We start from the raw sequence: 125,225 nt of genomic DNA, 5'->3' as shown, positions 1-125,225 counted from the left end.
GGCTTTATTTGCGGGCACATTCTTCTTAATAACCAATTTTGGAACATGCAGTAAAAATCAGAGGGACCCATTCGGGTTCTGATAACATGATTAAATCCATCAGAAAAAAAATGTGCAAAGGCAGAATTGCACTTTTTTAGTCACTCTGTCTTCAAGAAAAAAATTGAAGACAAAAACTATCAAAAAGTCATATGTTCCCCAAACTGGTACCAATACAAAGTACAAGTCACCCCGAAAAAAATCGAGCCCTCACACAGCCCCATTGATGGAAAAATAAAAAAATTATGTGGGTCAAAAGATGGCACTAGAAAGCTATTTTTTTAAAAGGTATTTTTTTTAAGTATTACTATATAAAAAACTTTATAAATTTGGTATCACTGAACCCATACTGACCTACCGAATAAAGTCAGCATGTAATTTTTACTGCATTGTGAAAGTGGTAAAAATAAAACCTCCGAAATGGCTCAATGGCACTCGTTCTCATTTCCTTGTTTTGCACGCACATTGCTGCAGACTTGGGCACCAAATGTCCCCCAGAAGTTTATAAGAGGTGTGTAATTCCGTGGAATCTGGAACTCATTAGGCTACATAGCTATTGAAATGTTAATGGGAAATTTTTAGGGAGTTGAAAAGCTAGCATGTTCGTCTGCTGCGTGCAAATTGTTTGACTACATTTAACCCACTGTAGCCTATGGGTCTGTTAAATGTTACCTTCTCATTTGTATGCTTTTTTAGTAAAATTACGGCTTAATATTGCCCTTTCAATCCATGGGAAACCCCTGGATGTGAGGTGATGTTGCTAAAAGAGAACATGCTGTGATTTTTTTTCCTGCATAGCATTGCAATGCAGTACCTTGCAGGAAAACACCACAAATGTCAATGCATCCATTCCAAAGAATGGGGTTCATATTTGTGCGAGATTTGTATGTCTCCAAATGCACAAATCCCGCACGATTTTGACGCCAGTGTAAAGGCCTCCTTATGGAGATACATAATTGCAGAGTGAAAGACTGTAAACTATTCTTACTGGCATTGACGGCAAGGAAGTGTGGACTTAAGGCCCATTTAAACACAACGATTATCGCTCAAAATTCGCTCAAAAGCCGTTTTTTGAGCGATATAGTTGTGTCTAAACATGCGTCATCGTGCACTGTTCATGCACTGTTCATTCATCGCTCATTTCTACCCAGCCTTCGCCGTGGTGTCCTGCTCTGCCTACATAACTCTTAAGTTGCTAATTAGCTACTTAGAGTCATTGGCGTATTTATAGGGGTGGCAGGGGTCGCGGTTGCGCCCCGGCCCCTGAGCTGTGGGGGCACACAGGTCCACCTCACTACACTGAATAGGCTGAGCAGCAGGTCAATGCGCGAGTCGGTGTCTGTGAGTGTCGGTGCGCATTGGTGGCTCAGGGGAGCGGGTTCAATGAGGCAGTGGCGGCAGCAAGAAAAACCTAAGCTGCTTAGCAGGGAGGAGCGCTTCATTGGTGAAAACGGCAAACAGTTACCAGGAGGAGAAGAGAGGGCAGGAATGGGGCGGAGTTAGGGGCGGGGCCAGTGGCAGGTTTCAGTTTGAACATGTGAAGACTTACCACCGGCACCGATCATCCCTCCTCCTCCTCCTTTGTAAAGGCAGTGGATGGATAAAGCACCAGGGAGGTACATGTATGGGACAGTATTCCTGTGTGTGCATGTATAAGCCTGCCTATGTGTATATACTCTATGTGGTAAACTGTGTTCTTTGTATACACTATATATGTGTGTATATATTGTATGTGTACAGTGTTCTGTGTATACACTGTATATGTGTGTATATATACTGTATGTGTATAGTGCGTGTACACACTGTATATGCGCCTGTATATACTGTATGTGTACAGTATTCTGTGTATACAGTATATATGTGCCTGTATATGTGTGTATGTCTATAGAGCTAACAACACTGTCTTCAGCACCAGTCATGCTTATGATGCTCTGAGTTCAGGTCTGGAGACCCGCGGTCAGGCTGGGACGCATTTCCAAACTCTGTACATAAAACAGATGGCGCCGAAGACAGTGTGGTTATTCTCTGCCAGAAGTTCATTCTGGTGTGTACCGCAACGGTGGCGTCACCCGTGACAAACGCTTTCCCTGTTCTACAATCTATTGGGCATCCCTTTCCTAGGGGTGTCCAGAGGAGCCCCAATGCTGCCCTGACCTTGGCTGCGTGCATCCCTCCGGGAGGGAGCGTGGTAAGTGCCACAGTGACAAGCCAGCATCTTGCCATCCCAGCTCCGCAGCGTATGCCTCGGTTACCCTACGGGACACTGCACTCTAGTACTCTGTTGCACCGCCTCTAGCTTGGATACAAGATGTGATACAGGCAGGCATGGAAGCTCGAGTACCCTTTTGTATTGCCTTCAGCTTGTATACAAAACGTCATACAGGTGGGCATGGTGGCTCTAGTACCCTGTTGTACTGATTCTAGCTTCGATACAAGATGTGATATGGGCGGGTATGGAGGTTCTAGTACCCTGTTGCACCATCTCTAGCTTGGATACAAGATGTGATACATGCAGGCATGGAGGCTCTAGTACCCTGTTGTACCGTCTGTAGCTTGGATACAAGATGTGATACAAATGGGCATGGAGGCTCTAGTACCCTGTTGTACCGCCTATAGCTTGGATACAAGATGTGATACGGGTGGGCATGAAGCCTCTAGTTCCTGCTGTACTGCCTCTAGCTTGGATACAAGATGTGATACGGGTGGGCATGGAGGCTCTAGTACCCTGATGTACCGCCTCTAGCTTGGATACAAGATGTGATACGGGTGGGCATGGAGGCTCTAGTACCCTGTTGTACTGCCTCTAGCTTGGATACAAGATGTGATACGGGTGGGCATGGAGGCTCTAGTACCCTGTTGTACCGCCTCTAGCTTGGATACAAGACGTAATATAGTTGGACATGGAGGCTCTAGTAGCCTGTTGTACTGCCTCTAGCTTGGATACAAGACATGATATGGGCAGGCATGGAGGCTTTAGTACCCTGTTGTATCACCTCCAGCTTGGATACAAGATGTGATACTGGCGGGATGGTATCCTGTATGGTATCCTGACACACATAGTTCCACGTTTGCTGTTACGGAGCCTCTAGATCATCCAAACTCATTGGCTGTCGAAGTTGGTGTCCTAGATGGTCCCATATATTAATCTGGTGACCAGGCATGGAAGTGTGACAATGTTGTGGGGGCTCCTGTGACCCCCTTGTGTGTGCGGCTGAGAATTATCCCGCTGGAAAATATACAGGAGATGTCTAACTTATACCAGCTATACATATCTAATTATATGCAGGAGATATAAGGTCTCTGCATCCCTATTGTTTGGCGTGCCCTGGCATCACATCTCCCATTGATTTCAATGGGGCGAGTGGCAGCATTGTACCACTTGCTAGGTGCATGCAGTGCAATGTGAAGTTTCCCCATTGAAACTACTTCCTCGAAGTGATGCAAGACGTTTTTGATACAAAAAATGCCTCTTATCCACTGCGAATTCACATATCGGTGAGCACGATATCGGGCCGTGATTCATGGCCCAATGTCGCATTCACCCGTGTGAAATTAGTGTAAAGTCATCTTCATACTTGCGATAAGATCAGGCAATGCGAGAGTGAGTGAAAATGCATGACTTTGAAACCAATGATTTTTCAATACTTTCATTCTCATTTGCGATGTTTTCACTCAAGCCAAATTGCAATTAAAAAAATCTGCGATATCGCCCATTGTCCTCAATTGAATGGGTAGTGGTAAAGGTGTGTGTGGGAGATGAGAGGTGGGTGGGATGGAGGTGGCCGAGCTAAACTTCTGCACCCAGGCCCCTGAGCCTTTAGTTATGCCCCTGCTTAGTTATGCAAAGATGATCGCTCAAAACTGTGACTCAGACTGTCGTTTGAGCTATTTTTGAGCGATCACCGCTCTGTGTAAATGGGCCTTTACAAATCTTTTGAATCAATTTTGTTTAATCTTATTTACTTACAGTGGTGTTCTCCAGGATTAATTTATTCTAAAGCATTTATTTTAAATGTGACTTATTTTATTGGACAGATTGGTACTCAGGCAGAAAGGACCCTGCTTGTGAGGGCTTACAACCTACAAAGAAAGGGGAAAGGAGACAGTAGGTGAAGGTACTTTGCTTCCCTAAAAATAAGACACTGTCTTATTTTAATTTTTGCCTCAAAAGGGGCACAGTGTCTTATTTTTGGGGGGTTACTTATAATACTTACCTAGCAGCCGGCGTTTAGGTCCCTCGTGCTGGTCTCCGTCGCTGCTGCAGGTTTCCATTTTCTCCGGCATACCAACAGAGCAGTTCTTCCTGGTAGCGGGGCTTGAATACCCCACCTCCAGCAAGCTAATACTAGGTGAGTATTGCTTTTTTATGTAATGTAGCTAGGACTTATTTTTGGGGGAGGGCTTATATTTTAAAGAGACAGTAGGTGAAGGTACCGTGTTCCCCCCAAAATTAGACACTGTCATATATTAATTTTTGTACGGGGGGGGGGGGGGGGGGGTGTGACGACTTATAATACTTACCTAGCAGCCGTCTCACGATGCGGGATGGCGGTGGCTCAACTTCTCATCCCACACCATCCACATGACATAATTTTACGTCCTGTTGCATTAAGTACCCCAATCGCCTTACTGGAGGCAGGAAGAAATGCTCTGTCTGCGTTAAGTTAGTACACAGAAGCTTGCAGCAGCTCCGCACCCCAGCGTGAGGGACAAGAAAGCCGTTGACTAGGTGAGTATTGCTTTTTTTAATGTAGTGTAGCTAGGGCTCATTTTGGGGGGAGGGCTTATATTTCAAGCCCCCCCTGAAAGTAAGGGTAGGGCTTATTATCAGGGTAGGTCTGATTATTGGGGAACAGGGTAATATATCTTTGGAAAAAAATAAAATAATTATTTACCGGCATCTTCTTAGAACCATCCTTTTTTTAATTTTTTGGTTGACATAATTGTATGGGGGCTCACCTTTTGCAGGACATTCTATAGTTTCTATTGGTACCATTTTGGAGTACATATGACGTTTTGACCTCTTTTTATTACATTTTTCTTGGGTAACCAAAAAAGTGCAATTTTGATGTGTATTTTTTCAGACGATATAGAGTGAACAAAAAAGGGGGTTGTTTTCCTTTTTTTATGATGACATTCACCATGTGAGATAAGTAATGCAGTTGTTTGATAGAACAGACTTTTATGGATGCAGCGATACCAAATATGTTTTTTTTGGGGGGTTCTTTTAAACTTGTATTACTTTTTTTAATAGTTAATAAATAAAAAAAAATGTAAACTGATTTTTACTTTTTTTTTTTTTAGTCCCCATAGAGGGACTTGCGATGGTTCAATCGCTCTTGCAGTATAATGTTATACCATAGTACAGTGATGGCGAACCTTTTAGAGACCGAGTGCCCAAACTGCAACCTAAAACCCACTTATTTATCGCAAAGTGCCAACACGTCGGGGGCGGGGCTTATCACGACGTATGATTTTACCCCCGTCGTTCTAAAAAGGACAGGGCCGCTTCAAAATACACAGCATGCAGATTTTGACTGTTTTTTGGATGCGGAAATACTGCAGAACGTCCTCAGCGAAAAATTTCTGTGGAAAATTCTGCAGCATTTCCGCATCCACAAAGTAGTCAAAATCTGCACGCTGTCTATTTTTAAACAGCCCTGCCCATTTCCGCCACCTGTAAACATACCCCAGCGGTAATAGTGACACCCCCCAGCAGCCCCAGCGGTAATAGTGACCCCCACATCACAGCGGCCCCAGCGGTAATAGTGACCCCCACCCCTCAGCGGCCCCAGCGATAATAGTGACCCCCACCACACATCAGCCCCAGTGGTAATAGTGACCCCCACCCTCCAGCGGTAATAGTGACGCCCCCCCCCAACAGCCCCAGTGATAATAGTGACCCCCACCCCTCAGCGATAATAGTGACCCCCACATCACAGCGGCCCCAGCGGTAATAGTGACCCCCACAGCGGCCACAGTGGTGATAGTGACCCCCACCCCACAGCGGCCCCAGCAGCGATAGTGACCCCCACAGCGGCCCCAGCGGTAATAGTGACCCCCACCCCACAGCGGCTCCAGCGGTAATAGTGACCCCCACCCCACAGCGGCCCCAGAAATAATAGTGACCCCACTCCCCACAGCGGCCCCCAGTGCATTAGTGACACCCCACAGCAGCCCCAGCGGTAATAGTGACCCCCACCCCACAGCGGCCCCAGCGGTAATAGTGACCCCCCACCCCACAGCGGCCCCCAGTGCATTAGGGACCCCCCCAGCGGCCCCCAGTGCAGTAGTGACACCCCCCAGCGGCCCCCAGTGCAGTAGTGACACCCCACAGTGCCCCTCCCGAGACCCAAATACTTACCCCCTCCTCCTGAAAGCTCAGCTCCTCTTCTGGTCAGCGATGGTCCCGGCAAGCATATTAGCTTTTTCTTCCCCACTTCTGCCTCAATAGGTAATTCCAAGCAACCTGATTGGTTGCTTGGTTGTTTGGGTTGGCTTATTCACCAATCAGGTTGCTGGGAATTGCCGATTGCGGCAGAAGTGGGGAAAAAAGAGTTAATATGCTCCTGGCACACACTCTGACTTCAGTGTGCTGCCGGACGCCTCCCCCCTCCCGGCAGAACCAAGTAGTAGGATACGTCGGGGCAGGGGGGAGGGGGATTCCAGCTGCACACTGAAGTCAGTGTGTGCCGGGGATCAGTGCGGCTAGCAGTGCCGTTTGTGAATGCCGGCAGGGGAGCCGCTGCCCCAGCTGGTATTCACAAGTGGTGAGTGGCCGATGGGGCGCGTGCCAGTAGGGAGGGCTCTGCGTGCCGCCTCTGGCGGTCTGGCGTGCCATAGGTTTGCCACCACTGCCATAGTATAACATTATACTGCAATGGCAGCCCTGCGGCCTTTCATCTCATACGATTGGGGCATCTAAATGCCACTGTTAACAGGCGCAATTAGCGTGAGTGCTGATCGCAAGTAAGAAACAGCCAGCACCCGCATTGTATGTAACTGATCCCCCTTCATACAAACCCTTGAACCTCCATGACGTATCTGTATGTCATGGAACATTAAAGGGGTTGTCTCGCGGCAGCAAGTGGGTCTATATACTTCTGTATGGCCATATTAATGCACTTTGTAATATACATCGTGCATTAAATATGAGCCATACAGAAGTTATTCACTTACCTGCTCCGTTGCTAGCGTCCCCGTTGCCATGGTTCCGTCTAACTTCGGTGTCTTCTTGCTTTTTTAGACGCGCTTGCGCAGATGCATCTTCTCCCTTCGGCTGGTCTTGGAAGCATCGGCGTTTTGGCTCCGCCCCCTTGTACGCATCATCGCGTAGCTCCGCCCCATGACGTGTGCCGGTTCCAGCCTCCTGATTGGCATGTACGCGATGATGCGTACAAGGGGGCGGAGCCAAAACGCCGATGCTTCCAAGACCAGCCGAAGGGAGAAGATGCATCTGCGCAAGCGCGTCTAAAAAAGCAAGAAGACACCGAAGTTAGACGGAACCATGGCAACGGGGACGCTAGCAACGGAGCAGGTAAGTGAATAACTTCTGTATGGCTCATATTTAATGCACGATGTATATTACAAAGTGCATTAATATGGCCATACAGAAGTGTATAGACCCACTTGCTGCCGCGAGACAACCCCTTTAAGGAGTAGAGATGAGCGAACACCAAAATGCTCGGGTGCTCGTTACTCGGAACGAATTTATCGCGATGCTCGAGGGTTCGTTTCGAGTAACGAACCCCATTGAAGTCAATGGGCGACCGGAACATTTTTGTATTTCGCCGATGCTCGCTAAGGTTTTCATGTGTGAAAATCTAGGCAATTCAAGAAAGTGATGGGAACGACACAGAAACGGATAGGGCAGGCGAGGGGCTACATGTTGGGCTGCATCTCAAGTTCACAGGTCCCACTCTTAAGCCACAATACCGGCAAGAGTGGGCCCCCCCCCTCCCAACAACTTTTACTTCTGAAAAGCCCTCATTAGCATGGCATACCTTAGCTAAGCACCACACTAGCTACAACAAAGCACAATCACTGCCTGCATGACACTCCGCTGCCACTTCTCCTGGGTTACATGCTGCCCAACCCCCCTCCCCCCTGCACGACACAGTGTCCACAGCGCACACCAAACTGTCCCTGCGCAGCCTTCAGCTGCCCTCATGCCACACCACCCTCATGTCTATTTATAAGTGCGTCTGCCATGAGGAGGAACTGCAGGCACACACTGCAGAAGGTTGGCACGGCTAGGCAGCGACCCTCTTTAAAAGTGGTGGGGCGATAGCCCACAATGCTGTACAGAAGCAATGAGAAATCCAATCCTGTGCCACCTCCATCAGGAGCTGCACACGTGGGCATAGCAATGGGGAACCTATGTGCCACACACTATTCATTCTGTCAAGGTGTCTGTATGCCCCAGTCAGACTGGTAATATGTACCTTAACAGTAACCGCATTGGTGGTAATGTGGTGGTGACTGCGGACCTAGTAGCACGGTTGTATTTTGTTGGTTTTCGGAATGTGGCCAGGATTAAGTGGGCCGTGGCGGGGGGCTCTCTTGTTGTGTCGGTAAAGGTGAAATTCTTGGACTGCCACCAGACGAACCAATGCAAAGGCATTTGCCAAGAATGTTTTCATTGTTGGAGGAGGAGGGGGATGTTTTTGAGGCACTACGTGTCCTCTCCACGTGTCCGTGGTTATAAGCACCTTAACAGTAACCGCGTTGGTGGGAAATGGCCTCGCCGCCATCATGTCTTTGGGAAGCCTCTGTTTCCACACCCCAGAGACATACCATTAGCAGCGGTATAGGCAGAGCCCAGAATTCGTTACATTTCAGCCGTAGCATTAGGACAGGCCCCACTAACATATCACTAGCAGCATTATAGGGGGAGCACAGTATTAGTTCCATTTCAGTAATAGTAGCACTCAAGACAGGCCCCAGTAACAATTCCGAAGCAGCAGTATAGTGGGAGCGCAGTCTTCGTTCCATTTCAGTAATAGTAGCACTCAAGACAGGCCCCAGTAACAATTCCGAAGCAGCAGTATAGGAGGAGCATAGTCTAAGTTCCATTTAAGTAATAGTAGCAGCCTACACAGGCCCCAGGAACAATTCCGAAGCAGCAGTATAGTGGGAGCGCAGTCTTAGTTCCATTTCAGTAGCTGCAGTATAGCCAAGGCCCAAGTTACATTTATGTAGCTAAAGTGTAGGCCAACCGCACACACCTTTCTGTACCATGAGTGCAGGCGAAGAACATAGAAATTGCTATGATTACACTGTAGGTGAGGGCCCAAAAAAATTGGTGTACCAACAGTACTAATGTACCTCAGTAAAAATTGGCCATGCCCAACCAAGATGGCAGGTGAAACCCATTAATCGCTTTGGTTAATGTGGCTTAAGTGGTAACTAGGCCTGGAGGCAGCCCAGTTGAACGAAAAATTGGTTCAAGTTAAAGTTCCAACGCTTTTAAGAGCATTGAAACGTATAAAAAATTTTTAGAAAAATTATATGAGTGAGCCTTCTGGCCCTAAGAAAAATTGCCCGTTCAGCGTGATTACGTGAGGTTTCAGGAGGAGGAGCAGGAGGAGGAGGAGGAATATTATGCACAGATTGATGAAGCAGAAATGTCCCCGTTTTGGATGGTGAGAGAGAACTATGCTTCCATCCGCGGGTGCAGCCTACGTATTGCTTAGGTATCGCTGCTGTCCGCTGGTGGAGAAGAGAAGTCTGGGGAAATCCAGGCTTTGTTCATCTTGATGAGTGTTAGCCTGTCGGCATTGTCGGTTGACAGGCGGGTACGCTTATCTGTGATGATTCCCCCAGCCGCACTAAACACCCTCTCCGACAAGACGCTAGCCGCAGGACAAGCAAGCACCTCCAGGGCATACAGCGCTAGTTCAGGCCACGTGTCCAGCTTCGACACCCAGTAGTTGTAGGTGGCAGAGGCGTCACGGAGGACGGTCGTGCGATCGGCTACGTACTCCCTCACCATCCTTTTACAGTGCTCCCGCCGACTCAGCCGTGACTGGGGAGCGGTGACACAGTCTTGCTGGGGAGCCATAAAGCTGTCCAGGCCCTTAAAGACTGTTGCACTGCCTGGGCTGTACATGCTGCTCGATCTCCGCACCTCCCCTGCTACCTGGCCCTCGGAACTGCGCCTTCTGCCACTAGCGCTGTCGGATGGGAATTTTACCATCAGCTTGTCCGCCAGGGTCCTGTGGTATAGCAACACTCTCGAACCCCTTTCCTCTTCGGGAATGAGAGTGGGAAGGTTCTCCTTATAGCGTGGGTCGAGCAGTGTGTACACCCAGTAATCCGTAGTGGCCAGAATGCGTGTAACGCGAGGGTCACGAGAAAGGCATCCTAACATGAAGTCAGCCATGTGTGCCAGGGTACCTGTACGCAACACATGGCTGTCCGCACTAGGAAGATCACTTTCAGGATCCTCCTCCTCCTCTTCCTCCTCCTCCTCCTCCTCCTCCTCAGGCCATACACGCTGAAATGATGACAGGCAAGCAGCATGGGTACCGTCAGCAGTGGGCCAAGCTGTCTCTTCCCCCTCCTCCTCATCCTCCTCATGCTCCTCCTCCTCCTCCTCCTGAACGCGCTGAGATATAGACAGGAGGGTGCTCTGACTATCCAGCGACATACTGTCTTCCCCCGGCTCTGTTTCCGAGCGCAAAGCGGCTGCCTTTATGGTTTGCAGGGAACTTCTCAAGATGCATAGCAGAGGAATGGTGACGCTAATGATTGCAGCATCGCCGCTCACCACCTGGGTAGACTGCTCAAAGTTTCGAAGGACCTGGCAGATGTCTGCCAACCAGGCCCACTCTTCTGAAAAGAATTGAGGAGGCTGACTCCCACTGCGCCGCCCATGTTGGAGTTGGTATTCCACTATAGCTCTATGCTGCTCATAGAGCCTAGCCAACATGTGGAGCGTAGAGTTCCACCGTGTGGGCACGTCGCACAGCAGTCGGTGCACTGGCAGATTAAACCGATGTTGCAGGGTGCGCAGGGTGGCAGCGTCCGTGTGGGACTTGCGGAAATGTGCGCAGAGCCGGCGCACCTTTACGAGCAGGTCTGACAAGCGTGGGTAGCTTTTCAGAAAGCGCTGAACCACCAAATTAAAGACGTGGGCCAGGCATGGCACGTGCGTGAGGCTGCCGAGCTGCAGAGCCGCCACCAGGTTACGGCCGTTGTCACACACGACCATGCCCGGTTGGAGGCTCAGCGGCGCAAGCCAACGGTCGGTCTGCTCTGTCAGACCCTGCAGCAGTTCGTGGGCCGTGTGCCTCCTATCTCCTAAGCTGAGTAGTTTCAGCACGGCCTGCTGACGCTTGCCCACCGCTGTGCTGCCACGCCGCGCGACACCGACTGCTGGCGACGTCCTGCTGCTGCTGACACATCTTGATTGCGAGACAGAGGTTGAGGAGGAGGAGGAGGGTGCTTTAGTGGAGGAAGCATACACCGCCGAACATACCACCACCGAGCTGGGGCCCGCAATTCTGGGGGTGGGTAGGACGTGAGCGGTCCCAGGCTCTGACTCTGTCCCAGCCTCCACTAAATTCACCCAATGTGCCATCAGGGAGATGTAGTGGCCCTGCCCGCCTGTGCTTGTCCACGTGTCCGTAGTTAAGTGGACCTTGCCACTAACCGCATTGGTGAGGGCGCGTACAATGTTGCGGGAGACGTGGTCGTGCAGGGTTGGGACGGCACATCGGGAAAAGTAGTGGCGACTGGGAACTGAGTAGCGCGGGGCCGCCGCCGCCATCATAGCTTTGAAAGCCTCCATTTCCACAACCCTATACGGCAGCATCTCCAGGCTGATAAATTTGGCTATGTGGACGGTTAACGATTGAGCGTGCGGGTGCGTGGCGGCGTACTTGCGCTTGCGCTCCAACACTTGCGCTAGCGACGGCTCGACTGTGCGGTGCGAGACATTGGTGGATGGGGCCGAGGACAGCGGAGGTGAGGGTGTGGGTGCAGGCCAGCAGACGGTAGTGCCTGTATCCTGAGAGGGGGGTTGGATCTCAGTGGCAGGTTGGGGCACAGGGGGAGAGGCAGCGGTGCAAACCGGAGGCGGTGAACGGCCTTCGTCCCACCTTGTGGGGTGCTTGGCCATCATATGTCTGAGCATGCTGGTGGTGGTGAGGCTGTTGGTGGTGGCTCCCCGGCTGATCTTGGCGCGACAAAGGTTGCACACCACTGTTCGTCGGTCGTCAGGCGTCTCTGTGAAAAACTGCCAGACCTTAGAGCACCTCGGCCTCTGCAGGGTGGCATGGCGCGAGGGTGCGCTTTGGGAAACAGTTGGTGGATTATTCGGTCTGGCCCTGCCTCCACCCCTGACCACCGCACTGCCTCTTGCAACCTGCCCTGCTGCTGCCCTTGCCTGCCCCTCTGAAGACCTGTCCTGAGTAGGCGTTGCACACCAGGTGGGGTCAGTCACCTCATCGTCCTGCTGCTCTTCCTCCGAATCCTCTGTGCGCTCCTCCCTCGGACTTACTGCCCTTACTACTACCTCACTGCAAGACAACTGTGTCTCATCGTCATCGTCCTCCTCACCCACTGAAAGGTCTTGAGACAGTTGCCGGAAGTCCCCAGCCTCATCCCCCGGACCCCGGGAACTTTCCAATGGTTGTGCATCAGTGACGATAAACTCCTCTGGTGGGAGAGGAACCACTGCTGCCCAATCTGAGCAGGGTCCCGAGAACAGTTCCTGGGAGTCTTCCCGCTCCTGAGCATGTGTCATTGTAGTGGAGTGAGGAGGCTGGGAGGAAGGAGGAGCAGCAGACAGAGGATTCGGATTTGCAGCACTGGACGGCGCAGAACTGTGGGTGGATGATAGCTTGCTCGAAGCACTTTCTGCCATCCACGACAGGACCTGCTCACACTGCTCATTTTCTAATAAAGGTCTCCCGCGTGGACCCATTAATTGGGCGATGAATGTGGGGACGCCAGAAACGTGCCTCTCTCCTAATCGCGCAGCAGTCGGCTGCGACACACCTGGATCAGGAGCTCGGCCTGTGCCCACACCCTCACTTGGGCCTACGCGTCCTCGGCCGCATCCACGTCCTCTAGGCCTACCCCTACCCCTCAGCATGCTGTATTACCAGTGATTTCCAAGCCAGGAAAGAAATTGGCGCAAGCCTGCAGCCAAAATAGAATTTGTTCCCTTGTTTTTCAAAGGACAAGCCACACTGCGTGTATTCAATGAATACTACTAAGTTTAATAACTGTGTTGTGGCCCTGCAAATGTGTCAGAGAACTGCAGTGATGCACAGTTATTCGCTACAGCAGATCAGGGATTTCCCATGCAGGAAAAAAATTGGCGCAAGCCTGCAGTAAAACTTAGCTGGCTGCGTCAGATTTTTTTTAACGTTCTGCACGCAGCACACACGTACCCAGAGCCCTGAGGACTGTCAGAGGCAGGCGAAATAGAATTTTTTCCCTTGTTTTTCAAAGGAAAAGCCACACTGCGTCTATTCAATGAATAATGTATGTCTTCTGGCCCTGCCTACACAATTCTATCCCTGTAGTATTAATGCCGGGTGCAATGGTCTGCACAGCCGGTTTTGAGAAAAAAATAAAAATGCAACACTGCTAACAGCAGCCTGGACAGTACTGCACACGGATAGATGTGGCCCTAGAAAGGACCGTTGGGGTTCTTGAAGCCTACACTCACTGCTAACACTCTCCCTGCCTAACCACCACTTCTGTCCCTATTGCAGGGCGCAATACTCTGCAGATCCAATTTTGAAAAAAAAAATAAAAAAATACAGTGCTAACACAGTACTGCACACTATTAGATGTGGCCCTGAGAAGGACCGTTGGGGTTCTTGAAGCCTACACTAACTCCTAACGCTCTCCCTACAGCAGCTCCAGCACGATAGCACTTTCCCTCAGCTAACTCACAAGACATCTGAGGCGGGCCGCGGGAGGGGCCGATTTTTATACTCGGGTGACATCAGATCTCCCCAGCCACTCACAGCAGGGGGGTGGTATAGGGCTTGAACGTCACAGGGGGAAGTTGTAATGCCTTCCCTGTCTTTCAATTGGCCAGAAAAGCGTGCTAACGTCTCAGAGAGGAAACTGAAAGTAACCAGAACATCGCGTGGTACTCGTTACGAGTACCGAGCATCCCGAACACGCTAATATTCGCACGAATATCAAGCTCGGACGAGTACGTTCGCTCATCTCTATTAAGGAGTTAATATTATGGCTAATCACAGTATAATCTATCAAATGTACCATTTTATTTATTAGTTAGACCTGAATTTGTTAATCACCCATTGATTGATGGAATATCCAATACATGTTTAAATGATAAAGAAATCATTTCAGAATGTCTTTGTGTGTCGATGCCTAGCAATTGTTTTACAGTTAGAAGAGCCGTTGTACTTTTGTGCAATTCAGATTTTTATTTTTCTTAGACCAGGAACTCTTGTGGAAACATGGATGCAATTATTCTATAAGGATAAAGATCATATTTTGTAACACTAGAAAGGGACACCATCTAGTGGTCGTAGATGCTGATGTAGGATAATGAAAAATTGTCAGAGAATCGAAAACTGTCAGAGGAAATCTGTCAGCAGGATCTACTTTATTGCATTTCTTTATACACAGAACAGATAAAAATATATCTTGAGACCATCACCATAGTCCATAAAACGTTGGTGAAAAAGTCTGAAAATGTGTACCTAAGGCCTTATTCAGACAAGTGTGTTCGATTGTGATCTGCAAAAAACAAACTGATTATACTTAGAGATGAGTGAGCGTACTCGCTAAGGCACATTACTCGAGCAAGTAGTAGTGCCTTATGCGAGTACCTGCCCGCTCGTCTCTAAAGATTCGGGTGCCAGCGAGGGAGAGCAGTGAGTTGCGGGAGTGAGCAGGGGGGGGGGGAGATCCCTCCCCCGTTCTTCCCCGCTGTTACGGCACTCTGCCCCCCGAGCGCCAGGTGGGGTGCCCTGATCTTCCCGCACCCCACTGTCCCTGCCTACTTGCCTCGGCCTTGGCTAACCCCAGGCGGACAACTGGGCGGCGGTCCCTGCGCTGGCTAGGGACCTGGCGACTACCTAGATGGAACTACTAACAGGGGACAGAGTGCCGACAGAAGAGGCAGGTGGAACAGACCAACAAAACTTACAAAGCAGAGTAAGGCTGGAGATGGAGCTCACAGGCAAACTGACAGGACACTGACGAGCAACTAGAGCAGACTGAGACAGACCTGACTAGAGGCTAGCAGAACCAATAACTGGCAGTGAGCTCAGGTCACTGCCAGCCTTTTAACTTAAAGCCTCCGCCCAGGGGCGGAGAGTGGGAGGAGCCGACTCTCCGACTGTTGCATACGGAAGGTGGAGGAGAGCGGGCGGCACCCTACGGGCGGACACGCCCACGCCGCTGCACGCTGGCTGCTCCACGCCGCCGGGAGAGCCCTGACAGCAGAGCTCCGGGACGCTGGAGCCGACATCGGAGCGGCGCGCGCCGGCCGCGGGACCCAGCGCCGCCCTGCAGGGTAACACCTGCTCACCCCGCCGCCACCCGAATCTTTAGAGACAAGCGGGCAGGTACTCGCATAAGGCACTACTCGCTCGAGTAGTTTGCCTTAGCGAGTACGCTCGCTCATCTCCAATTATAATCCATGTGTATGTCTATGTGCCATCTGTATACACTGTGTGTCTGTTTTTACTTCCGGATGTCTTCCGTTTTTCTCAGCACAATAAAAAAAGGAAGGAGTCCCAATTTTTACAATGCGGGTACTAGATGTTTCTTACAGCTAACACCTGCCCACAACAGCTCCAATCAGCACTGTCAGCAGCATTTAACCCCTTGAGTGGCACGCCCGGAAATTTTCCAGGACGAGCTCCACTGCCCATAGCAACATAGCCCGGAAGATTTCCGGGCTATGTATCACTATGGGAGCTGCAGAGCACAATGCCACAAGCTGTGACATCGTGCTCTGCCTGCACAGACCCACAGAGAACAAAGCAAGGGCTTTGAAAAACCAGCAGAAGATATTGCCGATATGTCGGCAATCTCCTGGTTTGTTTACAGGTTGCCATAGAGACCTATGTATATGAAACAAAAAATAAAAAATAAACTGTCCCACCTTGCTTTCTTGCGCTGCAGTCTTGGTCCCATAAGCAGGTAAACTCACAAGCCTTCACATTGCCATCCGGCTACTTTGGCTTTAGTTAGACACATATATTTCAAATGCAGGAGTCCGGCTATTGTGAAGAACCTTGCTTTTATTCCAATAACTTCGTGCTCATACAGACAAACAGAGTACGCGTTTCGGTTCGCAGAACCTTGCTCACCTCTAACTGACAGACATTGCATGGACTTTTAAAAGGCTTAACATATAATTAGTGAATTAAAAACACATGTAGTTAACCCCTGCATTGATTATCTCAACCTTGTTGTCATGGTCAGTTCCTCCTGCAGGAAATGACACACGTCTATTTGTATATAGAATATATAGTATATAGTAAATGATATATATTGTAGGACAAAAAATAAATATTTAAATAAACTTGATGGACATTGTAATGAAAGGATCAGAGTTTTAAGGAATTTAAGGCAATTTACTTATTGATCCATATATAAACCACAGACAATTTATGTGGTAGCATATTAATATATGTAAGGATAACATACTTTGAGGAAAGAACAATGTTTGTGGATCATCATATCATGCACCGACTTAACATAACAGGATAAGGTTATTCATTTGGTATGTTGTAAATATTATTACATAAACATATAGAAAAAAAAAAACTCAAGAAAAACGTAAGAAAAACGCAAAAGAAACACAAAAGAAAAAACAAGAAATTATTACTGCTTTTGTTGGAACTAATATAAGTACATAAGATCTGTTCTATAATTCATCCCTTTTGGGTATCTGGTATTTAAATTTAGGATCCAAAAGGCTTCCCTTTTGAACACTTTTTCCGGACTAACCGCATCTTTCTTTTTATTTGTTAACTTTTCTATCCCAAAGAATGAAAAATTGTCTATCATCCCTGCATGTTTTTCACAAAAATGTTTAGCTGCACCTGAGCTGCTTGTATTACCTTTTTTAATATTGCGGATATGTTCACTAATCCGAGTTTTTAATTTTCGTGTGGTGCATCCTATATAGTCTATATTGCATTCATTGCAGCGGATTATATAAACCACATTAGTAGTACTGCAATTAAAGGGGTTGTCCCGCGGCAGCAAGTGGGTCTATACACTTCTGTATGGCCATATTAATGCACTTTGTAATATACATTGTGCATTAATTATGAGCCATACAGAAGTTATAAAAAGTTTTATACTTACCTGCTCCGTTGCTGGCGTCCTCGTCTCCATGGTTTCGGACTAATTTTCGGCCTCTGAGGGCCAAATTAGCCGCGCTTGCGCAGTCCGGGTCTTCTGCTTTCTTCAATGGAGCCTCTCGTGCAGGATGCCGGCTCCGTGTAGCTCCGCCCCGTCACGTGCCATTTCCAGCCAATCAGGAGGCTGGAATCGGCAATGGACCGCACAGAAGAGCTGCGGTCCATGGAGGAAGAGGATCCCGGCGGCCATCTTCACCGGTAAGTATAGAAGTCACCGGAGCGCGGGGATTCAGGTAAGCGCTCCGGTAAGCTTTCTTTAGGTCCCTGCATCGGGGTTGTCTCGCGCCGAACGGGGGGGGGGTTGAAAAAAAAAAAACCCGTTTCGGCGCGGGACAACCCCTTTAATATAACTCCATATTTTGTACTCTTTCATGTGATTACTGTCAAAAAAGCTTTCCTTCTTGACAGCTAGATGACAGACAGTGCATCTTGAATTGCCGCACCTGTAGAAACCTTTATATTTCAGCCAATGCGGTTTTTCTGTATTAGAAGAAAAATTGCTTGGAGCTAGTAAGTCCCCTAAATTTATGTTCTTTTTTGCGACAAACTTAACCCCTTCGCTTAATATTTCATCAGTTACATCATCCTGTCTGAGTACAGGTAAAAATTTGAAGAAAATTTTTCTAATATTATAAAAATCTCTACTGTAAGCTGTGGAAAAAACTAATCCTTTATTTTTCTTTTTACTTTTATCACTAGATCTATCTGTAAGTAATTCTTCTCTTTTTCGTGTCTCCATTTTTGTACAAGTTTTATTCAATAAAGTCTGCCTATACCCTCTTTGATGTAATCTATTATTAATCTCTGTTTTTGCTATATTGAATGTAGAACTGTCCGAACACAATCTTTTTGCACGGATAAATTCTCCCATAGGGATAGCCTTTATGGTATGTTTGGGATGGCCACTACTTGCATGCAATATAGTGTTACCTGCTGTTTCCTTTCTGTACAGTTTAGTTGTCAGAAGCAAGCCGATGGTCTCTGTGGCAGGGAGAGCTGGTTGTTAGCTGTCAGAGGACAGCTAGGTACTAGCTCTTACAGCAGAGATCAGAGAAAACCTCCGATCTCTGCTGTGTTAACCCTTTACATGCTGCAGTCTATGTGACTGCAGCATGTAAACGGCTGTCACTGCAGCATGTAAAGGGCTGTCACCATCGGACCCCCGGAATGTGATCAGGGGGTCCTGATGGGTCCCTGTGGAAGTCCCCTAAAGGGACAAAAAAAAAAAAGTAAAAAAAAAGTTTAAAAATTATTTAAAAAATTATAAAAACACTTGTCTCCCTTTACTTTGTAAAAAAAATTAAAAAATTCAATCACACATGTGGTATCCATGCGTCGTCATGACCCAGAGAAGGAAGTTAATACATTATTTAACCCCTTAATGACATGGCCCTTTTTTTTTTTTCCCCCATTTCTTTTTTTCCTCCCCCCTGTTTAAAAAAATCACAACTTGTCCAACAAAAAACAAGCCCTTATATGGCCATGTCAATGGAAAAATGAAAAAGTTATGGCTCTTGAGACGCAACTGCAAAATTAGTTGAAATTCAATGATTAGACCATTTTAAAAAACCTGCCCTGGTGGGCACGACAGGGTGGTAGGAAACCCGCCACTCAAGGGGTTAAATGTCACAATCAGGGTTCAGGGGTCCCGAATGGCCCCCTGCAGTGAGATCGCAGTGTGCCATTTGAATGCTATGGCAGGCGGAAGCCGTCTGAAAACCTCCAGGGCTGCCATTGCAGATTGCCTATCAAACCATGCCTGTGACATGGTGTGATAGATTGGGGTATAATATTATACAATGCTATTACATCATACTGCAGGAGTAATCAAACCATCGCAAATTCTTGTCCCCTACAGGGACTAAAAAAAGTAAACATTTGTTTTAGTAGTTAATAAAAAAATAAGGTAATAACACTTTGTCATGGTGAATGTCATCAGAAAAAAAAGAAAAACAACACCAGAATTGCGCTTTTTATTGCTCACTTCATCTCCAAGAAAAAATGTAATAAAAAGCAATCAAAAAGTCATATGTACTCCAAAATTGTACCAATACAAACTACAGGACACCCCCATCCCCTAAAAAAAATGAGCCCTCACAGAACTATGTTGATGCAAAAATAAAAAACTTATGACAGTCCGAAGAAATTTTATATTTGAAAAGTAGTACAGCTAAAACAAAAACGTTATAAATTGGGTATCGTAGTATTCACACCGCCCCACAGAATAATGTTATCATGTCATTTTTGCTGCAGTGTGTACACTGTAGAAACAAGACACACCCAATTTCATTTTTTTTTCATTTCACTCCACTTACAATTTTTTTTAAGTATTTCAGTACATTATATAGTACCACTGAAAAAGGCAACTCATCCTGCAAAGAAAACAGCCCACAAACAGCTACGTTGATCGATAAATAAAAGAATTATGATTTTTTAAAAGGTGGGTGGTATGGTGCAAATATATTTGGCTATTTGTACCCCTCCATCATGACTGTTCAATGTGTAAATTATAAGGATTGTGTAACTGAGCCTTATAGACTTGCTGGAACCATGTTATTATCTGGACATAATATCTGGAGTATCACCATTGTCTTGTAATTCTACCATCATTGTCTATAGAGTCTTTTGATTCTATTGTCTAATTAGTCATGCAAATCTATCATTGTCTTAAGACTGAACTGGGGCTTTATATATACTTGGAGCTTAGTGCTGTCACTGTTTTAAGAATCATTTTTGTTTGTCTGATCTGGTTCTATTTGAGCAATGGTCATTTCAGATTGTGACCTTTTCAAACACACAACTCTATGAATTGATATTTGTAATGCACGTATTCAAGCAATAAATCATACTAAGTATAAAAGACAGCAGAGCGTTTTGGAGAGTTAAGGCCCATTTAGACACAATGATTATCGCTCAAAATTCGCTCAAAAGCCATCTTTTGAGTGATAATCGTTGTGTCTAAACGCACGGCCATTGTGCACTTTTCGTGCACTATTTGCTCATCACTAATTTTTAGCAGGGTAAAAATCAGCAATGAGCATTATCAGCGCCGCGGCCTGAATTCTCAGTGGGATACTGCTGATAGTATTGTTTCAGCTGGTATCCTACTTGGAGCTCTCAGCTGGATACCAGTTGACAGCTCCAAGAACAAAGCAGCTGCATACAGAAGACAGCGCTCACGTTGTCTTCTGCATACAGCGGGAGCCTTCATTTACACACTAATAAGCTCTTAAGTAGCTAATAATTTACTTAAGAGCTTATGCAAAGTGATCGCTTAAAACTGTTACTCAAACTGCCGTTTGAGCTGATTTTGAGCGATCATCTTGCCATGTAAATGCACCTTTAGAAGCATTTTGGACCTGTGATGGGGAATGCCCTCTCACAGTGTGGTTCCCAAGAGGCCCCCTGTTCTCTGATTTTTCACTGCTGCTTCTCCACTTGATGCACAAAGCCGATTAAGTATACATAAGGCCGCCTGCAGATGGGCGGAAATTCCGCAACGGGATTTCCCGCAGAATTTCAGCCCCTGAAAGCTGCCATAGGATTGTGTTAACAAACGCAATCCTATGCAGACGGCCGCGATTTGGCCGCGCGAAATCTTGCGCGGCAAACAAATCGCGGCATGTTCTATTTCTGCGCGGGGCTCACAGAGCCCCGCACAGAAACATCACTCACCGGCCACCAGCTCCGCTCTGCGCATGCGCCAGCTGCCCGGCAGCTGGCACATGAAAGAGTCGGGGCCGCGGGAGCAGGTGAGTGTCACGCTGCTCTCTGCAGACGCTCGGGTCGGGTCCCGCTGCGAGAATTCTCGCAGCCGGATCCGACCCGTCCATCTGCAAGCGGCAAGGCTCTTGGTGATGTGGGTATTGATGTAATTTAAGAATTGTTTACAAAATATATATGCAATATCACCTATTTTTATGTAACCATAAATTGTGTTGTATCAACCCACTTGTCCTTCTTTAAAGCCGTACTAGAACTTGTTGTTTTTAAGTTGGCAAAACAGGTGGAAAAAAAGAAGAAAAAAAAAGTCGCGTCCATAATCTTTTAAGGACCAAGCACCGTAAATTTATGGTGCTTGGTTCTGGGCTTTAGCCCCAGCTGATAGCAAAAATACAGCAGGAGCAGGTCAGGTCCTTCGCTGTTAGTCACAGCTAAGAAACCGGAAGAGAAAGTAGAAGTGGTTTTTAACTGCTTTTGCCTTCTCCTTTCTAAGCTACATAACACTCAATGAGCGCTCTGTACTAAAAAGTGAAAGGGGAACTGTTAGTTCCACTATGCGACCCAGTGATCGCTAGCAAACCATGATTAGCTCAGTTAGTGACTGATGTCACTACAGGGGGATGTTTTCCCCTGTAACTTGGGCTCCCATAGATGCCCCAGTTACAGTGGAAAAGTGTTAAGTAAAAAAAAAACATGGGAATCACCCCCAGAGGTCTTATATGACGTGTGCGAGAGTGGCCTCAAAGTAAATATGACGTGTGCGAGAGTGGCCTCAGAGTAAATATAACGTGTGCCAGAGTGGCCTCAGAGTAAATATGACGTGTGCCAGAGTGGCCTCAGAGTAAATATGACGTGTGCGAGAGTGGCCTCAGAGTAAATATGACGTGTGCAAGAGTGGCCTCAGAGTAAATATGACGTGTGCGAGAGTGGCCTCAGAGTAAATATGACGTGTGCGAGAGTGGCCTTAGAGTAAATATGACGTGTGCGAGAGTGGCCTCAGAGTAAATATGACGTGTGCGAGAGTGGCCTCAGAGTAAATATGACGTGTGCGAGAGTGGCCTCAGAGTAAATATAATGTGTGCCAGAGTGGCCCCAGAGTAAAGGGAGGTGGGTGCTTATTTGGCATGGACTCTCACCAAATGCAGATTGGCTCTCGCCTTTTTTGACCATTTTACCCACTTAATACTTGTTGGTTCCTAAAAACAGATACATACATCTCCTTATCCCTTTCTTTTATCTCCAGCTAGGAAAAATGAATTATAAAAAGTCTTCATTTCCAAATACACATTAATCAAAAAGAGTGCAAAGGAGCTTCCACTCCTAGTCTGTTCGCCAGAAGTAGTTTCTCTCTGGGGGATTGCGAGTCAGATCATAAATATGGCGGCATCCAGTGCAAAAGCCGGGGTTCAATGTATCCTCAACAGACATCATAATGGATACAATAACTGCAATGATGATTATTTAGAAGCATGAAAAAATTAGTTTAAGCTTTGATATGTTCAATGTAGTTGTTCACTTAAAGAGACACTGAATTTTCAGTTCTCATAAATGTTGTTGAATTTTGAATAGAGAAATAATACATTAACCCTTTCCAATCCAATTTGTATCCTGGTTTTCCTAGGGGGCTTACTCTTTTTCTGCCGTTATACAGCAGCGCTATATGCTGGCTAAAGCCAGTACTGCATGAGGTGACACGTTGTATAGGCTCCGACAGCAGAGAGGCTGGCAATATACAGTAAGAGAACCCAGACGGACGTCTTCCAACATCAGAGCTGTACAGCCTTAAATCATAATGTCTTCAGAGGTCAGACAGTGGATTGGAAGGGGTTAAGGCCTCAAGCACACGGGCGCAAATTCCGCGGCAAGATTTCCCACAGAATTTCCACCCGGCCCGCTGCCATAGGATTGCATTAGATAATGCAATCCTATGCAGACAGCCACGATTTGACCGCGTGAAAATTTGTGCGGTAAACAAATTGCGGCATGACCTATTTCTGCGAGAGCCTCGCAGGGGCCCGCACAGAAATGTCACCGCTGACGCGCCAGCTCTGCTCTGCGCATATGCCGGCTGGCCTTCAAGTGTCCTGTTATAAATACAGCCTTGATGGTCGTATATTTCAAGATTGATGCGACACACAGGCTATTCGATCAGACGTCGTCTGGGTACTCATGGGTTATTCCATCAACAATCTTAAGCCCAAGCGTAACCAGCAAAGTGAGCGAGATTTGCAAAAATCTCATCCACGCGCTGCGGAATAGTTGTTGCGGCCAAGTCGTGCTGAAGTTGACATGCCGCATGGAATTCAAAGCTGCGACATGTGAATTGTATCACCGTTTCCACAGCGGCCGCTCTCCTCTCTATGGGAGAGATGGCCACAGCGGAATACAGGCGACAAAGCTGCTACAAAACACGCGCCGAACGGCACAGGTTTCCGTGCGGACCTACAGCGGTCATGCCACGGGATGTCCGCCCTGTGTGACCGCAGCGTTAAGGTTCTATTAGCGATGCTAGCTTGCAGCCTGTGGCTGCGGTTATACAACCTGAATAATAGGAGAAATATTTATGTTTCGGAAAAATTAAAAAAAGAAACTGGTTTTTTTTAAAGCCTATGTATTGGTGAAACATTTGTGAAATCAATTCACACAGTGGTGACCGATAATCCACAAGTCAGGTTAGTATGTTTTTACATGTATGATCAGCCAGCTACGTTCCATTCTTCCCACAGTGCGGGGTACAGGCTCATTGCCTTCCTCGTTACATCTGCTGGAGCACTCCAGGAGTAATCCAAGAGTGTTATAATGAATACACCTCTAACAGATGTGTTTCTGGCGCAGAGTTAGATGGGGCTCTCTGGGCACTTGTGCACAGTTTCCCTAAACAGAGATGGAGGAGCGTGCGTCAGGAGGGGCAGCGCCTCGTTACGTCACCACGTAGCCGTGGGAGGGGCGGCACCACGTTACGTTGGACGTAGCCGTGGGAGGGGCGGCAGCCAGTTGCCTGGGAGCCCGTGAGCCGGGAGCTGCGTCACACAACGGGACCGCCATCTTGAGCTGGGAGAGATGGGGCAGTGTGAGGTGATCTCCTCCAAGACCGTCCTGGTCTTCCTGAACCTCATCTTCTGGGTAAGACGCGGAGCCGCCGGTGTCCTCGGTCCTTGCGGGGAAGTCATGTGTTGGAGGGGGGAGGGGGGAGGGGGGAGGGCTGCCCTTGGTGCCGTGGCGTTAACCCCTTGTGTGCGGCACTGCGCCAGGTGGGAGCCCTAGTGATGGGACTTGCAGCCGTCCTCCACGGATCAGGTGTGACACGTGACCCTTGGTGACGGCGGAGGGATATGTTGGCTCTTCTCTGTGATGCGCCTGCTCTTCTAGTAACTTTCTGTGGTCCTCCCACGGTTTACCATGAAATGTCCCCATTGTTAGATGGAGAATCTAGCAGCCGGAAAAGCCCATGAGTTCCCGGTCTGTTCTCGGATTAGTAGTAACTCCGGACGTCTCCAGCCCATCGTCCTAAGAGCGGGCTCATGGGGAGGGATCTGCTGCCGAGCGTTCACAGCGCAATCACTGTATCATAATCCGCCGTATGTAGCCGACTCCTATCGGTGGCAACAGACATCCGCTGTGTGCCCAGACTCCGCACCGGAAGGCCGTTCTCGCAGATTTTATTTTTTCTTTCCCCTCGGCATGGAGATGAAATTTTGAAAATGTCTGCTACCATAAATGGCGCGGGTTTTCCATGGGGAAAATCCCGACAGCAGATCCGTTGCAGATCAGCGCCGTGTGAACGCGGCCTAAGGGGGTATTCATACATGGTCGGTTTTGGTGCTGATCTGCAACATATTTTGCACTGTGGATTTGGCGCAGATTTACAGTTACCTTCGCCCTTTCAGTTGAAGGGTGCGGTCTGCTGCGGATCTCTGTCAAAATCCGCACCAATTCCCCCACATGTGAACATTGCCCTAAAAGGTATGGCCGGGCGCAGCCGTGGGGTAACAGCCGGCCGCACGCGGTTCTCCTGAAGGCTTTCACACCAGCGTTAGATTGTGGCTATTTTGCCGCAATAAAATGCCAGCTTACAATTGCGCCATCTGAAGCGATGGACTCCAGGGCGCTTGTTCTCACGAAAACGAGAGGTTTAGCCGCGGCTTTCTCCTGGTCATGTGATTTTCGGCAGCGATAAGGGCGTCCAAAAATCACGTTGCCCGTGTGAAAGAGGCCTGAGGATGAAACGCTCCAGCCTGACCAATCGCACGTCTGGCCGACTGCCACGGTGAACGCGCATTCGTTTTTCAAATGGCGCTCAACCCAAAATGGCCAACATGGCTCGTTAGATTTCTCGCAGTGCAACTTTATGGGAACTGGTAGGAGGGTGAGGCGGTGCGTTACACCCCATGTCCAGAATCTGTTGGATGGGCCATGTGATGTACTAGCGGGGTCCGTTCACTGTTCTGTTCTATAGGTGTGCACAGCTGACCCCCACGCTGTAATACAGAAACGGTAGTGCTGGCCGCATCGGGGCTTACGGTAGGACTCGCTGTGTTCTCTGGGAGGAGCTTTTCCAGCACATACTTTGAGCATAAAGTAAAAAACTAAGGCCGGTGCCGCGCCTGTGTTGGTGCCACCCGCCCGTGCCGCTGCTGGTCTGGCTGAGAATGCCAGAAGAGAAAGTGCTGCATGCAGAGCTTGTTCTTCCATCCAAAAGCGGAGTGGAAAGCAATTGGACCCCCATTATAGTTAATGGGGTCCGCCCGTTGTTGCTCAGTTCCGCCCCCAGGATCCTTAGTGTTCCCTCCCCCACCTCAGACTGGTATAACATGGGCGAGTGGGTAAAATGGTAAAATCACTCAATTCGCATCTGTATGTATGTGTGTGAAAATAATTCTCATGTGGATTCCAGTAAGCATCACACTTGTGTGCCACTTGGCATGTGGGTGCAATACTCCCCCTTCACTGATGTAGCAAATAAAGGGCAATTCTATAACAGGGATCACCTAAAGATTGGACATGCTGCGATTCTTATTTTATTTTTTGCCTCTTATCTTGGACTATCGATCTGAGAGAAAAGTGCATATTAACTCATTCAAATGAATGGATTATTTTCTCGTGAGTTCTGCCCTTCTGGCAATCAGGCAGAACTGGTGAGTGAAACTTAAGCCCCATTTACACTGACACATGATCGCTGAAACAACAGTTTGAGTGATAGTTTTTAACAATCATCTTTGCTTTGCATAAACAAACAGCTGTAGTGTTCTCTGCATGCCTCGCTGTGAACTCACAGCAGGACACAGGCAGAGAGAATCTTATCAGTGCAGCCTGCTGATAACAGCCTGCTCTGCTGAGAACAGCTGATCACTCAGTTCTTGCAAGCTAGAATTCAGCGATCAGAGACTCATGCACGAAAACTGCAAGATGTCTCTGCATTTAGACAGACGAGAATCGCTCAAAAGACGGCTTTGAGCAATTTTGAGTGATTCTCGTTGTGTCTAAAAGCACCAATATCCGTATGAATACAACCTACACTGGATTCCCCCCCCCCCCTTCATCCTTCCCCCCCCCCCCTTCATCCTTCCCCCCCCCCCCCTTCATCCTTCCCCCCCCCCCCTTCATCCTTCCCCCCCCCCCCCCTTCATCCTTCCCCCCCCCCCCCCTTCATCCTTCCCCCCCCCCCCTTTCATCCTTTTCCCCATCCGTGATGGATATCTGTATCTATCAGTGGGACAGCTCCTGTACTCCTGCTGGTGGCTCCATGGGAACAGCTGGGGGCTGATGGTTGATCAACTTAAGGTCTTCTCCTAGCTTTAAAGCCACTGGCGATGAAATCAATCAGTAGCCTACCTCAAAGTCCTCTGAACATGCCCGTATGCCCCTTTTACACAGGCCGAGAACCTCGTGATTCCCACTTGCCCAAGTGGATGAGCTGATGACGTCCTCACCAGCTCATCTGCGCCCGGGCAGCGTGTTTGAACTGTATGATTCTCTTTCAGTGTTTCACGTAGGACTGTGGTGCACGGAACGATCAGTAGTTAAACGGCCCGATAAGTGCCTGAGGCGGTGCTGGTTGTATGCCAGCTGAAACTAAACGATGATCCTCGTGATTCTCATTCATCCAGTCGTTTGGCCACACTTGCATCTAAACGGGCCATAGGTTGTGTCCTATAAGTGTAGATCCTGAGAGCTGCTGATCACTAGCCTATACACCTAGAGGATGCGACACAACTAGAACAACCATCTACTGTTGACTGGATCGGCTCGGACACTTGTGAAGATCCCTCTTAAGGCTCCCAGCCAAATTCAGCTCAAGAAAATGACAAAGCACAAACAATAGAGACTTAATTGCTGATTAGATACATTTCACAGATGCTTACTTTAGGACTTTCCTGTAACTTATTTCCTTCCTGCTGTTGTAGCAGTTTTTTCCCCCATATTTATTTTTTCATTCCTGCTTTAAAAAATAAATAAATAAATAAAAAATATACATTTTTCTAGTTGGGCGACACAACTACCTGAGGGCATGCTTTTCGACTGGATGGGTTGTAGTTTTCAGTGGTATCATAGAATTTTTTTAACGATTTTCAATACATTATAAGTTTGAAGTGGAAAGGACACAACTTAAGGCCCTTTTACACAACAATTATTGCTCGAAACTTGTTCAAACGGCCGAAAATGAGCGATAATCGTTGCATGTAAACGCGGGCATTGTGTAATTTTCGTTTGAACAATGATTTTAAGGTTAAGGGCCAATGCCCACGAACAGATTTCTGCCACATGAAACGTGATGGAAATCGCGCAGCTATTAGGTTCTATTAAACCTAATAGCTCAATGTTCACGCTGCGGAATTCTACTGCGGAATTCCACAGCGTGAAAAAAAACGCAGCATGTTCTAATTGCCACGGAAAAACGCACTCTGCAATATTCTGCGGGGGGAGGGGGTTACCGTTATGGGACTCCGGTACGATATTCTGCTGGGGAGGGGAAGGGAGCGCCGTGACAGGACTCCACTGTGATATTCCGTGGGGGAAGGGGGTGCCATGACTGTCTCCGCTGCGATATTCCGTTGGCGGAGTCCGTCACGGCCTTGGGCATGAGGCCTGACTTACAATCAATCGTTCAGCCACCAAGAGATAAGGCAAACACATTTATCTCTCAATAGACCATGAGGAGAACAATGCAATGCAATCTGCTGGCACCCAGGAGCAAAACAATGCAGCTGTTTGCACAGCTGGGTGTGTGTTTAAACACCCCATGGGCTCTGCAAACAACTCCTGGAGGCCCTCTTACATGCAAATAAGGATGATAAAGTGTAAAGACCCATTTAGACACAATGATTATTGCCCAAAATTTTTGATAATCGACAGACAATGATCCTCCTTATCAGGGATTCACAGCGGGATATAGCCGATACTATTGTTTCAGCTGTATCCCACTTTCTGATAGGCTGGGTATGAAGAACACAGCGTCCAGCTGTGTTCTTCATATCCCACTCGGAGTGTCGGCTGTAAACAGCCATCTGAAGGGTTTTTGTTAAAATGTAAAAAAAAATGTTAAAGGTTTTTTTGTAATGGTTAAAAGAAAACCAACTTATTCTTACACCTTTTATTCATTTTTTGTCCCTATAGAGGAATTGAACTAGCGATTTGTTTAATTGCTTGGACCGTATACTGCAATACTTCAGTATTGTATCTTGACAGGCATTCTATTAAAGAGGGTATTTGAGAAACTGGACATATTTTCAAGTCTCCACCCATCCACTGGGTAGGTGAAAACTGATACATCAGTCGGGGTCTGCCCACAGGGACTTCCGCCGATCCGAGCACTGGGGTCCCATGTCCCAATTCCCCCTCATTGTGGGCTTGTTGCAGCCCCTGCAGTGAGCAGGAAATGGTGAATGGTCGCGCATGTGCAGTGCCACTCTGTTTGTTTGCAATGGGACTGCTGGAGATACCAGAGTACGAAGCGCTCAGCTAGTTCTGTCGGCTCCACTGAAATAAATGGAGAATCGTCTGGATGGTGTGCGGCCGCACATACGCAATCTGTCACTGCAGGTGGAAGAAGCCACCTGGAAGTGAGGAGTGGTGGGAAAATGCAACCCCCAGTTTCCAGATCGTGGGGGTCTTAGTGGTCGAATCGATGTATAGGTCTTCACTTAACCAGTAGATGGGTGAACACGTGAAATGACTAGTTTCTGGAATACCCTTTTAAGCCATGTCTAGGCCCCAGGCTGCCATGACACCCAACCGAATGACCCCACAGTCTTGTTGCAGGCGAGCCGTTCGTATCACAGGGAGGGATGGATTGACAGGTGACTAGTTATGTGCAGAGAAGATGGCTAACTCTGTTTTTCGTTCCAGGCTGCAGCAGGCATCCTGTGTTATGTGGGGGCCTATGTCTTCATCACGTACGATGATTATGACCACTTCTTCGAAGATATCTACACCCTGATACCTGGGGTAGTAATAATAGCTGCTGGAGCCCTCCTGTTCATCATAGGCTTGATTGGTTGTTGTGCTACAATCCGTGAAAGTCGCTGTGGTCTAGCTACGGTAAGTGTCTATTACCTACTGTCCCGTCTCTTCACATAAAGCGGCAGTCGTTTGGCACGCTTAAGTAACTTCCAGTTTTAGGGCTCCTGTCCATGGATGATAGTGCATTGCGTTACTCGCACTGATAATCCGGCCGTGAGTAACGCAGTGCACACTTTCCATAGTGTTGCTATGGAAAGCGCAGCCCCCTGTCCACAAGCAGAGAATCATAGCGATTTTCCACTCGCAGGATCCAAATCGCGGCATGTCGCGATTCTTCGGGGTAAGCCTATCTGTCTGATAGGATCACCGCAGAGAACTGTCAGTTCTCTCCCCTTCTCCCTGCCAGCGGAATATCACCAGTGATATTCCGCCTCCCCTGTGGACGGGGCCTAAAGGAGTTTCCAGGCAATTTTTATTGATGACCTATAGTCGGGATAGGTCATAAACAGCTGATCGGCTGGAGTGCATGGCTAAGGCCCCCAATCAATCAACTGTTCTGGTGCCTGCTATCAGGCTCGTTTGCCTGATCATCTGGTCGTGTGAAGCTGCTCCCCATCAGCTGACAAACCCACAAATACTCGTTCGTCTGATTTGCATCCTTTGTTCAGCTTAAAAAAATGATTGTTGCTGGCAGCACATCAACCCCGTGTAACTGAGGGGTGTGCTGCTGACAGCGATTGCCACATAGTGTAAATCGGCCCATGAAAAGGATGGGCAAGCAAGCGATGATTATCATATGTGCTTATTCAAACTCCTAGATCGGCCTGTGCAAAAATGCACTAAAGGTGCCGATAGACATTAGTGTCTCAATTATCCCGTCGGCAGATGTCATATTGGATTTCATCATGGCCGGTACCTTGTTCTCAGGTGAGGCACCCCTTTTACGCAAGCCGATAGTCTTTTCAGTGACTGCATGAGTGCTGTCGTCACCGCTAAGGTCGTCGGCGCGTGTGGACCATTCAAACTGAAAGTCCTGCTGGCGGCTCGTGGGCTTTTCATCAGCTTCTCGTTCAGCGCTTCACCTCCTATGGGAAGTGCTGAGCAAAGAGCTTTTACACAGGATGAGAAGCCAGCGAGCCAACAAGGTATTTTTCTTTAGCTAACTGCAAAGTCAGTTTAAACAACCACGAACGACAAGTGAACAATTATCGCTCACTTTCGCTTGTTTTAACGAATTTTTAGCAATCATCATTGTGTGTAAGAGGGCCTTAAGGCTAGATTTACATGGCCATACCTGTGAGTTGTGCCTGTGGAACTCGGAGCTTCAACTCAAATTGGATAGTACATGGATCCTGCACGTAGAATGCCTTACTTTTGTCCGTGGACATGCATTAGTCTGTGTGAAAACTGGCTTGTGTATAGCATAATTTGTATAGCTATTCTTGGAATTGCACGGCCCAAAAAATGTCTGTGAGCCTTGTAATCTGAGAACAAGTGCCCACTAGAGATGAGCGAACGTACTCGTTTCGAGTAATTACTCGATCGAGTACCGCCATTTTCGAGTACTTCAGTACTCGAGTGAAAAGTACACGGGTGCGCTGTGGGTGAGCGGGGGGGTTGCAGCGGGGAGTGGGGGGGAGAGGGAGAGAGAGAGGGCTCCCCCCCGCACCACAGCGCGCCCGTGTACTTTTCACCCGAGTAGTGAAGTACTCGAAAAACGCGGTGCTCGATTGCGAAATCGCCCTTACCGAGTACGTTCGCTCATCTCTAATGCCCACCTAACAAAGCGTGTATGATGGATTGAGGAGGGATACCTGTTGCCTGACGGCCACCTTACAGTTGGTTTTAAGCTCAAAAAGTTTAAACCCTGTTTCCTGCAAAAACATTTAACGACCCCTGCACCCCACAGGAGAGGCCTATTTACACGCAACGATTATTGCTCAAAATTCACTCAAGCCATAATTGGAGCAATAATCGTTGTGTATAAATGCTCCCATCTTTCACTCTTCGGCTGAACAAAGATTTTTAGGGGAGCATAAAATCCATTGTTCAGCTGGAGAAAAGATAACGCATACCACATGTTTGCTGTCCATGGTGCTGTATTCTCCACAGAAAGCACCGATTACATTGTATTCAGCTTGCAGCCCCACCGCAGAAGGAAGGAGCTGAATGCAGAGAACAGACCACCTGCTGTTCTCTGCATACAGCTCCCAGAGGTTCATTTACATGTAAATGAAGGTGATAAATCTTTTTAACGATTATCTTTGCCTGTAAAGGCCCATTTACATGGGACAAATGTTGGGCAAATGATGCCCGACACTCATCCTTGCACATACTCTCTACCGTGCTGTTACACAGGAGCGAGTATCGAGGCCGTGGCAGCTGGAGGAGAGTTCACTTCTCACTCTCCCCGCCCCTCTCCATTCACTTAACACAGCATACGTTCAGTACTGAACGGCTGCTATTTACACTGACTGATCATCGTTCAGGATTTTATGCAGCTTAATATCCTGAATGATGGATGATTGCTCAGTGTAAACAGCAGCTGTTCAGTACTTAACTATGTTAAGTGAATCAAGAGGGCTGAGGGGAGAGTGAGAAGTGAAATCTCCGGCCTCCTGCTGGCCATTCCGTGAGCGTCACAGGAGCGAGTATGTGCTGTGACGCGTGTTGGGCATTGTTTTCCTAACATTTGTCCCATGTAAATGGGTCTTGAGTATGGGAGCTTTTATCACCCAATCTAAAAATCCCACACAATATGAACGCTGTAAGCAGTACCATGGGAAAATTAGTGGTGGTGGGGTTTTTAAGGGTTGTAGCCCATTCTGCTTCTCAGGTTGTCTTCAACTTGGCTTGCTATTCATAGATTCTGCTTTTTGCTGGATCTTTCTCAAGGGGAAAAATGTTCATCATTCCTCATTAATTCTGTTTTTATTGTGCAGGTGACCGGTAGTTCTAAAACCAGTCTCTGTTTTATGTAAAATGACTCCTTTTTCTTTCCTTAGTTTGTGATCATCTTGCTTTTGGTATTTGTGACTGAAGTTGTTGTGGTCGTTCTTGGATACATCTACAGAGCTAAGGTAAGTCTGATGTGTGCATGCCGCTTATTTGTGTCGTGTTCTGGGGATTTCCTTGTTTCTCAATGATCGTCTATCCCCTTATCGACCTGTGTAAAGAGCCAGTAATAACGAATACTGATCTTGTTCATTGGTGCTTAGTTAAAGGGAAAGTGCGGTGTTTAAAAAAATTAAACAAAAAAACCCTGGCTGCTCTCTTCCTAAAATGGCGCTACTCTTGTCCATTGGTTGTCTCTAGTATTGCAGCTTAGCATTCATTCACTTCAATGGAACCGAGCTGCAATACTACACGCAACTTAAGGACACGAGTGGTGCGGTTCTGGAAGAGCACAGCCATGTTTTTCTAATCCTGGACATCCTGCTTTAACGCTTATTGTTCTCTGTAAAAGGGCCCTAACTCTAACTACTATCTGAGCCCCCAAAACGCACTGCCCTCCTAGTAAGTGGAATTTTGGCCTTTTGTCAAATCCCTTGATTATAAAGAATTGCAAAGTAAATTTCGTGAGTTACTAAACTTTAAAGAAATAATGTGGCTCTTCCTAAACCTTGTATTTTATTACTAAAGGTAGAAGATGAAGTTGATAAGAGCATTACAAATGTATTCAATCAGTACAACGGCACTTCCTCTGACTCAGCAAGTCGAGCCATCGATTATGTCCAGAGACAGGTAAATCTTATTCTCATGTTTTTGGAAGAGAGATTTATACGTATCTGTATTTTAATTGGAGAATTGTCTGTTTTATAGCTTCACTGCTGCGGGGTTCACAACTATTCAGACTGGGAGAAGACGCCATGGTTTAATAAATCAAAGAACAACAGTGTACCATTAAGTTGTTGCCGAGATAGTGTGTTTAACTGTACAGGCAGCATGAGCAGACCTGGAGATCTCTACTCTGAGGTAAGCTGCCTACACCAGCCATATTACCACATTGTCCCCTTTTAGTTTCGCCTGTTCCTTCAGGGTTCGCTCACAGATTTGTGTCCTGCATATTTTTCACACGCATAATACACAGTGGGAAAAGCTCATTGATTTCTCTTGGGCCAATCACATCTGTGTTAGTGTGTGGTTTGTTTTTTTTTGTTTGTTTGTTTTTTCCCGACGTGAAAAAAAATTCAACGTGTCCTACCTTGATGTGTTTATGCATGGCTATGGGGATTTAACATGCGCAACAAATGTGCATGTACATGTGTATATGCTGTGTGTACTGTATATTATATGGGTGAAAAATACATAGCCCCCATGTGCCACGTGTGAGTGAGCACTTGTGTAAGATTTCCCGTAGCTAGCAGTGTTCTAACTTCCACAGTGCCGTTTCTCGTATGCTTGAAAGAAGTTACTCTAATATACAATTTGGTATTCTTGCAAAGCTATAAATCTATTTTTTGTGTGTTCTTCTAGGGCTGTGAGGCACTGGTGGTAGAAAAACTGCAAGAAATAATGATGTATGTAATATGGGCCGCACTAGCATTTGCTGCCATACAGGTAAGATGTTCTTTATGCTGTGCATACATAATTGTGGTACATTTAAGATGTTTGGGAATAAATAGAACTTATTTGAGAAGCCTTTGTCTGTCCCGAGGTGGCAGATTGCTGAACATTATGCTGGAAGGCTTCATCATATTTTCAGGTAGAACATACAAGCAGTCATATTTTCATACTATATGTGAACACTTTTCAGAAGATAATCACATTCCTATGTAAACGCTCAACGCTTCCCATAGGAGGTGAAGCGCTGAGCAAGAAGCGGACGAGAAAGCCGAAATTCAGAAGCAAGTCTTTCTGTGTAAACGCTCTGCACAAGCGCTGACTACTTTAGTGGTGACGACGGCACTCGTGCAGTCATATGAAAGACTGTCAGCCCGTGTAAAAGGACCATCAGTCTTTGTGTATTTTAGCCTGTAACGACTAAGTGGTGAGCTGTGGCTTATCTAGTTCTGTGTGACCTGGCTGCACTGCTTATCTACTCTGGCAGCATAAGAATCATATTTTAAGTATCAATTTGACAAAATGTTGTGGATTTCTCTAAACATAAGGTCTTTTGGAAAAACAACAATTGGGGTATGCTTTGTCGATTTAATATTGTAGAATGCGTTGGTAAAGGCAGGTAAATGAAAAATAATATCATAGTTCATTCCAGATCTGCTAAGAAAATGTGGTTGAAAGAATGATCAGAGTCCACTGCCATTGCAGCAAGAATGATCAAGGTCCAGTCACACAAATACATCTTTTCTTAAACCTATCACAGCGCCCAGTACCATGACTTGTGCATGATTAATAAGTAATGCAGGAAGCGTTTTCGTTTAGTGAACCAAAAGGTATTGATCCAGTTGGTTGAAAGTGTTTTCCGAAGCGAAGTTAAAACCCAACTAAATCCATTTCACATGGCTTAGTGAAAACATGACATGTTAAAAAATGAAGCATTTTATATCCATTGTTCCTGGGCCAATGTCCTTTTCGCATAAAATAAGGGCAATGAAAAAATGTCGGTAGCACCCCATAGTATGCAGCATCGCAATGTCAACCCTTGACTTTCTCAAAACTCACAAAACTTAATTCCAAAGATGTTGAAATATTGAATAATCTGCCATCTACTTTCCTCCCATTACATCTGGACAAATTGATTTGCAGACTTCAATAGTTTTTGCCAACGGAATACCATGGTTAGTTGCCTCAGTCAGGCAATGTTCTAGATGATTAAGGCTAGTTACACATGGCCGGTCGCGACATCGAGCTGTGAAACACTGCACGCTCTCGATATCGTGCGATGTCCCCATGGGAGTGATGCAGTTTCTTTTGAGGTTGAGATCCTCCAGCTTTCAATGGGAAACCTCGCATCACATTTCCGTGCAATGTGTGTTCCTGTCCCATTGAAAAGCGCGCAAAGATGGAGTCTTCCACAGTTTTTCCGTGCGTTTATTTTTTCCTGCTGTATGGAAGCCGCCTCAAGGAGAGATACATTTTATTTATTTTTTTAAGATACAACTTTCCACCATGTTTTCCGCTTTAGAAATGTTCCCTGCATGTATGTGTTCAGAAATCCATTTCCTTGCATACTTTAGGTTGATGAGTTGCAAAACTTTCAAATTTAAAATGATCATTTTTTTCCCAGTAAAAGTGGACTTTGATCACTCTTTCCTCGAGCCCTTAAAGGGGTTGTCTCGCGAAATCAAGTGGGGTTATACACTTCTGTATGGCCATATTAATGCACTTTGTAATATACATCGTGCATTAAATATGAGCCATACAGAAGTTATTCACTTACCTGCTCCGTTGCTAGCGTCCTCGTCGCCATGGTTCCGTCTAATTTCGGGGTCTTCTTGCTTTTTTAGACGCGCTTGCGCAGATGGGTTTTCTCCCTTCGGCTCTGCTCGGCAGCATCGGCGTTTTGGCTCCGCCCCCTTGTACGCGTCATCGCGTAGCTCCGCCCTATGACGTGTGACGGTTCCAGCCTCCTGATTGGCTGGAATCGGCACGTGACGGGGGCGGAGCTACGCAATGATGCGTACAAGAGGGCGGGGCCAAAACGCCGATGCTGCCGAGCAGAGCCGAAGGGAGAAGACCGCACAGCGCAAGCGCGTCTAAAAAAGCAAGAAGACCCCGAAATTAGACGGAACCATGGCGACGAGGACGCTAGCAACGGAGCAGGTAAGTGAATAACTTCTGTATGGCTCATATTTAATGCACGATGTATATTACAAAGTGCATTAATATGGCCATACAGAAGTGTATAACCCCACTTGCTTTCGCGAGACAACCCCTTTAATATAATTGGCTGGACGGCCCTTCCATTAAGCACCAGCGATGATGCACTAGTGAGGATCTAATATAAATGTACTTCCTGCTTTAAAAAATCAGGCAAAAGATAAAGCAGGCAATCGTACATGGCTGACTTCTCAGAACTGACCCGCTTTAGATATACTTTCATTCTTGCATAACTTTAAAGCAGTAAGAGTTTAGTTATCGCCCTTTAAGCAAATATGCAGTCAGAAAATCTGATGGGTTTTACCAACTTGTAAAAGTTTTCCTATTCATGTGCTAAAAGGACTAGTGCACGGCTGAAATAGCTTGGGAACCTGAAAAACTGGTTTGGTATCTTGTTTAATGGCTATACAGAATGTCCGCTTCTTTATATAGCGCAGGTCTCACATAATCGACAGCTGATGTACTGAAGAACCAACCTTGGAGAATATTTAGAATTTCTAGTGTTCAGTTTGTGTTCTAGTAACTTTCTGCCTTGCAGAGTATTGTTACAACCTACACAGCTTAAAGGGGTTGTATCAGAATTTCAAGTTACCCCCTATCGCCGCTGGGACCCCTTTTTGATCTTGAACAAGACTCCAATGTCCCGCTCTCTTGTCACTGTGGGGGTTACTTCCCCTCCCGCAGTGGTGTCTGAATGGAATGCTGGCTGCACATATTTCGTCAAACTATGCGTAACTTTATTTATTTTTCCACTCATTTCAATGGGGCTGACGGAAATACCCGAGTGGGTGCCAATCGGGTATCTCGGCAGTCCCATGGAAAGCGAATGGAATGCTGCTGTGCTTGCACAAACAGCACTTTATTCAGTCTCCTCCTTGACCTCAATGGGGTCTCAGCGATGAGAAGTTATTTCCTATCTTGCAGTAAGGGATAACTTGTAATTCTAGTAAACCCCCTAACGCCTCCCTCACACAGACCGTCTCTAAGAAAAAATATATAAAGCGAATGAAAAGTCATATTTATTCCAAAATGGTACCAACAAACTACAGGATGTCCCTCAAAAAATGAGCCATTGTACAACTAGGTCGACGGAAAAATACAGTTATGGCTGTCAGGATGGCGACAGAGGATAATTGAAAAAAAGTTAAATCTTTGAAGGAAAAATAATAGTAGTACAGCAAAAACAATTATGTGAGTTTGGTATTGTAGTAATCGTGCTGACCCATAGAATAAAGTTAGCATGTCATTTTTGTTGCAGTGTGTTCTACGTAGAAACAAAACGCTCAGATGGTGGAATTTTGTTTTTCCATTTCACTGCACTTAGACTTTTTAAAGTTTTGGTACATTATATGGTACATTGAATGGTACCATTGAAGAATTCTCGCAGCGGGTCCAGACCCGAGCCCCTGCAGGGACCAGCGTGGCACTCGCCTCTCCCGCGGCTCCGGCACTTTGATGTGCCGGCGCATGCGCAGAGCGGAGCCAGCGGCTGGCGAGTGTCATTTCCCCCAGTCGTCTCCACGACAGCACCAATGAGATTGCCTCCTCCTGGTAGGACAGGAACATACTGAGAGGTTAAAAGCTCCCCCCCTTCCCCACTTTCCTCAGTGTCTTCCTGTCCTGCCAGGAGGCAGGATCTATGAGAGGAGCTGGTGGAGAAACCAGCGAAAGATACAGGCGGATCGGAAGGCAGTGGCTCACCCTGTCATCCCTTCGCAGCCAGACGACTCTCGGGACGCCACATCAGGGTGGTAACCCCCGGGCCAGGTTCCTCCCGCGGCGGCCCATGGGGGGTTCAAAGCGGGAGCCTCAGTCCCCCTCGTCCTCCGGCAGAAATTACAGCGCGGTGCTCCAGGAAGCCCTTTGACGGCAGGGGGCGGGGCGCCGCATCTCGCGTCCAGCGCGATGACGTCATCGCGTCTGCATTAGGAGCGGAGGGGGCGGGGCTTAGCGCAGGAGCGCGAAAATTCAAATAGGAACCTGAGAGAAGCCAGAACACCAGCACTACAGGTCGCAGGGTGTCTGCAGCACTGGTATAAAGATGAGTGCTCCAGCCCCAGAGACAGCTGAAACCTCAGCCTCAGCGGCCGTAAGTAGCCAGTGCGGCAAAAATACAATGCAAATATCCAGTATGTTGTGTATGGAAAAATTGCATGTTTACCCGCAAAAATGCTTTGTTTGTCAGGGGGATAAAAAAGACATCCCCCCCAGAACAAAACTGCGAAAGTGCGTGGAATGCGGGACGAGACTGCCAGCCACGTATCAGAGGCCTCTATGCAAGGCATGCGTGGCTAGGCTAGTCAGAGAGGAATCGGGGGGGATTCCTGGATGACATTAGGAAGCTGGTGAAGGAGGAGGTGCGATCAGCTCTAACGTCACTGCCGGCACCGCCAGCAAAACGCCAAAGAAAGGCGTATGTTCCCGAGGAGCCTTCTGATTCTGAGAATTCCATCGGATCAGAGCAAGAGGAACAGGCGGCCGAGGAGTCCTCAGAGGAGGAGGACTACAGGAAATATTTGTTCCATCAAGACGAGTTGACGGAACTAATTAAATCGGTCAGGGCTACGTTAAAAATAGAACAGCCCAGAGAGCCGCGGACCCGACAGGATGAGATATTCAGTGGACTCGGGGAGAGGCGTAAACATACCTTCCCGGTCCACAAAAACATCTCTAAAATAATTCAGAGAGAGTGGAGTAAACCAGACGCAGGTTCCTTCTCCGCTCGAGGCGTAAAAAGGAGATACCCCCTGGAGGAGGAAGCTTGCGCAAGCTGGGACGAAATACCTAAGGTAGACGTCCCGGTGGCCAAGGTAGCCAAGAGGACGACTCTTCCCTTTGAGGATGCCGCACAGCTAAAAGACCCCATGGATCGCAAGGCAGAGGGACTCCTAAAGAAATCATGGGAGGCAGCGGCAAACATCCTTAGGCCAGGGATCGCAGCCACTTGCGTGGCGCGGACCCTGGGGGTATGGTTAGAGCAGCTGGAACTACACCTGACCAACAAAACACCGAGGGATCAGATCCTTAGCTCCCTTCCCATCTTGCGCATGGCCACTAACTTCCTAGCGGACGCCGCGGCCGAGACCGTCAAACTCTCAGCAAAAGCCACAGCCCGCTCTAACTCAGCCAGAAGGGTGTTATGGCTGAGATCATGGTCAGGCGACCTGGCCTCGAAAAACAAATTGTGTGCCCTCCCATTCTACGGCCAATTTCTATTCGGACCGGACCTAGATAAAATTCTATTACTCCAGGCTCTTTTTAGTAAAAAAACCCGGCGGGAAACACCGGACGATAATAAACCTGAAAGACCTGAACACCTGCGTCCGATACAGGAGATTCAAAATGGAAACCATCTCCTCGACAATAAAGTTGATCCCCAGAGGAGCCTACATGGCGTCCATCGATCTAAAGGACGCTTATTTTCACATCCCGATCCACAAAGATTCACAGAAATACCTGCGGTTCGCAGTGGACATGGGCAGAAGAATAGAGCACCACCAGTTCAGATGCCTGCCCTTCGGGATATCCTCAGCTCCCAGAATCTTTACCAAGATTATGGCGGAGGTAGCCGCCCACTTGAGAGAAAAATCGATCCTAGTAGTACCGTACCTGGACGATATTCTATTAATAGCAGAGTCCAAAAAACTCCTAACCAAACACCTGGAGACAGTGCTACAACTTCTCCAATCACTGGGATGGATTATAAACTGGGAAAAATCCAGCCTAGATCCCGGCAAGCAGAAGACGTTTCTGGGAATAACTCTCGACTCAGAATCGCAATGCTCCTACCTTCCCGAGGAGAGAATACAAAAAATCCGCAGAATAGTCAAAACCTTCCTACGAAGACGATTCTGCACAATTCGGGAGGCAATGTCTCTCCTGGGGAGCTTGACATCATGCATCCCAGGAGTAGCATGGGCCTAGGCCCACACCAGAGCCCTGCAGGCCGTAGTCCTATCCTCGTGGGACAAAAGGCAGTCCTCGTTAGGGGCAAGGATGTACATCCCAAACAGGGCAAAAACATCCCTGCGTTGGTGGACATCCCCAGAGAACCTGCGGAGAGGGGTTCACTGGCTACAAAACCCAGCCATCCACATCACAACAGACGCAAGCGCCTGTGGATGGGGAGCGCATGTGGGGAACCAATTCTTTCAGGGTCCCTGGCCTCAGAGGATAAAAGAACAGTCCTCAAATTTCAGAGAACTACAGGCAGTTTGGCAGGTTCTACAGCAGTTGGGCAACTCGCTACAGAACCAACACATAAAAATACTGTCAGACAATGTCACCGCGGTCGCTCACATACGACACCAAGGGGGCACAAGATCTCCCCCCACTGCAAAGCATCGCACAGAAAATCTTTCACTGGGCGGAGGGCCGGATCCTCTCGATCACGGCAACCCACTTAAAGGGGACACTAAACGAAAAAGCAGACTTCCTCAGCAGGAAGCAGATAGACCCAGGAGAGTGGTCCCTCTCCCCAGAGGCATTCAGAATCTTAACCAACCGGTGGGGGACCCCACAGTTGGACCTCTTCGCAACCAGGGAGAACACAAAAGTAGGCAACTTTTTCTCCCTCCGGCCAGGAGATCGTCCGATAGCGGTAGACGCCCTAGGCCAGGACTGGGGACAAGGACTGGCCTACGCCTTTCCTCCCATACCACTAATCCCCAGGGTTTTACAGCACTTCAGAACCCAGGGATGCACGCTAATCCTAGTGACCCCCTTCTGGCCGAAAAGAAGCTGGTTCGGTCTTCTGACAACACTGAGCGTCCAGGACCCAGTCACCTTCCCTACCTGGACGGATCTTCTATCGCAGGGGCCACTGAACCACCCCAGCCTAGACAAACTCCATTTAACGGCATGGCTCTTGAGGAATCCTCGCTAAGAAAGAAAGGATTCTCAGAGAAAGTAGTAGAAACCCTAATGTCCAGTAGGAAAAAGACGACCCACCTGATCTACCAGAAGGTCTGGAGAAAGTTTTCCTCATGGAGACAGGGAAGGGATCGCGGGGATTCTATCCCCGACACTCCGCTAATCTTAGAATTCCTGCAGGAGGGCTTAGAGATGGGCCTCTCCCCGAGCACCCTAAAAGTCCAAGTTTCAGCCCTTAGCGCTATCTGCGACACAAAATTCGCAGACGATAGATGGGTCCACAGGTTCCTAACAGCAGCAGCTAGATTACGCCCTAGGCCCATAAACCGGTTCCCAGACTGGAACCTTAATTGGGTTCTAGGGGCCATGACAGCGGTACCATTCGAACCGATCGAGGCGCTACCTATAAGAATGCTTACAATCAAGACCATCTTCCTAGTAGCCATTACATCCGCAAGACGGGTTAGCGAACTACAGGCCTTGTCCATCCGCCACCCGCTTATGAAAATTGCAGACACCAAACTAATATTTAAAACAGACCCGGCCTTTATGCCGAAAGTAGTGTCAGATTTTCATAGGTCCCAGGATATAATAATCCCCTCATTCTTCAGCAACCCAAAAAACGAGGAGGAAAGAACCCTAAGCTGCCTGGACGTTAGGAGAGCAGTCCTAACCTACATAGATACAACGAGCCACTGGAGGCGGGACGACAACCTGTTCGTCCAGTTCAGTGGCCCAAATAAGGGTAGCAAAGCAGCGAAAAGGTCCATAGCCAGGTGGATCCGCCTGGCCATCATAGAATCCTATAAGGCCCTCGGGAAGGAGATCCCGTTAGCTCTTAAAGCCCATTCCACAAGGGCAGTAGCGTCCTCATGGGCCGAACACAGTTCAGCCTCGGTCGAGCAAATTTGCAAGGCCGCAGTCTGGAAAAAACCCCACACGTTCACTAAACACTATAGGGTAAAAGTGCAGCAGGACGAGGACATGGCCTTCGGCCGCAAAGTCCTCTAGGCAGCGATCCCACCCTAATAAACTTTAGTTGGTACGTCTCATTGGTGCTGTCGTGGAGACGACTGGGGGAAAAAGTGGATTATACCCACCTGATAATCAGGTTTCCAGTAGTCTCCACGACAGCACCCGTACCTTTCCCGCCCTATAAAAGTAAAATAATAAATTTAAAAATAAAAAAACCCCGGTTAGGGAAAGAAACTTAAGTTTAGCTCCTGCCCCGGCAATTCGTTAGAATCCACTGAGGAAAGTGGGGAAGGGGGGGAGCTTTTAACCTCTCAGTATGTTCCTGTCCTACCAGGAGGAGGCAATCTCATTGGTGCTGTCGTGGAGACTACTGGAAACCTGATTATCAGGTGGGTATAATCCACTTTTTCTGTGCGGGCCTCTGTGAGCCCCGCACAGAAATAGAGCGTGCCGCAGTTTGTTTTCCGCGCGGACAAATCACGTCCGTCTGCCTAGGATTGCATTTTCTAATGCAAACCTATGGCTGCGGCCGCAGGCGGAAGCTCTGCGGGAAATCCCCCGCAGAATTTCAGCCTGTGTGCAGGGGGCCTTACATTGCCTTCAAATGACCAATATATATATGTTTGATCTCCGTATTCTTGCATTTTATACCTGTTTGGACACTTATCTAGGTGTTTACTTATTTACTTATTTTCTAAAAGTCTCTCTAGCTCAACTTAACTAATGATTTGTCTTTGCTTTCTGTCCTAGCTCCTGGGTATGCTATGTGCATGTATCGTGCTCTGTAGAAGAACTCGTGATCCGGCCTATGAGCTCCTCATTACTGGTGGAACCTATGCATAAATCCACTTGATCACCTTGCCCCCATGTGCTTTGGATCCTTCAACCCTTCTTCCCAAGGAATCCACTCTGGTATAAGACTCCTTGTCAAAGTAGTTTTTACACCGCTGATTCTCAGCTATGAGCGAACAGTGGGTTACCTCTGCCCCTGGACTGTTCTCTACCTTAAGCCTGTCACTTTAATAGAGTTTTTGGTTTTGTTTTTATTTTGTGCAGAATTGTAGGTTTTAGTATTAGCAACTGGTGTTTTGCTATAAGATTACTAGTTAAGTAAAGGCAGTACTGTGATTAAATCATTGCTCAGAATCTAGTTCTGCCAGGAACTTGCTGAGTGATTCCTTAAGAACATGCTGCAGTGTGTGATGCTATTTTCTCCCTTTTTGGCTGTGGACAGGTTAATACCTAAAGATATTTTACTTCCTGGCTTCCCACACAGCGTGTTATGCGGCAAGCACGGCCAGTATTTTTTTCCAACATCTGAATAATGTTCATGTATACATTGTAACTTTTTAAAATTAAATTCCCGTATATGAAGGAGTTAAAGTATAAGGAGCAAAAAGCTCTGGCTACTTTACACCTATGTAAAAATTGTATCATAAGTGCATTTATCGAGTGCAGTGAGGCTGAACACTGGATTTAAAAATGTAGCACGCACTATGAACATACTTGGTTTGCACATAGAATGATGTTTAAATACCCTTGGTTGCTTTGTAAATTCCAATGCAGAAGGCACATTATGTAGTATTGACATGGCAGAAAGGAAGCATGTAAAGCTCCATTAACTGACTCCGTAATTGTCTCTTCACACAAATATTGCTACTTCCCTTATCCAAAGGTGTAAAGGAAAATATTCATACCTGTTGGTCATTAATTTATAATGCCTGTACAAAGAGGAAATCAAGTTTTTAAACCCCTCGTAACTACTCAGAAAACAGTTCTGCAATAAGGTTTTTGTTCCTCGAGGACACACAGTTGTGCGGAGGAGCTGGTGGAGTTCTGCGAAGTGAATTACCTGTAGCACACTACAACAGCGCACACTACAGTAAGGCGGAAGCTCGCGAAGAATCTCCCAAAATATCTGAACATACAGTTGAGCTTTTTTTTTTTTTTTTTTTTGCTTTTACATCAGTAGTATGCATTGAAGTTCTTTGCACAGAAGGTCACTTTTTGTTAGTAATCACCTATGTTTAGAAATATAGCGACTCGCATTCCCTAGATCAATATTGTCTCCATTTAGAACAAACAATTCTGTAACTGGAACTTGACCTGTAAATAGTGACTGATTCAATAAAATCTACATCTATCTTTCGTGCGTCTACGTTTTTATTTGCATTTATTAACCACTTAATTCTGTTAGAGGCTAGCCTTTTCAAGCACAGCTGCTGAAACTGTTGTGCAAGGAATATCATGATCTTGGTCAAATCTGAGACGGGTCAAATTCATATCAATGTCTCCTGGGTCAGAATCCTATGGACATAGGGGTCTGTAGAGGTGGGGTTTTAAAGAACAAATTCACTTTCGTGTGTGTGTGTGTGTGTGTGTGTTGAATCTTTCTGTAGGTATCTTTGTTTGCTTCCTGTGAATAAAAATCTGTCATGATGGGTGTGAGTGCACAGCTTGCTACTGGTACACGTACTCCTAGGGGTGATCATGCATGTATTGGTAATGTGGCACATAGCCAAGAACCACAATTTACACACTTTTTGCCACGTGACCTACTTCTGCTGTGTGTGTATATGCACTGTACCTCATCCTGACATCTCCATCTCAGTGTGTGGTACCACCATAACTCCCAGACAGCATGCCCGCTGCCTTGGAGTCATATTCAACTCTGATCTCTCCTTTACCCCCCCCACATACAATCTGTGGCCTGAACATATCAGCTGCACCTCAAGAACATCGCAAGAATCCGCTCTTTTCTCACTGTGCACTCGCTAAAAACACTCACTGTTGCCCTCATCCACTCTCGCCTCGACTATTGCAACTCGCTGCTGATCGACCTCCCCGGCACCAGACTCTACCCCCTCCGATTCATCCTGAATGCGGCAGCCAGGCTCCTCTTCCTGTCCAGCAGCTACTCGGATGCCTCTGCCCTGTGCCAGTCACTGCACTGGCTGCCCGTCAAATACAGAATTCAATTCAAACTCACTACCCTCAACCATAAAGCTCTCCATAGCACTGTGCTGCCCTACGTTGCCTCCCTCATCTCAGTCCACCACCCAGCCCAGGCCCTCCGCTCTGCTAGCAAAATCAGACTAAGTGCCACTTTTAATTAAAACCTCTCATTCCCACCTCCAAGACTTCTCCAGAGCAGCACCAGTCCTCTGGAACGCGCTAGCCAAAACTATCCGTGCAATCTCTGATTCACAAAACTTTAGGTGTGCTTTAAAAACACACACCTTCAGGGAGACCTACCATATGCCCTAAACCAAACCACTCTGTACTCTGCCTGATAACATACTCCCTGTCCTACTGATTGCAATCGCTGCTAGCCACCATCAACCGCTCCCTGCAGTCACACCGTTTCAGCCACCACATAGCTTAATGTGTGACCATTGCGTATGTGTATAGCATTCCTCACTCTCCACCTCGCCATACCGTGCACATCTCCAGCCCCTTTACCTTCTGTATCACCCCGTTATCTGTAGTATGTAAGCTCGTTGGCGCAGGACCCTCACCCCTACTGCTTCCATCAACTGATTACTACATGTAACTGTGGCATTTGTGTTTTTGTAAGCGCTGCGGAATGTTTGGTGCTATATAATTAAAGATTATTATTATTATTATTATTATTATTATTATTATTATTATTATTATTATAAGGGAGCTTTCACACATTGCGTAAATGCTGCAGCAGATTTTTCTGTGGAAATTCCCCTAAGTCATGTGGACGGGATTTCAAAAATTTCCACACATCTGCAGCATGCCTATTTATGCTATCGCTTTTTGCTGCATATTTCAACCCTTGATATACAAGGGTTAAAACCCATAGCAAATCCACAACAAAATGTGCACCATTAAGGTGTGGCTTCCACCACTGGATTTGCTTCAGAATGCTCGTGACCTATATGAAGTGTTGAGGCACCCTAAACATTCTTGCACCCGTTATGGCCATCACATAATCAGGACACTTGCCGTATTTTAATTTCTAGCACCAGAAGTTTTCGGCTTTTTTTTTTCATACGACAGAATATTTCCATAGTACACAGTACAGGATGCGGCTTAATCTGCTGCTGCAGAATTCCGCTCCCAGACACACTTGCCTACATGTGGAATTGCTAGCAGAATTAAGCCATTTTCAGTTCTGCATCAAAATCCGCATGGATGCTGTGGAGTTTGGTGTGGAATTTTCCTGCCCGTGTGAAAGCAAGGACAGCAAGCAGAGACACTGAAAGCAGGAATTAATGCAGAAAGCATACTATTGTATAAATTCAGTATTAAAATGTTTGCTTAAGGCTTGTTTCACACAGGCTACAAATGGTTTCCAATGGGCTCTTTCACATGAGTGATGTTTTGTAGCCTGAAAGAACCCATTGAAAACCCTGGGCTTCATATAAGTTTTGTAGCGATGTCTCAGCTATAAAATCGTGTGATTTTTGTAGCCCGTGTGAAACCGGCCTTAACCAGAATACCACTTGGTTTTTACGTTAACATTTTGCTATCGATCATTTCAGTAAAATACTTTTTTTTAGAACTTTTGCCTATGTAAATTAGGCTTGCAGTTTTTTTTCTCTGCCAACTGTGTGGCAACTAGGGTTAATTGAGGTGATAGAAGTCTGCATTGATTCTGGTCTGTGGTCTCGACTCGGAATTGATTTTGATAAGAGGTAGTTTTATTTTTGTATAAAGGACCTTTTGGGAGTTTCTGCAGCTGGACCATGGTTTGTATATTGTACAATTAGCACCAATTTCTTACTAATGTAGATTCTACTTTTCACTTACGAGTTGATGAAAATCCAGGTAGGAAATCGAATTTTCTAAACTATAGGAATCCTATTCCTGATTAGCATGAATGTGGTGCTGCTGTGCTCTTTAACGCAGCAGGCAAATAATGCTCCTAATATGTGGAAGACTAGATGTTTTTGTGTGTCACATCAGTTTGATTCCTATAAACAAGGCACAATCCTAATAATATACTCGTACATGCTTCTGTTTGGGGCTTGGGGGCACAAATGCTTTCTTGACATTCACTCTTCCGTCTTGTGAAGCGTGCTGTTAATGCAGCAGATGTAGGTCATTTGATCTCTCGTTTCCCAAGAACTTGATACAAGCTTACAAAACAGGACAACACATGACAAACAGAAAAAAGAAATGGGATATAAAACTGGGTGGAAAGCTGCAACAGCTGATTACATAATGTGGATTTTCAGGTTTGTAATATACAGTAGTTACAGCTTGCAATAAAACTTGGATCCAAAATATTTTATCATTTTAAAAAGAAAGACATTGCAGATTGTGCTCAAATGTGTCTTTTTTTTTTTACTGAGGAAAGGCTTGTTTTCTGGCCACTGCCATGTAGCCCAGATTGGCGGAGGGCTGCACTAATAGTTGACGTTCTGAAAGTTTCTCCCATCTGCACGCAGAATCATTGCAGGTCAGTCAGTGTGACCATTGGGTTACTGGTCACCTCTTACCAAGGCCCTTTTCCCCCAATTACTTAGTTTGGTGGGTCAGTCAGCTCTAGGAAGAGGCCTGGTAGTTCCAAACTGGGCTGCTATTGTATGTGAGTTCTATCAGAGTCTGAGAAGCACAAAAAAAGAACCCCCTTGTAATGTGTAGAGTCCTGCATGTTGGACAGCACATGGATGGAGTGTCCACGTGCTGTTCAATGTGAGTTGTGCCATGACTACCTAAGGGGGTTAAATGCACATCCATGTGCAGCAGAAAATCATTTGGAACCTGCAGATTTCACCCCTCTAGTCAAAATGACATGCTGCAAGTTTAAAAATCTGCACTGCAGGTCGATTACTTTCTAGAAAAATTCTGCCGCATGTATATGGGGTTTGAAGAATTTCTGTCCACACAAAAAAATCGGCATCATTTACAGTACACGTGTGCATCCCCTAAGGCCACTCACATGCACTTTTTACTGCAATTACTGTGGCGTTTTGAACGCCAGTAATCTTGGTACAGTTATCTCCATTGACTTCAATGGGGCCTCGCAGAACTACGCTCAAAACGTTTGTTTTCTACTGTGATTTTCGTGCACTGTCTGCTCTATTTTGGTGTGCTTTTGCGCTTTTTAACGCATCTCATCACAATGATGGGGTGCATTGAAAAGCACTGTTGAACACCGTAAACAGCATTCGAAAACGGCAGTAAAAATCGCAGCAAAACGTCACGATCAAAATCGTGACGTTTTGCCAATGCTGTGTGTGAGTGGCCTTAGGCCCCATTCACACAGCAGTATTTTGCATCAGCACAGTTAGCAGTGGGTCCACTTGAGTTGTAAATTTGAAAACTTATATTGCATGGAGTTTGTATGTTCTTATTGTGTTTTTCTTCTCTGGAAAAAGAACAAGGTGGATGGTAGTGCAGTTTTTAGCATTGTTGCTTTGCAATGCTGGAGTTCTAGGCTAAAATCTGACCATGGGCAACATCTCTACAGAGTTTTATGTTGTGTTCTCCCTCCTCCTCTGGAGAAGGAAGAGCACAGAACAAGTGTGGTGGCTCAGTTAGCATTGTTGCCTTGCAGTGTGGGAGTTTGAACAAGTATAATAATCTTTATATGGTGCCAACATATTCTATGGGGCTTACAAAACCGGAACAAACAAAACCACGGTTACATGTAATCAGTTGATGAAAACAGTAGAGGTTAGGGGCCTGCTCCAACGAGCTTACATACTACAAATAGTGGGGTGATACAGAAGGTAAAGGGGCTGGAGATGTACACGGTATGGCGGGGTGGAGAGTGAGGGATACTATAAATAGGTAATGGTCAAATTAAGACGTATAGTGGCTGAATCGATATGACTGCAGGGGGCGGTTCATTGCGGTTAGTAGAGATTGCAGTCAGTAGGACAGGGAGTATGTTATCAGGCGGAGTATCGAGGGGTTTGGTTTAGGAGATGTGGAATGCCTCCCTGAAGAGGTGTGTTTTAAGAGCATGCCTGAAATTATTTGTGTTGGGGATTGCCCGGACAGCTGGGGGTAGGTCGTTCCAGAGGACTGGTGCTGCTCTGGAGAAGTCTTGGAGGCAGGAGTGAGAGGTTCGAATTAAAGGGGTGCTTAATCTGATTACGTTGGCGGAGCGGAAGGCCTGGGCTGGGTGATGAATTGAGATGAGGGAAGCAATGTAGGACGGCGCGGTGCTGTGGAGAGCTTTATGAACGAGGGTAGTAAGTTTGAATTGGATTCTGTATTTGACAGGCAGCCAGTGCAGTGACTGGCACAGGGCAGAGGCGTCCGAGTAGTGGCTGGACAGGAAGATGAGCCTGGCTGACGCACTCAGGATGGATTGGAGGGGGTAGAGTCTGGTACAGGGGAGGCCGATCAGCAACGAGTTGCAACAATCGAGCCAAGAGTGGATGTGAGCAACAGTGAGCGGTTTTAGCGTGTCTGCGATGAGAAAAGGGTGTTTTTATGTTCCGTTTGTGTTTTTCCTTTTGTATTTAAAAAAAAAAATAAAACACATAGAACAAGTGTGGTGGCTCTGCTATTAGAGCTGTTGCCATGCAGTGTTGAAGTTCTAGGTTCAAATCTGAACAAGGATGACATCTTCTGGCACTTCTCCTTTTGAGAAAAAAAACAAACAAATGTGGTGGCTCGGATGTTAGCGCTGGAGTTCTAGTTTCAATGCTGACCAAGGGCGACATCTATCCGGAGTTTTTCAAAGTTGAACATAGAGTAGGGCTCACATTTTTATTGGCAGTACCAATATACTTCACAATAACTGCAAGCCCTGTGTTAGCGGACAGGATGTTATACAGGTTATAGTTTTGATAATGACTTCATTTAAACATGGTCATTGTATCAACCGGGATCGTAAGGCTTCCAGCGGTGAAGGTGGTGGTGTCAATCCGGGATTTGTACAGCAAAGTTCATAGCTGGAGGCGGTTTCTTTAACACTCTAAATGTGAAAGAAACCGTGTCTAATGTGTCATATTCATGTATCCATTTCCTGCTTCCAGTGAAGGTGAAATAAAACCCTACCCTCTGTCGCTCTGTTTACTCACTTTTTACTTACTGGAAGTGATCCAACAAGAATAGGAAATGGCTTAACTGCAGTGTTTGTTAGATTTCAAGTGATATTTATGAAGCCTATGGATGTAATTACTAAAGATTTTTTGATTATGCCAAACTTTAGCAGCTGATAGAAAAAGATGCGTCAAATTTGTTGGGTTAAGCATTTAACCCTTTGCAAACGAATTTACCTGGTACCTGCACACTCCTCAGCTCTTTGGCCACTCACACAGGCTGTTCTTTACAGCATTTAAATGTTGCGCTAAATGCTGTAAACCGCCTCCATTCATTTCAATTGGTTTTTGCAGACAAAGCTAAAGTGCAGCAATTCAAACACGTTTTTCAAGCTATTTTCGGGCATTTTAGCGTTTTTAAACACAATGTTTCTCCCATTGCATTTTTAATGCAATCAAAAACGCGGTAGAATGCATTTTATGCTACCAGATGGTAAAATGAAAGTGGTGACATCATCTGCTTAATTTGTCTGCGTGGTCACTGCGCTGCTAAAAGCACAGTAACACCGCAGGCAAACGCTCACACTGAACGTTGTGCTAAGCAGCTCTGCCCTAGTAAAAACACTGCATTTATACAAACGCCTGTGTGAGAGCGGCCTAATTTATTTTGGGTGTGAAAGCGCATTGTGAATTCCTTGGAATTACTCCACAGAAACACACAAAAATGGTTATGATCATTTTATTTGCAATTTTTTTTTTATTAAACGTGAGTTATGAGTCTTTCACATCAGGAAGAGTTGTAATAATCCTGTAAATATGTATATTGGCATAACGTACATTTATATAATAAGACTCTTAGTTTCTAATATCTATCTCTGTAATACAGAGGCATCCAATAACTGAATACAATGTTTATAGCATTTGTTTCTTAAGGCCCATTTACACGCAACGATCGGTTAAACAGCCAAACAAATTGATGACTTTTTTGCATGAAATTGCACGTAGAGATAATGGATTGAAATCATCTTATTTTCTCTCATTAGCTAAAGTTAACTTTAGTAGAAGTAGAACTATTTGTTAGCTCAGGTGGGTGTGTGTTTATGCCAGGGATTATGTGGTCAGCAGGATTCCATTGTCTTCTTCTGGCATGAGTAAACAATGTACTCAATGTGTATTTAAGGCAAGCAAAACACCTCCCCTCATGTAGTCAAGCAGCTCAAAAGACTGAACAATTTCCATTCAAATGGAACGAATTTTGAACTGCCTGATACTATTTTTATGACGGCTAGATGACAAGTGAACAATATAGTGCACAATTGCACGTGTTTACATGTAACAATTATCGCTCACTTTCAGCTATTTGAATGAATTTTGGGCGATAATTGTTGCATGTAAATGGGCTTTTACACTATGCAAGGCAGAGCTCCGATGTCGGAGGCTGTTCTGAAAAGGAACTTTATCCTGCACACTGTAATATAGTATATGCACAACAGCCTGTGACGTCAGAGAGCTGTCCTGCATAGTGTAATACACATAATTCCCTCTTATATGTATGAATAAATCATTCACGTCACTAATTTCATGGTCATGATTTTCATACTTCATGATCCTCTTATCACACTCTAGGCTGGATATACACACTCTGTTAAAAACAGCACAAAATGCAGTTTTTTCTTAACCTAAAAAAAACGCTGACATTATTTTCTTTAAAGTCTACAGTACCATATATACCGAATGGCCATTTTTTTAGCAGCACCCATCTAGTATTGTGTTGGACCTCTTTTGACTTTCAAAACTGCAGCAATTCATCATAGTATAGATAGGGAGTAAATTCTGCAGCATTTCCACATCCCCAAAACAATCAAAATCAATACCATTGCCGGCTCTCCCCGTCCTCTCCTCCATAGGCTTACCACTGTCAGCGCTCCCTGGCTTATGGTTCCCAGCGGCCTGTAGTGACCTCATCTGACTAGTAGCGCAGCACCTGATCAGGTTGCTAGGAAGCGGAAGCCAGGGAGTGCTGACAGTAGGAAGTCTACGGAGGAGGGGAGGGGGAGTGCCGCATAGTATCTGCAGCTGATCTCCAGTCAAAATCTGCACCAAAATCTCCAAGGCCCAATATCCATGGGGAAAATAGATTTATTAAATCCACGTGTGATCCGCGTATAAAATTGCCCATAGGATATCAGTGACCACCCACGGTTAATTAAATAGCCACTGATGGTATTTTTAAACGATTTGTGGATGGCTCGCATGGGAATTAAAACGCAGCATGCTCCATTTTAACGCGGCTCACGTGCGGGTGGGCCTAATTGTCCTCTATCTCAGTTGATCTCCCGCATGCAAAAAAAAAGACAAAAGTGCATTCGCTGTGGAAATCTGTGCGGGCCGAGGGGGCGTGGCCTAGGGCATGAAGAGATAGGAGGCACAGGCTGAAGGCTCCCGCTGAACCCCGGCTAAACAGCATCATTCCCGGCACTCACGGACACCAAAAGCACACCATGGGACGTCTGAAGAAGGCAGGAGACAAGGGGGAGCCCGCAGGAGAAGAAACGGGGCCCCTGGATGCTTTCCTAGACCATATACCGCGGCGGCCGGCGACCCAGGAGAAATCCAAGATGGCACCGCTGCTCCGGAAAGGGGGAGGAGCTACACCACCGCGCGGCAACACAGGTCATCCCAGACTGCAGGAGGCTATCAGGCAGACCCCAAGGACCAAAGGTACCTGGCCCCACAGCCACAAAGGCAGCCCAAACAGACAAAAGAGGCGCCGAGGCAAGCCCCGCCCACCGCTACCGGCGCCATGCTAAAGAGCAAGCTCCCTTCCAGGAGCTTGAGAGGCACCTCCCCAGACCCCCCAGGGCGAAAAACGGCCCGCAGCCCGACTGACACAGGGCTAGGGATGGCAACCAGGCTGCAAGGGGCACTACTGCAGGCAGCAGGCACAAACGCAGAGAGAGGAGACAGGTGCCTAAACAGCAAGGAGGGAGAGGGGTTAGAGCATGATCCCCATGACCCGCAGGGCTCAGAAGAAGAGGCTCCCCCCCCCCCCCCACACACACACAAGCGAGCCGTGGCAGCGAGACCCCACACGAAACCGCACTAAACTACAGGGACACCCCACGAGAGAGCCCAAGCAATACTTTGAGCCAAGCCGCAACTAAACCCACAAAGGGGCATACTCTACAAACATATGCACACCATCCTCCTGCCCCAGACCTAGAGGAAGATGAAGAGGAAGACGACGATGCATGGGATTGGAAAGCCCACCTAAAATGCATTCCCACCAGAAGTGAAATAGACGCCTTACTGACAAAAGCGACAAGCTCACAAATGCAAGCCATAGAAGCATTGCAAACTGAAATAAAGCATATTGGTCACAGTCGCCGATACTGAAGAAGCTCAGACCGAGTTACAGGCGCAGATCACCGAACATCATAACATCCTGCTAGACCACTCCTCGCAGATCACGAGCATACTTACCCATCTGGACGACATTGAAAATCGTAACAGAAGGAACAACATACGCATACGCAGCTTAAGCGAGGAAGTGGAACCGGCACGCTTAGAAAAGTGGGCAACTAAAAGCTTTGGTGAAAAACTCAACAGGCAAGAAGACAACCCGATCGAGTTAAATAGGATCCACAGAGCCTTGGGCCCCAAAAGCACAGATCCGGCCAGGCCACGAGACGTCATCTGTAGGATCCACTTCTATAGAGAAAAAGAGGAACTCCTTCGGAAAATCAGAGAAACAGGTCCGATCACCTACAAGGGCAGCTCACTCTTGGTACTACAAGACCTATCAAGACGAACACTTCAACTAAGGAGGGCCCTACGACCAGTAACAAACGCACTCAAGGAAAAAAACATCCCATATCGTTGGGGATATCCCTTCCAGCTACAAGCCGGAAAAGAAGGAAGCACAGCTATCTTCAGGGGCCTCGGGACCTCCCGAGGTTTCTAGCCAAATTTGAACTCCCTATGACAGCACTTCCAGACTGGCCAAAGGTTGGAGCCCCGGACTCGCTACCCTCCAAAGAAGCCTGGCACCTAGTCGGCCCCTCAGGGAAACACTGACCAAAGAATGGATGACATCCAATATCGCGTGGGCACTTCCCCACATGCCAAATATTTAGCCGTCACTGACGGAACTACCTCTGCCACTGTCCGTGGTTGCCAAATTGAAACAAAAACCAAGAAAGGGTTCAGATATTGAAGTCGGGGTTTGGGGGACCCTGTAAGCCATACCCTGGTTCAGGCTTCCCCAACCTAGGCCAGCAGCACAAGTTGCTGCACTAAAATTATTATATCCGTAGCCTTATTTGCTACGTGAAATTACACAGGAGGCGGGTCCTTTTTGTCCTAAGACCCCGCCTCAACATGTTATATGTGTTTTGCTTAACTTTTCTTCTCCCCCCCCTTTTTTTCCCCCCTTTTCTCTTTACCCCGGAGACCCTTACCCCCCCCATCCATCACCCCCTCAAGGTCTCCTTCCACCAACACCAGGGGTCTACCACCCGTGGATCCCGGCGATGTCCCCCCTAATTCTGTAAGATGGCATCATTGACCGTGAGTTCATATAACGTCAGAGGCTTGAACAACCCTAGTAAAAGAAACCAAATCCTATACAGCCTTCACAAAAAGAGAGTAATGATAAATTTTTTTCAGGAAACTCACTTCACTACTGCAAACACCCCCAGCTGCCACAACCGATACTACCCGTATTGGTATCATGCCCCGCACCCAGACCGCAAAGTAGGAGGGGTCTCCATAGCATTTCACAGGTTCTTAAAGCCGCAAGTCCTGGAAATAGAGAGGGACGACGAAGGAAGATATATATTCCTGAAATTAAAACTGCTAAATGACACGTATACGCTAGCTAATTTTTATTTTCCCAACCAGGGACAGGCAGCCTTCGGCTCCAGAGCTCTTCGGAGACTATCGGACTTCGCAGAAAACTCGATGATCGTAGCAGGAGGGGACTTCAATATTCCCCTGGACCCGCTCCTGGACACTACTTCGGGGCGTTCCTCGGTCTCCCACTCGGCCGTACGCAGACTCAAGAGGATGCTGGTGAGTTTACAGCTAGTCGACCTGTGGAGAACGCTCCATCCGGCCGACAGGGATTACAGCTGCCATTCGTGGGTACACAATACATACAGCAGGATCGATTATATCTTTGTATCACACAGACTGCTAGATGGCTTTCCTAAGTGCTCCATAGGTCAATACGTCTGGTCAGATCATGCACCTATACTAGGGGAACTCAAACCCTCCCGACAAGATTACAAAGGGTTCAATTGGAAACTTAACGACAACCTCCTTAAGGACCCCAATTGCTTAACCGACATAAAAAAGACAATAGAGGTTTTCTTAGAGGCCCATAAAACCGACTCGACCTCCGCACCAATTAAGTGGGAGGCCTTGAAGTGCACCCTGAGAGGGGTGTTTATGGCCCACGGAGCGAGACTTAAAAAAGCAAGATCCCATAACCTCAAGCAGCTATTCCGGGAATTAGAAACCCGCGAGACGGCCAACAAAGCTCAGAAATCAGAGACTCTCCTGACAGAAATCATAGACATCAGACACAAAATTCTCGCCATATTGGAACAGAACTCCCTGCACATTAGAGACAGATTTAGAGCAGGATGCTATGAGTACGGCAACAAGAGCGGGAGATGGCTCGCAAGAGCCCTGAGACCTCGGGCCCCTCAGACGAATATTATGTCCATCTGGAACTCCTCCGGGAGCGAGGTACATGCACCAAGTGAGATTCTAGAAGTCTTTAGGACTTACTACTCCGACCTTTACAATATCCCTAGGCCCGTAGATACGGAGGAGCCCACGCAAAAAGAACGAATAGCACACTATCTCCAACAAAACATCCATAGAACTATCTCCCACACAGAGGCTGAGGCCCTAGAGGCGGACCTCTCCCCCGGGGAACTAGGTCGGGTCATACGAGATCTAAAAGTAGGGAAGAGCCCCTGTCCCGACGGCTTCATGCCGAGATTTTACAAAACCTTCGGGGACCAGCTAGCAGAAAGCATGCTGGCCGCGTTCAACGCGGTATCACGGGGATGTCCATTCCCTCCTCAGGCGCTACAGGCCAACATCGCGGTAATCCTGAAGCCAGGAAAGAACCCTCGGTCATGCAAAAGCTACAGACCCATCTCCCTCATAAATAGTGACCTAAAAATTTTCTCGAAAATCCTGGCAAATAGACAACCCCCTTATACCGGCCCTCATACACGTGGATCAAGTGGGGTTCGTCCCTCGCAGGGAAGCCAGCGATAATACCATTAAAACTATCTCCTTGATTAATAAAGCTCGAAATACCAACACACCAATGACACATTGCTGGACGCGGAGAAGGCCTTTGACAGGGTGAAATGGACCTTCCTAGAGTCGGTATTGAGGGAGGTGGGTCTCGGTCAGAGGGCCCTTTCCTGGATCATGTCCCTCTACAGTACTCCCTCAGCTAGAATCAGGGTCAATGGCCTTCTATCAACACCCCTCATGATACGGAATGGCACCAGGCAGGGCTGCCCCCTCTCCCCTCTCTTATACATCCTAGCGATGAAACCCCTGGTGGAGGCCCTGAGAAGGAACCCTGAAATTAAAGGGATAGTGGGAGGAGGCAGAGAACACAAATTATCCATTTTTGCGGATGATCTACTGTTGTACGTGTCGAGCCCTAGCACATCGATCCCTGAGATCGAAAAGGAACTCGCTAGATGTGGGAGCCTCAGCAACCTCAAAATCAATTCCCAAAAATCAGAAATTTTAAATATCTCCTAGCCAATTCAAGAGGCCAATCAGATGAGCAGGTCCCTCCCATATACCTGGAGAAACGACGCTATAAAATACCTGGGCATACACATCCCTGCTGACCCACAAGAAATCTTCAATCTGAATTACAGGCCGCTCCTCTCGGTATTTGAATCCGAGACGGATGGCTGGTCTAAGTTGAATCTGTCGTGGTTCGGCAGGATTAATTCTCTTAAAATGAATCTGTTACCTAGGATTTTGTACGTCTTCCAGACCGCACCATACGACATACCTAGGAGCTTCTTCTGCACATTACAAAAGGCACTAGTAAAATTTGTGTGGAAAAAACAAAAATCTAGAATCAGCCACAAGACCTTAACCCGATCTAGGGCATCCGGGGGAGCAGGTCTGCCAGACCTGGAACTCTACCACAAGGCAGCGATAGGAAAATGCATATCAGACATATTTCACCACTCAGATAGAAAAACGTGGGTAACATTGGAATTAGAACAAAACGACCTGAACCTAGAAGGAGCCTTCTGGATCCCAGGAAGGGTGGACTGGAAGGGCCAGAGGACGTCCCCATTGGCGGTACACCTAATAAGAGCGTGGAGGCGAGTAACTAGTCACAGTAAGATAGCGAACATACCGGGCCCCCTCACACCTCTAATCGGAAATCCTCAACTTACAGCCACACTAACAGCTAAGACACTACACATCCTCCCAGATAACACTAAATATATTACACGAGAGGTATGGGGAATGGGGGGCATGCGCCCTCTAAATGACATCTTAGGGAACCATAGAGCTAAACCGGGAGCCTGGATACAATACTTGCAAATCAGGAACTACCTGAGCTCGCTGAGGGCTCCAAGACAGTTAAACTCAAATCTGACTCCGTTTGAGGAAATCTGCATGGCCCCAAACGCCCCGACACACACGATATCCCTGCTGTATGGGTTGTTGCTCGATAGTAGGCAGAAGGAGTCACGGCCGCAGTGGGAGGCAAGATGGGAGGAAACAATCGGGAAGCAGTTCTCCGAGGAGCTCTGGGGCAGAGCATACAAGCTCTCCCACAAGATGTCCATCTCCACTAAAGTCCAGGAACTCAACTATAAGATCATCTCGCAATGGTATAGGACCCCAGAGAGACTCCATAGAATCTTTCCCGATGTACCAGAGAATTGCTGGAGATGCGGTCTGGAGGTAGGCTCCATGATACACATATGGTGGCTGTGCCCAATGGTGGCCCCATTATGGGGGGACATCGCCGGGTTATATAACAAAATAAGTAGGTCTAATATAGCCTTAACCCCAGAAATTGCCCTTCTATCCATGATACCTGGCACCATATCAAGAATCAAAAAAGGTCTCTTAAGACATTTTATAGTGGCTATGCGCCTCATTATATCTCAGCATTGGAGACAAAGTGGCGAACTCCGTAGATCGGCCTGGATAGAGGCAATGGAACACACCAAGCACATGGAAGTACTCAGGAGTTCAGATTCAGTACCTGGAACCACGCGAGAGACTACAGTTGATGTTTGGACTGCCTGGATAGACTTTAAAGAGTCACCCATTTATCAGGCGTGGCTTATCAATGGCTCACTATGAGCATAAAAGTACTAGAGGACTTGAGACAACAGGAAGAATCTGATCCGGACATTGCCCGCTCTAGGTCATGCCCTATTCGTTGGGCATACATGTGTAATGTTGTTAAGCGGTGGTAGAGGACCTAACCCCCCCTCTCTTCCCCGTCTCCCCTTCTTCTCCTTTCCTCCCCCCCCCCCCACATTTCTGTATTGTATATCTCTTCTATCTGCCACCTATCACCCCTGCCCTACCCTACCGTGTTCGTCCTGGCACCCTCGCCAGGACTATAGTTTTAGTTAAAACTTGTATTTGTTAGTAAAATCGTATATTTTGCATTGCTATCTTTGCTTGGCTTGGCTTGAAGCATGTAAAAGGCTTCACCAGAGGCCGGGGGGGGGGGGGGGGGGGGACGCCGGGAACCCCCAGTAACAATTAACAGCATCGGTAGAAAAGGGAGAACCCTCTGAGCACTGGTGGGAAGAACCAGGATGGGCGACTGACTCAGGAAATTGGAAACTTCCACTTAGATCAAACGGCACATACCCTTTGAACAGCGCCCCTAACTGGACCTGTTCTCGGTGTCCCCCCCCCCCCCCCCCGTGCCTCCATTGGAAGCCAAGACTGTTAAGTTAATTCATTTTCCTTGAGACATTCATCAATGCAATGTTGCATTTATGTTTGCAAACCAATAAACATATTTTGAAAGAAATCCGTGCGGGCCATGTTTTTCCCGTGGACATGAGGCCTAATTTTAACCTTGAAATACGCAGTGCATCCGTAAATGTATTTGCGGATGGACTGCGGATCATAAGCTCTGAGATGAATAGAGCCACATCCACACATGATCCACGGTAAAATGCAGCATGCTGCGATTTATTATCCGCCCATGGACATTGGGCCTAACTGTCCCTATATCAGGTATACCAGCCGACTTGTCTCCTCCAACTTAAAGGGGTTGTCCCGCGCCGAAACGTTTTTTTTTTTGCATAGGCCCCCCGTTCAGCGCAGAACAAACCCAAGGGATGTGTTGAAATTTCAAAAAAAAATTTTCCTTACCCGAATCCCCTCTCTGCAACTTCTTCCTTCTTTTCCTCTAAGATGGCCACCGGGATCTTCACCAACGATGCACCGTGGGCCTTCTCCCATGGTGCACCGTGGGCTCTGTGCGGTCCATTGCCGATTCCAGCCTCCTGATTGGCTGGAATCGGCACACGTGATGGGGCGGAGCTACGCGATGACGCGTAGAAGGGGACGGGGCCAGAACGCCGCTCGTGCCCGGACCGACCAGAAGGGAGAAGACCCTTCAGCGCAAGCGCGTCTAATCGGGCGATTAGACGCTGAAATTAGACGGCACCATGGAGACGGGAACGCCAGCGCAGGGAAGGTGAGTATATAACTTCTGTATGGCACATATTTCATGCACGATGTATATTACAAAGTGCATGTATATGGCCATACAGAAGTGTTTAACTTAACTTGTCATCGCGGGACAACCCCTTTAACATCTTTTTTTCCCCTTATGCCAGCAGTGACCCCCTTTGTGCCTCATTGTCCATATTTCTCTTTCCTCATCGCTCTTTCTTCGCTCCACATGGGGCTTGCAGCACACTACTAGTAAAAGCTATATACAGGGAACCATCATTAGTGATATGCATACCTGATTTCTAACTAATTTCTTCCATGCTTCTTGGCTACTTGTCCCTCCTATGCAGAAAAAAAATCTCAACAAAATCATTATTTGCTTAAAATAATTTATTTTTACACTCTTTAAATGCATAAACTGAATCAGTATACAAGCTGCATGAGTATGAGACGGTATAAACAGTATGAGACGGTGGCTGCCCTTTGTATCAATGTGCCAGCACTAGCTGTTCTTCAGGCTCTGTACTGTGTAGTTTGCATAAAAGATGCTCGGTTTGCAGTTTAATAGAGTTGTCTGACTTCCCTGACATCCGCAGCTCATTATATTGGGCTGTATTTCAGAAGTATGACAGTATGTTATGTAACATTGGTTTCTATTGGAACATATAGAAAGTAGAGATAAGCGAGCATACTCGTTAAGGACATTTACCCGAGCGAGTATCGTCCTTTTCGAGTATCTGCCTGCTCGTCCGCAAAGATTCGGGTGTCGGCGGGGGGCGGCTGAGGAGAGCGGGGGGGGGGGGATCTCTACCTCTCCCCCTCTTCCCCTCTCCCCCCTCCTCACTTCTCTCCCCCCTCCCATCTCCTCTCCCCCTCTTCCTTCCTTTCCCCCTCCCCCTACCCCCCCCCCCTCACTTTTGCTTTTGATATTGGGGTCATAGCTTCCAGTGGCATTGTAGCAGCCAGATTTTATTTTACTAATTAAACTTAGATACTGAAGCATTCTAAATGGCTTTTACTTTTATTGTAGATATTTTCATTTTACCTACTGTACATGATTATGGGGGCTGCCATCTTACCTAAGGTGCAGCTCTGAACTGTAAACCGCAGTTCATAGATTTGCTGTGCAGAAGTCAAATGGACATAAGAAACCTTGATCACAAAATGACTCATTGATTTCTATAAGAGAGTATTGTGTGCAAGCCCTGTTACTGTGCAGGAAGGAGGAGGAGGTGAGCTATGAGTATCATCTATCTACAATGGTTTATCTTGTGTTATCTGCCTCCTGCTGTATAATAGAAATGTTACATTGCATTGTAATCCTGCCTGTGATGATAATCAGATGACTGCTGAGAAGTGATCTCTACAGCACAGGAAATGTCAGCCTATTGTGAGGCTCATTGGTCAGTGTAAAAATGCCAATATTTCAGTTTTTTTTAATATAAATAATGACATGGAAAATTGAGAAAAAAAACATTTTTAAAATATGTTTAAAATAGAAAGCTGATTTAAACAATAGATCATTTTATTGTGATACATTCCCTTTAATCAGCCAGTGTCTTTACTGTTTCCAGTTAAAGGTGTATTCCAATTTTGGCTTTGCATGGCCAAGAAGGGAAATTAGGGCCCTCTGTTTTTGACCACCTGTTGGATACAGCCAAGCGATTCAGCCCAGTGTTATTTCCGTTTTTCGTCATAGTACTATTTACAATATAGATTTACAATGAACTGTCATCCACCTGTGCATACAATATTGATCATGAAATTACAAGAGTACAGCCTGTATGTACTATGGAACAGGTCTTTAATCGGTATACTATCTGCATATGGAAATGATTCTGTCTCTCAAAGCTTGTTAAGATAAGACCCAGGCACAAGACCAGTATGTCCATTTCTGTCCACAGTCCACCAGCCGTCTTCTCCTTCTTCTATCACCCGTACCACGTCTCCAATACTAATATCCAGCTCTTCAGTGCTCTGAACAAATCAGACAGTGTCAATGGGGGAATGCGTAATTGTAAAATATACACATAAATACGGGTGAATAAAATTCTAGTAACTTGTAGACTTTTTATATTCTTAGAATGCATCATAAATACTAGAACACTTCGGCTTCATGTGAAGCTGAACTGTTGTGATGTTTAGATGAATAATCTGCATTATTATAATTAGGAAGCCTGAAGGATATGTGCTATAAGCTGCACCATTCTTAGCACTGGTATCCTGTTTTATGCCGCTTTTAGATGAGATGATTCTCATTTGAATCACCAAATGATGTCACCACTAACTTGTCCGCAGTCGATTGCACTCATGCAGCTTGTTTCGATAGCAAGATTATCGTTGAGAATTGTTCACTTGTCATTCAGTGTTTCACATTCCTATGTCTGTCTCTGTATGGATTCTGGCTTGGCTTTCAATTCAAAGTAATTGTTACAAGGCTTGTATAAAGAGTCTAACATTGACTTGCAGGAATGCTGCCTTTCAATAGAGATATTGTTCCATCTCCCTTATTTGCATATTACCCAGAGGAGCATGAATAGCCTTGTAAGTCTCCTCACACATCTTCTAGGTACTCTCCCTAAGGAGAAAATATAGCGTTCCTGACCCACATTCCTATGTGAAACACTGAGTGGGGAGTGTCTAAATGCAACGATAAGTAAACGAGCCAATGATGATTTTCAGTCCTGCTGAGATTGAACAAACGAACGAAAAGTGCAATATTCTTGTTCGTTGTTGGCTCATGTTTAAACCAAATGATTATCGTTCACTTTTGCTTCTTTGGACAATTTTTTGAACAATAATCATTATGTCTAAAAGCAGCCTTAGGGGTTCTTTAGCACATGGTCATTGCAGAATGCTCAGTGACCAGGTAATTCCTTTATCTATTCCTACATTGCCTCACATTAGCTTGATTCCTCTGTCACTCTACCTGAATTAACCCTTTCCAATCCACTGTCTGACCTCTGAAGACATTATGATTTAAGGCTGTACAGCTTCGATGTTGGAATACGTCAGTTGAGGTTCTCTTACTGTATATTGCCAGCCTCTCTGCTGTCGGAGCCTATCCAACGTGTCACCTTATGCAGTACTGGCTTTAGCCAGCATATAGCGCCGTTGTATAATAGCAGAAAAAGAGTAAGCCCCCTAGGAAAACCAGTATACAAATTGGATTGGAAAAGGTTAAAGAGCACAACCTGATCAGCATCTGTGTTAACACCTAGGTCGCTGTATAGAATTTAATTGTCTTTGAGTATATAATCTGTACATGTAATTTGTGATTGTCATTTTTCTAAACTGATAGTAAGTACCTTATGGAACTGGACAATATTGTAAGAGAACATAGAAATGTAATACAAGACAATAACCAGTTATTCCTTACCTGGGCATTGTAATCGTACATCACAGTGTAGTCTGGAGAGTCTGTGTCCAGATCTATGGGGTTTTCCTTAGGAAGTATGGGTAAACTGGCATATTCTGCATCCCCTGTTGCTGAAAATTGAGAGTTAAACCAATAAATATCATGTCCATTGTTTATGTTCGATCTAAAATACATTCTCTATTATGCTCTAACCTGTGGGCTCACTGCTGTCTGATAGGTTCTTGGTACTTCCACCACAACCATGCAGGATGTTAGAAATTCTAGAAAGGAAAACCATGAGTTTTGCATTGCCAACAAGATTAGGGTGCAGAATTTACACTATTATTTCTGTCAATAACTTCCAGGTCAGACTTTGTATTGTTGTTCTGCAAGTAGAGCCCTCTTCCACGGCCCGAACTCTCATTTGTCACCTGATTATTGACTTTCAGCAAGTATAAAAATGCTTGCTGATGGTCTGTACATCTCCCTGTGTGAACAGGAAGCTGTACAGAAGGTCCAACGTTTGTTAACCTCTTCCTCTACCAGCGGCCGTGGTTTTCAGGCCATTGCAACAGTGACATAAAGGGTGCAGGAGACTAAGGCACATTTGGCGCTGGAGTAGTGAGGGATTTAAAAGAGGAATAGGTTCCGCTTTGTTATTTTAACTCTTTTGCAGCTGCTACGAAAAAGTTATTAACCCTTTCCAATCCACTGTCTGACGTCTTAAGACATTATGATTTAAGGCTGTACAGCTCCTATGTTGGAATACGTCCATCGGGGTTCTCTTACTGTCTATTGCCAGCCTCTCTGCTGTCGGAGCCTATCCAACGTGTCACCTCATGCAGTACTGGCTTTAGCCAACATATAGCGTTGCTGTATAACGGCAGAAAAAGAGTAACCCCCCTAGGAAAACCAGGATACAAATTGGTTTGGAAAGTGTGAAAGCTGAAAAATCCCTGTAAACTGCCTTCTGACACTGCAGGGATTTCGTCACTCCTTTCCCCGGCTCCAGTGCTTGGAGTACAGGAAGTGCTGAAGAAAGGAGTGAAGAAGTCCTCCAGCTCAGAATCGGAAAGCAGTGTGTGTTAGTGGACTTAAAGGGGTTGTCCCGCGAAAGCAAGTGGGTCTATACACTTCTGTATGGCCATATTAATGCACTTTGTAATGTACATTGTGCATTAATTATGAGCCATACAGAAGTTATAAGAAATTTTTCACTTACCTGTTCCGTTGCTAGCGTCCTTGTTTCCATGGAGCCGTCTAATTTTCAGCGTCTAATCGCCAGATTAGACGCGCTTGCGCAGTCCGGGTCTTCTTCTTTTATGAATGGGGTCGCTCGTGCCGGAGAGCGGCTCCGTGTAGCTCCGCCCCGTCACGTGCCGATTCCAGCCAATCAGGAGGCTGGAATCGGCAATGGACCGCACAGAAGCCCTGCGGTCCACCGAGGGAGAAGATCCCGGCGGCCATCTTCAGCAGGTAAGTAAGAAGTCACCGGAGCGCGGGGATTCAGGTTAGCGCTGTCCGGTGTTCTTGTTTAACCCCTGCATCAGGGTTGTCTCGCGCCGAACGGGGGGGGGGGGGGGGGGGGGTTGAAAAAAAAAAAAAAACGTTTCGGCGCGGGACAACCAGTTTAACCTCTTACTCCATTAGTGGCTGGAGTTTTATGAGCGGAGCCAGGTGGCCCTAAACATGCTGAAGGTCCAGCCTGTGGCCTCTTGCCTCCCTGCCCCACAGCCCAGTCTGCCCCTGCTCATTTGTATGACCTATTTTACAAGCAAATAATAATTATCACCAGGAGACGAAATAGCAATATATTTTGGTCTGCCATCCAGTCTGTAAGGCTGCATTCACATGTCCATGTTGCAACTGTGAAAATTTGGCGCAAAATATGTTGAAAAGAGTACAGACACCTGGCCCTAGTCCATTGATCCGTGTGAGTAACAGGTTATTATGGGTCTGTGTGCTGTCTGTAAAATACACAGACAACAGGCGGACTTAATATATGCCCTGAATATATGTCCATCTGAATGAGCCCTTGGACTCATTGCATAGCTAGTTTTCCCATGTGATAAGCCCAGATTATACCACTATTTCAGCTTCAGGGTTTAACGGTAGTAGTGAAAGCATTCTATAACTTGGTGAAACCTACAGCCCTAAAGTATAATGAGAATCTTACCTTTTCATCATTTTACTGCTGTTGACATGCAGGCTAATTCCATTACCATTTCCTGGTAGAAACCCATTACTATAACTTTCAAACAACACAGGGCCTAGAGAGAGACAACACAGGAAAGATTAGCTGTTTTACTTTGTGAAAAGGTAGTCATTTTTATTGCCCATATTAAAGGACAGAATTATTAAACTTTCCCTATAAAATGTACAGGTCCTCCAGGGTTACATCTTTTCATTATGTAAGTTGCTGTATAGAGTGAAGCTGTGTCTGGAAATGTTACTGGCTGCCAAAGCAAATTATACTAAACTTGAAAATGTCCCAATCTCCTTGCGTAGTGTCTTAGCCAATTGCATGACAAAACAAACTTATACAGAGATGTCAGACTGGAAGGCCCTTGAAAGGGCGACATTCGAGTATCAGGTTGTGGTATTTCCAAGGGTTGTTTCTTATATAGAATGGAGGGGTAAATATATTTAGACTCCTTGTATTTATCTGAAATTCATAAATTTCATCCCTGAAATTAAATCCAAATCCCCTAAAGATATTTTATATTCATATATAAAAAAAAATTGCATTGCACAAAAAAGTTTGTACTATGCGATGCAATATCCACCCATAAGCATGCGGCGATTCTGTGTGGCTTCCATGCAGACAGCTTCCATTGAAGTCAATGGAAGCTGTCCGCCCGCGACCCTTCCGCAATCATCACTGTGGAAAGATCACAGGATTCGAGTCATTGCTTATGAAGACGGCAAACAGATACGCTGGGGTCACCGGCCGCGCACAGGGTTGGATCCTGCAAAATCCAAGCCGGCCATGTGCAGGTGGCACAGACAGGTGCTGGGACGTGGGCGATGGGGCCTACAGAATACGAAGACTCACATTAACCAAGAGAGAAGCATGTATTTCCTCACAGACACACTGATTTTGACAACTGACACAATTTTGTATTTTTTCCTGTAGGTACTACAACTCCACGAAGCCTGCAATAAATCTCCATTCTTACAAGAAAGCAGCACGAGTCCTACTATAACCGGAATAATACATTTGTGTAAAACTAACACTTATTTTACAGGTACCCATATGCTATAATGTAATCTATTCAATGCATACGTCATGAAAAGCTTGTGGAAAGCTCATGACACATGCATTCATCAAATGCATGTAATAAATGCCATACTGTCCATCACCCAAATGTATATGTATTAGGTAATCATATGAGATGGAATAACCTAGTCTGCAGTAGCCATCTCTCTCAGACCTCATGCATACGGGTATATTTTCTGTCTGTATTATGTCTATATTTTTTATCGACGTAATACGGGCAGCATACAGCACCATTGATTTGTACTGGTGTATTCAGACATGCACACGTCCGTTAAAAAAATAAATCCGAAAACTTCCTATTTTAGGGTGAAAACAGACTGCCATGGGCGCCAGCTACGCTCCCCGGCACAGAGCATAGTTGCGCCTGAACTAGGGGGAACTACTTTCTTCTCCCTCCTTGGCAGTTCAAACTCCACGGCAGAGCACAGAAGTTTGAAAATAACAGCGAGAAGGTATATGCCGCCTGATCCTCCCCCACACAATGTATTCACTACATAGGGGGAAGATAGGGCAGGTCCTATCTTTTCTCGGTCGTACAAATCATGGCCAAGAAATCCCTGCAGTGAAGACGAAATCATTGAATTCCTATTGAAATCAGTGGTTTTGTTTTGTCCCATTATACAGCCGTGATTTTCACAGAAAATGGGGAGAAATACTCATAAGTGAATGGAGTGGTGGTCATACATGTACACAGCACCACTCCATTCACTAGGGGAATTCAGGGTGCGCCATTCTTGTGATCCTAGCAGTTGGACCCCAACCATCAGATAGTTATCACCTCTCTTGTGGATACAGTGTTACTAAAGTGAATGTTTATTGGTTTATGGAATACGTTGGTATCATATAAATAAAGGTTAATAATATTACCAGGTGGGATCCGTCCTGTGGTATTGGCCTGAATAAAGAGATTCATTTCTGCTTCCACATCACATTGTTCTAGACTGTCTCTAACAACTTCCAGCATCTACAATGACAGCAGTAGGGAAATGTACAGATCAGAGCTCTCAGCTGTTTCTAAATGTGCTGCAACCTCATTTGTCTTGAACGGACTACAAGATCGCGCCATCTTAGACTCATAGAATGGTACAGTTGGAAGGGACCAACCCCCCAGCTCAGTGCAGGATTCACTAAATCATCCCAGACAGATATTTGTTCAGCCTTTGTTTGAACACTTCCATTGAAGGAGAACTCACCACCTCCCGTGGTAAGCTGTTCCACTCATTGATCACCCTCACTGTCAGAAAGTTATGGGGAATGTATAGGATCATGCACATAAAAAAGGCACAAACTGCCCTAAACTCCGCCAATCCAAGAAATACAAGACTCAACAAATCTACAAGAAAGTTGGATTAAGGGCGCCTACCCACTTGCGTTGCCGATTTTCGCGCGTGAAAAACGCAGCGTTTTCGCGCGTTTTCCGCGGCTTTTTTTGCAGCCCTCCATTGACAATCATGGGTGCATTAAGAGAAAAATAAGGAGACATATGCAACTGACAGTTCCTATGTGAAAAAACCCCACGAAACGGAAAAAAAAACCCAGATGAACAAGAACACATTCTATACTAATTGCTCTTGAGAAAAAACGCAAAACATCACAGGAAAAAAAATCGCAAGTGGGTAGGCACCCTTAAGCTGCAGTCTGGAGAACAGTAGTGGCTTTTATGTAATCTGGTTCAGTGTGCTGCTGTTACCTCGTCATCTTTCACACACTGCATGGAAAACTGGTTGGAATGAACCCAGAGGGAGTTGCGCATGATACTGATCCGGTCTTTCTCCTGTTGTTCAAATGCCTAAAATACATAATTGATGCATGACATACATGATAATCCAGACAGAATGCTGGTGTGCAGTGAAGTATACGCACCTCACAGGTGTTGACATGTTCCGTCTCCCATTCTAATTGAGCTTTTTCCAATAAAGTAACATTTTGCTTGTATAATTGGTCTAGAAGATAACATACATACTTTGTAAGAAAAATGCATTAAAAAACAGCAAGCGGATTATACAATTCTCAATATGTACTGACTACATGAACCTGCTCCACAGACATCTTATATTTCACAATTCAGAAATTCAAGCTTGATGAAGCTATAATTGATTGCACAAAGGTGATATATAAAATATATGAAAGTTTAATATTTTAAAATGTGAGTTATGATGCCCCCTGGTGGAAACATTACTGAATAGCTGCTAATTGTTGTGAATTATTTTGCATTTTCAGCCTAAAACTTCTCCAATATTAGTAAGCAATAACATCATTTTAAAAATAATCAATCCTTCTACTACTACTCATTTAACCCCTTAAAGGGCCACTTAGGTAATTTTGAGTTTATTCATTATGTAACTAGTCCCCCATTATATAGTAATGGCTCATTAGTATTACCTGTCACATGATCTCATTGTGGCCATCTGTATCTACATTGGCTTTCCTATCATTTTGCAACACTTTTTCAGCTTCTCTTATACCAGTGCAAGACTGCAGTTTGAAATTCTTGTCATGCAAGACATTGGACCTAGTGGCAAGAACTTCTGCCAGAAGAATAGTGGAGTTGCAGGCTTTGTTCTGTCAAGAGCTGTAATTGAGATTTCTTCTAGATGCAGTGGTCCTAAGGACTAAGCCAGGCAGGGGCACAACTACCACCAGTGCAAGAGTATTACCTGGTTAAGGCTTTATTCACATGGGAGAGTGCAACGTAGGTCAGTGAAAATCTGACCTAGATCTCACTTATTTATCAGCAATTTTCTTTTGATTTTAAGGCAGGTACAATGCATTTTGGGATTAAAAACGCACAATCCGGCCCCCTGTTTCATTCATGGAGCGGCAGGGTTAATGTGGTCAAGATGGACTTGCTGCCTAGGTTTCTCTACCTGTGTCAAACCATTCCGATAAGACTCCAAGACCATTCCTGAAAAAGCTGAGATCTTTGATAACAGCATTTGTGTGGAGAGGGTGCAAACCGCACATGCGCTTCTCGCTCCTTACGAGGAGAAAAGAAAGAGGGGGCCTGGGACTCCCTGACTTCACCCTCTACTACAGGGCCAGTATCCAAACAGACTTGCTAAAACATAAAGCGCTGAAGCTGTGGGTGGAGGCGGAGCATGGGGATGTGGCGGGTTACTTATAGGCAGCCTTCTGGACCCCACCCAGACTGATCAAAACCCTACCCGTCTCAGAATTTCAGAATTCAGAATTTCAGAATTTCAGAATTCTGTTGAGGTGGTACAGAACCCCGGACCGACTCCAGAGGATGTTCCCCCAGATTTCATCCACTTGTTGGAGATGCAATAACAGCAGAGGCACAATGACACATATCTGGTGGGGTTGTTCTCAGGTGTCAGCCCTTTGGAAGGAGGTGATTGAGCTTTTCAACCATATCTGCCACGCGGAGGTGACCCTTACCCCGGAGCTAGCCTTGCCTTCTATGTTCACTGGATTAATGAGGCAGGCAAAGAGGAGCCTCTTTTGATTTTTCATTATAGCAGTTAGACGAATCATTCCGAGACTGTGGCGTTCCAATACTGCCCGACATGCACAATGTGGGTGGAGGAACTCCACTCTTTTATGCATTTTGAGGAGTTGGGGGCAGAGGAGCCGGAGGCTTGGGGAAAGTATTGTGGCACCCGGTGGGCATGGGTGGCTTTTAGGTCTTCGGATGGGCTTGGCAGGTGGATAGAGACAGGCACTCCCTGAAGAGCCAGGACAGGTAATAAAAGTCTGATCAGTGGAAGTCCTGTATCCCTCTCTTCTCATCGCTGAACCAACCTGCAGTAACGTCACATTCTATAAAACAGTGGCCACGCATGTGCTCTGCTGCTCCATTCACTTCAATGTGGCTGACAGAAATTACGGACTGTCAGTCCCACTGAAATTAATGGAGCAGCGGAGCAAATATGGCAACAGCTCTATTCAATTGGACATCATTTGTGGTTGGTTCAGCAATCCTGTAGTGACGGGATACAGGTGGTGATATATCAGACATCCAAAATTTCACCAATATATATTTAGCTCTTAGTAACATATTCAATCAACATAGTTTGTATTTTTATGGTGCATGAATATTTTGCAGTGAAACCAATATACAACATTTTGGAACTACATTAATGTTGTGCTGGACTGTACGGTGGGCTGGACTAATGTTGGACTTAATTAATGTGGAACGTCATTAAAAGGGGTTTTCCAATCTTGGCCAAACATTCATGGTGTGTAGCCCAGAGGCACAACCCACACGTAACAGACTTTTATAGAATATCCTTTGGATATACCATAAACGTCTGCGATGGGAATACCCGTTTAATGTTGGTATGTTGGATTTCAACATGTCTGATCCTTTTTTTTTTAAGGGAAATATAAACCACTGCCAGAGGTAGGAGTCATGTTGGGCCTCATTTTTCAAAACTGAGCTACATTAAAAAAGAACAAAAACAACTTGTCTTGGAGCCTATGAAAACCAATCATAATGCTGCTATCATTCTTTAACCTCTATCTGTCCCATGAAGTATGTCATGGGTAGGAAGGGTTCCAAAGAAATTCTGTACATTTATGAATATACCTAAGATCCCTTGCTTTTTTGCAGAAAGACTGATGGTTCACATTCATGCTTTTATTCCTCAGTATATGACAATAAGAAAACCCGAACCTCTCAGCAGACAGGCTGCCAGCATTGTATGTACCTGCATCTTGAGCTGCTTCTTTACAATATTTCACTTTGTTTTGGGTCTGAAACATAAAACAAGATTTAATTTTCCTTTCTCTGTTCATTATATTTCTGTTTTTCTTGTGTAACAAAAGGAGCCTAAGGTCCCCCTTAAGCAGCAGAGCTTGGGGCTGCTTCTTACTCTGTGCATATACCTATATCCTCTATATTACTTATATATAAGGAAATTCTTATAGAGCTTAGATGTACAAATTGCACAGGAGAAGCCAAGCTTAGGCCGCCTGCACACGGGCATATTCGCATAGCAGAATCCGGTTCCGCAGCAAATACCGTCCATAGCACGCTACTGAAAAGCACTTTTTCCTGCACATGAGCGGAAACCAATTGCGATTTTCCAGTCGCAGAGGAAAAATTGCAGCATGCTCTATTTTTCTGTGGTGTCCGTAGGGACAGCTTCCATTGAAGTCAATGGAAGCCGTCCGACCCGTGGCCCTTCCTCAATTAACATTGTGTTAAGGTCGCAGTGCCCGCATCATTGCCTAGTGACAGCGCAGTTAAATCTGTATTGCCCATGTCCGACGGCAAGCTGTCCGGACCATCCACAGTACAGATAAGGAAGATAGGTACACGGGGTCACCGGCCGGACAGAGGGTCTGATTCCGGTACGGGATCCTGCATCCAGAATCGGACTCGTTCGTGTACAGCCGGCCATAAAGCGTGCAGATATGAGAAGAATATAGACAAAAACAAATGTGAAACAAGAAATGAAAGTGTAGTTGAGAGGAACATTTCCAAACAGCTTGCTTGTCTTGTTAGTTTTTGCATTCTATTCAATAAAACACATAAAACATTTGATAAAACACAAGGCATGCAGGTATACCCACCGTGACCGACATTCCAAGAAATTTTTAAAAATCAGTTGCACATGCAACTGAACAACATGTTATAACCTGACAACTTAATGTATTATGAAACAATCATAGAGGCTTGCTAGGATACCTTCAGATTCACCTAGGCTGCCTTCCCACACACCATATTTACTGCGGCCGTTCAGCAGCGGAAAACCTGCAGCAAATACAGAAGAAATCCACAGTGGCAAAACCTGCACCTAAATAGTGTGGATTTTGCTACAGTTTTGGTTGTGGAGCTTAAACATTCTTTGGAGCTGAAATCTTTGGTTCCAATTTTCCACGATTTATGCCAGTCCATCCTTGATAAGAAAACGTCTTTGTACTATCCATCTAGGACCGGATATTCAGGTCCTTCTGTACTATTTTGTGAAAAATATTCTGGGCCAGTAGTTGACACGATAGACCCAGATATAATTTTGTCCTTACTGGATCACTATCAAGGATAGGTCATTTCTCAACTTATAATATCCTATTGACCTATCCCGATTCACATGCAATCTGTCCCTGAGTTTTTATTTTCTTTGTTTGTTTGTTAGCCCATGTCTTAATCTTATGGAGTCATAAATAAAAGTTATATTTTAGTTTTTCTATATCTGTGAAGGGCTTTAAATTTCTAGTACATAGACATACTTCTGCCCCTGTGATTTTCTTGGATCTGCTGTGGATTTTAATCCAAGTGTTGAAATCCGCTGCATAAATAGGCATGTTGCAGATTTAGGATTTGTAGCATTTTTCAAAAACGCTGAAGATTCATTGATGAAAAGTTTTCAAAAATGTAGATTTTTTTTCTAAATCTCTTCCACATGGCTTGTACTGTAAAGGCTGTGGAATTTCCATAGCATTTACACTATGAATATGACATTAAGCTTTCTATCAAATACCATTCCGAGAAAGTGAAGGGTGTAATTAATTGCTTTATCTCCACATCACTGAAAAACTGCACAATAAAGGCTTTATATTGATTAAAGAACTTTCTCCTGTGACCTTTTTTTTACTGTGCTCCATCTCTATACATTCTAATTGCATTAAACTTTTAAAGAGGTTTTCTGAGTTATTACTCCTATATAGTTTTGGGTTCCTATGCCCAAAACTATACAAAAGAAATATACTCACTACAGCCCTGTACTGCTGGTTTAAGTGGTTTGGCACTGCGGCATCTGATGGGTGATGTCACCTAGTCAGAAGGTCTGGTGACATGCCGTGAACCTGTCACGTGGGCTTCTTATGTAGAAGACAGGCTTATGAGACGTCACTGATTGGCTGTAGTGGTAAACAACCCAGGTGACCACTGCTGCCAATGTAAACAGAGGACCACAGCAGTGGGCAGTGGTGGGGAAGCAGCACGAAGAGGGAGGTGACTGGGTGTGTTTACACACCCCTTGTCCCACTACTGCCACCAATGTTACTTAAATCAGAAAACCCCTTTAAGTCAATCCACTAATGTTTTCACTGAAGGCATCGTGGGCTGCAGCCATTTGGCCACGAGACAGATTGAATAAAAAAGTCTAGGAATTGTACCCCTTTTATCTGACATTCTGTGGGTCTTAAGGCCCATTTAGACACAATGATTATCGCTCAAAAGATGTCTTTTGAGCAATAATCATTGTGTGATTTACAGCGCAGGATGATCGCTCAAACGTTGAGCGATCACCTTGCACTCCGAGCGGGGTATACAGAAGACAAGTGGGGCTACTTGTCTTCTGCATCCAGCTGTTCTCTGCTCGGAGCGCCTGGCTGTTATACAGCAGAACGCTCCGAGCGGGGTATGGAGAACAGAGATGGACCGCTCTGTTCTTCATACCCAACCTGTCATCAGGGAGCGAAATACAGCTGAAACAATAGTATCAGCTGCATCCCATTGTGAATCCCTGATAGCGACGGCTTAACGAAAACTGCTTGATGTCAGTGCAGTTACAATGATTATTGCTCAAAAGACAGCTTTTGAGCGAATTTTGAGCGCTAATCATTGTGTCTAATAAATGGGCCTTTAATGGTGGTAAAATACAAGAGGAAAACCTAAATCTTATCAGGCATATAAAGTACTAATAAGACTCTTCTTTTAGAAGTAGTTCTTTTACTCTAAAAGAAGCATTCATTTACTGTAAGAAAATCAACACATTTTGGAAAGATTTGTTGAAGTAACCTAAGGAAATAAACCCTTTTTTGGGAACTATGAAAAGGAACCATAAACTGAATGTCTATAACCCTGAAGTATTACATTCATACAGAATGTAGCTTTCACTAAGAAGGATAATATATCAGATCCTAATGCACCAAGATCATAAAGCAATTAGTCGAACTGGGTGCTCTCTGTGTCATTAGGGGTTGAAAATAGCCAAACACAAGGATATGAGTGACAGCAAGACTAAATTGTGCTAGTTAGACAACAGGGTCAGATCATCTCTAAAACAGTAGTTCCTGTGGGGCTTTCCAGTGATTAAAAAGTAGTCCAAAGGAAATTAAGCGTTTTAGAAAAAAAAATAATAATTAATGGTTATAAGCACACAAAGCTGGCTCTTGTATAAGGGGTAAAGGCAAGTCTGTCTGGTGAAATTCCACAAAAGAGCTATTAGAGCAGAAATTGCTGAAAAAAACTTAATGCTGGCTTTAAAAATATGTCAAAACACATAGTGCATTACAGCTTGCTATGTATAGGACAACAAATATGCCTATCATGTTCTTGGGATCATCAACTGTTAAGCAAAGCATGGACTAGAACTAGGAAAATCAGAGAAAATTAGGGATTCTACCACTAAAAACACAACTCTGAAATTATTTACATTTAGCACTCATGGTCTTTCCCGTATTATACCTTCTGGATGAGTAGAGGGGTTAATAGCATTGTGCAGCTGATGTTCAAGATGTTCAAGGGCCTGGAGAGGAAGCAAACCTTGGTTTCCAGTAGAAAACTAAGGTGGTAAAGAAACCCATTAGCTCACTCCAGTTACTTTTGTCAGGACTTTGTCAACTGACAAGGTTGAAAAATAGGTCAGTCGGTGCAATGACACTATTGCATTGCACCACCTGTGCTGCAGAAGAATAGGACCTGTCTGTTCATCTTCTGAAGATTAGGTGAGTTTAACTTTTTTATTTTAATTGGTGCAAAGAGGGCACTATTACCTTGTGGGTGGACAAATGAGAGAGCAATTACTACATGGGGGGTTAAGTGTAGGGATACAAAGATGCCACTATTACTGTGTAGGAGCATAACTGGATATACTGTTACTGTGCAGGGTACTGAGAGGAGCACTGTTACTGTGTGTCTCCTAAAAGGGGCACCATTTCTGTTTGGAGAGCACTATTGCTTTGTGGGGTACAATAGGTGGGTAATTTTCCTGTGTGAGACACCAAGGTAAGCATTTTTTTCATTTGGGGTACAATGGATGGAGAGTTTCTGTAGGGTTTGGGAAAAGGTTGGATTGGTACTGGAAAATTGAGGAGGCAAAAGTATTTATGTGCTAAATTCTGCAGAAATGACTTTTGGTTGAAAGAAGTATTCCTGGTGGTCGGAGCCAAATGGAAATTTCTTATCTTTATCTGTCTGCACCACTCTCTTGACTTAGCCATATTTCAAATATGCAGTCGAATTTCACAGTCAACAAAGCACTGGCCATTCCATGTATTTGATCGGTTTCAACCCAGGAACACCTAATTCAACAAATGAAGCCCTTCATTAGTTGCATTAGGTATGCTTGGCACAAGCACATGTGTGAATATGTGCTCCTTATGAGGAACTCTATTAAGCTGGAGGGAGGTGGGTCATGAATAATTCTGAGACTACAGTAGTCATTAAAAGTGGCATTTTGTGTTCAGTTTAGATAAACTACTTGTAATATTAGTTGTGTTGAACTATTTAAATTCTTATTGTTTGTTTTTTCGCAAACAACTGAAAGTTTGTAAATAAAATAACAATTCTAGAGCATTGTATGGTGGCCGGTCACGGCTGACCCTATTCAATGCCTCCTCCTGCAGTTGTTCGAGGCCATCAATAGTTTACAACTGGACAACCTCCTTAAAGCGGTTTGTAAGTGTCTCTGGAAAGATGTAATGTACATGATGACTCACTATATAAACTTCAAAGGAATACAGAGACTTTAAATAGCAACAACAGCCATGTCTTTCCATAGAAGTGTATGTACATGTTTAAATGGAAACTTGTTTTGTGCTGCCCACTTATCATTCTATAGTGCAATGTGAGCCATGAGTGACTAAGACAAGTCTTTTACCTTCTCTACTTGCTTAGCATTTCCGGTTGTAGCCACTTGTTCAAAGCCTAGTTGAGCTTCCTCTGCTTCTTTGCACTTCTGCTCATAATTTTTCTTTGACTAAATAGAAAAAGAGAGAGAGTAGAAGAAACATCTGTACATACATAACTTATTAAGTAGCACCCATAGACGACTTAGTTTTGGCAAAAAAATCTACTATTCAATGCAACCATTATATTTGTAAAAGGTGAACAAAAGCTTAGTCTTCATAGAGTAGTAAACACAATGGTGGCCTATTAGTAGTGGTAGAGGGTCAGCTCCTTGAACCCTCAGGAAATTGCTATAGTTATAAGCCACAAAATTACAATTCAATTAGAAACATCTCAGAGGTCTCCATGCTCGTATAATTAGCATACCGCATGATGCCTTAAAATTCCACAATAAACCACCTATAGTGTTCACATACTTCACAGTGTTCCTATTTACTTGTAAAACATTAGTGTCTCTCTGGAGGTAATGTTGTCAATAAAGTTAAGTGCTTAAATAAATGCACACAGGAACAGAGAACCACAGAAGAGATGTTCTTCCACAAGGACTAAGAGACAAGCTGAGCAGGGTTGTCAACCATCCTTAACCCCATTCGCAACTGCTGACAGTAAATTTACGTTGCTGCTGCCTGAGCTCTGTGCAGCAGCAAGATAAATTTATGTCAGCCGCTTTGCCGGCAACCGCAGCACCCCATAGCAGATAAAACAGGCTGATGCTGATTGGTTCAAATCCCAATGGCATCATATGTGACAGCCAATCACCAAGCTGTCGGGAAAGTTTGTATACTACTGCATGTCAGCGGTGCTTTGGCATCTCTCCCCTTATCTCTCCTGTAAGTGTGCAATTCGAGGGGAAATAAGGAAAGCTTACTGTATAAAACAGCACACATTAATCCCTTCTATTACAATCATCCATACTATTTAGCTTGTATAGTCATTTTTCAATAATTTATCTAGGAAAATATTACATTTTTAAGGGTACATTCACATGAGCCACACCAAAATCTGCATCATATTCAGCGCTGTGTATTTTGATGTCAAAATTCACGAAATTTTGATGTCAAAATCCACAAAATCTGCTATGGATTTTGACATGGATCCCCAGCTAACTTCATCTTTTCAAATGTAGTGACGAGGGCTGTTGTGGATCCACATTAGAATCCGCACAAGTAGTGAAATGCGGAATTTGCTGTAAATCTTTTACATCGTAAAATCAGCATCAATTCCATTACAATTGAACGTACCCTTATATTAATTTATTACATAAATTAATTATGACATCAATTATTTAATTTTTTAATACCATGTAAATAAGTGATAAAAATAAATAAAACATACCGTATTTTCTGGCGTATAAGACGACACCCAAACTGTCAACTTATACACCGGGAATACGGTGTAGGGAAAAAAAAATCAATACTCACCTTCCGCGGCGCTGCTACAGGCTGTCGCTCCCTCCTCCTCACCGACAGAGCATTGCTTTCTGGATGCGGGGCTTGAATGCCCCGCCTACAGAAAGCTAATGCTCTGATTGGCTAACTCAGTGCGGCGTCAGCCAATGAAAGCCGGCACTGCGTTAGCCAATCACAGCCATTCAATGACATCATAGAGGACATGCGACTCCTTTTCTGGTGATAGGTGGGGGTCCTAGTGGTCATACCCCCACTGATCAGCTAGCTATTTTCTATCCCGCAGATAGGATATAAAGTTTTCTTAACGGAATACCCTTTTAATGGCTCTGGTATGATAAATTACTTTAGTAAATACATTCCTTTACTGTGCTTCAAAGATGGAAACAAAAAAACTGTCATAGCTATGGGAGAGAGGGCAACAGTTGAGTAGAATTGTTGCAAGTCCAACAGCCAAAATCCACAATGTTTCCATGGCAATTCTGCGCTGTTGAGAACCCTTCCATAGAAAACTCACATCCATTGTCTTCTTGTACAAGGTCACTTTATTCTTCTGTAGCCGCTCCATAGCATTTTCATACTATGTGGGAAAAATTGCAATATTGTTAGCCAAGTTCTTGCAGTAATAGTAGTAACATATAATACAATCATTAGGGGGAAATTTATTATGAATTGTGTGTCACAGTTGTACCAAAGAAAGGTCGAAAGTTATGGTGCATACCACAGTTGTGCAATAATTTACAACTTTTTGTGCTCCTCTTTGTAGGCAGGGCTTAGCAAGCATGACATACACTCATTGGCAAAAAAATTATGTACCCAGATAGGAATATTAGATTGCTGCAAAACTCGACATGCAGTTATGTCTTAGGGTGCATGCACTTGCACGAGAAAATCGTGCGAGTTTTGTACAGTGTGAGACGCACAAAACTCACACGAAAATGCAACCTATTATTTTCAATGGATGTATAGCAAGATCTACAGTAGCTCATAACTGGCATAGCTTTGCATTTCTGGCACAGAGACAGTCAAAGATGTGCGTTTGATGACTCTTACTTAAGCTGACGTGACGACTATCAAGGACCAACATAATATCGCCGGTCGTGAGTAAATTGCCCCCTAAATGTGATAACCAAAGGGGAGAATTTACTAAAGACTGGTAATCACCTTTCAATAAATCTGGCGCAACTTTGACTGTCCATAAGACAGAAAAGCAAATCTATGCCAGCTATGAACTGAGGTAGATTAGCACTATAGTTTATTGCAAAGAAATGTATAAATGATAGCAAATCTGTTGGGTAGGCCATTCCTCTTCTGCTAAATCCCATCCACTTCCCCAAAAGCAGCATAAAAATTAAAAAGTTGCTAATTTTTGCACAAATGCAGTGTGAGCCATACTTAAAAGCATATTCTAACAAAAAGCAGTTTTTTTGTCTGGCTTGTTATGAGCACTTATGAGGTCCAATACTCAGAACTTCCCTTTGATCAAACATTTACATTATTTCCCCTTTAACCAAAAAGTTTTCCGCTAGTAATTGTTATTCATACAATCTTTAAGGGATTATCTGCTTTAGAAAACTCATTTTCATATAACTTTTTATAAAATTAACGTAGCAGGGAGTGTCGTTCAGGACACTCATTTACTAGCCATATTGATAAGCGTGTACAATGAGCATTTTGCTAATGAATTCCCCCACAGAAGGGGAAATATAAAAAAAATTAAAAACAATCACAGAAAATGGCCAGTCAGCTACTGTACCTGCATGGTGAGAGGATGCATCTATATGCACTCCTTACTCAGCAAGTAATGGCCGTATTTCCCCTTCTGTGATGCATTTATATTAGTGTAGGGACCCACTACAATGCAAGGAACCTTGATGTGGTTAGTGGGCTCATGTATCTTGGCCAAAAACCAACCAATGCCTTGCATTTATTATCTATCATTCACATGTAGTGTGGCATTGAGACTCCAGGGGGAGCCAAGGGTGACAGTACCAATGTGGTTCACTGATGGAAGTGCAGGAAAACCCGCCGAATTATTATGGCGCTATTAATAGGTTGCTGGTCTGCATGGTGAACTACATATATCAGAATGGTCTGGCACTTTGTATCCACTCTGTGTGGGAGTATACACCAAACAGCTACCCCCCTCTATATCAAGAGGCAGTGTGAGTGGCTGTCTCATCGGTGTCCTGCACAGGTGTAATTCGCTCCCCCATTTGGTAGTCAGCTACCTGCATGGTGAGAGGAGGATGCATCTATATGCACTCCTTACTCAGTAAGTAATGGACATTTTCTGTGATTGTTTTAAAAAAAATTTTATATTTCCCCTTCTGTGATGCAAAAAAAGGAAACTTTGTTTTTTGCACTACTTGATGCTGTCACATCCTTTTTCTATTTGCAATCAGACACCCTGTGATCAGATAGCTATCAAAAGATTCTTTTAATAAATATGGGTTGACCAAAGAAGAAAACCCAAATTGAGGGCTTATTTAGACGACCGTATATCGGCTCGGTTTTCACGCCGAGCCGATATACTGTGTCATTGTCTGCAGGGGGGGGATAGAAGAGCCAGGAGCAGGAACTGAGCTCCCGCCCCTTCCCCGCCCCTCACCACTATGTGCAATGGGAGGGTCGGGACAGGGGCAAAGCTAAGCGCTGAGACTTAGCTCCGCCCCCGTCTCGCCCCCTCCTATTGCAAATAGTGGCAAGGGGTGGAGAGGGGGCGGGAGCTCAGTTCCTGCTCCTGGCTCTTTCATCCTCCCCCCCTGCAGACAAGGACACCGTATATCGGCTTGGCATGAAAACCGAACCGATATACGGTCGTCTAAATAAGCCCTTAAACAGACAAAATCGTTTAGGAGTAATTTAATAGTTTTACGAGTTCCTAATATGTGATTGTTAGTCGACAAAACCACATTGTAGGTGGAAACACACTGGAAAATATAATCCCAGCACAACAATAGGGAAATGGCAAAAATGTATCACAGGTTTCTCATTGTGTATAATCTACTGCAGGACTCTGATGGAACGCATCCAGAATTATAAATTATAGGAAATATAGATATTTTTTATATTGAAAGGTTCATTGCATATTTAGCTACTTATCTGTTTGGGCTTCCTAGATATTGATGAATTTCTAGAAGCAATATGCCAATTTTTTCTTTTCTATTTAACATTCACCTTTTTCCTCAGCTCCTTCTGCCGCTCTCTAAAGTCTTCTAAGCTGCGAATCTCCTCTCTCAATGATGTTGCGAGCTGCATATGTGAATTTCCAATACTCTCAATTTCTAAGAAAAAAATCAAGGATACATTGTAGTGACACCACAGCAAGCAAGCTTTACAGAATGTGCAATTTTGCAATCTCTGAGATTCTGATATCAGATCCGTTATTATCCATTTTGTAATTTATCCTGAAGAATCCCATTGATTTATATGGTGTCAGTCAGAATTCAGTAGTTTTCACTGGATAGAGTAGAGCCGCATGCTACACTATTCTGACCACCAAAGACAATGGAAACCTGACCGAAAAGAACTATTGGACATATGAACAGAGCCACACTATATAAAGTTACTGTATAATTAAAATGACCTTTCAGGTTGGTTTTACATGGGCTACAAAAATCGCACGATTTTCTAGCGATGCGACATAGCTACAAAAATTCATGTATGTGAAGCCCATGTTTTCCTATCGGATCATCCACACGAGTGATGTTTTGTAGCCTGCAACATTGCGAGACTACAAAATTGCGGCATGCCCTATATGGACGTGATTTGCTGTTTTGTAGCCTATGTTTTCCTATGAAGCCTCCTTGTTTATCGCCTCGCATAGCACGAACATGTGATTTTTGTGCTATGCAATGCAATTTTAATATTAGAAAATCCTATTAACTTTCTTAGTATAAAATCGTGCAACTTTATCGCATGAGAAAATTGCTGGTAGTAGTGACGCGATGCTACATTTTTTCCAAGAAAAAAGCAACACTGATGCTACAAAATTATGTGTTCACAGCAATATCGAAGCGATTTTGTAGCAGAAAGTGACAGAGGAGCGCGATCTTCTCCCTATGTTTTCAATGGGGCTGCTGCTGCTCCCGCCAGCCCCATTGACAGAAGGTAAAGCCAGAAGGTAAAGCCCCTGGGTGTGACAGCATCCAGGGGTTTCACATCCAAGGAATCCCCTGCTGCAGCTGTCACAGCCGCAGCATGGAATAGGGATCCTCTCCCATTGCAGCAGCACCAGCCCCATTGAATGCAATGGGTGATATCGCAAAAAGAATGGACATGCTGCAATTCTTTTTCACGCAGCATTGCCGGAGTGAGAATATTGCAAATGAGAATGAAACCATTGAAATTCATTGGCTTCATAATCATGCTTTTTCGCCCACCCTCGCATTGCACAAAAACACGCAATTTCCTTGCCAGTGGAAAGGGGCCCTTATTTAATAATCTACTTTTTCTTGCTGATGGTTTAGTATTCTGTACTTTATAATCATTCTGCTTTTGTTGTAATAGAGATCATCTCTCCGCACACCGACATCCTGGTGAGCCCATGATAGACTTGTGTTATACACAGCAGCAGGAGGCAGAGATGCAGGATGAGGGGGAAGCAGCCTAAATGAATGAGAGAGGGGGTGTGCTTCAGACTACCACAGCCTTGGAACCACTTTAAATAGACTGTAGTCACAGATCATAGCCCTGTTGTAGTAGAGCTTAGCTAAAAAGCAGCCCAGAAGTAAACACTGAGGATAAATCATTTTTGGGTTCATGTTTGGACAGTTGCTTAAACAATTCAAAACACCTGCGAGTATTATTAGAATCAAATAATTAAAAACAGTTAATAATTTTTTTTAAAAACTCACGTTGCTTCATAGTATCAAATGATTCACGAAGTTTGCTGGAATAAATATACATATAAGCCATTAGAAATGAAGAGACATTGTAGTTTACAGATATAGATTAGTGTGCACATAGCTTCCATCTTCTGTTAAATATTTATTTCAGGTTTTATTGCTTATACTATACCAATACCGCTCTAATAATTCTTAAACACTAAACAGTTACTGGACTGATGTTCCTTGGACCCAGCAGATGAAGTCATTCTAAAAGCTACCAGATACTTATAGAGAACATGTGTGCATTCACTTCTATATGCAGCTCAATTAATATTGGTATCATTGCATGTGCTGGACATATGTAAGGTCTAATAGGTTTTTTGGTAACGCCTATGTCACATGGGCATATTTGTGTAGCATTTTGTGTTCACAAAATTGGCATACACAATACGCAGTGAATAGAACCTATTGATTTCAATGGGTTCTTTCACATAAGCACATTTTGCACATGCATTTTGTTGGCGCAAAAAAACCCCAAAAAACAACATGCTCCCTTTTTCTGCGCATTCGCGGAGGGAAAAAGCACACATTAAACTAATTATACTAATTTCCCATTTCAATGAATGGGAGCATGGTTGTGTGTACAGTAAAACATGCAAGTGTGTGCAAAAACACGCAACGACTATTGCAGGAATACGCAGCACAAATGCGAGTGTAAATGTGTTTATGCCCATGTAACACCGGCCTAAGAAATATACTCTAGTCTAATGACTATCAGACTGAACAGAGCCTCTGCAGTAAGGGCTCCCACCCACTAGCGTTTTTTTTCACTGCGAAATTCGCACGTTTTTTTTTTCTACAGGGGGTCTATGGGACTTGTATTGTTAAAATCGCGATCGCGCAAAATCGCGATTTAACGCGAAATCGCGATTTTGCGCAATCGCGATTTTAGCTTTACAACTCCCATAGCCCAAAGACCCCTGCAGAAAAAAAAAAACGCTGCGAATTTCGCAGTAAAAAAACGCTAGTGGGTGGGAGCCCTAAGGGCGCCCACCCACTGGCGTTTTTTTTCCCCTGCGAAATTCGCAGCTTTTTTTTTCTGCAGGGGTCTATGGGACTTGTAATGTTAAAATCGCGATCGCGCAAAATCGCAATTTACCGCGATTCGCGGTAAATTGCGATTTTGCGCGATCGCGATTTTAACATTACAAGTCCCATAGACCCCAGGAGAAAAAAAATGCTGCGAATTTCGCAGGGAAAAAAAAACGCCAGTGGGTGGGCGCCCTAACATGGTAGTAAGGCTGAGAAGTTAAACCTGGAACCTCCATCGCTGAATTATTTTACAATACCAGAGGAACTAGGGCTGCTTGCCGCACTGTTTTGTTCTGTAAAATGTTAATTTAGTTAATGGAATCTGCTCTGCACCTTCATAGGTTGGATCTATTTGACCATTGAGTGCCACTTTTCTGCTCCCATAATGGAGCAAGAAAACAGAAACCCTTAGTCCCTTATTGCAGAGGTGAATGAGCCCAAAGATGGCACTATATTGTCAGTTTGCAGAAGGGAAAGGAGACTGATTCCGCCAGAACCTGCACCCAGCTGCAGAAATTAACAGCAGCACCAAGAGGGACACATGGAACCGAAATGATGAAAGTAGAAATAATAGATGTTTAAAGTAATCTGCATTAATGAGCATTCAGGACTTTGGGGATCTCTAGTCACAGTGGTGTCCTGCTTCTCCGTTTCACTGTCATAGCACCCTATAAAAATTCTTGTTCTGTAAAACTTTAGTTCTTACTTGACTTCTCTTAGTCCTGCAGCCTTTTTTGCAATATGAATTAATTCTTTTCCATACTTCTCTTCTGCCATGGCCCTGGTAACGATAAAAAGGTTTAAAAAAAACATTACTTTTGGTTGGAAGAGGCAAGAGGTGGTGATGAAATGTGGGTATGCAACTGGAGTCGTGTCAGGAGGTTAGTGCAAAGCCACTGCTGTCATTTAATAACCTATATTATCTTACCTCCACTGAAATAAAACTGGGATCTCATTCATTACTCTGGGCAAATGACTAGTAGCATAAAAATTTCCTTTTTTATAAGTTTTACGTACTAAATATTTGTTTTCAGTTTATTTAGGTTGTTACCAAGTGAACACATTTTGTGATTACATAAAATACAGCTGGGTTGGACAGACAGGTGACTGTCACACTAGCCGTATTAAGGACTTGCTGTGGTTTTAGGCCTTCTGCATTTGGGCAGCTGACAACAGGTCTTCATATATAGCCCTGTGTGACTCAGCCAGCTGTTCAGTCACTTTACATCTGTGGTTAAAAGCTGGAAGTGGCCTCATAATGTTCTCACTGATGCAATTCTTCATAGTCATATGTCACATATACCTTTTAGAACACTACATTTCAGATGTATACAGCTTTTAAAACTACATAGAGGTCTTCATGATAGAGATTAGTATATGGGTGTAAATTTATGTATCTCAATAGAGTGGTAGCCACCGGTACTGTTGTATCTTGTCTCCACTACAAGAATAAGTGGAGACTTAGTGCCTGTATCTGCCCTGTTACTGCCCCCAAGCTCCTGAATGGCTAGGGTGGTGGTTTGCAGTGGCAGGAGGGTTAGGATTAGGTTTAGGCTAGGGTGGAATTTTGCCGTGTCTGGAGGGTTAGGGTTAGCCGTAGGGTTAGGCTTACAGCAGTAGCGGCTGACTGGGACAGAGGCAGCTTGAGGAGGTGGGAAAGAACCACTGCTGCTTCCGGGGATCAAACCGATGGCATGCAGGGCGAGAGCACTGTTTGCTCCAGCGCCCGCGACAGCTGGGGAAGGAAGCGCAGGGTGGGATCGGACCCACGACATGCAGGGTGAGAGTGCTATTGGCGCCAGGGCACGTGACAGCTGGGGAAGGGAGCGCAGGGTGTGAGCACAAGTTCTGAGCTAAGGGCCTGACACAGAGCAGGAGCTGAAGACGGCATTACACTCAAAGCGGGGGACATTGCGGGAACATTGCTGTGAGGCCGGCGGGGACAGTCACAACGGAGGACACGGGAGCGCCCCTGGCACCTTATGGAGCTGAGGCCGCCACCCCCACGAGGCAAGCAACAACGGGGCTACCAGCGGCCAAAGTAAGCAGCGGTAACAGCCAAAGGAGCTTACATAGGGAGCTGACATGGCAGAAGGATGACAGCGTATAGAGAGAAGGAGCCAATCAGTAGCTGTGGGCATAACCTATACCTACCCCAAGACAATTCTACGTCTCCACCCATTCTTGGGGTGGAGACAAGATACAACAGTACCAATGCCACCTTTGTGCTACTCTTAAAGTGTGTGTGTCCATTCTTCACTCTTTTTGTCCCTTCTTAACTAAATTTAGCTTACTTTTAAATGAATGTATGAACTCATTGCACGCAGACTTTTATATTTGGTCCGTTTCCCTTTTTCCTCTGTGTACCCAAGTTTCTTTTGTAAGTTATCTGTTATTGTCAGCATTTTTCAATCTGTCAAAAGATCCTTTTACATAAAGCCAAGAAATCTTACAGCTATTACACTTGCCCTCATCTGGCAAGCACTTCACATTTATGGCAGACCTGCCTGCAAGCAGATTTAATTTCAAAGTCTATGTCTAAGGGTGAATGCACACGGGCGGATTTGAATTGCGGAATCCGGAACGGGCACCCTTGAAATTACGGACAGGCTGGTGGTTTCCGCAGGAAAAACAGGAATTTTGAAAATTTGTACTGCGCATGTCCGATGGCGAGCCGCGCGGACCATCTGCAGTATACAAAAGAAGAAGAACATACAGGTACACGTGTGCATGCGGCCTAAAGTGGAGTACTAGCTCACATGTCATGTATGGGCTCTATTGTGTAAGTCAACTGGGTTACAAAGCCACATAGTGACCCTGCTAACATCAAAAAAGTATAGGACAACTTACACAATTTTTTCTTTTCAGAACGCAATAGTGTGCATCCACATGGAATCCTCCATATAAACTAAAAGTAGCAGGACATGTAAGACTGGCCGAGACCTTTTGAAAAATGTTGGTAGAAGCCACCAATTTCTGAGGGTTAGGCTAACTATCTCTTTTAAATGGGGGACTTTTGTCAAGCGGGACAAAGGATCAGAGAATTCACTTGCCTTGTTGTAAAATTTCTAGTTTGCGGTGTATCGATACCTGACCTTTACTACTAAAGGGATCATAATGGGAATATATACCAAAGAGAGGGAGCAGCACTTTTTTTTAACTTTCTGTGTCATTATCTATATTTAAAGTAAAAATTCTGAAATCTTGGAATTTTCACACTAACCATAAAGTCTAATAATCGACTGACAGTCCCTGCTCTGTAGAGAAAACTTTCAGCAGTCATCTCATTATCATCACAGGCAGGATTACAATGCTAACACCTCTCTATAGAGAATATAGGATTCACCATTCACAAGGGGTTTTTTTTGCTGACTAGCGCTTGCCATAACAACTGCTTGATGCTTGGTCCAAAACATTGCACTATGTATATTGTAAACCTAAGGATCAGAACCGGAAAATAAAATTAGAAATCACTTTTTGCATGAAGTTTGGAGTTTTGCTCCCTCTCCTTGTGAAAAATTATCAAGCATGTTGGATTTTTCTACCATGCCCAATCCTTTATTTTCTGCTGTAGATAAGCCACTGCCACAAGTGTCTGGCAGTAGCTTATTCCCCTCTTCTCATTGAAAGAACATGCACCTTTGGCTGAGCCGTCTAAATATTTATGGTGGGGTCAGGAAGAATAGCTGTCAACTGAACAGCTATCTTTAGTGTATGGCCATGTATTCTACAAAGTGTATATATTTACAGATAGGAAATGCACAGCTCTACAGGATAAAACAGCACTTTATAACCAATAAATACATGCATTTAGTTTATAAAAACACCAGCTAAGGCCGACTGCACATGGCAGAGACAGATTCCGATTGTGGGAGGACACAGCAGAATCCTGCCTTGACAGCAGCTGGCGACCCTGCGTACCTGTTACTTTCAATTTCCTCTGTACTGTGGATGGTCATGGCAAGCTGCCGTCAGACATGCGCAATGTCAATTGCGGAAGGGCTGTAGGTCAGATGGCTGCCATTGACTTCAACGGAAGCTGTCCGCATGGAATCCGCCTAGAAATGGAACATTCTGTGATCTTTCCTCTGCTCGCAGAAACCGCAATTGGTTTCCCACGTGTGCAGGAAGAATCACTTCTCCATAGCATACTATGGAAGGTACTTGCTGTGAAACCCGAAGGCGGACGCCTGCTCTGCATTCCGATATGCAAATCCGGTCGTGTGCAGCCGGCCTTAGTAGAGGTTTTCCAAAAGCAGTGACACCATTGCTGATGGACCATAGAACTACATGAAAACTGTATAACACTATAGTTGATTTTTAAAACCATATGGTTAATACGTAGCGAAAATATGCTTGGGTGAGAGAGCCAATGGTATTATTAATTCTTACCTTTGCTTTAGAAGGTCCTCTACATCCTTACAAAACTTTCTCCCATCCAGTAATCTCTGAAGAATAACTTCATATCCTGTATTCAGACTCAAATCTGTACACTAGGAGGAAATAAAGATGGTTTACTTATGGATGGTATGAAAAACAAGTATAGCTATTGAGGGTTAAAGGGATTTAAAAATGACTTTATATCAAAGGGCTGGCTGGCAATTTTTAGCTTGGGCGCAAGGACATAGCACTGACTCATTAGTAGCGGCCCATCCTAAGGGCCAATCAATCAGGCGATTTTCCCGTTCGAGCACTGTCCATGTTTTTAATGGACAGCACTTTAAGGGCGCATTTTACAGATGGGCTTCCTAGCTCGACCATGTTTCTACTGACCTGAACTTAGAGCATAATAGGGATCTATGAAGTAAGAGGCATAAAAGTAGAAGAGGCACACAAAGAACTCCTTTAGCCCCATAACAAAACTCAACATTTGTCACCCCCCCTAAAAAAAAGAATATAACAACTTTTATAACATCGTGGGCTTAGACACAACAGTTCAGCTCTAAGCCACAACTTGCTTCTGCTCCCTCTCTCCATCCTGCTGCTGCAACCCCTAATTGTCTCAGTACTCCCCTATAGTACGAATGTGCCTGCTGTAGGCCACACTAAGTAATAGGACTCCTAAGTAACAGTGCCCTTGTTGCAGTCCTCATAAGTAATAACACCCCTACTTTGCCTCAGTTATTAAAAGAACCACCTTTTGTCCCTCCAATTAATAACGGACCCCCGCTGTGGCTCCACTTAGTAATAGGACCACTCTCTGTCCCTTCAATTAATAACAGATAACTTGCTGCAGCCTCAATTAGTAATAGGACTCCCTCTGTGAAGCTAATTAGTAATAGAACCACTTTGTGGCCCAAATTAGTAGTTAGACCCCTCTGTGGTGCCAACAATTTGTAATAGGATCCCCCCACTACAACTAATATATCATCCCTTCTGTGGTCCCAGTTAGTAATAGGATCCCCCCCCCCCCCCCCCTCTATGCCACAAGTAATACAGCACCCTCTATAGCCACTGAGCTCTAGCCACTGGTATGTATGGCTTTTACACTATCTGCTTTACATTTACAGATCAGATCTCTGACGCTGCACGCTATGTCTCACAGTCAGAGGCGTAACTTGAAGTTCCCGGGCCCCGGTTGCAAAACTTGTAACAGGGCCTCCAACTATAAAGCTTTACTTATAGTACTGGGTTCCCTATACGGAGAAGAGAGGCCTTATGGGCTCCCTAAGGCTCCTGGGCCCGGGTGCAACCGCATCCCCTGCATCCTCTATAGTTATGCCCCAGCTCACAGTGTAAGGGAATAGCGCTGCACAGTGCACAGTAGTGGCATGCTGTCGCTGTCAGCATGGCTGTCCACTGTGAGTTAAAGCCACACCCCCTGTGGTACCGGACCCGTTTGGAAGGGGATGGTGTGTGCAGCAACAGACAGCACTCATCGGCACTGATGAGAACAGCGCTGCTGCACTGTGTGTGCTCCCCTCCGCCGGCCCAGTGAGACTGCCAGGGAGGGCAGGAGGAAGGTGTGCAGAAGTCTGAATAGTGCGGCAACGTTAAGAAGATCGGTCCCTCGAGAAACTGCATATACAGCAGAGCAGATATACCCACAGCCGATACACAATTACAAACAACAACGAAAAACGCTATAGTGCACATGACCGCCAGGTCATACGCAATACAGTTATGCGACATACGCAGCGTCACCAGCTGCGCTCACAGACGGAATCTGACCCGGGCACATGAGTCTGGCTTAAGACACATGCACTGACGTCATTCTTATTCTTGGGGAAAAAAAGAGATACTTATTATGACAGTCAATAAAGAAGCTAAAAATAGGATAATTAAAATAATTAAAGGGGCTGTCCATGATCAACAAAAAATAAGATAATAGTGGGAAATGCCCACCTGCGAGACCGCTGAGACCAGTGAATGGTGATAGTGTTTACATGTGACTGATATCAGTCCTTCCGCACTAGGATATAATAGGTACAGTAGTTACTGCTTCTTCTATTATTTTATGGTATTTCCCACCAGATAACCTTGACAATGCAATGTATCACTACAGTACAGATACACTAGTCCTTATGCCATGGTTTACATGTGACAAAAGGGGAAAATCAGATAATATACATGGGCTTATTTACACGGACGAGGGGGGCGTGGCCAGCGCATGGAGGGATAGGAAGCAGCCCTAAGAGCTCCCGCGGCACCTACCCATTTCCAGACCCCTGACACGGGCAAAACCCAGCTTAAGAGCCCCAGCAGCAGTCATGGAAGGCGCAGGACCGACAGGACGGAGGCGTAAGATGGCAGCAGTGGGGTGATGGAGTGCTTTCTCAGCACCCCACGCTCAGTCCCCGGCAGATCCAAGATGGCAGCGGAGCGCTACGTGCAGGAGGCTCCGGCGGCTCAGACAGGAGCAAGGAGCGCCAGAGCAGCGGCACTGCAGCAGACAGGGGATCCCCCTCAAAGAGATCCACAGCCCCTGAGGACAGCAGAGACAGCAGCCCCAAGGACTTTCTCAGCGCCCATGGCTGGGCTCCTGTGAGTACAGCCAGCAGCAGCCATGCTGCACACCAGTCCTCCTCACCCCCCTCCCACTTGAACAACAGGGACAAACGCCAGAGAGGAGTAGTAGTCCCTCCTGGGACATGTCACAATCCCCCACAGACTACCCTGCAGCGACCCTTAAGAGAGTAAGGAGGGTGCTGCCGGCTATGTCCCCACATGATGCAGGGGAGGAAGCCTGGAAAACCGATATTATGGCAATACCTACTAGGGACAAGCTGGGTGCCCTATTCACTAAATTTGAAACCTCTAACAAGCAGGCTCTGGAGTCTATCCATGCTGAGGTGCTCTAAACTGGTCACAGGCTGCATCAGGTGGAGGAGGTGCAGGAGGAGACGGAAGTTGAAGAGAGCCAGGTAGAACCATGGGCACAAGCTCTTTTTACACGTTTACTGGACAGAGCACCTGAGCGCCTGGTTGAACTTGATAGGATTCACAGAGCACTGGGCCCTAGAGTGACTGACATAAACCGCCCAAGAGACGTTATATGCAGGATCCATTTTTTCCGAGACAAGGATGCTATACTTCGCAAAGATAGAGACCAGCCGGACCTCCTAACATGCAAGGGTAAATCCATCATCATATTACAGGACTTGGCTTGCCACACACTGCAACTGAGAAGGGCTCTGCTGCCCCTCCTGTCGGCAGTCAAAGAATCAAGTACCGCTGGGGATTTCCATTCTCACTGTCAGCCAAAAAAGATGGCAGTTCTGCAATCTTAGGCTGCATTCACACAAACGTATATCGGCTTGGTTTTCTGAGAATTAGCCCCGCCCCTGTCCTGCCTCTCCCCATTGCAAATAGTGCAGAGGGGCGGAGAGGGGGCGGGAGCTCAGTTCCTGCTTCTGGCTCTTCCATCCTTCCCCCTCTGCACATGAGGATGGCGTATATCAGTTTGGCGTGAAAACTGAGCCGATATACGTTCGTGTGAATCCAGCCTTACGTTCATTGGGCGACCTGCCCAAATTCCTGGGAACATTTGAACTGCCGATAATAGCACTCCCTGAATGGCTTCTGCCCCCTAGCTTGCTTACGCAGACCACACGAGAGCAGTGGCAGACAGCGCGACCAAGGAGACAACGAGAGGGCCGCAGGGGAGGAGATCACGCCACTTGAATAGAGACTTATATGTCTTAAAGGATTACCAGTGTGTATCCCCCGTAAGGGGGGTCTTTGGGAGCAAAACATCTGCCTGATGCCTGCGCATACGGAGTAGCAGGGTCTGTCCTTGGCTGACTCCCCTTCTCCCGCCACTTGCTGGAGGAGGGGAGGAGGCGGGGACAGGCCCTGTCGGGGGGCGCAAAGTTTGTTCTTGTTTACCTGTCTTAGGGGCCCGGTTCTGAAGGGGCCTACTGTTTTAGGCTTATTTAATTTTGCTGGGTTGTCAGTTTTTGGGGTTTATTATCGGAGACCTTGTTGAGGTCATATGTTCAAGTTTTTGATATTTTATGGGGTAGGCGCGCTCAAGAGCGCTTCTTGACCCATGATGTGCTCTCACTCTCCTTACTGGGTGACTAGTCGTGCAATTGAGCGCGGCCTCTGGCGAATCGCCAGTGTTTCAGATTCACCATGTTAAGGCCGTTTCTTTTTTCTCTCTTATTCCTGATCTTTTTTTTCCCTTTCTATTTTTCTGTTTTTCTCTCCCTGTCCTATGTCTGTCCAGTCTTTGAAAGATACCACATGGCAATCAAATGATGGCTAACTTTACACTTGGCACCTTCAATGTGAGGGGCCTAAACAAACCGGCCAAAAGGGGGCAGATATTAGATTACCTACACAAACAGCGCATAATGATTGCATTATTTCAAGAGACACACTTTCAAGCGGGATGTATCCCTGGGTGCAGACACCGCCACTACACAACCTGGTTTCACGGCCCCATCCGCAAAAAAAGGTGGGAGGCACATCTATTGCCATCCACAAACAATTTTCACATAAACTCCTCTCATCAGAGGCAGACACCAAGGGGCGCTATCTGTTTGTGAAAATTTAGCTGGGTACGGAGATAATCACAATCGCTAATGTTTATTTTCCTAATCAGGCGCTGGCTCGCTTTGGGATCCGGATGTTGGGGGCTCTGGTGTCCTTTGCAGATGCGTCTACTATAATTCTAGGAGGCGACTTCAACTTGGTTCTGAATCCTGGCCTCGACTCATCGGAGGGTAAGTCTGGCATATCACACATGGCAACACGCAGACTAGTGAGGGAACTGACAAACGTACGGTTAGTGGACCTGTGGCATGTGCTACACCCCAAGGAAAGGGACTATAGTTACCACTCCCCAGTTCATAACAGTTACCACCGCCTAGACTACTTATTTATCTCGCACAGACTTCTAGATAGAGGCCCTGGGTGCTCCATAGGGTCGTTTTTGTGGTTGGACCATACTCCGGTCTGGGGGTCCCTAGAGTGGGGTCGGAGGGACAACACTAACAGCAGGCGATAGAGCAGTTTAAAGCCAACCATCTGACAGACGACACTCCAGCTCCAATTAAATGCGTGCTGCGGGGTATTTTTATCTCCCATGGGGCACGCCTCAAAAAAGATAGAAGCGGGGCACTGGAGGGGTGGGTCGCTAGGCTGGGTCTTCTGGAGTCGTCCAACAAAGCAACACCCTTGGATCAGAAGGCAGTAGAAATATCTGATGTCCGTGGCCAGATCCTGCTTCTGCTGGATCAGGCCTCGCTATGTCAAAGAGACAGAGCGAGGGGGAGCTTCTATGAATATGGGAACAAATGCAGTAGAGGGCTTGCTAGGGCTCTTAACCCGAGATCCCCACAGACGTATGTTTTTTTTCCCATCCAGTCGCGGAAGGGGAACAGGTGCACAATAACACGGAGATCCTCGATAGTTTTCACTCCTTTTATCATAATCTATATAATCTGCAGAAAGAACATACGGGAACACTAGAGGAGACAATCGGGGTTCAAGATACTTATCTACTACAAAATAGCCCTAAAAACATCCCTGAGGCTGACCGGTGTTTGTTAAAGGAGGACTTCTCCCCTGGGGAGTTAACTGACGTAATTCAGTCCCTCAAGGTGGGCAAGAGTCCCGGGCCTGATGGATTCACCCTGCACTTCTTTAGGGTGTGTGGGGAAGCGATGGCCCCTATAACGCTAGACGCCTTTAATGCTATCTCCCATGAGTGCTTTTTGCCACCGCAGGCTCTGCAGGCCACTATAACAGTTATCCCTAAACCTGGAAAGGATCCCTCTGCCTGTGGTAGCTACAGGCCTATTTCGCTGTTAAATATTGATACCAAGATCTATTCCGGGATGTTGGCGGCTCGCCTGCGGCTGCTTATCCCCTCATTGGTAGACAGGGATCAGGTGGGATTCGTCCCCGGAAGGGAGACAGGGGACAATACAATTAGAACACTAGCTATTGTGTCTGGGGCACGTCGCTCCGGAGACCCATTATGCCTGCTATCCTTGGATGCCGAAAAAGCATTTGATAGGGTGGATTGGAGGCTCCTTGAGGCGACTCTACGGATGGTGGGCATAGGCCCGCATTTTTTGAGTAGGGTCTTGGCCCTTTATCAAGGCCCTACTGCTAGTGTGCGGGTCAATGGACAATTATCCCAGCCAATACGGATCAATAATGGTACCAGACAAGGCTGTCCCCTGTCTCCCTTCCTTTTTATATTAGTGATGGAGACGTTAGCGAACGCTTTGAGAGCTAACTGTAACATACAGGGGGTTAAGACAGGCCGCGCGGAACACAAGGTCGCCTTGTATGCAGACAACCTGCTGATATATGTAACCAATCATAGAATAGCACTCCCTAGTATCCTAAAAGAGTTTGAGGTGTTTCGCGGACTATCCAACTTCAAAGTTAATCTTAACAAGTCCGAGATATTAAATATGACTTTACCAAGGGGAGAGAAAGAATCCTTGCAACTAGCGTTTCCCTTCGCCTGGAGAGAGGACGGGATCAGGTACCTGGGGACGTTTATTACAGCGGACCCTGATAAGCTTTTTGAGAAAAATTACGCACAGCTGGTTACTACCCTCGAGAAGGACTTGGATGGGTGGAAACCTCAGCTATTGTCCTGGTTCGGAAGGATAAACGCAATCAAAATAAACTCCCTCCCCAGGTTCCTGTACGTCTTCCAAACAGTCCCTATAAACTAACAGGAGCATTCCTCTCGCGGATTCAGAGTCTAGTCATGAGATTTATCTGGGACAGCCACAGGCCTAGGCGGAGCTGGAGGGCCCTTTCTAGCCCTAAGGCAAACGGAGGAATGGGAGTCCCCAATTTATTACTGTACCATATGGCATCCCTGACCAAATGTGTCTGGGACTTGTTTCATAGAAGGGAGCGTAAAAGATGGGTAGAGGCGGAACAGGACTCGGCGCCATTTGGGGGGCAAGGGTGCGTCTGGATTCCGGGAAAAGACAGACACAGAGATCTGGGATTCTCGTCCTTCATAGAAAATTTACTCAGTGCCTGGATCGGCGCGGCCATCAAATCCGGGTTAATTATATCTCCAGGTCCGCTCACCCCACTGGTGGGTAATCCAGATGCGCCGGCCTTCCTAAGGGGCACCTCCTTGACGGCTAGGATGATGGACCCAGTTCCCAGGATCCGGGACATTCTGACTGGTGCAGGGTTAAAGACACTGCAGAAAATATTAAATGGAAGGGATCCCCCAGCCGGAGCATGGTACCAGTACTTGCAGCTATGCCATTACCTTAGGTCTTTGGGCTGCCCGCAGCAACTGGGGAGGACAATCACGACCTTTGAGAAGATTTGTATGTCTAGGTCGGACATTCCTCAGACTGTCTCCGCACTGTATAGATTACTACTAGAGATGAATACAGAGAGAGGAAATAGGACTTTAGAGTTGACCTGGGAGAGAGAGTTGGGATTGGATCTCCCAGCTGAGTCTTGGCAAAAGGCTTATGTCATGACCCATAAGTTGAACGTCTCCAGCAGACTACTGGAGCTTAATTATAAGATCCTGACCCGATGGTACAGGACCCTGGTGGGACTAGCCAGAATATACCCCCAGTATCCGGATCTTTGTTGGAGGTGTCTTAGCGAACAAAGGACTTTTGTCCACGTATGGTGGTCCTGCACACTATTTCAACCACTGTGGTGGGAAGTGTAAGCTCTGTACACAGCTGTTTGTAAAGGCTCGCTTAACTTTACCCCTGAAGTGGCCCTTTTATCCATGATCCCAGGGTCACTGTGGTGAGCAAAAAGCTCCTTGCTGCGCTTTTTCCTATTGGCAGTAAGGCATATTATTCCTAGAAGATGGAAATCCGTGACCCCCGCCGTCGCGATTGATGTGGATGGACGCCATGGATAATCTAAAACATATGGAGGAACTCAGCGCCAAAGATGAGCTTTTCTAAATTTTACAATACTTGGGCGGTTTGGCTACATTTTCGGGCTTCGCCTGAGCTGGATGCTTGGTTGTGCGGTGGCGCTGCTGCTCTCTAGGCGTTTCTGACACACTTTTTACTGTAGATGCTGGCGAGTCTGCATGCGGGGTGTTCTCAGACTGGACAGACCTTTTCTCGTTTTTCTCCTCTCTACTTTCTCCCTTTCTACTTTCCTATTTTTCTAATTCTCTAACCCCCTTTCTGTTTTCCTATTTTGTTTTAAAACCCTGGATATTGTTATTTCCTATTTTTTTTAGACCTCAAGATATGGGGATGTGTAGCAATCCACAACAGGGAATTTTGGTCTATTTTGTTATGTTTTGTTTTTCAAAAATAGAAATTGTATGGGACACTGGGTGGTGGTGGAATTAGCAAGTAAAAGGGATTGTGGCTAGGTTTTGACTATAGCTTGACTACTCCTTTAACTGTATTATACTGTATTGTCCGATGCAACTAATAAAATATTTTTGAACCATTTTTACATGGGCGAGAAAATCGAATGGGTTCTATGAATTTGCATGATGCAGAGAACTTGTGTGATGTATTAACTAGAGATGAGCGAGCACGTTTGGATAAGTCAATTACTCGAGCGAGCATCTCTCTTCCAGTAACTGCATTTTCGTCCGAGCGTGCTCGGGGGGAAGGGGGTGTGAGTGGGAGAGAGAGAGATCTCTCCCACTCTCTCCCCCGCTACTCTCCACTATCCCCCGCCGCCCCCCCACCCCACCCCGAGCACGCTCAGACAAGAATGCAGTTACTCGAGAAGAGCGAGGCTCGCTCGAGTAATTGACTTATCCGAGCGTGTTCGCTCATCGCTAGTATTAACCCATTGTTTACTGTGCGTTAATTTACCCAAGCATTTTTCCTCATGCTGCAAGACGATGAAACTGAAACATTTTGCATTTTACAGCGAAATCACCTTTATTTGCCATGGGCGAGTTTTAAATCACACTAGCGTGAATTTCATGCAAGTGCAATTTTAAATTATTCTATTAAAACAATATATAATATGCAATTGTCATATGTGTAAAAATAGAATGTACCGTGATGTGGTTTTCTTGCAAAAATGCATCACACTCGCATGTAAATCGTGCCCATGTAAATCAAGTCTAAGAGAGAGCTCTGTGGAGATAACTCAGTTATCTGAACTTCTACATGCATTTCACAAGCAGGGGAAGTATTTCACCATAAACATTCCCTTCCTGTTCTCAAATAAATCCTTCAGTTTCCTTATTTTTTCCGCTCTTCCTCATTACTTGAACAATGTAACATGAGTCATACAGTAACTAAAATATTAATTTGACGGTTAAAACGTGACGCAACACTTCTGTGATTGCATTGTATTGCCACAGAATATGGTATAAGGTAACTCAACCAGTCAACACATTTCCTTCAGCAAAGGAATGGCTTGAAAGCTATAGGACTGAGGTCAGGAACACACTACCGTATTTCGGTCACCGTTTTGCATCCATAATATGGAAGTGTGTTCCGGTCTGATTATGGGTCTCTTGACCCGAACCCCGAGCATCATACGTTCCTATGATACTTGAAGTTTGGGTCAGGAGACTTGAAGCCAGGCTGGGAGGCGCTTCCATTTTACAGATGCAAAATGGTGGCTGATACACAGTAGTGTGCTCCTGACTTTAGATGAGGGATTCAATTTTTTTTACAGGGGTTACACCAGCCTAAGGCTAAGAGGAATGGAGTAGCCTTTATTACAAACGAGCAGACCTCAAAGGCAGTAGAAAGTTTTAGAACAATCAGCGACCGTATCATTGCTATCTGGATACGTGATAAGCCAGTGAACATCTCAATCTTACAGGTCTATGTCCCAACGACTGATGCTGATGAAGAAACCATTGAAGATTTTTATGCCGATGTCCAGAAAACTCCAGTAAATGAAGTGCCGAAGGAGGACATCATTTACATTGTGGGGGGTTTCAATTCTAAAATCGGCAGCCAGACAGAACCAACCATCACAGGAAGATTTGGGCTTAGTGAAAAAAAATGAAGCCGTGATCTCCAGGTACAGTTCTGCCAAGAAAATCGGCTCAGGATAACAAACACATGCACTGGCGTAAAGCTCCATTTACACTGGACGAATGTCGGGCAAACGATGCCCGACACTCATCCCTGTGTCTCCGCGCTCCCGTGCTCCTGCACAGGAGCTAGCAGAGCTGACTTGCAAACAGAGCGGCCAGCAGGGGGGCTGGGCAGTGCAGGAGATTTCTCTCCTCTCGCTTCTCGCACATCTCCATTAAGATAACATAGCAGCCGTTTCCTACTGAACGGGTGCTGTTTAAACTGAACTATGAGCGATGAAGCTCATCGCTCATCATTTTATGCAGCATAAAAGATCAGCAATGAGCTCATTGCTCATTGTGCAGTTTAAACAGCAGCCATTCAGTTATCTCAATGGAGACGTGCGAGAAGCGAGAGGAGAGAAATCTCCTGCACTGCTAGCTTCCATGCAGGAGCACGGGAGTGTGAAGACACAGGGACGAGTGTCGGGCATCATTTGCCTAACATTTGTCCCGTGTAAAAGGACCTTAACTGTAGGGGATGTGGTTGCACCCGGGCCCAGGAGCCCTAGGGGGCCCATAAGGCCTCTCTTCTCCATATAGGGTGCCAGGTACTATGAATAAAGCATAATAATTGAGGGCCCTGTTACAGATTTTGCATTGGGGCCCAGGAGCTTCAAGTTACGTCTTTGCGTTAAGGGGTTAAAAGAAGTTGGGGGGCCCCAAGATACACTTTTGCACCCAGGCCCATGAGCCTTTAGCTATGCCCCTGAACACATAGTTTATGCAACCCAAACGCCGACTGTACATGTCGGCATCTCCTAATGGCCTACATCGAAATCAGATTGATTACATCCTGTGTAATCATTGTTGGCGATGTTCAGTTGTTGCAATAAAAAACCTTTCCTAGCACCGACTGCGGCACTGATCATGAACTTCTTGCAGCTAAGATCAAATTCTGTAGCATTAAGAAAGGCGCAATATTAAAAAAAACCCTATAAGAGGCAGGAAAAACAACGTTATTGATTGTCCAAACAAACCCTCAGAATAGCCCAAAAAAGAAGAGCAGTAAAGATGGCCGGCAACAAAGACGAAATTTGGTAACTAAATGCCAATTTTTTTTTTTTAGCGAGCAGCAAGGAAAGACAAAGAAATGTACTGGAATGAGCGTTGCAAACAACTTGAAGCAGAAGCCATAAAAGGCCATATTCAAAACCTATTCTCACAGGTCAAGATGGCCTGAAAACCTTTTTTGGCAAGCAACAGCACAGAAGCAAACATGGGAAGGAACTGAATAAGCAACAGAGTATCAAGGATAGGTGGAGGGAATATTCAGAGGAACTATATGCCTACAACCACATACCTGGACCATTGCATAAGGTGGAGCCTGTGGACTTGGAGTCCTCCATTATGGAGTCAGAAGTTGTTATTGCAATGAAACAACTAGCCAAAAATAAAGCGCCAGACATAGATACCATACCAGCAGAGCTATTGCTGCCAGTACCAGTGAAAACCATCATGGCGCTGGGCAAGGCAGTATGAGTATCCACACAATGGCCACAGGACTGGAAAAGATCAGTCTTCATCCCTCTACCATAGGAAGGCAACTCCCAGAATTGCTCCAACTATCGAACAATAGCCCTTATTCCACATGGAAGCAAGAACCTTCGCAAAATTATACAGGAAAGACTGAGATCAGTAGTTGAAGTGGCACTTCTTGATGCACAGACAGGATTCTGGCGAGGATGTGGCACCCGCAATATATTGCAAACCTGCAATGGACCATGGAAAAAGCTTGAGAATACCAAAAGAATATTTACATGTGCTTCATCGACTACATCAAGGCCTTTGACTGCGTTGACCATGACAAGCTATGGCACGCCCTACAAGAACTGGGCGTAACGGCACATCTAGTGAAGCTGATAAATTCACTTTATTCCAATCAAGAAGCCACTATGAGAACACAATATGGGGACAAAGATTGGTTTGTGATTGGCAAAGTTGTCCGACAAGGCTGCATCCTCTCACCCTTCTTGTTTAACCTATATGCAGAAATGACAATGTGGGAAAAGAACCTAGATGAATTGGAAAACGGTAAAAATAGGAGACAGAAACATCAACAATCTCTGTTATGCAGATGACACAACTCTGCTGGCCTCTACCTGAATTTAAAGAAGACAAAAATGACAATGGCAAAAAATGGCCAAATTCAAATAAAAATCGACAAGGAGGCCATAGAACGCAAGACTTGATCTTCCTTTGTTCGAAAATTGACCAGGCTGGAGAATCTATGCCAGAGATAAAATGTAGGATAGCATTTGGGGTGAAGCGCAATGCTAAATATGGACAAAATCTGTAAAAGTAAGGATATCGGCATAGCAACTAAACGCAGGATAGTGCAAACCACCGGTTTCCCCATAACTATGTATGGATGTGAAAGCTGGACTGCAAAAAAAAAAAAAGCTGATAGGAGGATTGATGCATTTGAGCTATGGTGCTGGCGAAAGCTGCTGCGTATGCCCTGGATGACGAGAGTAACAAACAGAGAAGTCCTGAATCGTATACGACTCGATATATCACTGGAGGGCAAGATGTCCAGACTCCGACTCATGTATTGTGGCCATGTAATGCCAGCAGAGTCACTAGAAAAATCTAAAATGCTTGGGCAGATAAATGGTAAAAGAAGACCCCGCCGCCAAAGGACACGATGGCCTATACTTTCAGAGCTGATACTGGCATGGATATCATTGAGCTGAAAGAAGCCATGCAAAAACGAAAAACATGGAGGGATCTCGCCTTTAGGGTTGACGAGGGTCGTGAATGACTAAATGGCTAACAACAATAACAAGGCATACCTACATACAGGCGGGTGTGATATCTCGGCCTGATATCGTGCTCAACAGTGTGCATTTTCATGCTGATGCTGGCAAAAACACCTCCCATCACTTCAGTAAAGTAGTGATCTTCCAGCGTGGCTTTCAGGCACGTTAGAGGATTGCCAAGTGTTTCCCATTGTTTTCAATGGTAAACCTCGCATTGCACTCGCGTGCAAATCACACGCTGTGCAATGTCTATTACTGTCCCATTGAAGAAAATGAGTGACGCGTTCCGAGGAATGCAAAAAGATACGACATGCATCGCTCATGTCTCAATTCAAAAGAAAGGGGTTCATATTTGTGTGAGATTTGTGTGTCTCGCAACACGCAAATTGCATACCAGTTTCTCAGCTGTGTGAAACCGACCTAAATAGGATAATGCTTGGACCTCACCAATCAGAACATGGTAATGCCTGGGCCTCACCAGTGAGATCATGGCTTCACTATTGGCTGAAGTCCATGCTAAAATTAAAATGTTACCTCACTATACCTTTCATTGGTCCCTGAACCAAATATAACTATAGAATAAGCACAAAATGAGTACCTAATGTTGCTAAACCAGAAAAAAGACCCGTGCAGCATATAATCACTTAGGTGAAAACTAAATACACTTTTGCAGCTCACCAACAACTGAGCAGCCCCTCACTGATGACCATCGTTCAAGCAGCAGTAGCCTGCATGGTCTCGGAAACCATCTTGCTGCTTCTGAAAGCTAGCCATACACATTATGTTAGTGGTTTTTCAGCCTTTTATCCAACACGTCAAGCTCTCCCCCCCCCTTTCCGCAGTATACATGTGGCCAAGCCTCTTCCTCCCTCAAATATACATGTATGTGTGGCCAAGTCCTTCCTGTCCCCCCCCCCCCCCCCCCACTGCAAAAAAACATTTCCCTAAACCTCTCAGACAGATGCTTGAGCCGACACTGGGTTCACACAGGGCGGAATTGCCGTGGAATTTTCGTACGGACCCTCCGCATGGAAATTCCGTTGCATTTTTAAAACTGAGACTAAGCAGCAAAGTAGATGAGATTTGCAAAAATCTCGTCCACGTGTTGCCGACAAGCCGTGCAAAAACTGACGTGTTGCAGAATTTAAATCCGCGACATGTCAATTTTGGTGCTGTTTCCGCTGCGAACATTCCGTGAGATTTCTCGGCGGACATTTCCGTCAATTCTCTCTACGGGAAAAGATTTCCACAGAAAAATACAGACTGAAAAGCCACTTCAAAACCCGCATCAATTTGCGCGGGTTTAAAGGCAGCCTTTCCATTGCGAAAATCTCACAGAATTTCCGTGCTGTCCCACGCCGGACATTCCGTGAGATTTCTGTCCCGTATGAACCCAGCCTTTCCACTGGCGATAGTGATAATCGCTGCGAGAAAATCGCAATGTTAAAATCGCATCGCATCGCTACAAAATCGCAAGTTTTTGCGTTGCGATGTGAGAATCTGTTTTGCCATTACACTGTATGTGCGAGAGAAAAACGCAAAACGCTGAAACAATCCCCCTGCTGCGATTTTTAATCCTCGCATCGCAGCTTGCCCTTAAACATCACTAATGGAAAGGTTGTCATAGAACAACATGTGCAGGACTTTCCTGCGAGAGCTCGCACTCTCGCATCGCAGCGAAAACGCACGATTATCTCACCAGTGGAAAGGAGCCCTTAGGGTGACTACCCACTAGCGTTTTTTTTCACTGCGAAACTCGCAGCGTTTTTTTTTTCTGGAGGGGTCTATGGGACTTGTAACATTAAAATCGCGATCGCGCAAAATCGCGATTTTGCGCGATTGCGATTTTAGCTTTACATGTCCCATAGCCCAAAGACCCCTGCAGGAAAAAAAAAACGCTGTGAATTTTCGCAGTAAAAAAAAACGCTAGTGGGTAGTCACCCTAAGGCTACTAAGCAGAGACAGAAACCCTGAACTGATCCCTAATGTAGGTGTAAAACCATTCATCTAATGTGTATGACAATAGGTAACATGGCTACAGTCCTTGTTTTAACTAAACAGTCACTGTTTAAAATCAAGTTTTCTTCTGCCTTCTGTCAGTCTCGGAGGCAGTGCTGTTTGTCTATTATCTCAAGTAATTTGTAGTGCAATTCTATAGTCCCATACTAGGTTTTCATGAGAATCTCTATTATATTGTACACTAGTTACACAAGTGACTTTGAGAAATTCCAGCTCATCCAGAGACCCAGGAAAATACCAAAAATGCACTTTATTACATAATTATAAGGCTAATTTAACACGGGCGAGTGCGATATCAGGCCATGAAACTTGGCCTAATAATGTGCTCGCCAAAGTACGAAGTCCCCACGGATGCAAGGCATTTTTTGAATTAAAAACGCCTTGCATCACTTCAGGGAAGTAGCAATCCTAAAAACCTGCGGCAGAGGAACGCAGAGTATTTCCCATTGTTTTCAATGGGAAATATTGCAACACACTTGAATGCAGCTGGCACACAGTGTGGTGCTTTGCCGGCCCCATTGAAAACAATGGGCAAGGCGTTCCAAGGGAACGCCCAAAGATAAGACATACCACTATCTTTTCCCGAATGAAACAAATATCGCTCATGTGTATGACCCCATTCAAAAGAGTGGGGTTCATATTCGGTTGAGTTTTGTGTGTCTTGCAATACACAAATCTTATGTGTTTTTCTCCAACGTGTGAAAGCGGCCTTAGGTTTTCACATCTCCATGCAAAAGCTGGGTAGCTTTGCAGACAGCAAACAGACCTCTTAATGGTCACTGGGGTCAGTCTGGCTTTGTTCGGTTCCATCCAGAAATGGAGCTATTGGCCACAGGGACTTTCCTTTTCTGCTCCCAAAACAGAGCAGGAAGCCGGAACCCCCAAGCGCAGATGTAAAACCACTAGAGATGAGCGAGCACCAAAATGCTCGAGTGCTCGTTACTCGAGTCGAACTTTCAGTGATGCTCGAGAGTTCGTTTCGAGTAACGAACCCCATTGAAGTCAATGGGCGACTCGAGCATTTTTGTATATCGCCGGTGCTCGCTAAGATTTTCATTTGTGAAAACCTGGGAAATTCAAGAAAGTGATGGGAACGACACAGAAACGGATAGGGCAGGCGAGGGGCTACATGTTGGGCTGCATCTCAGGTTCCCAGGTCCGACTATTAAGCCACAATAGTGGCAAGAGTGAGTAGTATTCAGTAGCCGGGGATTTAAAATCCCCGCCTGCTGAATGAGCTGCCTCTAATTGGTCACAGCCTGACCAATCAGAGGCAGATTCCACTCACACACCCATTCATGAATTTATGAATGGGTGAGTGACTGCTGCCTCTCATCTGATTGGTCCCGCTGAGCCAATCAGAGGCAGCAGTCACACACCCATTCATAAATTCATGAATGGGTGTGTGAGTGGAATCTGCCTCTGATTGGTCAGGCTGTGACCAATTAGAGGCAGCTCATTCAGCAGGCGGGGATTTTAAATCCCCGGCTGCTGAATACTACTCACAGCTGTTCAGAGCAGTTCAGGAGGACTGCCGCTGGCCGCGCTGAACTCCGTCTGCCGGGACCAGGTGAGTATATATATATTTTTTATTTTTACACATTTCTGGATGAATTGCAGGGAAGGGCTTATATATTTAACCCCTTCCCGACAATTCATCCCGCGATCGCCGGCAGCCCATTGCTTTCAATGGAGCCAGCTGTATTGCCGGCTCCATTGAATTCAATGGGCTAACATCGTTCTGCCGGGACAAGGTGAGTATATACTGTATATATTTTTTTTTACACATTTCTGGATGAATTGCAGGGAAGGGCTTATATATTTAAGCCCTTCCCGACAATTCATTCCGCGCTCGCTGGCAGGCCATTGCTTTCAATGGAGCCGGCTGTATTGCCGGCTCCATTGAATTCAATGGTCAGTGCTCGTTTAATCGAGACGAGTACCGCGTGGTGCTCCTCTCGAGTAATGAGCATCTCGAGCACCCTAATACTCGAACGAGCATCAAGCTTGGACGAGTATGCTCGCTCATCTCTAAAAACCACCCTTATAAAGTGAAAGATAACCAACACTACAAAAACCTCTATGGCGCGTTAGTGCGTCCTTAGGGCTTATTTACACAACCGCATTTGCGCAGCGTATTTCGCGTGCAAACTTTGCTCAAGCAATACACAGTGAATAAGAGCCATTGATTTCAATGGGTTCAATCACATGTTCTTTTTTGCACATGCATTTTGTTCACGCAACAAGAACGCAGCATGTCCTATTTTGGTGTTCATTATGCACCAGTTAACCTATATTAGGCTGACTAAACACAAATAGATTTGCACTGCAGAATTCGTAGTCGGCGTCCACACCTTAGATCCGAAGCAAATACCGTACATAGCATGATATGGAAAAATGCTTCTTCCTACACACTCGCGGAAACCAATTGCGACTTCTGCGATTGGAGGAAATATTGCAGCGTGTTCTATTTTAGTGTGGATTCTGTCAATAGAAGCCGCCCGAACCGCAGACCTTCCACAATTGACATTGCGGAAAGGCTGTGGATTCCCCGTCATCGCCTAGCAACAGCATGGGAAAAATGAACATTTAAAAAAAAAATATATATATATATATGTATATATATATATATATATATAATAATAATAAATATATATATATATATAGGCAGATTTTTCTCCAGTCACACTACACCGACCAAGAAAATAAAAAGATAGTGACTCCCTTTCAATACACAACCTGGTACTTAATAGAGGAGGCTAGAGACTCTCTGGAAAGACTAAAAAAAAAAAATCAATAGAGGGCAGGATAACGGGACAGACCGGAATGGAATGAGACATAGGATAGGGTCAGGACATGGACAGTAGAAGGAGAGGAGGGCAGAAATATTGAAAGTACCCCCTCCTCATTATTTCCTATTTTACATTTTGTTTAATTTTTTTTCTTTTGTCTAATTTGAAACAAATGGATTTATACAAAGATAATGAGAGGATTGAAAGCGACAAGTAAACCATAATAAAGACATAGTACAAGAGATCAATATGTTTAATATAATATTTTACTTCCCAAAAGAGACCATGCAAGTCATGTCTGCAAATGAGAAGCTTTTGAAGAATATCAGTGTATTTTTCCAAGATGTATTTTATTTCTGTATTATTTTATTATATTTTTTTTTGTTAAACTGAAATGGAAAATATTTGCAAAAGTTTAAAATAAAAAAGATGTTTGAAAAAAAAATCCGTACTGCGCGTGTGCGACGGCGGCTCGCTGGAGCCATGAGCACTACAGTCAAAAGAAAGAAAAGGGCCGGATTCGGCTGTGGTCTCCTGCATGTGGAATCTGACCCATTCGTGTGCAGCCGGCCTTAATCTTAACAGATCACTGAAATCAAAAGAAGCATGTCTTTTTGCACACGGAAATACGCATGGCATGCGCACACAAAAAGATATGCACAGATGCTTGCAAAAACACAACACTCATTGCGCAAATGCCTGCTTAAATACTATGTGAAGCCAGCCTTAGGGCTTATTCAGACGACCGTATATTGGCACTATTTGCAACTGGAGGGCGGGATGGGGGCAGAGCTAAGTCGCAGGGGGGGGCTTAGCTCTGCCCCATCCCACCCCCTCCCATTGCAAATAGTGCAGAGGGGCGGAGAAGGGGTGGAGAGGGGGCGAGAGCTCAGTGCACTGCTCCCAGCTCTTCCAGCCTCCTCCCCCTGTAGAGAGGAACACCGTATATCGGCCGACGTGAATACCCGGCCGATATAGGGTCGTCTGACTAAGGCCTTAGTCGTTGCACAGGTGTACCACCAACATCCCCTTTAAAAGGCAAATAGATAATTACAGACACAGAATATCAATTAACAGGCCACATGATAGAGCAGGTACCAACATTATAACAACATCTGACATTTGTTACATAGCAGCTAAATATATTAACTATAGCTTCACAAAATGATGCAATAAACAATGCATAACATGAAATTCATAAACAATCACTGATATTACAATCACATAGAAATATATAATCATATGTTGATCCACACACTAGGTATCGATTGTGTTAAAACAAGCCACACAAATTACCCAAAGCTTGAGATTAATCGCCTTACATGTGTAATGAAATCTAAAGCAGGCATGCTGTTACCTGTAGTTCCCTCAATGATTCACTGAAAACAATAGTATTCCTAGTGCACTGGCACCTTCTCCCAAAATGCACACCAAACTCACTAGTGCCCCACCTTATGCATGCGCACAGCTCAAAAATCCGCTGTGCTGGTGGGAATGGTCCCATCACAATGTACATATAGAGTATAATGAAAGCCAAACTGGAAGACTTTTACCTGTAGTTCCCTTGGTTATGTGATCACAAAAACATATGCTTCGCCGGGAGCAATAGTATCACTAAAACATCGGCACCTTCGCCTGACATGCGCACTAAAAACTACAGGGAGCGCTGGAGCCAATAGTGTTCGACAGACAGAACTCACATGGAAAATGAACCTATTTATTTGAATGGGTTCCTTCATATGAGCAATTTTTCACTCGGATCGATGGTCCAGGTTTGAAAGATTGCTGCAAGTCCCATTTTTGTGCAAGTCTCACACGGTGACGAGACATGTCTCACACATCACACAGAACACAGATGGAGTGTCCGTATGCTGTGCAATGCAAGTTCTGCCCGAGAATGATGTAAACACAACCTCAGTCTGCCTTTATACGAATGTTTTATCCCAGCAATTTTGCCACGATAAAATGCTGGCTGAAAATCGAGACCATCTCATGCATTGGATTTCAATGCCTCTATTCAGATGGGCGATTTTCCATTGCATAAAATTGGCCGTCCGGAAAACATCATTCCAGCCCGTCCCATAGAACTCCCATGGGAGCCTATGAGAGCTGCAGGAAAAGGGAGGTGGGAGAGAGTTTAGCAACGGCTCTGCTAAACTTCCTCCCCCTCTCTGCCCCTTTCCCGGCTGTCTGCAAAGGCAAGGGGAGGGACGGGGTGGGAGATTAACATACTAGCTACTGCCCCCACCCGTTGTAGGCAGCCAGCAAGGGGTGGAGAGGGGGAGGGAGTTTGGCACACTAGCTCCCGCCCCCTCACATTGCCATGAGGTAGCAAGGAGCAGAGAGGTGGATAGAGTTTAGCAGAGCTAAACTTTCTCTCTGGCCCGATGGTATTCCGGGTGTAGCGTATGCAGTTGGCATTAATTCAATGGGTGTGTTCTACACTTAGAACTTGCTTTTAAAGTACCACTACCAAAAACAGATGTTTTTATTTCTGCCTCCTTCACCTGATTGCCTGTCACACTCTTGGCATTTCCTGTATATATTGCAGTCACTTCTATGCAGTGCAGCCTCCCGTCTAAGGGTGGCTTCACACGAGCATGTGCGTACAAAGGTGCGCACCCCTGTAAGCGCAAAAACACGCATGTATGAAGGTCCACACATTGCCTTCAATGGAGCTGTGGCTGCTGCTGGTGGCTCCATTGAAGGCAATGGTCTGCCGACACCCCTGAAATGTTTTTCAGGGAAGAGCTTTAAATATAAGCTCTTCCCTGAAAAACAAGCCAAACTAGTGTAAAAAACCCCATATATATGTGTGTATATATATATATATATATATATATATATATATATATATATACACACACACACACCTACCTGTCCGCCGCTGCCGTGTCCCCCGTGGGGATGAAGAACACATCTGCCACATGCGACAGATGTTTTCTTCATCCCCGCAGGGAATAAAGAATTCCCTGCTTCACCTGTTATAGATGTGACACATGCAGCAAAGGAATTCTTCATCCCTGCGGGGAATAAAGAATTCAGCGAGAGCTGCCTGTGATTCGCTGAGCGCCTCAGCCAATCAGAAGCAGCTCTTTCAGCAGGCGGGGATTTTAATTTCCCGGCTGGTGAAAGACCTTTAGTACAGAGTCAAGGACATAGTAGACAGGATGCGGCTGAGCCCTAGTATGGTTTGGTTTTTTTATACAATTTTGGCATGCTTTTCAGGGAAGGGCTTATATATTTTATATAAGCCCTTCCATGAAAAACTATTACAGGATGCTGGCAGCTGGATCCTCTAGTGCAGCTGTCATCTGTGACAGCTGAGCTAGGGAGTTCTTTATTCTCTGGGGGATGAAGAACTCCTTTGCTGCATCTGTCACATCTGTGATAGGTGCAGCACGGAATTCTTTAGTCCCCGTGAGGATGAAGAAAACATCTGCCGCATGTGGCAGATGTGTTCTTTATCCCCCCAGGTACACAGCAGTGGCGGACACGTAAGTACATATATATATATATTTTTTTTTTATTTTTTTTTTACACTAGTTTGGCTTGTTTTTCAGGGAAAAGCTTATATTTAAAGCTCTTCCCAGAAAAACAATTAAGGGGTGACGTCAGCTGGATCGTCTAGCACAGCTTTCATTTGTGACAACTGCTCTAGGAAATCCTTTATGTCACATCTGTATCAGGTGCAGCAGGGAATTCTTCATTCCCTGTGGTAGCAGCCGCAGCTCCATTGAAGGCAATGCGTGCATTCCCTATGGTGCACCCATGTCCTATCTTTGCAGGCACACGCCTCTAAAACATGGACATGTGAACATCCCATAGGGAATGCAGTGGTTGTAATAGACGCGTGTTTTTGTGCGCGCGTATGCACGCACATAAACACGCTTGTGTTAAGGCACCCTAATGCTTATCAGGAACAATCTTGATGTTGAGATTTGTCCCCGCTTTCTCTTTCACTATTCTGTGCTGTCAATCCAACGATGCATCATCACAGCATGACGTGAGCAGCTAGAGCTAGTACCATCTCAGTTTGCTGGGAGGACACTGTAATTTTCACCTAAATAAGCTACAGACCATAACAATACAGTCAGCAGGATGAACCATCATCCCTTTATTATAACCGTGTGACAGGAGCCTCTGATTATCTGCAGAACCTTCCATAGGAGTTTCTGTGTCCCTCTCTAAAGAGCTTGAGTGGTAAGGTCCAACACATGAATTATGCTGGCTGGAAAAAAAAAGAAATTTTGAGAGGAACATAAACCCAAATAAATCTCAGGTAATGAGAATGAGATCACATGACTATCTGAGGAGAAGGACTCCATGAATTTTCAGATAGAAAGGAATAACTAACCAAGGTAATACTACTGTTATATTAATTTTTGCCCCAAAAGAGGCACAGTGCCTTGTTTTCGAAAATAAGTCATGTGATCTCATTCTCATCCCTTGAGAATTATTTTGGTATATGTTCCTCTCAAAATTTTTTTTTTCAGCCAGCATAATTCATGTGCTGGACCCTACCACACAAGCTCTTTAGAAAGGGGCACAGAAACTCCTATGGAAGGTTCTGTAGATAAGCAGAGTCTCCAGTCACACAGTTATAATGAAGGGATGATGGCCACCGGCTAGGTGAGTAATGATGGTTTTTATTTTTATTTTATTTGCTGGGGCTTATTTTTGGGTGAGGGCTTATACTTCAAGCCCCCCTCCTGGAAATAGGTGTAGAGCTTATTATCAGGGTAGGGCTTATTTTCTGGGAAAACCGGTAGCTTTGTTATATATAATAGGGATTACCGTATATACCGGCGTATAAGGCGACGGGGCGTATAAGACGACCCCCCAACTTTCACCTTATACGCCGGTATACAGTGGAGAAAAAAAAAAAAATCATTACTCACCTCCCCCGGCGTCCTGTCGCGCTCCGGCAGGATGTCGCTCGCTCCTCGTCCCCGGCGCAGCATTGCTTTCTGAATGCGGGGCTTGAAATCCCCGCTTCCAGAAAGCTAATACACACGCCGGCAGCCATGACATCATTGAATGGCTGTGATTGGCTAAAACACACGTGGCTTCAGCCAATCACACTATTCAATGACATCATTGAATGGCTGTGATTGGCTAAAACACACGTGGCTTCAGCCAATCATACTATTCAATGACATCATTGAATGGGTGTGATTGCTAACACGTGCGCCTTCAGCCAATCACAGCCATTCAATGCTGTCATGGCTGCCGGCGTGTGTACTAGCTTTCTGGAAGCGTGGATTTCAAGCCCCGCATTCAGAAAGCAATGCTGTGCCGGGGACGAGGAGCGAGCGACATCCTGCCGGAGCGCGACAGAACGCCGGGGGAGGTGAGTAATGAATTTCTTTTTTTTACACTTTTTTTTTTTTGTATTACCGGCGCATAAGACGACCCCCGACTTCAGACCCGATTTTTCGGGGTTCAAAAGTCGTCTTATACGCCGGTATATACGGTAATAACATGGAAAAAAAAATCACAGGGTGGCCCTATAACCAACCTTTTATGCATGGTTATCAATTTACATGTGTAACTGGGAATCTACCAGCTGCTTAGTTATGTGTATCTACCAGCTCATTATTAGTTATGTGTATTTCTATTTTACAAACAACTAAATTTTCAGGGCCAGTGCTGCATTATAGAATACAATAATTAGAAGTACAGAGCATCCCGTTGATGTGTTTTTGTTTTTTTTTAAACTCAACTCTAGGTGCTGAAATAGTTTCGATTCTTTAAGTCTATGGTGACTGTCACCTCATTTGACTTATTACATTGATGCTATTTGCAATAAATAATTTCAGCGATAAATAAAAGGTCTCCTTTTTCTAGAATAGTAGAACTGTTTCTCAACAATATCACTGCTCTTACGCAAATGTATTGTATTGGTACTCTTCTTATAACACATCCTGTTCTTGTGGTTGCATGCATGGTTAAATTGGTTAAAAGACTCAATGCAAACATAACGGTAGTAGCTTGACTGCCTTTCATAAAAGAAACCTCATAAAGCCAAGGCAGAACTCATATATATATGCTGGGTGGAAGATCTGAACCAAAATAGGCTGAGGTTGTACTTTGGTTTCAGTGGATGAAGTTTGAGGAAGTTGCATGCAAATGTTTAACCCTTAGTGACCAAGCCTGTTTGCGCCTTAATGACTTGGCCAAATTTTGGAAATCTGACATGTCAATTTAACATAGAATAACTCCGTAAAGGTTTTGCATATCCAAGTGATTCCGACATTGTTTTTTCGCTACATGTTGTACTTAATTTAGGTGGAGAAAAATAGACAGATGGAATTTGTGTATATTTATTAAAAGTGCCAAAATTGGGAGAACTTTGAAAAAATTGTCATTTTTTTCACATTTTCAACTGCAATATCTAAAATATGTGCAAACATACTGCACACATTTTTTATAAGATATATATTTCCATCTGTTTACTTTAATCTGATGCACATTTGAGAAACTTTAGTTTTTTTAACCATTTTTTTGCAAATATGTTAATTTTAAGGACAGTTTTTCTTTCTATAGTGCACATGAAAATGAGGATTTGCAGCCCACATTGGATATCCCTGTTTGTCCCGTGTTCAGAGACATACCCATTGTGGCCCTAATCCTAGGTCTGTATGCACAGTGGGGCCCAAACAGAAAGGAGCAGCTGGTGGCTTTCAGAACAAACATTTTGCTTGAAGGTGTTTTAGGCCCCATTGCTCACTTGTAGAATCCTTTTAGAGAACTCCCACAAATGATCCCATTTTGAAAACCAGACCCCTTATCGAATTCATCTAGGGGTGTACTGCATATTTTGACCCCACAGTTTTGAATGAATCTCTCTCCCCTCTCAGAGCAAAAGCGCTCACTTTCAGCGAAATTCAGCTCTCAATCATGTGAATGGGGAATTTCACTGCTAATTAAGCGCGGACTTGATAATTGGAAATCGTACATTTGCATGATTTTCTTGGCGAGCTGGCCGCCCTAACTCCTGTGTGATTTTAACGTTCATGTGAATGAGGCCTCAGGCCAGGTTCAAACGAACAGGTCAAATTCCGCTTGCGGATATCTGCAATGGAAAACATGCGAGTTATCGTGGAAATGAACTGCGAATGGTCGAGTATGCATTTGGTTTTCTATGCGGATTTACGCGTATGGACAGCATATCGTCCTCGCAGAAGAAAGCTTGTGAGCAGGGAATGACATCTGAACATTGCACAGTTGACCAGGGTCTCTCTCTCTCTCTTTCTCTGCTTGCTAGTTGATCAGATACAAAAGCCCCAAATTTCCAACTTTCGCATCTAGTGTCCTAAATAGTTACAAGCAAATCTGTGTCCATGCGCAATGTTAATGATCGCTTGCATCCATGGAGATCAATGGCGCCCATAAATGTGGTATATGTGCTAAAATAGAAATGCTATGGTTTTTCTTATGCTCATGGGAATCACAATTCTTTCCCGCACGTCTGAGCGAAGCGGCGAAAGTCCACACCTTTCAACGCTTGTGTATTACAGCATATGGCGAGAATAGTGCTTTTTTTTTGTGCTCACTCTCACTCTGAGAAAAAACATAGTAAGAAGTGATTAAAAAGCTTTATGTACTCCAAAATGGTACCAATAGAAACTACAGAATGCCCCTCAAAAAAACAAGCCCTCACAAAACCCAATCGACAGAAAGATGAAAAAAGTTATGGTAGTAAGAAGATGGCAACAGAAAATACAAGAGGTGTTCAAAAAGTATCCAACCTTTATTGATACAACAATCTTACACTAATCTCCTTCAAAGTAGTCCCTTTGGGCAGCCACACACTTCTCCCAACGCTTCTGCTACTGTCGGAAGCAGTGTTGAAACTCCTCTTCTGAGATGGCGAATAGCTGGTCCGTCGCATTCTGCATGATGTCTTCTCTGGACTGAAATCTGGTTCTTTTCAGGGGCATTTTCAGCTTGGGGAAGCCAGAAGTTACATGGAGCAGCAGTTAGAGTAGGGAGCCTGACTATCTACTGAGGTGTGCCCATCTTTGTAGCGGTTGTACCACTCCTTTATCTGTGTGGTGCCCATTGCTTTGTTCCCGAAGGCCTTTTGAATCTTGCAGATCGTTTCCACTTGGGAATCGCCAAGCTTTACACAAAATGTAATGCAGTAGCGTTGTTCAGGTTTTTCTGTCATTTTGTCAAAAGAGAAAATCAGACGGCGCTCACTTACACTTCCTCACTCATCGGATGCTGCCGGCGACTGGCAGCTTCTGCAGACAAGAAAAACATCCAAGCATGCGCCTTAGGGTCGCCTAAATACTTGCTCCAAACTACGCGTCCAGGGCTTCATTCGTTTACACACAAAAATTAAGGTTGGATACTTTTGAACACACCAGATATTTTATTTAAAAAAAAAAAATGAAATAAATTTTTGTATCATCTTATTCATACTGATCTATTAGAGTACAGTTATCATAATGTAACTTTTGCATCAGTGTGTACATCGTAAAAACAATACTCCCACAAAGATGGCAAAATTGCATTTTTCCCCATTTTACTGCACTTAGAAATTTTTTAAAGTTTTTCAGTACCGTACATTAATAAATAGTACATTAAATAGTAGCATTGGAAACTACAACTCGTTCTGCAAAAAAAGGCCCTCAGACAGCTATATTGATGGAAACATAAAAGAGTTATGATTTTTTGAAAGGGGGAAGGACAAATCACAAAAGAAAAAAGGGCCGTGATCTTAAGGCCGGCTTCACACAGGCGATAAAAATCGCATGAGATTTGTGCGTTGCGAGACACACAAATCTCACACAAATATGAACCCCTTTTGAATGGGGTCATACACATCAGTGAGGTTTTCCTGTATGACACCGCGAGGCGATGCTAAGCAGGAAAAAAAAATTACCGCATGTTCTATCTTGTATGTGCTCTCGCATTGCAAAGCCCATTGTTTTCAATGAAGGCTGCGGTAATCACGGTAAAAAACGCATGTGTGAGAGTGGCCAAAGTATTCCTTAGCTGTTGCATAACGGTCTATTAGGCTGGGTTCACACAGGGAGGATTTGCAGCAGAAATTCCGTCCGAAATTTCACCGTGGCAAATCCGCTTGCGGCTGCTAAGCCCAGAATTGGCCAGCCATGTGGACGAGATTTGGCCAGCCATGTGGACAAGATTTCTTAGAAATCTCGTCCACACGGGACGGTGAATCCGTCGTGGCAAACCCGGCAGAAGCCGGCATTGCGGCACGGATTCGCCGGCCACAGCATGTCATTCTTTTTTTTTGCGTTGTGTCCGCACTTTCCGCTATGGGAGCGCCGGCCACAATGGAAAAGCGTGCAGCCAAGCAGCTTCAAAACTCGCGGCTATGTGCCGCAGGTTTTGAAGCAGCATTTTCCCGGCGGAAGTCTCATGGTTTTTCGCTGTGGGCAAACCGCGAGGTTTCTACCGGGAATACGCCGTGTGGGAACCCAGTCTTAATGCACAGCGACTTCAGTACTTTTTAACCCTACTGGTTATTTTTATATGCTAATTATCTATCATATCTGTAATACTCCAACACCAACAGTTCTGTACAAAGCAGCCACTTCTAACCTTATCTCCTTGGGGAAGGAAGGATGCAGCATGTTGGAATCCAACGTACATCAAAAGTCTACAGAATAATCGGGCTGCTTGGATTCACATTTTTCAGCATTTCTGTTGTCTTTTTTTTTCTATAGCATTATTGGTCAAAAGCATTGTGACATCATGTTACCTTAACCCTCTGATGACCAAGGGACATATTTGTCCCATAGTTTTAAACTGTTGCAAATTAAATTGACTCAATTATGGTCCTGAAAGGGTCAAAGTGTATAGCAAATTATTGAAAATAATACATAGACACTTTTTTAGGCATTTTTACTATAAGCTTCTATATAAGATTAGAAAATACCAGAAAAACAAACGAGCAACTTTTAAAGGGTTTGTACCACAAACACAGGATAGGAGATTGGTGGGGGTCTGACCACTGAGATTCCTGCCGATCTCCAGAACGGGAGTTCCATGTCCCCTGTTCTCCTCATTGTTGGGTTACTGCACCCCCTGCAGTGAGGAGGAGACTCCATGGAGCACTGCTTTTCTGTTCATTTAGCCTCCGAAAAACGCTGTAAAAATAATCGAAGTCACATGTTCTTCTGGATGCTACCAATAAAAACGACAGTTTGTCATGCAAAAAGCAAGCCCTTGCACAATGCAGTCCATGGAAAAATAAAAGTCATGCGTTTTTGAATGCAGTGATGCGAAAAAATATATATTTTCCAGAGAAGTTTATTTGTGCAAAAATGAAAAAAAAACATTAAAAAAAAATCTATAATTTTGGTATCATCAAGAATTGACATTTTCTTTTACCCTGCCTCCCCCAAAATTAATAAAAGTTATACAATACCCTATGTGTACCCCAAAATGCTGCCAATAAAAACACAATGCTACAAACAAGTGAAAAGTGGAGATGAAAATGTAAAAAAAAAACAACAACATTGTATCCTTAAGTGCCAAGCTAAACCACTTTTGTAAAGGGTTACGTTTAGGACCACTCGGGCAACTTTAATTTTTACAATTTAAGTCCCAGGTTGGAATATCAAATGTAATTCTATGTTAGGGCTTAGTCACACGGGCGTTTATTGCCGCGATTTGCGCATGCGCATGCGTCCGGCGATTTTTTAAAACCATTGCTTTGCAATGGTATCGGACACATGAGCGCTTTTTATGCGCTCGTCCGATAAATTAGAGAACAGAAATCGCAGATCGCACCTATCTGCGATCTGCGATTCCTGTTCTCTTCTCTATATGCGCTCAATGGGGCCGGCGGCAGCAGCGCCGACCCCAATGAGAACATATAGAAGATAAATCATTCTTCTCTGCCACAGCTGGAACAGCTGTGGCAGAGAAGAACGATGTTTGCCCATTGAATTCAATGGAGCGGCAATACAGCCGCTCCATTGAAAGCAATGGGCTGCCGGCGTGCGCGGGGTTAATTGTCGGGAAGGGGTTAAATATATAACCCCTTTCCTGCAATGCATCCTGAAAAGTGAAAAAATAAAAAAAATGTATGTACTTACCTGCTCCCGGCAGCTGGAGATCCCGGCGGCCGGCCTGCAGTGGGTGTGAAGGGGGTGTGACTCAGGCTTGCCCCTGATTGGCTCAGCCTGAGCCAATCAGAGGCTGATCTCAGTCACACCCATTCATGAATTCATGAATGGGTGTGACTGAGACTTGCTTCTGATTGGCTCAGCGCTGAGCCAATCAGGGGCAAGCCTGAGTCACACCCCCTTCACACCCACTGCAGGCCGGCCGCCGGGATCTCCAGCTGAAGGGAGCAGGTAAGTACATACATTTTTTCACTTTTCAGGATGCATTGCAGGAAAGGGGTTATATATTTAACCCCTTGCCGACAATTCATCCCACACTCGCCCGCAGCGCTTGCATTCAATGGAGCCGCTGTATTGCCGTCTCCATTGAATGCAATGCGCTGGACAGCTCCGGCCCGTTTCTAATGAAACGCGGCTAGGAGCAGATTTTCGGGCGATTTTTGGGCCGATTTTTCGGCGCCGGTCACGCGATTTGCGCATGCGCATCCGTCATGCGATGCGCAAATCGCGTGAAAAAACGCCCGTGTGACTAAGGCCTTAAGCAGCTACAGTTGATATAAAAAGACTACACACCCCTGTTAAAATACCATGTTTTTGTCATGTTAAAAAATCTGACAAAGATGAATCATTTCAGATTTATTTCCACCCTCAATGTGACCCGTTATCTGTACAATGTCAGTGAAAAACAGACTGGAATCATTTAGGGTGGGAAAATAAAAATAACAAAACTAAAATAATGTGGTTGCATAAATATGCCCAAATTAGAGATGAGCGAACGTACTGGTTTCGAGTACTTACGCACCCGAGTACCGCCATTTTCGAGTACTTCAATACTCGGGTGAAAAGATTCGGGGGGCGCCGGGGGGCGGGGAGAGGCGTGGCGGTGCGGGGGGTAGCAGCGGGGAACAGGGGGGAGCCCTCTCTCTCTCCCTCTCCCCCCCACTCCCCACTGCTACCCCCCGTGCCGCTACGGCGCCCCCCGAATTTTTTCGCCCGAGTACGGAAGTACTCGGAAATCGCGGTATTCGGGCGAAAAAGGGGCGTGGCCGAGCACGTTCGCTCATCTCTAGCCCAAACCTAATACTTTGTTGCTGTATCCTTTAACTTTATGATAGGAATCAGTCTTTTTGGGTAGGTGTCTATCAGCATGGCACATCTTGACTTGGCAATCTTTTTCCACTCTTCCTTGTAAAAGCGCTCCAAATCAGATTGAAAGGTTATCTCATGTGTAGCGCCCTCTTCATGTATACCCATAGATTTTCAATGCGATTCAGGACTAGGCTCTGGCTGGACCATTCCAAAACTCTGATCATCTCCTGGCGAAGCCATTCTCTTGTTGATTTGGTGGTATGCTTTGGGTTCTCATTGTGCTGAAAAGTGAAATTCCTCTTCCTATTCAGCTTTTTAGCAGAGACCTTAACGTTTTGTGAAAAATGGACTGATTTGGAACTGTTCATAACTCCCTCCAGCTTGACTAAAGCCCTAGTTTCAGCAGCAGAAAAACAGCCCCAAAGTATAATGCTACCTTCATCATTTCACTGCAGGTATGGTGTTAGTTTGGTGATGTGTAGTGTTGGCTTTGCACCAAACATACCTTTTGGAGTTTTGGCCAAAAAGTCCCCTCTTGGTCTCGTCAGATCAGAACAAGTTCTCCCACATATTTTTGGCAGACAGGATGTAGGTTTTGGCAAAACATAGCCGGGCTTGGATGTTTATCTTTGTTATAAAAAGGCTGCCATCTTGCCCCCCCCCCAATCCTCCCCCACAGCTCAGAAATATGAAGAATAGGGGAGATGGTTGTTATATGTACTACACAACCAGTACTTGGCGGAAATTCCTGCAGCTCCTTTAACCCCTTAATGACATGGCCTATTTTGGCGTTGAGGACCAAGCGATTTTTTGGTATTTTTCCATCTCCATTTTTCAAAAGCCATAACTTTTTTATTTTTCCGTGGACGCGGCCGTGTAAGGGCTTGTTTTTTGCGTGGCGATCTGTAGTTTTTATCGGTGCCACTTTTGGGTATATAGACAATATCGTAAATTTTTTATTTTTATTTTTTAATGATAACAGGGAGAGAAAATGCATCAATTCTGCCATAGATTTTTTTTTTTTTTTTTACAGCGTTAATCATGCAGCATAAATGACACACTAAAATTTTTCTGCGGGTCGGTATGGTAACAACGATACCAAAATTGTTATATTTTTTTTAGGTTTTTACACTTTTTTGCAATAAAACCCCCTTTTTTTGGAAATCTTTTTTTTTTCTCTATAGCTGCATTCAAAGTCCTGTAACTTTTTTATTTTTCTATGTACGGAGCTCTTTAAGGGCTTATTTTTTGCGAGACGAGCTGTAGTTTTTATTGGTACCATTTTGGGAAATGTACGGCTTTTTTGATCACTTTTATTGCATTTTTTGTGAGGCAAAATGCTAAAAATTAGCATTTTGCCTGTTTTTTAGTGTTTTTTTTAACGCTTTTTGTCGTACAAAATAAAAAGCGTGTTCAACTTTTTGTACACGTCGTTACGGACGCGTCAATACCCAATATGTGGGGTTTTAGTTTTTTTTCCCTTTTTTTATGCTAATATTAGAAAAAGCATAAAAAAGGGGTTTTTTACATTTTTTTTTTACATTTTTCTTTTTTTTACACTTTTCTTTTCTTTTTTTTTATACTATTTGAGTCCCTCTGAGGGACTTACATCACTGTGCCTATGATCGCTGTCATAAGGCATGGCAGAGCTACTGCTCTGCCATGCCTTATCGCTTGTACAGCGATTATATGCACAGGCAATACAGGACGCCAGTGTCTGGCGTCCTGTTGCCATGGTGACAGGCCGGGCTCTCGCGATAACATCGCGAGTTCCGGCCGGAGACACACAGGGATCACGATCCCTCTGTGAACTCTTTCCCTGCCGCGATCTACTTAGATCGCGGCAGGGAAGGGGTTAACAGCGGCGGGCGCATCTCCGATGTCCCCCCGCTGTTGGAGCGGGACGCCGGCTGTGACTGACAGCCGGCTCCCGCTGCGGGATAGCGCGGGATCACATGTGATCCCGTGCTATCTCCAGGACGTACCAGGTACGTCATGTTGCGGGAAGTACCAGGCTGCCATGACGTACCAGGTACGTCCAGGAGCGGGAAGGAGTTAATATTGCTGTAGGCCTCTTGGTTGCCTCACAGACCAATTATCTTCTGCTATTTTCATCAATTTTTGAGGGAAGTCCAGTTCTTAGTAATGTCACTGTTGTGCCAAATTGAATCCACTTCTTGATAACAGTCTTCGCTGTGTTCCCTGGTATATGTAATGCCTTAGAAATGTGTTGGTATCTTTTTCCTAACTGATACCTTACACACATCAGGGGATCTAATTGTTGTAAACTCTTTATGACTTTTGCTGGGAAAATCCTCCTAGAAGAGCTGAACTTTATATGGGGGAAATCAGAATCACTTTACATAATGGCAGCTGTATACTGTCTACTATTTATCATGAGGTTAAATGAGATTGGCTAATTCTGAACACAACCACATCCCCAAATATAAGAAGGTGTTCATACTTATGCAACCACACTATTTTAGTTGTTTTTTTTCCATCCTAAAAGATTTCAGTTTATCTTTCAGTGGGATTGTACAGATAACGGGTCACATTGAAAGTGCAAAGAAATCTGAACTGATTCATCTTTGTCAGCTTCTTTATCATGACAAAAACATGGTATTTTAACAGTGGTGCGTAGACCTTACATATCCACTGTAAATAGGTGATGTTTGTTATATTGTTTCTGGGAGTTTGAAGTTTGCCTTCATAATGCAATAATGACGCTACACGCAAAAGGCAACGACGGTTGTTAGTTGCATAAAGTTATTTCTATTATGTCCAATGGGGTAGAAAACAAGACAAGAACTAAAGACACAGGATGAATGCTACCACTAGTGTAGCTTCATTAAGCATGAAGATACTGAAAGTTTGTACAACTCTGTTTGATTTCAAGTCTGAGGCCATTAATCAACTGTCCAGGCTGAAAGTTTGTTGCTGCTCAATTTAACCTTCTAAGGACCAAAACATTTTTTAGCTTTTAGAACCTCACAAAGTTCTCCAATTTTTCATCTTGTATTCAGATACTAATAATTTATGATATAGGGTCTTGTTTTTTTTGTTTTGTAGTAGTAGTTGTAGTTTTGTAGTTTCAACAGGTAGCATCTTGGGGTGTATATATTTTAGTATTTAACTTTTATGAATTTTTGGGATGAACGAAAATAACAATCATTCTACCATGTCTTACATTTTTTTTCCATTAAGTATATCACTGACCTAAAATAAGTGTATATATTTAGTTACATGATTTTACATTTATAGGGATACCAAATATAAGATTGTAATACTGTGTACAACTGCAGCTTTCACTTTGAGGAATTCACTAATTCGCTGGCAGCTCTTATGAACATATTATGAGCAAATCTATGCCCCCGCAATACAGACAAGTGCCCCAGCCCAACTGTGGGTCTACTGACCTGAAGTCAGTGCATCATAGCCCGTAATATGCACATGGCCTAATACTATGCATATGGGAAGATGGGTCAATCGGCAGCAGGTGGCGGAGGAGGCGAGGTGAACAGTGAATATATGAATATTAATGGACTCCTCACTGCAAAATTTGAAATGTAAGTTATCAAAAACTCCTGGGGCAACCAGTATAAGTTACAGAACACTTAAATCAACATCACTGTCACTGTACTGTAGTGCCCACAGCCCAGGCACCATTAGGGGTTTGACAGTCCCCTCAAATCACAACCCTAAAATGATATCCAAACTTTACATACAGGTTCTTCATTCTTCGCTCTATACATTAAGATTTATAGTTGTACATAATAAACATTATAATAAAATATGTAAATGACATGGTCTCATTCAGATGGGCGTATGCGAGTTGCGTCCAAGATTCTCTGGTACTACTTGCATCGGGCAGCACACAGACACACATCCAGGTGCTGTCTGAGCGGCTAGGACGGTGGACATTGCATGCCCTACTCTTGTCCATGATACTGACCAAAATCGGACATGCAACGACTTTTTTTTTTTTTCTTACAAAGACCACGTGTCCGTGACAAAAACTGCGTGTCTCAAAAGGCCTATTTGAAGCCAGTGAGCCCATGTGCTGTCCATTGCAAACACAGACAACACATGAACATAAATATTGAGTGTGTGAATAAGACCTACCAGAGGCGTAACTTGAAGCTCCTGGGCCCCAAGGCAAAAACTGTAACAGGGCCCCAACTATAATGCTTTATTCACAGTACTAGGCTCCCTATAGGGAGAAGAGCACGCTCCATTTTTCTGCAGATCCCGCAGGGACGGCTTCCATTAAAGTCCATGGAAGCAGTCCTGTCAGCCACGGCACGCCCGCAGCTGACACTGCGTACCGTGGATCCGTGGGAAAGCAGGAGATTTAAAAAAGGAAAAAGGCACGGCACATTCGCGCGGCATGCCGGCAAGCATGTTGAACGCATTTGCCATGCAGAAGAAAGTAGATCCGGCCGAGACGGAGGAGACCCGCGCCGTGTCCGGACAGGTGAGTAAATGTATTTTTTGCCTCATGTCTGCAGGCATGGCAGGAAACTATTGCGGGATTCCACACTCAGAATCTGTGCGTGCCCATGAACATGAGGCCTTATGGGCCCCCCAAGGCTCCTGGGCTCGAGTGTAACTGCATCCCCTATAGCTACACCAGTGCCTAAGACAGTGTCTTCTCTGCAGCTGGGTTATTCAAGGGTAGACTACCTGACCTTCCTACGAATTCAGCCCTGCTAGAAAAGTTTGATTTAAGGCCGCCTGCACATGGGCGGATTTGCATTGCGGAATCCAGAGTGAACGTCCCTCTCTGGGTTCCGCATCAAATACCTTCCATAGCATACTATGGAAAAGTGATTCTTCCTGAACATGAGCGGAAACCAATGCGGTTTCTGATCACGGAGGAGAAAAAAAAACGCAGCATGCTCCATTTTTGCACAGACGGCTTCCACTGAAGTCAGTTAACATTGCGGAATGGTTGCGGATTCTGCGTCTCGCCTAGCGATGATGCGGGAAAAGCAGGAGTTTTAAAAAAAAATCTGTACTGTGCATGTCCGACAGCGAGCCATGTGGACCATCTGCAGTACAGAAAAGCAAAGAAGCTACCGGTACACAGGGACGCCGCTGCTGCCAGGGCCAGATTCTATTGTGGGAATCTGCATGCGGAATCTGACCCGCCCGTGTGCAGGTGGCCTAAGAACAACTCTTGTTTAATTTTGAAGAGGGCGTATGCTGTTTAGCACAGGGTTACTAAAAAGAGTGAATACGACTTATTTCACTTAAAGGCTAGAAACTCCTTTTTATATTGTGAATGCCCTAGAGACAAAGAATTCCACTGCTGCATGCCTCAGTGATCAGCTCTTACTGCAGGGTAGCCTCTGTGCAAATGCTTGTGGTATAAATGCTGAAGCTATTGTAAGGCACCGAGTTAAAGGCTTGTCAGGCTCTTAGTTCTAGTTAATGGATCAGAATCCCCTCTGTAACCCTACATAATCTTTATAGTGTAAATATGAATGGGCTATAAATATTGGGTTTTTTAGACATACCTTGTTGCCTTTGCACACTTATTTTGTCTAAAGGTATCTCAGCCATTTTACTAAATCATCTAAAACAAACGATTAAAAAATGAAGCACTTACCCAGAAAGCATCTTTGAACTTTAAGAGTGCCATCTTTATAGATCCACAGTAAATCCAATTTAGATTGTTAATTCAGTTTGAAGCCATGCCACTAAAAATTAGAATTAGCAAAAGAAGCTACAGCTCTCAGTATATATTCTATAGCTTCTCTGTTCCAGCTAAAAACATTTAGCGCTCTGAAAGAGATGACAAACTTAGAAGATTACATAAAAAGAAGAAGTTTGAGAAATATGCAATATCTGCCCGGAAGAGCAAAGAACGTGAGGTCTAAAATCCTAAAACGTTGCGAAAGGAGATCACATAAGAGCTGAGGGCTTGGATGACAGTAGCTAAACGGTGGTGTCTTTATTAGGACCTTCTAGTTCTGTAAAATGTGAGCAGCACAGGAAGTAATACTTCTGAGAGACGTGTTTGCAGATGACAAACATCTATGTACTTCTCGGAAACTCTGTAGAGCAACACACACTAAGGTAAAGACAGTTAGCAATTTTTCTAGGGTGTAGTGCACAATATGGCCTTATAGGGGACCGGTCACAACTCAAATAGTGCCTGTTCTGCAGGCAGCATGTTATAGAGGAAGGGACGTTGAGCAGATAGATATGTAGTTTAGTGGGAAAAGATTCAGTATAACTTGCACATTTATTCATTTAAATCGCTGTGCTGCTTATTCCGGTTTTAGGAGTCCAGTGGGAGGTCCTACCTAGTGATTGAGTATTTGTATATGTATAGCCACACAGTAGTGGAAGACAATGAAATGTTAATCTTACTTCAGTGCACTCACAGTGGAATCCTTGAGTTGTTGATAAACATTGTTACACAGTTTGAAACACTATACTACTTGGAAACACTATTTTGGATTGTCAGCACTTGTGGAATCAAGTCTCAGTCTCTTTATATATTCACAGGCTCCCTGGTTACTCACAGTCTTTAGAGCATATACAAAAGCATACAGGATTTCCAAGTAAAGGGGCTGAGCATGTTCACCATTATATACCAATGCCCCAATAGTATAAGGATACTCCAACGCTAAGTATTAACACAAGAAGACAAAAGGAGTATGAAGCCAAACAATCACTTTATTAGGCCGGGCCCATATGAGCATTGCGGTATAATGTATTCCACGCACCGGTTTTGCACGCAGAATACGCTGTACTAATCTCCCATAGGTGGCCATGTTGCCGCTCATTCAATTTGCGTGAAATACACAGGCAAGAAAAATCGCAATGTTTTATATTGGCGCATACATGCCAAGATAGTGCATGGCGATTGGTGGCATGCAGCCGGTATGCAAAGTCGTTGCGTACTGGCTGCATGCCATGCGCATATCTCTTGCAGGCAGCACACTGTGAGTCCGGCCTTAAGGCCTCCTACACACTGCAGAGCCGGATTCCACATGCTTCCGCATGCGGAATCTCACAGTGGAATCCGGCTCTGGGAACAGTACCTGCTCTGTCACAGGAACATCTGTACTGCGGATGGACCTGACGGCTCGCCGTCGCACATGCACAGTACAGATTCCTTTTTTCAATATCTGTTCTTACAGTGCTGTCGCTAGGCGACGACGCGGAACCTGCAACCTGTTCGCAATGTTCATTGCAGACGGGCTGCGGGTCGGACGGCTTCCATTGACTTCAAT

The 125,225-nt window shown here is 45.1% G+C and overlaps 3 protein-coding genes across 4 annotated transcripts; 2 read left to right on the top strand and 1 right to left on the bottom strand.

Moving 5' to 3' along the window:
• Nucleotides 1-18,935: 18,935 nt before the first annotated feature.
• LOC136612135 (uncharacterized) lies at nucleotides 18,936-42,968 on the top strand. The gene is made up of 2 exons (XM_066592262.1): nucleotides 18,936-19,045; nucleotides 36,951-42,968. Exon 2 carries the CDS (start codon nucleotides 40,380-40,382, stop codon nucleotides 42,264-42,266), a length of 1,887 nt encoding a protein of 628 aa, XP_066448359.1. The 5' UTR covers nucleotides 18,936-19,045; nucleotides 36,951-40,379; the 3' UTR covers nucleotides 42,267-42,968.
• TSPAN3 (tetraspanin 3) lies at nucleotides 24,102-44,378 on the top strand. The gene is made up of 7 exons (XM_066592263.1): nucleotides 24,102-24,266; nucleotides 29,490-29,681; nucleotides 32,609-32,683; nucleotides 33,246-33,347; nucleotides 33,426-33,578; nucleotides 34,080-34,163; nucleotides 42,981-44,378. The coding sequence occupies exons 1-7, from the start codon at nucleotides 24,204-24,206 to the stop codon at nucleotides 43,071-43,073; spliced, it is 762 nt and encodes a 253-aa protein (XP_066448360.1). The 5' UTR covers nucleotides 24,102-24,203; the 3' UTR covers nucleotides 43,074-44,378.
• Nucleotides 44,379-60,848: 16,470 nt separating this feature from the next.
• Nucleotides 60,849-123,938, bottom strand: PSTPIP1 (proline-serine-threonine phosphatase interacting protein 1). 2 transcript variants are annotated; one of them, XM_066592260.1, is made up of 15 exons: nucleotides 123,590-123,938; nucleotides 88,113-88,213; nucleotides 84,427-84,501; nucleotides 82,656-82,690; nucleotides 80,977-81,083; nucleotides 78,314-78,376; nucleotides 76,362-76,460; nucleotides 71,241-71,286; nucleotides 68,434-68,513; nucleotides 68,261-68,359; nucleotides 67,438-67,534; nucleotides 65,467-65,560; nucleotides 63,504-63,571; nucleotides 63,312-63,421; nucleotides 60,849-61,909 (listed from the first exon to the last, which is right to left on the bottom strand). In XM_066592260.1, the coding sequence occupies exons 1-15, from the start codon at nucleotides 123,620-123,622 to the stop codon at nucleotides 61,778-61,780; spliced, it is 1,239 nt and encodes a 412-aa protein (XP_066448357.1). In that variant the 5' UTR covers nucleotides 123,623-123,938; the 3' UTR covers nucleotides 60,849-61,777. The 2 variants fall into 2 exon arrangements, with proteins under 2 accessions (XP_066448357.1, XP_066448358.1); XM_066592261.1 differs by lacking the exon at nucleotides 123,590-123,938 and adding an exon at nucleotides 101,643-101,730.
• Between the last annotated feature and the right edge of the window lie 1,287 nt (nucleotides 123,939-125,225).

This window comes from Eleutherodactylus coqui, chromosome 2 (assembly GCF_035609145.1).
Source record: "Eleutherodactylus coqui strain aEleCoq1 chromosome 2, aEleCoq1.hap1, whole genome shotgun sequence".
NCBI lineage: Eukaryota > Metazoa > Chordata > Amphibia > Anura > Eleutherodactylidae > Eleutherodactylus > Eleutherodactylus coqui.
The sequence above is the reverse complement of the archived record's forward strand: the minus strand, read 5'-3'. Positions and strand labels throughout refer to the sequence as shown.

Excerpts from the sequence above, each read along its gene's own strand:
- TSPAN3 (XM_066592263.1), top strand. The coding sequence starts at position 24,204 with ATGGGGCAGTGTGAGGTGATCTCCTCCAAGACCGTCCTGGTCTTCCTG. Across the intron at positions 24,267-29,489 it reads TCCTGAACCTCATCTTCTGG|GCTGCAGCAGGCATCCTGTG; the intron begins GTAAGACGCGGA and ends TTTTCGTTCCAG. Across the intron at positions 34,164-42,980 it reads TAGCATTTGCTGCCATACAG|CTCCTGGGTATGCTATGTGC; the intron begins GTAAGATGTTCT and ends TTTCTGTCCTAG.
- LOC136612135 (XM_066592262.1), top strand. The coding sequence starts at position 40,380 with ATGTACATCCCAAACAGGGCAAAAACATCCCTGCGTTGGTGGACATCC.
- PSTPIP1 (XM_066592260.1), bottom strand. The coding sequence starts at position 123,622 with ATGGCACTCTTAAAGTTCAAAGATGCTTTCTGG. Across the intron at positions 68,514-71,240 it reads AGAAGCAGCTCAAGATGCAG|ACCAATTATACAAGCAAAAT; the intron begins GTACATACAATG and ends GTTATCTTCTAG. Across the intron at positions 68,360-68,433 it reads AACATGTCAACACCTGTGAG|GCATTTGAACAACAGGAGAA; the intron begins GTGCGTATACTT and ends TATGTATTTTAG.